Raw genomic sequence first — 144,179 nt, forward strand, 5'->3', positions numbered from 1 at the left:
CAGAAAGGAGGTGGTGGGGTTAGCCCCTTGCTTAATCTTCCTAGAGGTACATACTTGTCGTAACTCATGGAAGTTAAGCGCAGTATATCTTGAAGGGATGACCTGTGGAGGGTCAACTGACACAAGGGGAGACTCAGAGTTTCCTCCTTTGTCCGACATACTGTTTCTAGTGTGGTGTAAGTGATGCACCTACCTACACTACGTGTTTACCTACTGTTCCCTTGCTAAGAGTTGCAGCCAAGGTGTGCTAAGCCTTGAGGAGCTACAACAGCTGGTTCAGTAGAACTCAGAGTATTCTAAGCTTTAGTTATATGTACTAACAGTACTTGTGTGATCTTTCAACCAGATATTCTTAGGATACGTGTGGTAAAACAACAGCAAGCTCAAATCCCAACCGCTGCTCACCAATGTGAGAAGTTGGCCCGATATGCAACGTTCGCTATTCTAGCGACCGCTATGTATCGTTCCAACGACCCTTATGGTGTTTGGTTGTAAGTCAACCTATAGACCAGCTATCCTAGTAGCGTGGATACGAGCAGTCTAAGGCTAAAGACTCGAGAGGGCGTGTTAAGCCAGCTGTTTACCACACATGTACCCCTTGAACACCCAGTGAAAGGACACCACACAAGTGTTATGAAAATAAACAGTATATTTATTAAGAATCACAACAGCCCTGTACTCTTTATGAGGACGGGGTACTAAGCACAAACCAAATCTCTTTAGCAAATACTTCAAGTGCACAATTAAAACAAGTTTCCGAGGACACGGAAAGGTTAAGGTCTCGGGCGGACCCGATAAGGCAAGTCGGAAGCGAGGGACTCGGGACCCTAGAGTAAAGAGGCTATGCAGGCACCGAAATGCCGAGTTACCTAGCCACGAGGGCTGCGGCTGCACAAGTCTTACAGGCGTCGGTATCTTCGCTGACGAGCCAGGAGCCGGAAGAAAAGGAGTTGCTGGCCGGCGACCAGTGATGAATAGTTCGTAGAGATCCAAGCCTGGATCTGAGATTGATGATACCTGAAAGCAGAGGGGACCAAGTTCGTACTACTAGCCAGTAGTCAGAGAGTACCAGGAAGGCACCGGTTGGCCGTCACCTCGACCAGGTGAGTGGGCGACGCTAGGCTCTGCAGTCTCACGGACCAGGAGGCGTTGTCGGCGACCACGTCGGAGGTGCGAGCTGTCCCACGAAGGATGATGCTGTCGGCGTCGCTGGGCCCAGGATGGGGCAACAAGCCTTGGCAAATCTCAGGGCCACGTGGTGGGCCTAAGATGGCGTCTGGAGTGGACCAGGAGGGTCCGGGGTGCTTCTCGAAAAGATGGAAGCAAGGGCCAGTCTGGAGCAACCAGACCAGCAGTGTTGATTGTCGGATGTCGTCACAGAAGAGCACAAGCCAGCGGCTAGTGACCAGACAACGTGCTGAGCAGCGAGCAGAAGGGCCCCACGCAGATCGTGGAGATGCTGGGAGACTGCACTTCGATGCTGGAGCGGCTCAGGGTCGGGGCTTCTCGGACCCCAGAGCACTCACCAGAGAGTTACCTCGATGGTCGTGCTGGTTAAGAAAGCGTGCAGGTTTTGATGATGGCCGGTCCCTCGAGGTCTCGTCGCACCCACAGATCACAGCTGAGCTGATGACGTGGGTAGAGGTCAGAGGTGCCAGGGAAGCCGGTTCTCGTCGAGCTCGGCCGTCGGATTCCTTGAGGAAGGACTTACAGCAAACCGCAGAGTTCTTAGGTGGTGCCCGCTGATGCAGGGTGACTACTCCTTAGTCACAAGGGAGAAATCTTGAGAAGAGTCTTGAATGTCCTTTCGTAGAAAGTTGTTCTTGAATCAAAGATGATCTAATTTGGAAGGGTCCCCGCTCCGGCCTTTATTCTAAAGAAAGGGGTGGGTACATGACTAGGTCCTGCCCTAAGGGTGGGACCAGGAAGGGAGGTAGTTACACCCCTCTCCCCTGCCAGACTTTCCCCAGGCCAGGGCTGTCGCCCCTGGAACTGGTTCTGACCGGCAGATGCGTAGTGAGCACCGGGGTGCCACTCCGCAGTCACCTTCTCGCAAAAGCCCTACCTACCCAGAATACACAAACCCTGTCTGGGACGGTGCGAACACCGCCCTCGACAGGAAACCCTTTGTCCAAGCTCTCCTCGCTGGAAGGACTCCCAGCAGCAGGAGGTCAGACTCGTGTCTGTGGTGGCAGCATCCATTTTGTGGAGCTGAGGCTTTAGTTAACTTTAACCGGGGTTCACAGTTACGTACATGTCGTGTCCCTCTAGAAGGGCGGAATGCTAACCTCGTCGCCAGAATTGGTGAGAGGGCAGCACCCCGATTCGTATGACACCTTACTCGACATGCCTTGATAACGCGACACCGAAGTTACCGATGTGGTACGCGTTATCATGGAACAGCCATTGGGTCTTGATTCCGCAAGCTGCAACCGGGCTCGGCTCGGGCCAGAGCCTAGTTCACACGAGCCCACGCACTCTGCCTTCAGGATTGTCAAGGCCTGCCATAGGAGTGACTGATAGGAACTCGAGTGTCCATTGTATGGTTAGATATAGTGCTACTATATCTACAGCAAAGTGTGTGTACACGACTTCGCCCCAGCTGTCACGCAGCCAGTTGTGTCAAATTTAGGAGGCCAGCCAGGGGTGGCATAATACATGCTGCAGCCCCTGGCGGCCCTGGGTACACCTATGCCCTGGGTTACAGAGTCTGATAAGGTGGCCCAGTACCAATTGGTAAATGCACCTAGGGTACATGTCGTAATTTAGAAAGAGAACAGCCAGGCTGTGGGTCTGATTAGCAGGCCCACAGCCAGAGAAAGTCGTAAACCAGTGAAACAAAAGCAAAAAATCTGGGTGATCATAGGATTGCAGACCCTACTCTCCTACACTAACTAGTCTTGATAAACAATCCGCTGACTTATTAGCCACACCAGGAATGTAATCCACCTCAAAATCAAACTCCTGTAATGAGATCACCCATTTTCTAATTCTTGAAGAAATGGCATCCAAACCCTTCTTTGAAAATACCTCTCTTAAGGGCTTATGATCCGATAAAACACACACCTTTGAGCCCCAGATCAAATTCCTAAATTTCCTCAAAGCCCAAAAAATGGCAAGAGACTCCTTCTCTATTACCGAGTAATTCATTTCCGCACCCCTAAGGCACCTCGATGAACAACAAATCAATAAATCTCGCCCATCTTTCCTTTGTAACAAAATAGCTCCGAGGCCTTTATCACTGGCATCAGTGAACATAAAGGTCGGAAGGCCAGGGACAAAGGCATGCAGAGATGGAGCCTTATTTAATTCCAATTTTATACCTTCAAATTCTTTTCTGCAGTCATCAGACCAATCAAAAACAACATTCTTAGTAGTCAACTTCCTCAGGCTATGTGTCTTTTCCGCAAAATTAGTGGTAAACTTTCTATAGAACTCAACCATCCCCAAAAAGGAAAGTAACTCATCCTTATTAACAGGTTCGTTTATCTTTGAAATTGTCTCTACTAGTTCTTTTTTTGGGAAAACACCCCTACCAGTAATTCTATGTCCAAGATAATTTACTTCTTGTACATCGAATTTGCACTTGCTCTTCTTCAGGGACATACCAGCTTCACCCAAACGTCTAAGAACAAGACACACACGTTCATTATGTTCACGCAAATTATTTCCAAATATCATCAAATCATCCTGATAACACTTCACACCACACAAACCTTTCAAAATCTTAGCCATGATTCTTTGAAATACAGAAGCTGCTGAAACAAGACCAAAGGGCATTCTTTTGTATTTAAATGTTCCCATAGGAGTGATAAAAGCCGTCAGCTCCTGGGAGGACTCATCCAGTTCTACCTGGTGGTAGGCAGATGCTAGGTCAAGAGTGGTGAAGTATTTTGCTCCACCCAAAGTGCCAACCAACTCATCAATGTTTGGTAACGGAAACCTATCCACAACTACTTCCTTATTCAGTGACCTCAAATCAATGCAAAGACGAATTTCGCCTGTCGGTTTCTTCGCGACAACAATAGGAGCCAACCACTCAGTTGCCACTACAGGCTCAATAATCCCATTACTAATCAGCTTGTCAATTTCTTCTTGAACTTTCGTTTGTTCTACCAAAGGGATTCTCCTCACTTTTGCTACAATAGGAATAGCATTCTCTTTCAGTTTGATATGATGTTTATAGCCACGTAAACATCCCAAGTTTTCTTTAAAAACATCTGGAAATTTTCCTGAAAAAAACTTTACACAAATCATCACTCACACAACTGTCGTCACTCTCATGCACTTCCTGAATTTGAACTTGAGGTGAGGCATTGGGATCAAGTTTCACACCAAGTTCCCTTTGATGTAACCACCCCAATAACGCATCACCTTTCTTTGCTACATATACTTTACCAACAGTTATTCGACTGCCCAAAGCACTTCAATACACACAAGCTCTTTTCTTTTCCCTTTTGTTTAAATATAAAGAAGTGTGGTAGAAAAGTGTTCGATTTTTTTTAAAATAAATTCCACACCTTTTTTTTTTTTGAAGGAACGATTTATCAAGCTGGTCTACACAGAGTTAAAACGAGTAATAGTCTTAAATTCGCTGAGAAATAGTAGGGAACAATGCGTTCCCTTATTTAGAGTTGAAAATAAAAAAAAATGGAATGGAGATATTGTGACGATATAAAATGTGCTGTTTCACTGAAGGTAGAACACACCGATATTGTGACGAAACAAATCCGTTCATTCACTGAAGGTGGAACGCACAGATGAAACGCATCGAAACAAATGCGCTCTTTCACTGAAGGTGGAACGCATAGAGGAAAAGCAGGTGACGATTATGCGTAGCACACTCAGCTCGTGCTTACGTCAGATCACGCTCTTCACAGCTCACGCTCCTTTCAGCTCGCGCTTACTTCCAGCTCGCGCTTGTCACTGCTCGCGCTCCTTTTCGGCTCGAAAGTTTCAAATAATCTTCACTTTACAATTACATTTAAATATTTGTGCCGAGTTTAGTTAAATCCCACCGCTCTCCTCACAATATGAAAACACGTAGAGAAATCGTGCTTATTTTCCTTTCTGCCGCAGAGAAGTCTCCGCTTCCTTTCATTAAGTACAGCCGCTGGAGGAGGGGTGTTATCAAGTCTTCTTCTTGTCCGTGTTGAGGTTTTCCCGATCGTCGCCATCCTCGTCGCCAAATTAATGTAGTGTTTATCACATTAAATAAGAAAGCAGGAGACATCAGATTCAGGTAAGTGGGTATTTAATAACCTCATCTACGAAGTACAAACGATCAACTGACTTCCAGGGAAGTCTGCATTCTAGACAAGAACCCCTAATAGGATTCCAAGAATTAAAGGTACAAAGTATATTATCACATTTACCACAGTCCCCCGCATCGGAAGAATGACCGTCGGTGGCAGATCCTTCTCCCACCTCGCTGCCAAGACCTGGAACACCCTCCCCACCAACCTACGGCAGACCTAAGACCTACGGGTCTTCAGAAGACTCCTCAAGACCTGGCTCTTCGATCAGTAACAGTGACCCCCCCCCCCCCAGCACCTTGAGACCCTCATGGGTAGGTAGCGCGCTTTACAAGTGTATTGATTGATTGATTGATTTCATGGTTATTTAACCAAATAAATTATTTGTTGAACAGAAACAGGCAAGTGAAGTAAGCTTCTGAAGGAAAAACAAAAAAGGGTGGAAAGTGAAGGTGGTAAATCAAAGCTTCAGGCAGGGTGAGCGGGCGGTGGGGGTAAAAGATCAGGAACCTGGACGATGTGCACCACCTGAAATGAAATGCTACAGAGGAAATGCCCTAGCGGGTAAACATGCCATTTGGACACATTACAAGCTAGGCTTTTTTTTATTTCACCACGTTATTCTTAATTTGAAAGCCTTCAACAAGAAGACTTTTTTTCAACTTGAAACAACTGGGATTTATTTAGTTGCAAGTGAGTTTCGCATTACTTTATGGGCCATATTATCAAGAACGGCGATAACATTATCACCGCTTTAGCGGCAGGAAACTGCCACTAAAGCGGCAATAAGGGGCTTGATAATATGCCCTTGGGAATTCTCATAGAAGCCCAGGTTCTGGTGTGCAGGACATCAAACCTGGGCTTCTATCAGAATTCACAAGGGCATAATATCAAACCCCTTATCGCCGCTTTAGCAGCACTTTCTTGCCGCTAAAGCGGCGATAATGTTATCGCCATTCTTGATAATATAGCCCTGAGTGTTTTTAAAAATGTATCTACAAATGTGTGTGATTACCGTTTGGTACTTTGGAAATACATATCTTATGTTTGTACTATGTGGTGTTTCACATCTAGCGTTACTACTACTTTCATTCGCTACAAACACAATGTTTTGCGTGCCCTGTCTTTGAATATAGCCCCATTACCCTCACTATGTTTAATGAATGCTTTTTAGCACATTTCATTTAAAGAATTCTATATTTAACTGAGCCTGTCACCTTCAAGCATATTTGTGTGCCTTCAAAACATGCTGTTTCACTTTCCCCTGAAAAATGTTGTTTGTGCACCCATGTCCTCTCTGTTGTTAGGCACACTAGTCATGTAAAAAGATACAGCTGAGTGCTGTTTATCACCAGGACAAGGGGGCAGGAAATGTCAGGCAGTCGAAAAACCTGCCAAGCATGTTAAAGCCGGCTTTTCTCTAGAGGTGACACGTTATTTTGCAGTGCAAGCATGCCTGGGGATGTTAGCATATATATGGTCTTCCAGCAGGGAAGAGGGTCGCAGAATGTTGTGAGGCAAATGTAGTTTTGCATTTCAAATTGTGATGGCAGCTGAAACATGGCAGAGACTTAACTATTTCCCCACCTCCCTGCAAGATTAAAACGCAGATACAATACCGGATGATGAAACATATGGAGTGGAAGTAATTAGAAATACTGCCCCAAGTTAAGGAGCTACTCAGGGCTGGACTGGGAACAGAAACCGGCCTTGGCATTCTGCTGGGGTGGATAGAGGGGACGAGACCGAGCTGTTAGCAACGTCCGGTTTTCGCCGATTTTGTTACAAGGGGCCGATATTTCAGTTATGCTCCATAACCGGACCCTGTAACACAACTGTCCCACCGTGGTCGCAAAACCGGCCCCCACCCTGGCGGCCCACCAGTGAAACGCCCGGTGCCCGCTTCGGCCAGTCCAACCCTGGAGCCACTTCCAAACTTTTATTTCGGCACGTCTGCAATTGCACTTGAGCAGTGTTAGGCAATAACGAACAGGCACCTTCTGGCCTTTAATCTTGGTCAGGCTAATAACAACAAGCAATATGAAAGAGCATGGCGAAAAGCCTATGACTCTACTACACACGCAGCCTATACCACAAAATTTGCCGTCTATAAAAAAGCTATTTTAATGCGGAAAGCAGTCTTCTATGAGACTAGGATTACTGAAGCGGCCAACCCACAGAAGGAGGTTTTCAAGGTTCTAAATAAACTGAGGAAAGAGAGAGATAAAAAACCGGCTTTCACGCAAACTGATTGCCAGAAATTCCAAACTTATTTTATGGGAAAGATCAGTGATCTGCTGGTGACTATCCAGAATACCCCAACCTTCCCATGCACAAGTGAGCCAACATTTCACTTTCCTGTGGTGGACGCCACTCTGTCCTCTTTCCCTGCTCTTACAGACGAACAACTGACAGTGCTTGCGGGGAGGTTGAAATCAGGCTTCCCTTCAGATCTCTGCCCCCCTAAGATCTTTAGATTGGCCCAGTATAAAGGACAGGGTGCTCCCGTTCCTGAACCATTCTTTGGTGACCGGACAGGTCCCGAGCAATTTCAAGGAGGCTCAGGTGATCCCGCTATTAAAGAAACCAGGCGCAATGAGAAGGATCTGAAGAATTTCAGACCTAGCTCACAGTTGCCATTCCTGGCAAAGATACTAGAACAGCATGTGCTTCAGTCCCTTGCTTCTTACTTGGAGACCAACCATCTTCTTGAACCCAACCAGGCGGGTTTCAGGCCTCACTTTAGCATGGTATTAGTTATGCTTTCCGTATTGGATGAGATGAGAATGAGAGCGGATAGGAAGGCGCTGTGTGCTCTGGTCCTGCTGGATCTATCCGTGGCGTTTGATACGGTGAACCATAGTCAACTTATGTCGCGGATTGCAGCTCTGGGGATCCAGGGCACAGCCAGCGCTTGGTTAGCTTCTTTCCTTAGAGACCGCTCCCAAAGAGTCCAACTAACAGACCTGGTATCTCACCCCGGGACCTTGACATGTGGAGTGCCACAAGGGTCAGCTCTGTCCCCTATTCTCTTCAATGTGTATCTGCAGCCTTTAATCGCCACACTAAATCAATTGGATTGTAGGGTATATAATTATGCTGACGACACCCAAATTTTGATCCAAATAGACCAGTCGCCTACATCACGGGCGAAAATGCAAGACATCCTGAAATTTACTGTGAATTGGATGTCGTCTGCTATCCTTCTCTACTGACCGGACTGTGGTCTCAGCTTTGATCCTGGCCCATCTGGATTATGGTAACTCCATTTATGTGGGGATACCAAAAAAATCCTTGGGCAGGCTTCAGGGCCTTATGAATGATGCAGCCAGGCTGATCTTCAAAAAACCCAGGAGGACACATGCCACTCCGTTGTTGCAGGACTTACACTGGCTATCAATACCTCAGCGAGTGAAGTTCAAAAGTCTCTGTATCATTCACAAAGCCATTTATGGCTTGGCCCCTAACTTTATCAAGGACAAATTGACCCTTTATGTCCCCAGTAGGAGGCTGCGGTCTTCAGAAGCTTGTCTTCTGGTATGTCCACGCTTTAAGCGTTCTACGCTGGGGGGAGAGCCTTTTCAACTACGATGCCACCATTATAGAATAGACTCCCGGAAAGCTTGCGCAAAGAGACCAACTTGCTCACCTTCAGGAAGAGATTAAAAACTGTTCTCTTCCTGGAAGCTTGGAGCCCTATGTAAAGCAATCCTGACTCTCTGCCTCTCTCTATGGACCACTCTCGGACAGCGCTTAGAGGCCTCTTCGGTGATAATGCGCTATATAAATGCCCCATAACATAACATAACATAACATAACATAACGAACAGGCACCTTCTGGCGTTTAATCTTGTTCAGGCTAATAACAACAAGCAGCCACGGGCAGAAAGGAGCAATTAAAAATAAATATGAGTTCTTCAACAAAACACATAAGGAATGAAAGGGGAAGGAGACTTTAATCCGCCACTGCTCCTCTAGCTTGACCGGAAGTGAGCTACCGGCTGCCAGAACAAGTGAGAATGTTACAATTATGAGAGGCACTGGAGGATTCCTATAGCAAGCAGCAGGCGGGCATAAATGTAGTGTGAGTAATTTCAAAATGTCTTGCTGACTGCGCATGCGCTGGAGGCTCGACCTAAAAATCCACAGTCATGTTTCACTTCTGTCTCACTCCGCTATGTGCTATTTCTTTCACCTTACATTCAGCAGTTGGCAAGTCGAGCTGTTCCTGCCCGTCTCATAGCTGAGTGTGGTATGACAATGAGTATAGCACTTACTACCCCAAAGAGGCGCTGCGGAGGGACTCATAGACGGGTAGTATGCTAGTCTGTGGAGCACAGTTTTAGTGACTTACTCAGACATAAGGGCTGTAGTTAGTCATTCAGGGCCAGAATTATTAAGGACTTTTATTGCCCCTAAATCAGATTTTCTGCCTTTCAGAGGCATCTTGCTCGTGCCCTAAGGTAACTATAACTCGCGCCCTTGCAATGCACTGCAAGTTACCCCACATATTACAACACTCATGACATCTTCTATGACATCACTGCAACATTTGCAATGAAATTATTGAAGAGAAAACTGTCCCTGTCGGGATAGCGACTTATAGTTTACCTTAGGGCACGAGTTATAGTTGCTCGATATACCTATAACTTTAACTTGTGAATTTCAGTGCTTTTTACTGTTTACAACATTACGTTGGTACTGAACATTTCAAATAACTATAACTTTACTTTACCTTTGCTTTTTTTACTGAAAATGTATTTATATATATAGTGATCAAGGCCTCTGTGCAGGCCGAAACGTCATGCTGTGTGCCGCTTCCTCGAAGGTACAATAAAGATGAATATTGCTCACTGCACCTGAGGTCTCCTTCCTTCTTCCTGCGCAGCGGTCTCCTGCATTTGGGCTCCGGGCGAAAGGTTGCTGAGGATTGTTACATATATATATATATATATATATATATATATATATATATATATATATATATATATATATATATATATATATATATATATATATATACATATATATATGCATATATCTATACTACTATTATAAAGAGAGAACACAAACCTTTTGGCAAGGTAAACTCGGGAGCCACAGCACCAATCCACACACCCAATACATTGTTGTAATCCTCAGGGTGTGCAGATGGACATAGGCTATAGAAAAAAAATAAAAAAGTAAATTTAAAAATATAACCTAAAAAAAAAGTAGTGCCCTGAAAGTAGCGCCGGCCGCGACGCTGACGGCCACGACGTAGCGCTGGCCGCAACCTACGTGATGATGAGGAGGAGTGGCTGTGAAGTGAGGAGCTCGGGGAGGAGCGGTGGCTCAGGTAAGGCTCTGGGACACGGGACGGGAGGGAGCCGGTGCGGGAGGTTGGCCTGGAACAACTGCGGTAAGGCTCAGGGTCTGGGGGCAGCGTTTCAGGCTTGCGTGCACTCCCGCCCGCCACAACATTGTCCGGGACACAGACAATGTTGTGGCGGGCGGGGACCGGGGCGGGAGTGCACGCAAGCCTGAAATGCTGCCCCCAGCCCCCTTCTGCCCCAGGCAACGCTGGGGCGGGCTGCTAGTATATATACATATATATATTCACAGAAAAAACATAGGTTTAGGGGTGTTCCACCGTTATAGTTAGTTCAGCTAACTATAACTTGCGTGCCCGAAATGCACAGTTGATGATGTCACATATTACATCACTCATGACATGGTCAGTGACATCACTCATGACATCACTGATGACATCAAAAAATGACATCACTGATGACATCAGCCAGTGAATGTGTGTCTTTCTGAAAACTAAATATTTTTTATATATGTATATCTTAAGGTCGATGGAAGAATAAATGGGTAAATAGGTGGCTAAATGAATGTTTTTTTTGTAAAATTGATTGTATTACTGACTGATTAAGTGTATCTTAGTGAATACATGGGTTAGCCAGTAATGTTTAAATATGTAAATATCTGTATCAGTCTCTCACTTTGGGTATAAATGGCTGCGTCCGTTGGTGAGTAGCTACATGAGTGTCTATATGGGTTATTAGTTGGTTTTTTGAGTATCAGTATGAGTGTCTGTATGGTTCGGTGAAGGGTATTACTTAGCGCATAGATGCATGAATGAGTGACTCACTGTTTGTATGTGTTGAAGACAGCATGTGTGCAGGACTGTATGGGTGGATGAGTATGTGTATGGGTGTGTTAGTGAGTGAATGACTGTCTCAATAGTGTCTTTATGAGTAACTACATATGTTTTAAACTGGTATATGTGAGTATTGGTGTATATAAGTGAGCATATGCGATAATGAGTGATTGGAAGAGTTCCTATATAAATAAGTATGTGTTTCCATAAGTGATTGTTTAAGTGAGTTAGTGTAGTGGTGTGTACAACTGTATAAGCAAGTAAATGGATGTTTGATTCTGTATTAGCATGAGTGACTGTGTGTGAGTAACTCTATGAATGAGTGGCGGGGTGTAACAGGATACTATAGGTGTATGAGTAGGTATGATGAGTGTGTACATGTATGAGTGACTATATAGGACTGTTGGTGAATGAGTGGATGTGGATGTAGATCTTGGAATTACTGAATAGGTTGTTGTAACTGGTATTGGTATGTCCATTTTTTTGAAAATGTTAGTTTGTATTTTTGAATGTGTGTATCAAAGGTTATATTAGGGTGAGAGGAGGTCTGCCACTCTATCACAAGGATGATGTCATCAGTGATGTCATTTGAGATCCCATCAGTGATGTCATGAGTGATGTCACTGACCATGTCATGAGCGATGTTATATGTGACGACATTAGCAGTGCATTGCGGGAATGCGAGTTATAGTTAACTGATCTAACTATAACGGTGGAATTTCAATGGTTGTGTACGAGTGAAATGTCCAGCTAACTATAACACCCCTGAAACCTATGGCTTTTTCTGTGAATTTCTAAGGTTTTTTAAATGCTAATTCCTAACTATAACGTGCCTGAAACCTATGGTTTCTTCAGTGAATTTCAAAGGTTTTTTAAATGCTAATTTCTAACTTTAACGTAACTGAAACCTATGGTTTTTTTAAGAGAATTTCAAACCTTTTTTAAATGCTAGTTTCTAACTATGCCTACAGAGGTAGGACATGTGAAGAAAGAAGAAAAAACACACAGAAAGAAGAAAAAGAAATGCAGAAAGAGGCAACAGAAGTCCTCGAAGACGAAGAAAAGTGCAGGAAGAAGGAAGACATGCAGGTAGAACAAACAGAGGAGCAGAAAGAGGCTTTGTTGCTAAATCACCCGGTACCCTCTACTTTTTCAGATGGGTACTGATGGTAACTGACTCTGATTAACCAGTCTTAAAGCCAGTGCACTTAGAATACAGTTAAAACACCTACATACACTAGGGAACACTATGCGTTGGGGTACCCCTGTTATTAGCATGACCTCCTCTGTAAGCCCCTGGTATATAATAGGGCAGGGGGATTAAAACTACCTCTTAAAACGCACCACAGGGTGCGTTTGCACACTGGTGAAGGGAGGGGGGCTGGGCTGACGTGTGCAAACACGCCCTGTGGCTGTTTTAATATGGGGGATAAAGTCCGCTTGAAACCTGAGTGTCCCTTGGGTACAACTAGCCCATCAGGTATCTCTAGTTAGCACCACAGAGCTGTGTTGCAGAGAAAATGGGCATGGCCTGGACCACCTCTCTGCAACGCAGCACAGTGGAGCTTACTGGAAGCAACTGGTGGACTTGTTGGCCCCATGGGCCCTCAGGATTGAAGGGGAATTATTTCTTCAACTTAAAACGCGCCATAGGGCGTGTTTGCACACGTCACCTTGTAGTGTAGTTCCTATATTCCCAATAGGCTCTGCGCATTGGAATAACATAAACTATAGTTTAGACATAGGACTGAGGTTGACTAGGTCTCTATTGAATATGTTAGACTTAATTGTGAATGCCAGCTAGCTCAGAGGTCACTAGAAACTTTCTCGAATACACAAGAAGGGATTAGTTTCTGACAACCATATAACATGACAACTTTTTTCCCCAAGAATAAGAAATATATCTTCAGAGTTGCGGAAACAATAGATGGCTATTTCATTCAGTCAATCGTGCATTCTTAGTTTCACCAGAAGTGCAGAGAAATAGAGTGACGGGCGTTTTCAATAAAAAGGGTATTTATTGAGCAGTCTTCTTTCTCATGCAAGAGAAGTGAATTGCTACAATTGTATTACTTGCTATGAAGTAAAGTGCGTACAGTAAAAAGAGTATTATGAAATAATACTGTAAAAGCATTGGGATGGTTTCTAAGCCATAAGATACTTAAAATAGATAAAATACATACAATGATAAATAATGACTAAAAGTACTCAACTGGTGCATCTAAAATACGCCTACCCCGGTGTACCTAACCTAAGTCTAGTACTAGGGAAGAAGTAAGTAAGGTGTAGCTTGAGTTAAATAGTTTCTGCCAAGAATCTATCCAAGAATTCTCTAAGGGTCTAATCAGTTCCGTACCTTGGTTATAGAATGAAGGAGGTCTTGTATCTCTCTCTCAGGACTCGATCTCCCACTAACCCGCAAGGGTAGCAGGGAAACACTGGAGCAGGATTTCTCTGCAGGAGAAAAGACAGCGTCTCTCTCAGTGCGTCAGCGGGAGCGTCGGCTTCCTTCAGCCCTCGCATACAGCAGGGCGCCGGGCAAGTAGTTAGTCGATCTGCTCCAAAACCACCGTGTGTTTGCTAGGGCAGATGTGGGCATATTTATACCTGGAAGGTGCAGAGTTTGACGTAAGGGTGGACATAATAACGTCACTAATAACTTGAAGTTCTTTACACGCTCCAGGAGTTCTGGGACAAATCAATACTGAAGCAGGGGGAAGTCCCGAACTGCTGAGGGCTGGTTGTCTTCAAGAACTCGTTGTATTCTAGGAGCTTAGTGGAAGTAGCCATGCCGTATTTGGACTGCATTGGCTGTGCCTAAATATGGTTATGATTCTTATGCCTTTATAAGGATATGATAAGTTATACCTATATAAGGGCATGAATCGGGAAAATTACACTTTAGCCCTAGATACGTTTCAACAACCTCAGGCCCCGTCCCCTCCCTTCCCCACTGTGTAAACAACCCCTGTGGCCGTTTTAAGTTGGGAGAATAACTCCCCTTGAATCCTGAGAATCCCTACGGGCAAATTAGCCCACTAGGTACGTCCAGTAAGCACCGTTGCAGAGAGGTGCAGAGAGGTGTAAAAAGGGGCACGACCTGCACCACCTCTCTGCAACGCAGTAGCGCTTACTGGAAGCACCTGGTGGGCCAGGGTCCCTCAGGATTGAAGGGGAATTATTTCCCCAACTTAAAATGCACCACAGGGCATGTTTGCACACGTCACCTCAGGCCCCGTCCCCTCCCTTCACCACTGTGTAAACGCGCCCTGTGGCAGTTCTAAGTTGAGAGATTAAGCCCCCTTGAATCCTAAGGGTCCCTAGAGTCAAACTAGCCCACTAGGTACCTCCAGTAAGCGCCACAGAGCTGCGTTCCAGAGAGGTGTAAAAAGGGGCATGGCCTCTGAACACCTCCCTGCAACGCAGCTCCCTGGCGCATTCTGGAGATGCCTGTTGGGCTAGCAGGCCTAGGGGGTCAGGGTGTTTCTACCCTGCCCCCTTTTCGCGTTTACGCATTTATTTCAGCTTTCTTGTGCCTCGGTTCTACCGAGGCACAAGATGTCTGCTAACACTTCCTGGTTTGGAGTGTTGACAGCGAATTAGCATACAGCTTGTCATCGGGAGGATGCGCGGATTCTGCCCGGCCATAGATATATAAGTGATTTTACTTTTGATTTTCACAGGAACTACTGAACGGATTTACACCATTTAACAAAAAGGCACGAGTCTGACCAAAGGACTACCTCTTTGCCAAATTTGTTGTAATTCCGTTCAGCAGTTCGGGCTGTAGCTGCGGCTAAAGGTTCCTATGGGAAATTGTATGGGGAAAACACGTTTTGTGACCCCCTTTTTTCTCTGCCCTCGCTTGACGAATCACCCCCAAGCTTGTAGGATAGGAGTGGTCTGGAGCGCCCCACGAGTCTTGAAAATTTCACGAAGTTTTGTCGACCGGCAAAAAAGTTATTGCAAATAGAATGTTGTGGATTTCCTATGGAAAATAGGTCCTAACTATAACTACCTACTGGCGACCGCCAGTAGGTAATATATATGTATATAAAACACCTACTGGCAGTCGCCTGTAGGGAGTTATATTTAGGACCTAGTTTTCATAGGAATTTCGTTTTTTAGGTCTCGCCTAGGCAGCACATGCGCTGTCTCGTTGAGCCATGCAGTATACAGTATAGCAGTGGAAGCTTCGCCCACTCTCCGCCCATCTTTTTTATTGGCTTGTCTGTTAAATGATGCCTTTTGATTGGTTGAGGGCTTGTTAGTCCCTCCTTATGACAAGCATTTCGTCATTTGTGTCTTTGCATGACTACTGGTCCCTTTACGACAGGACTACTTACTTCCTGTAGCCGCCCACCTCTCGCAGTCCAATGACTTCTTGCTGCACTGCCACTCCCCCGCTGTTCGTGCCTCTTCTCCCGCACACACGCATTGCCATTTTCAATGCAATAGGTGTCACGTAACGAGTAGTGTGCATTCAACGTGTGGTCGGCGTACGCAAGTCATTACGTTGTTTCTCTTCTGGAGTGCTCTAAAAGTTCTGGCCAACTGCGAGTGTTTCCACTGTTTCCACGGTAACGCAAGCCAATGCTTATTTCTTTCACCTTGCTGAGGCCCTTGTACGCACCTTTAACGGTAAACAGGGGGATGTGCGCTCAGTATAAGAGAACATTCAGAGAATGCTTAGAGCGCCCTGTTTCTACAGCTACTAGGCAAAGGGCCGCCTCAGGACGTTAGGTCATATGACCAGCTGATTCAACACTGGCATCCAGAGTCACCGTGGAGAGAATGCAGGCAGTGCAGGACCAAGAGCTGCTCCTCCGGGTTCAAGGCGCCCCTGGCAGCGCGCCATGCTTATTTCTCTCCATATGTTCCCATACCAGGTGTGTCACGCAGTTTCGTGCTTACTTTCCCTCCATATTAAAAAATAGTAAATGTTTCAGCACCCAGGGTAATATGCTGCATTGCTAAATACATATAAGGTCCCAAAGGCGAGACCGTTGCATTGCAAATGCTTGTTTGTTTTGCTAATAACTTTAGTACCATGTGAGGAATCTTCACAAAAGTTTCAAAACTAGTGTGCCAGTCAATTCAGCTGCTCTCTGGAAAGTTTTGGTGTGATTCATCAAGTGGTTGCAGAGAAAAGGGAGGGGTCCCAGAATGCGTTTTCCCTATGTAATTTCCCCTAAGGGTTTTAGAGACAACTACAGGCCAAACCGCTGAACAGAATAACACCAAATTTGGCAGAAAGCTAGATCTTGGTCCAGAACTTACTCTTTTTGTATTTTGGTGTAAATCCATTCAGTAGTTTAAAAAGAAATGCATGTATATCTAGAGACGCAGAAGGTCAGCGGATCCGACAGATCTCATGCTGAGATGTGATTGGCTGCTACCAATTCAAGCAGGAAGTGGTGGCAGCCATCTTGGGACTCGGCCTATTACTATAACTTGTGCCCTAAGGGAACTATAACTTATACCTTTGCCATGTTCTGCTAATTACCCCACAGATTGCATCACTCATGTCGTCTTCTATAAGATCATTGATAATATCACAACAGCATTTGCTGTAAAATTATTGATGAGAAAAGTGTGCATGGTGGGGGGTGAGTTATAGTTACCTTAGGGCATGTATTATAGTTACTTGAGCTAACTCTAACTATAGTTTTGTGTGCGTAACATCTGAACCTAACTTTAACAGCCTTGTAACCTTTTGATTTAGTGAATTTATAAAGGGATTTTTTTTTTCCAACTATAACGTCCCTGTAATCTTTGGAGTTTTCAGTGAATATATCTATATCTATCTATCTATTTATATTTACATAGATAGACAGATATAGATATGCATATATAGATTTAGATACAGATATACACAGTTCAACTGTAGTATGGTACTACTCATTATAATACACACTTTTTCTTGTTGTGCCTTGTGGGATTAAATCTGCTTCAGTTGTTTTTTTATGGCTCACATTACTGCTGTATTTAAACCAGATGTGACGTTTGATTGTTTTGCTTGTGTGAAGTAGGATTCTATGGTCCTATTTTGCTGGTGGAGTGGCAGAGTGATACTGCTCTGTTTTCTCCAGTAGATAGAGGTTAGTGAAAGCCAGGTCTTCACCATCCACTTGAATTCAAGATGGTTATTGATGACTCTTATCCTTGCCAGAAGTGAGTTGCTTAGTTTAGTGGCTTGTATGGAAAAGGATGTGATACCAAATGTTTCCTTCTTGTAGTGGGGCATGATTAGTTGTGGTGCTTATTTACAATGCAGTGTAATTGTTCAGAGAGTATCTCTTAGGTTTCATTTGTAAGAAAAATGTTCTAAATCCTGCTGCTCGAAACGGGCAAAATGATACTCCTCTGTATCTTGTTGATAGCAGAAAACCCATTCTGCCTCAAATAATTCAGAACAACCAAAAGAGGCAGCCTTAGTCAAAGTTCCCATCAAAATCATTATGCAAACCAGAGGTAATGCAGCAGTCGGACAAAGCAAAGGCTATATAATCTGAAGGGAGCCCAAGGAGCCAATGGACCCTGCACTAAACTAATGGTACAGCAAAGTACATGTTGGGTCTAAAGCAAGGCCTCACTTACTCAGCACTGCTTCTAGTGCATCAACCCTGCCACACATAGGACAGAGCGCAAACTCCGAGGGAGTGCCAAAGACGCCTAAGAGCTAAAGAAGGCATCAGTATTCCAAGTACAGAAAATTATAAACAAAACCAAAGAAACAAACACTCACAGGTAGCATCAGGGAGCAAGAACTTGAGTCTCCAAAAGAGAAGGGCTAATAAACAGGAAGCACTGACAAGTTGGGAGGCGAGGCAGTTGTACTATAGGAGAAAGGAGAAAAATCAAATGGAGGTCAAGTTTGGATTACCTTTGTCCAGGGTGAAAGTTTCACTGTGTCAGTTAGGACGGTGACAGTACTCACTGAAGTGGCAAACATTCTATTACAAATGAGCTCCAGTGATCCTCGGAATTCGTAAGATGATACTAGCACTGAGTGATGGGTAAATGCAAATGCTATGTTTAAAAAAACCATTTATATTAGTGATCATTCTGTTCCTGATAATACTTCCACTTTGGACAGAAGCCTGGGTGATATGTCCAGTGTCACATATTCAATGGTGACCTTGACGATTCCTGCTCTGACCAGAGGGACATTCAGTTACAGTCTAAAAACCAAAAGGTGCCAGCAGCTGGTCCGTGTATACTGGTCCTGCCCTTAAGGAGTGCTAAATAGAATCCCAGCAGCACTGCCTGGAGCTGATTAGGGCTTGCAGGTTCTCCAAAGACGAGAGGAACTGCTAGTCTGTCCCTGGGACCAGACAAGCATTCTGTACCCACCAGCTCTCACTGCTGATCTGGAAACAGCCAACAAACAAACAAGGCCTCTTCTTCCATGCTTTAGCAACATAGGGGCAGCTTTACTAATGTTTTTTCAACCCAACGCAACAAGACAAATTGCTCCGCGACATCAAATGTAAAGGGCAGAAATGCACTATATCTACTGGTGCATTTGGGGCTACCAAGCACCAATTCAGGCACCCTTGCACAATGGCGCAAGGGTGCCTGCGTTACAACCAGGATTGTTTTGGTGCAGAAAGGGACATCTTCCTGCACAAAAACAGTTCTCTGAGGCTATTTCCTCTTTCTATGCGTGCTGAAGAATGCAGCACATGTAGAAAGAGGAAAAAACAAGGAGAAATAAACATTTTTTCTATAATTTCAAGATGGCCGACATGTTGCATGAAGTGAGACACAATGTGGCAACTATCTAACAAGTATAGAAAACAAAGTTTTCTTTATTTTCAAGATGCCCGTTAATGTAACGATCAATTTTCTATTGAACTAATTCTCAGTTTGTTTAGGAACAGAAGCTTTATGAGTAAGAAATTAGACTCATAGCCAAGAGTATATTTTGAGGGACCTGGTCCCCGGTAATTACAAACAGAGATCCAGTGATTAAGGAAATAGGGTTTAAAATGACACAATATGGTAAGAACCTAAATCAGGTTGTCTTCTTTTCATGATGCTGGATAAGAGGAGGAAGTTATCCAGGGATGAGACCTTCAGGTAGATATCTGTTCCGTTGGTGTTCTAGTAAAACAGAATTCCAGAGTTCCTGACGATCGAGATAGAGGTTGACTAGGTCTGGAGATGGAATCAAACTTTGGGGGCCCTTTGCTGCATGCTAATTAGCTTTGAGACTAAGGGCCTAATTACGATTTTGGCGTTTTACAGCCGGATCGCTGCAGCAGCAGTCCCAACAAACATCGTTGAGTAGGCAGTATTCCTGTCCGCCATATATAGATCCATGCAGGCTGGGCTGCTGTCCGCGTCAATCGAGTATTACCCGCCGTGGTTGCTGCTAATGCATCTCTGACATGACGGACTCCTTAGCTGGCAATATGTACCTCATCGCCGTCAGGGCAGCAGGATTGCGCCGAGCATATTAAGATGTCACAGTTGAACTTGCGGTGTCCTGGCAACTGTCTCCCATTAGAGGGATGCTATCCCGGGGCACGGTCCGAATGTACTATTCCTGTGGCCATTGGTTGGTTGCAAAATACACACACTTGATGTCACCTGCATAGCACCCAATAAATCACACCCCATATCAGACCATAATCCTTTGTCACTCCACAGTAGCACTACCCTGTAGGAGTCCCAGAGGACACGGGAACCTGAGTTATTATTTTCTTCCTGTTATTTGTTGCTTTTACCACTTTCTTCCATTTTTGAGCCAGTCATTATATTTAATCCCTTGGCTGCGGGGCCGATTCCCCCGCTGTGCTGGGGGAAGCGGGGACGCGCACAGCGCCCCGGTGTTCATGACGAGCTCAGCTTGTCAGGAGCCACGTTTCTAGTGTGCTGTCATGACCACGCCCGTTCCCTAGAATGCCCAGCACAGGAGGGGAAATAGCCCCCCACCTGAGCGTTCTAACGGTCATGACGACCTCAGCTCCTCATGAGCACACAAGAAACATGGCTCGTGACGAGCTGAGCTTGTCATGAGCATGGGAGGGGTTAATCAGTAGAAGTTAGAAATGCCAGGGCAGAAAAAAAGTTTTTTTAGAGGGGGACGTGTCTGTCATGGTAGATTAAATCATCAGAGTTGAGCCACAATTGTTTGTAAGCCCTACTCCAATATACCAACATTTCCAGAAATGGCAAAATTGGACAAGAATAGTTGACAGAGTGAATGCTGTAGCTACCAACAAATGCACAGAGGAATATATTAGGAAGCGGTGGCACGACCTGCGGGGGAGGGTCCGTACCCTGGTCTCCAAGCACCATCTGGAGGCCAGGCAGACTGGTGGTGGTTCGCCAAGGCCCCCTTTGGGAGGAGAAGGTCCTCCAGATCCTGCACCATGAAGGCTTGACAGGAATCCTTGGTCGAGTGGAGAGTGGTAGGTTACATTTATCAATTTGTCACTAAACCTAAATACCCTTTTTATTTTTAATGTAGCTCCTGCCAATGTGTTTCCTACCTTTTTTAAACATAGAAACCTAAATGTATTTGTAGCATATGCTCACTTTTTTTTTAGTAGGAATGCATTTTGTTGTGTTTAAGCTAACAGGTCTCAATCTCCTTCACATTCTACAAACAGCAATGGCGATTGTAAGTGTGTCTACACCAGATAACAAGCTTCAAATATGTTACCTCTTGTAAATGGTATTACTCATTTCACTGCATATTATTATGTTTGGTAAACATACAATTTCTCACGTTATGGCAATGGTACATTGAAATGACTACAACTACCATGATGCCTTGTTTCTGTTTTGCCAAAATAAGATTGCAATTTCATATTTGTTAGTTCTCTCTTTACCTTAATGTATCCACATCTGTCAAACTGACAAATATTCTGAAAGTCCTATGTAACGCTCTCTCATGAAATGTGTTTGAGTTTAATTTAGTATGTTGTCAATTACTTGTTATAGAATAGAATATATTTCATTTGTGTCACTAATCAAACCGTGTTAAGCTACAAATGTTAAGGTATGATATTTGGTATGCTGAATACAAGTGGTGGTCCTCAAAGTTGAACTCTGCAATGTTCATCTGAAGACCAATGACAAACATCCTTCTAAGTTGTGTCTCTGCCAGATAGGTAGCCTGTTCGGCCATCGAATGTTTTATCACATTCCTCACCACAACTGTGTTGTGTCCAATGTTTGGTATATCTCATGAATACTTTCTAACTACCATTTTTCCTTTTCAGGACATCTCCTCATCTGTTGATGTAAAGGTGTTGTGTGGAATTCAAACTGTCAGTGTAAATCAATGCAATACCACTGAAAGGAATCCTCATTAAATGTTACCCTTTTAGCTTGCTTCAGGTATTTGCTGCAAACTTCCTACAGGTAAAATCCAGATTTTTACAATTTTGCATTTTTCATACACAATAGGCCCAACTGCAAGACCACATTGAAACATTGCTCCAGCTGTGGCCATCCTGCCCCCTACCCCAGGATCAAGTCTTCAAGGAGGATTCCGCTGATAGTCTGGATAAGCAGGAGGAAGCTGGCTCATCTGGGTAGCATGGGTGCAGGGCTCCAGTGCCTTACTCCACCCACAATTACACCTCTTACTCCAGCTGAGACAACACAACAGCCGATTGTTGCGTCTACAACCTGTGTTCCAAGCACCATCCCCACCATCTAGTGCCCCACAGTCCTACCTGACGTTCAGCCACCACCAACTGTTGTTCAGCCAGGGCACAGTGGGAGTGGGCACACAGGCTCAAGGGCACATGGTGGGGGGATAGTCTATGTTGGAGGGAGCCTATGGGCCAGGACAGTGAGGCCGCTGAGACCACTATCACCCAGGTCACTATTAACCGTGTCTTGATGGGCCAGCTCATCATCAAGTTCTGGGAGATGAAGCACATGCAAAGGGAGCACAATCTCTGGATGGAGACACACAACTTCAATTTGGTCTCCCTGACTGAGGTGCTGGAGAGCATCCTCACCCATGTGTGCAGGGCTTTCCCTGCACTATTTACACCTGTCTGTGACCTGTAGCCATCTCAGCCGCAGCAGCTGTGGACCCCCCTCCCTCTTACTGGTGGGGTACTCCCCCCAATATTTCAGCAGGAGAGACCTCCACCACCAGTAAGACACCTTGCATCATATTTCCTCCACTGTGTACCTACCATTCACTCTGTGGGCTATTTATGGACACACTTACCGTTTCTGATGCCAAGTGTATGTTGGACATTGGATTTCAAACAAATCTGGCTCCACAAAGATAGCTTCATTTAACATGACTGACAATTCAATATTTTGTTTGGTTATTTCTTTTCACCCTCTTTCAGTTGTTTTGGTTTTGTTGAATAACGCCCCCCAAATGCCAACATCAAAGACTGCTGCTGTATTCCTTTTCTCAAGTTATTGTCAGCTTTCCTTCTATCACACATTTTATAATGTCAACCATTGCAATGCATGTCAATTCCAACATGATTTTACTGTAGGTAATGTGCCACACATGTGTCAGAAATAACATAAACACACCACAAATCAACTACTGGCATTTATTTGAACTGTAACACATATTTGATTGGTATAGTGTTCCTAAAGCATTACAAAACATGCATAACCCAAATTGGGAAAGTGTAATGGTGAAAGTGAGTAAATGTACAGAGAAACTTACAGTCATGAGAAGAAGTTATCAATGACATCTTGATGAAAGCTAACTCCATCCTCATCACCAATATCTTCTGCATTTGGCAATTCAGGATCCTCACCCGGTGACTCTTCATGATCTGCATCCTCTGGGATGTTGGGGCTGTTCTGCTGCAGGGCGATGTTGTGGAGCAAGCAGCAGACCATGGTGATTTGGAACATCTTAGCGGGTGAGTAGAGGAGGGCTCCACCAGTTCTGTCCAGACACCGAAATCTGATCTTCGGGAACCTAAAATCCCACTCCATTGGCCTCTGTGTTCTTCCATGGGCCTCATTGAAGCGACTTCCCCTAGCACTAATGAATTCCTCAGTGGTGCCAACAACCATGGTCGGTTGGGATAGGCTGAGTATCCTAGATGGAGGGCAAAAAAGGAGGCAAAATGTCTAACATATATCTTAGATTATACAACATGACATTGCCTTAACGATCAGATTGTACTTTCCAACAGAGTGTGCTCTATAAAGTGGCTAATATGAATGATTTTAGCTATGTGTATTGTCCCACAATCACTCAATACCAAAGGGGATGATGGCCTAGATTATGTCTCTCCATGATGTAATATGAGAGCTTCAGAGTACCACACTGCCTTGAAGTGACTTATTGGATAGAAACAAGGTGACCTTTTCAAAGTAGGAGTAGATGCAAGGCAGTTTCATGCGACATCATGATCATCAGGCTGCAGATATCACGGCCTGACAAGGAGCAAAGCTCAATCACAATATCGGGGCAGGCTGGGCCAGAGTCACATGGTAATACAACTGAAGCACTGAGGTACAGCTGTCCAGAACATAAAATCTTTGCAGGTACAATTGTGAGGTGTGCTTGAAATAGGCCCCTGAATGCATTTAAATGGACAACATTTGAGGGGGAGTTACCTGACTTCTTGAGTTAACACTTCCTCATGTGACTCACATATTAAATACTTAAGTGTCCAAGGGGCCTTTTCCACAGTGGCCACTGTTCACTGTGACATGATCATGAATGTTTATCCTTCAGTGGTTATCAATATTAAGCACTGATCGGAAGTAGGTCTCAAGCCAGATTATGTGGGGACCCCTGGGTTAGATGTTGTCACAGGCCTGCATTAGTGTGTTTAGACCATAACATGGGATGAGGAAAGGCAAGGCAACAGATCAAGACAAAAGTGGGTAGGAGAATATTGGTTTAGGGCAGCATGTGACAATACACATGTTGTATGCTAACTCATGAGTTATGGTCCTGATATCTGTTGAAAATGTATTTGACAGTAATGCATACAAACAAAAAAACACACCTCAAATGTTTTTCTTTACTATTTTCATATTCAAACATGTCAACGCCCATCAGAAGTGCAAAATATGGAAGGCCTTAACCAGAAAGGTGCAGACCTTGGGGGTCTAAGATCGGCGTAGTGTCTATTGCCAGAATAGGTGGGAGGACCTAAGACATGGATTCGGAAGATCACAGAACTCCAGCTAGGGAAATCCTTACATGGTCTGTGGGGGGCGTGTGCCATACCCTGACCCGCCTAATGGCTCACATCCTTGCGGTGGCCTATCCAAAGCTTGATGGGCAACTGCTTTTGTTACAGCCAGGATTCTTCTCATCCACATTAATGGTGTCCCATGTCCAATGCACAAGGAGGGACTTAAAGGTGTAAGTTTCATACAAGATGTATGATGATGTGGTCTATCTGTTGTTTTTGAGGCAGGATCCCATGCGATTTCTGTCCACAACCAATAGGCTGGTCTAGTTAGACACATATATGCCTCCCCTTCACATATACCTAAAGTTGTTTGATGTCATGGATGGAACTTGTACCAAACAGGCCACTAGTCTTTATTGTGTCAGCTGTGATGGTCCTTCACTAATGTGGTTGATGGAATGGTAGCCCTATTACATGTGACATAGCATACTGGACACATGTATTGACCGGGTTTTTGGCTCTATTTCTGAGTGATGGTGACTTTAGCTTGCTACCTTCCTAGATCCCTATTCTTAGCTTGTTTTGGTCCTTTTCAGGCCTCTTTTCAGACTTAGAAGCATAAACTAGAGGATGACTGCTTTATATGATGATAGATCCCTTATTTCTGACTCTAATCCATCTATTGCCTATTGGCTTTGACATAATTATGTGTCCTTTCATCATTTTCAGGCCTGAAGACCTATAGTAGAGGGTGGATCCTGTAGTTCTGACTTTATATTACCTATTGGTAGGGTTTGTGTATGTACTTTGATAGAGCTATGTGTCTATTTCATACTCCATTTTGCTTTCTGCCTCTGCAGACTGAGATGTTTGTAGGTCAAGTGTGATGTTTTAGTTATGAGGTGTTGTTCACTTGGATAGAACCGGCCTGGGCCGGCCCTTATCAGTAGACTGTATTTTTCTTTGTGTCGAAGACACCACAAAAGGCCGCCCGGCTGGGGGTGTGTCCTTGGCGCGGAGTGGTGCAGGGATCTGATGGGCGGCAGGCTGCTGACTGGAACTTTCCACTAGGAGAGAGCATTCTATATTATCGTAGTGCAGAGAGGCAGAGCAGTCAGATGAATCTTGGAATGTTAGAGTTAAGATGGTTTTTGGAGCTGAAGAAAGCAGTCAGAAGCAGTTGCAGTCAGAAGCAGTTACTTGTCAGAAGCAGTTGTGATCAGAGGGAGCTGGTCAGGATTAGATGCAGTCTTGAGAAGACGCAGTCAGAATAAGTTGCTTTGCAGTTGAAGTAAGATGCTTTGGAGACAGAATGAAGTTACATCATGAGAGATCAGTTGGAGCAGGCAGTTAACCGCTGGAGTTTGGAGTGATACCTTTTGGAAGAGACTGAAGTTATATCGTGGATTAGTCTGTGGGAGCAGCTGGAGTGAGTTGGACATTGGAGCTGGAACAATCAGACAGAGTGAAGAAGCTAGTGGAGCGGATGGTTATCAGAGCGGCAGAAACTATATCATTAGACTGAAGTTGGAAGGTGAAGACAGTTCGTGGGAGAGAGGAATCCAGTGCAGAGTGATCGGCGCAGATGTGTGTCCAAGAGTGTAGGGGAGAATCTGAGATGAGCCAAGGCACAGACGAGAGAGGGACCCAGATGACAGCTAGAACAAGATTTCATAATAATCAGGTGATATCTGTCCTGTTATATTAGTGCCCATATATATATATATTAATCCTTTCCTTTATTTCCTAGGCTATATTCCCTACTGTATTGTTGCACTGATTAATCCCTTTTCTTTCAGCGGTGTGCAGTCCTATTATAATTCATTATTCAGCTATATGTAGATGTGTTAGTAATAAAGCTTTCTTGTTTTCATTCTAATAAAGAGACCCCGCAGATCTGTGTATTCCTTAGATGTACCTATTTCTCTTTACTTTTCAGGCTATGTCTAGATTGCTAGTTATTGTGATGTTATAATTTGCTATTGTGTAATAAAGAGACCCCAGTTCTTAGTGAACAGCTGTGCAAGTGTTATTTCTTGATGAGACTAACCTTTCTTCTAGTCAGATGCTGTTATGTGGACGGGTGTGTTTCCCGTCTGGCTAAGTGGTAACTGAGCAAGGGAGCAGGGATTGTCTAAATCAGAGAATAACCTTTGCATGTTGTAATTTGGCCATTCTTGTGTGAGAGGATTGGATCTCCTATTCATCACATAAGGGATAACAATTGTGTATGAGACATCCCCAGTAGATATTAGATATATAGAGAAACTTCCCAACAGAGAGAGAGAGAGAGCTGAAGGTATTCATAGGACAGAGATTGCCGCTAGAGAGAGTGGTATTAGTGAGAGCATTGATTGTGATCAATGTGTATACCAGCATGATTGTGGCTTGTGAGAGCACCGGGAGGATACGGTGTGTAGTGAGATTGCCGCTAGAGAGAATGGCATTAGTGAGAGCATTGATTGTGGTCAATGTGTATACCCGCTGGATTGCGGCTTGTGAGAGATTGCCGCTAGAGAGAGTGGCATTAGTGAGAGCATTGATTGTGGTCAGTGTGTATCCGCACCAGATTGTGACGGAAGTGAGAGCACCGGGAGGATACTGTGTGTAGTGAGATTGCCGCTAGAGAGAGTGGCATTAATGAGAGCATTGATTGTGGTCAATGTGTATACCCACCGGATTATGGCTTGCGTGAGCACTGATTGAGGTCAGTGTGTAATGGTAAATGATCAGAACTGCCCCCTTCACTGTGAGGAGGAGGGTAGCATAGTCTGGGCCTGAGTTGCCGCGAGACTATAAGGTATGAGTGTGGTATGGAATATGGAATTCCTTAGTAAATAGTGAGTATTCCTAGTAATCCTATAGATTTAGTGGTGTTTTTGATGATATGAGCTTGTATATTGCTACTTACCCATCCCCAGGAAGGTACCTAGGTACTGTGGTAAGTAGGCTCTGGGGAGGGAGATGGTTACATTTCGGCTGGATTGGTGGTGTCTTGGTGAGCTGGTGATATCTGGTCTGAAAATCCGGTTGTTACATCTGGCGTCACAAACCGTTTAGAATAAAGTGCTGGGGGAGTGGCCCCTGACATGTATATGGACTTGAAACCCTTTAAATATGACATCTGGGAACAGTCTATGAATTGCATGGTGAGTTGTGGTCCCTGACCTATGGGCTTGAACAAATGGAGTGTAAGGAGATCGCAGTACATCATGGCATCTGACTTATGCAGTGTAGGAGAAATGTTTTTCATCTTGGTCTTTGAACTGACAGGCTTGAAGGGTAACAGTACGTGATGGAGCCAATTACATCTTGGTGATGCTGCAGTTGTAAATAAGTGCATGGAAAAAGGCTTGTAAATTGCCTATTAAATGGCTTGCTGCATTTGCTTGTGCTGTGAAATGTGAAATGTTTTATAAAAAAGTGGCTTGTAAATAGCATGTTATCATTACGTTAGGCAGGAGAGAGCTGGATCTCTTTCAAGTGATTAGAGAAAATGTTTAGAAATAGTGTTCTGTTATTTTGTGAAACATGAGGGGTAAACTTCCATGAGTTTACGGACTGGTGAGGAAAAGTGTCATTCAGTTGGCAGACAGAGAGTTAACATCTTGAACAGGAGCAGTGTTCATTTAAACTTGCTGCTTGATATACAAGCCTTTGAAAACATGATTAAATGTGTCTGATCCAGAGGTCAGAGTGTTATAAATCAACCAGTCAGACTGTGAGGCATACACAGGTGGTTTTAAATAAGTATTCTGAAAGATAAGCAAACCAGTGTTTGAGAACGATCGTAGTTGTGGAAATAAATCAGACCAACAGCGCAAGGTAACAAGCGCTTCAAAAGTAAAATGCAATCATGTCATTTTGAAAGTGCACAGTAAGTGGATTGTGCATGATTGGTTTCTAGATTCAAAAATATAACTGTAATTCTTCCCCCAGAAGCAAGCTGCCCCTTTGTTTAAAGTTCAAATGCAAATGATTCTGTATTTTTGCGCTGATATGAGGCAGAACAGCGTGAGAGAGAAAAATGTATTTTAAAATGGCCTACTCAGATAGGAAAAAAGGCTATCTGCAAAAATAAATCTGACTCTTTTAATCATTAGAACAGAAATGCTTGCGCACATTTATGAATTCCTGGTTCTGCTGTGCAAATTTACATGTATAACTCTTTTTTCCCTTGTTTAAATTGATGGTGTCCCAAATGTTATTTTGAAAAGTGTCATGTGATTTTTTACGTTGCTGCATGTCGTTACCAATGCATTTGTTTTTAATGCTGCTTAACGTTTTTGCTTTTCAGCCAGTAACAGTGAATTATGGTATATAGTTTGTCTTAGATTCGTTTTTCCTGAGGCTGCAGAAATATTTTGTTTCTTAATTGAGAATGCTATCATGTGATTTTTCAATGTTGCTAAACATTTTGCCTTTCAGCTGCTAACAATGATTAGAGTATTTAGTTTGTTACTAAATGTTTTGCCCTTTAGCTGTTAATAATGTTAGAGTGCTTAGCCTGTTAAGTTCGTTTTTCATAAGGCTGTAGACAAATGATAGTTCAGAACTTGCTTAAATTAGTTAGAAATAACTGTGGAGTGTTTAAACATGAAATGCAGGGTTTGGCTGAAGGTCAAAAGAGGTTAGGTCTGTTTCTTGTCTAAAGATGACAGTATGAGGTTTTATTTAAGAAGGAGAAGCTTCACAGGCTGTGAACAGCTAGGTTTTGACCTTGAGGAGGGAAGTATGCATTCCACAAAGCTTTCTCTCTTCTCCGCAGCTTTTTGTGCGGGAGGGGTGACTTATGAGAGCAGAGACACCCAGTTTGTTATTATTGGCTATGATTCAGTTCTTTCCGCAGAGAAATGTTGATAGAAGGGAGGGGTCAGATCGCTCTTCCTCACAGTCAGCCCAGACAGCTTCCCTGACTAGAAGATATGGGATGCTTGCAGACGAATAGTTTTCCCCTCAGTAATGTAAACAGAAAAATTGCAGGCGCTTGGCCCTTGGAGTTAGATAAATACAGTAAGCCCAGAAAGCTTCCCTGGCTAGAGATATGGGACGCTTGTAGATGAATAGTTTTCCTTTCAGTAATGTAAACAGAATAATTGGCAGGAGCTTCGCTTCTGCAATGAGTTCAGCATTGGCAGCGACTCAATTTTAGATCGCAGAAGAGCAGCCCGTCTCCTGCTTGTTATGGTTGAAACTGAGCCAGCCCTGGGACGCGGACATCTCTGAAGGGAGGGGTATGCTAGCAAGGAGTGAGAAAGTAGTGAAGTTAGCTGCCTAGCCCTTCTGGCTGTGTAAGAAAATATTAGATGTTGCCCAAACAAATTTAGAGAATATATTGCAAATAGTTTTATTAAACTTTTCCCAAACTTAGAGTAGGATTTTATAAACCACAGGGTTCTTAGAGGGACATAAAACAAATGTGTGTTTTCTTTTGCAAGATTGATGATACTTGTCTTTTGTTTTAGTTTGCTGGGATTTGCTGTCGGGGGTGTGAGTGACACCGTTCCCCGCCCCGCCCTGTTTCTTTTTTTTGTCTTTTTTATTTTAGTTTTTTTTTTTTGAAGAATGGAATGATCCCCAAGCCTGGAGCCAATGCAGACGGCTGATGGCAGACGGGTGCTGACGTTCCATGGATGACGAGATCGGATGGGATTCTTCCTTGGTAAAGGAATACAGATAAAGATGGAGGGTCGTGGCCTACACGAATTAACTGTTTTTCTAAGAAGAAACCAACGATGGATTATAAAGAAACATGCAAGCAATATGCTTTGCCCTTTCCTATAGAAGAGAACTTTTCACTTAAATATATTGACTGAACTTTTAAAATTAGTATTAGAATCTACAGTTGGCTGCCCTAGCAGTCAGGTTAAAACTCTATAACATATCTGGATTTCCTAAAAAAAAAAAAATTTGACAAACCAATAGTTCTATTTGTCAAAAAAAATGTATTAATTGAATTTTTGCAAGTGATGATTTAAATGAACCCATTTTTTATTCGGTTATGATAATGTTTCCCACAAAAGGAGTCTGCAATGTAATTCCTTGGCCTGCATTCTTGAGTCTTTCATTTTTCCCATGTTTCTATTTCAGATGGACCTTCAGTTATATGCCCTTTGATGCCACTTTTGTTGTTACCACATACAGGCCCCAATGCTAATTTTCTCTTCCAGTCCTGTTCATGGTACAATAATCTGCTGTGTTTTGATTTTCCAGTTTAAAAAATTGTAAATTGTAAATAGTGTATTTGGATTAGCGCCTTGCAAATTGCTGTGCTTTTTTGTAAAATTCACCTTCCCCTGCACCACACGCCTTACTGATTATTGCTGGAGCCGCCTCCCTGCATCTCTTCGTGGGGGCATTTCCGGTCGCCCTGCTGGAAGAGCGGTTAGCGCTCTAGTGCTCTACTTCCTGCAGGCTACTTAGGCAGAGCAGGGGCTGCAGCGCGCTGCGGGAAGGAGACAGTGGCAGTGTCTCCAACCCGTTTTGCGTTTGGACTTTGGCAGTAAGATTGAGACAGCGCTCGTCTGTTTTAAAACTCTGTGCTTAAAATAAATTGTAAATTGTAAATAGTGTATTTGGATTAGCGCCTTGCAAATTGCTGTGCTTTTTTGTAAAATTCACCTTCCCCTGCACCACACGCCTTACTGATTATTGCTGGAGCCGCCTCCCTGCATCTCTTCGTGGGGGCACTTCCGGTCGCCCTGCTGGAAGAGCGGTTAGCGCTCTAGTGCTCTACTTCCTGCAGGCTACTTAGCCCTCGCAGACGCTCGGGCGCGCAGCGTTCGCGCGCAGCCCCGCCGAAGACCCGCCAAAGAGCTGCCCGTCTGCGCCCGTCCGCGCTAAGGCAGCGCCAGGCGCCAGTCCCCTGGTTTTTACATTCTATCGTTCTATCGTTACTCGGTAAGATGTGTTACTCTAAAGCGGAACTGCTTGATCTTCAGCACTCCACCTGCACCTGTGCGAGACGCAACCCAGCCCACATACGACATCCTTTACTACATCCCTCTCAACTTTGCTCTACTATAAAAACCACACCCAAACCCCCCAAGACCCACACTCTCAGGATAGGCCATCTTAATGTGAGATCTGTGCATAAACACCACTCTGAAATTTCTGACCTCCTAACTGACCACTCTCTTGATGCCCTGTTCATGACTGAGACGTGGCTTCTCGACTAAATGGACTCGGTCTGCAACTTGGCGACTCCCACAGGTTATACCATTCACACTGTGAATAGGAGCACGAGAGGGGGGGGCTTGGCCCTAATAATCAAATCCCACCTTGATTGTCAATTCAGCAAAATAGATATTAAGGGCTGTGAAAGTGCGCGTTTCTCGATCAAAGCTAACCCTCAGTTCTGCGCGACGGGGCTCTTAATATATAGACCCCCTGGTGCAGATACTCCTTTCATTAGCTCACTCTTACAGTTTTTAGACACCAACATCCTCAAATCTGCTAACTTTACAATCATGGGTGACCTTAATCTTCATCTTGATAAGGACTCCGAACCCAAAGTGGCCACCTTTCTTGCTGATCTTGCGGCTTTCCAACTTACTCAATTTGTAAGGGGCTCCACTCACAGAGCGGGTCACCTTCTTGACCCCATTTTTTCCAATATTACTAGCTGTTCCGCAGGCACGCCAATCCCTATGACCTGGACCGATCATCATTTAGTAACTCTGTCTATCCCGTGCATCTTGAGATCTGTAGCGGTACCCACTCCTTTGGTCCAGAAACGGCCATGGAGAAAGCTTCATCTTGAAGACCTACACAATCTTCTGGTATTAAATCCTCCACCCCCTACCGAAGATTTAGACGTAAGCTATGACCAGTTCTGCCTTTGGATCACTCAGGCACTTGATACCTTGATCCCGGCCAGATGCACCAAGGCTCGCACCCACACAGCTAGCCCTTGGTATAACTCCGAATTAGCAAGCCTGAAAAAGGAATGCAAAAAGGCAGAGAGGGGTTGGAGGAAAAACTACGATGCCAATCTAAAACTAGACTATGTCATGCTTCAAAAAACCTACCATCGTAAGATCCGCAAAATAAGGGCGGCATATTATGCCAATGAAATCAATAACAGCTCTAACACCTCGAAAGCTGTATTTAAAATTTTGAAAGATCTTACCGCAAAGAAAACTGTCAACACCAATATCACTTCCCATGACCTCTGTAATAATATGGCCAACTTCTTCACCAACAAGATCATGAAAATCTACGACACCTTTCCTAAAGGCCCGCAGCCATTGGCCATCTTTGATCCCACTAGGCCCTCTCTCTCCTCTTTATCCACGCTTGAGCGAGAGAGTTTCCAAAAAATCTGCAAAAAGATTAAATCAGGCTCTCCGGCAGATCCCCTTAAACCGGATACCTTCTGTGAAGCCCATGAATCTATCACTGAGCACATCCGAGAAATTATCAACCGGTCCCTTCTGACCGCTAAAGTTCCCTCCAAGTGGAAGCAGGCCTGGGTTTCCCCCATTCTAAAAAAACCCACTCTAGACCCCTCGCTTCCTGAGAACTTTAGACCTATCTCCCTGCTTCCCTGGCCTGCCAAAATTATCGAGGCACACGTCAACAACATTCTGACAGATTTCCTCCTCACCAATAACATCTTGGATGATTCTCAACACGGGTTTAGAGCTGGTCATAGCACCGAGACCGCCTTGCTCAGTGTTTCAGAGGACCTCCGTACCATCCTTGACACCGGAGGCACGGCAGCACTGGTCCTGTTGGACCTCAGTGCTGCCTTCGACACGGTGTCACACGAGGTCCTCTTGTCGAGATTGGAGGAAATTGGAATCACAGGGTCAGCTCTGGGTTAGTTCAGAGACTTCCTTTTCAACAGGTCTTTTAGAGTCTCTACCCCTCCTTACATCTCTGAGGAACATAACATTGGACAGGGAGTGCCGCAAGGCTCTTCCCTGAGCCCTACCCTGTTCAATGTATATGTCCGCCCCCTGGCAGAGGTGGCTAGAAGAAATGGACTTGCCCTGGTATCTTATGCAGACGATACCCAGTTGGTGGTGGCACTTAATGACAACAGTGGTCTGGAAGCACAACACTTTAAACAGACACTCACTGACATCACCAACTGGATGACGGCGAATTTTCTTCAATTAAATGCCGGGAAAACGGAGATTCTGCTCCTGGGCAAAAACACTTCGTCCTGGGGTGACAGCTGGTGGCCGGATGCGCTAGGCCCACCCCCTACGCCTAAGGAATGTGTCAAAAACCTGGGAGTTTGGGTGGACTCTGCTCTAAAGTTCACGCACCACACAAAAAAAGTTGCCGCCACATGCTTTGGCGTCCTGCGTAACATCAGGCCCATTCTGAAGTTCTTTGACTGCCGCACTCGCCAACTAATCGTCCAGGCGACCATCCTTTCCAGACTGGACTATGCCAGCTCCCTTTTATTGGGGGCTAATCTAGCTGAAATTACTAGATTGCAAAGAGTTCAGAATGCGGCTGCCAAGGGCTCTGGTTGGTCTCCCGCGCCATTCCTCGGTATCTGGAACCTTGAAGAAATTGCACTGGCTCCCGGTGGGCAAAAGGGTCCAGTTCAAAGCATTGTGCCTCGCTTTCAAAATCCTTAAAACCTCCTCCCCCCCAATGCTTCGCCCACTTCTGTCAGAGTACATCCCCAGGAGATCGCTCCGGTCAGAGGGGCAGCATCTTGCGATCATCCCCCGCATCAGACTGGCCAGAATGGGCGGCCGCTCTTTCAGCTTCCGAGCGGCCAAGTTATGGAATAGTCTTCCTGAAGCTATCCGTGGGATACAAGATCTCCTAGCCTTCAGAAAGGCTCTCAAAACACACCTCTTTCAACAATAGCTTCATCCTTAGCGTCTCCTCCTCACTGTAAACTGTCCTTCTGCAGCGCCGGGACGCCCCTTCGCTGGGGCAGCCGTGCGCTATATAAGTCACCATAGCATAGCATAGCATAGCATAGCAAAAGATGCAGTGCCACATTAATGATTAGGCCTTTGGTTTGATTCCTTTTGATATATGTAAATGATACTGTTTGAAAGTCATAGGTGCAGTGTATAATTAGTGAGCTGCTTTAGTAATCTGATGCCCTGTGATGCACATCAATTACCATCATGATGTTTTGATTTTAGTATGCTACGCTATTCTATCATTGATATATCTATATTGACTTTGCACTTGTCTATCTCTTATCTACTTTATAGTTTTACTGTTTTCTGTAAAACAGTTTTGCCAACGAAGGGAAAGCAGTGTTCTGAATGATGGTGCACACATGTGCTCCACAGGTTGATACAGAGGTATTAGGTGCAAACTGTTTCCTGAGTTAGATGATTTATGACCTTTACCTATTGCAAAGTTTAAGTCTATGATTTGGCTGGTTTGGTTGTAGGGATTTCTGGACAGACTACTTATGTCTGAGTTATCTTTTAGAAGAGTATATGCACCACACTTGGATCACTTTTCTGATTTCCTGCTTAATATGCATCTTGCTACATCAGCTATTTCGTAGAAATGGGGTTGTTCTTGTTTCCCTACTATTGCACTTCCACTTTGATCCATGAACTCTTAATTAAAACAGTGGGATTAGTTCCAAGGGTGGTCACCTTAGACTTTAAGTTATCTTGGGAGGTGTGTCTTTTAGTAATGTTATGTCCTAGATCTATTAGTACTGGTTCCCCAGACTTCGAGGACCCTTTGTTATGTTTATTTGTCAGATTTTACCAAATCCTTTCAATGAGTTTCTTAAGTTGACCGAAGTAGTTAGGCCTCATTTAGGCCCTTTGTTGTTTTTATTTGACAGACATTTCCCCACATCAATAGATTTCATAAATCATCACTAGAAGTTGAGGCACATTTAGTTCAAGGGTGCTTTGGTTAGTTTCCGTTGTTATCAGATCAATTTTAGTTATATTTCAACATTTAGTTCAAGGGTGCTTTGGTTAGTTTCCAATTGGTTGTCAGATTTACATTCCCTACATCAGTTATTAGGTGGTATTTTCTTAGTTGTCATTCACTTTAGGGATTCTTTTTGTTTTTGATTTTGTTGACAGGATATGTTGGTGTTTGTTTATTTGTTTGTTGTTGTTTACGGATGTTAGCAATTAAAGTCAAGGGTGGAATGTATTGACCAGGTTTTTGGCTCTATTTCTGAGTGATGGTGACTTTAGCTTGCTACCATCCTAGATCCCTATTCTTAGCTTGTTTTGGTCCTTTTCAGGCCTCTTTTCAGACTTAGAAGCATAAACTAGAGGATGGCCGCTTTATATCATGATAGATTCCGTATTTCTGACTCTAATCCATCTATTGCCTATTGGCTTTGACATAATTATGTGTCCTTTCATCATTTTCAGGCCTGAAGACCTATAGTAGAGGGTGGATCCTGTAGTTCTGACTTTATATTACCTATTGGTAGGGTTTGTGTATGTACTTTGATAGAGCTATGTGTCTATTTCATCCTTTTTCGGGCCTACAAGGCCCATAACCAGAGAGACTCCATTTTGCTTTCTGCCTCTGCGGACTGAGATGTTTGTAGGTCAAGTGTGATGTTTTAGTTACGAGGTGTTGTTCACTTGGAGAGAACCGGCCTGGGCCGGCCCTTATCAGTAGACTGTATTTTTCTTTGTGGCCGGCCGGCTGGGTGTGTGTCCTTGGCGCGGAGTGGTGCAGGGGTCTGATGGGCGGCAGGTTGCTGACTGGAACTTTCCACTAGGAGAGAGCATTCTATATTATCGAAGTGCAGAGAGGCAGAGCAGTCAGATGAATCTTGGAATGTTAGAGTTCAGATAGTTTTTGGAGCTGAAGAAAGCAGTCAGAAGCAGTTGCAGTCAGAAGCAGTCACTTGTCAGAAGGAGTTGTGATCGGAGGGAGCTGGTCAGGATGAGAGGCAGTCCGGAGAAGATGCAGTCAGAATAAGTTGCTTTGCAGTTGGAGTAAGATGCTTTGGAGACAGAATGAAGTTACATCATGAGAGATCAGTAGGAGCAGGCAGTTAACCGGTGGAGTTTGGAGTGATATCTTTTGGAAGAGACTGAAGTTATATTGTGGATTAGTCTCTGGGAGCAGCTGGAGTGAGTTGGACATTGGAGCTGGAACAATCAGACAGAGTGAAGAAGCTAGTGGAGCAGATGGTTATCAGAGCGGCAGAAACTATTTATTTTATTTATTTTAAGGTTTTGTAGAGCACGTAGTAACCCTATAGCATCCCAGCGCTAGAACCTGAACTCAGGGGGGTTCAGCAATGGAGGGGGTTAAGGGTCAGGGAAGAGGAGAGTCTTCAGTGCCTTCCTGAACTGAAGGAGATTGGGTTCAGTTCTCAGTCTCCGGGGGAGGTTGTTCCAGTGCTTGGCCGTGTGGACCGAGAAGCGGCGGCCTCCGGACCTGGCTTTTTTAACTCTGGGGGCTGTGATGAGGTTCTCTCTGCTGGAACGGAGGGTCCTTTTCGCTTTGTAGGGGATGATGAATTCCTTGAGGAGGGGAGGGCCGTTGTTATAAAGAGTTTTGTGGGCCAGACAGAGGGCCTTGAAGGCAACCCTTTCTCTGATTGGGAGCCAATGGAGAAGCTTAAGAGCTGGCTTTGCCGATGATCTGGCGGGGGTGTCAGTGAGTAGGCGGGCCGCGGCGTTTTGAATTTTCTGCAAGGTGTTGAGAGTGGCTTCAGGAGCTCCCAGATAGATTGCGTTGCAGTAGTCAAGCCTTGCCAGGATAAGGCCCTGAATCAAAAGTTTCTTGACGGTCGCGGGGAGCAGGGGGAAGATCTTTCTACAGGCCCTGAGAAGTCCGAAGCAGATTCCTGCCGTCTTTTTTGCCTGTGTTCTGAAGCTCAGGTCGTTTTCGAGCCATACGCCCAGGCTCTTGACCTCTTCCTTGGGTGCAGGGGGGTCACCCAAGCAGTCAGGCCAGAGGTGAGGCGGCAGGGAGGGCCCTTTATGTCAGAGCAGCAAGATCTCGGTCTTGGAACCGTTCAATTTTAGTGCTGAGGAGTTCATCCAGCTGTGGATTTCAGTGAGACAACTGTGAAGGTCAGAGGGGGATTGGTGCGGGTGTGAGAGGGTTACCACCAGCTGGGTATCGTCGGCGTAGTTGATGATCGATACGCCGAACGGAGTGACCAGTTTCTCCAGCGGGGACATATACACGTTGAATAACGTCGGGCTAAGAGATGAGCCCTGCGGTACTCCACAGCGGAGTGAGTAGCTGTCGTTCTCCCAGACTTGAAAGGAGCGGCCATCTAGGAAAGATTTTAGCCACTTCAAGGCCGTGCCCCTTACTCCGATTTCTCCCAGTCGTTGGATTAGGGTGTGATGGTTCACAGTGTCGAAGGCCGCACTGAGGTCCAGGAGGATCACTGCCACTGATCCTCCTGTGTCCAGAATGCTTCTGGCCTTCTCCACTGCTGCCAGGAGGGCGATGTCGGTGCCCTGGCCTGGGCGGAACCCTGTCTGGGAGACCCTGAGTAAGTTGTTGCTCTCCAGGAATAGTGAAAGTTGTTTCTTCACTAGCTTCTCCGTGATCTTACTGTTTCCTGGGAGAAGGGAGATAGGTCTGTAGTTGGATAGGTCCTGGGGGGTCTAAAGAAGGTTTCTTTAGTAGGCCTTTGACCGCTGCCGCTTTCCAGCTAGGGGGGACTAGGCCCTGTGAGAGGGAGGAGTTGATAAGCGACGTGAGGGGGGGATGATGGTGCTGGACACTTTTTTCAGGAAACGGAGAGGGGCGGGATCGCGGGGGGGGACCCACTTTTGATTGAGGCCAAAGTTGCGGCTACCTCTTCCGTAGACACTGGGCCAAAGGTGTCCAGGGAGGGTGAGGGGCCATCAGGGGAATGGGTGAGGTGGATGGGACAGTTGGCAGGATCCCCGTCCATGTGGCTAGTTACGATAGGGGGAAGGGCTGAGAGAATTTTTTGTATTTTCTCATCAAAGAAGGTGGCGAGTTTAATGCATTTGCTTTCCGCTGCTTTGGGGTCCAATGGTTTAACAGGGGGGTCTGGGGCGTGAAGGAGTTCCTTAAGAATGGCGAAGGTTTCGTGGGCCGAACAGGAGGCGTTTTTTATTCTGTCTTCGTAGAAGGCGCTTTTGGTATTGCGTAGTTCCATTTTATAGGATTTTACGGAGGCACGAAATATGTCTTTTTTGTCTGCCGTTTTATCCTTCCTCCAAAGGCGTTCGTTCCTCTTGCATTCCTTACGTAATAGGTTTAGTTCGGGGGTGTACCAAGGGGACGGGTTGACTCTCTTGGTACGTTTAAGGGTGCTAGATTTAGGGAGGATGTCATCCAGAGATTGGGTGACCCAAGTATTGAATTAGTTGTCAGCGGCGATGGTGTCTTGAGAGGGGATGGGGGTGTTTTCATTTAATTTGGCTGCCCATTCGTCTGGGACCAGTTTATGCCAGCGTCTAATGAGGGTTCTGATTTTGGGGGTTTGAGGGGGGGGGAATGTTGATGGGCCATTCAAAGGGGACCAGGAAGTGGTCGGTCCAAGGGAGGGGGACGTGAGCACGGGTGTTCAGATCTTGGATGTTAGTAAATATGGGGTCGAGTAGCTGCCCTCTGTCATGGGTAGCCTGTGGGTTTTTTAGGCCGAGGCCAGTGGAGGTGATATCCTGTAGAAGTTCTATCGCCTGCTTGTCGACCGGGTCCAGAAAATGGATATTGAGGTCCCCCAATAAGAGATAATTGGAGGAAGTCGTGCACTTAATGGTATCTGGTCGATGAGTTTGCTAGGAAATTCGGCGAGTAGGCCGGGGGGGGCGATATACAAGCATTCCCGACAGCGATGTCACTGGGGAGATTTGGATGGCGGCTTTCACATCCATTGATGTTGCCATCCGAGGTTCTGCAGGTGAAGACGTCCTTGTATATTATGGCTAGGCCACCTCCTCTACCCTCTGGTCTGTTCAGCGAGCATATTAGGTAGCCAGGAGGGAGTGCGAGGACTATGTCAGGGCCATCGTTGGGAGTGAGCCATGTTTCAGTGAGAAACAGGATATCCGTGGCGTGGTTTAGGATCAGGAGGTTAATTTCATGCGCATGTTTAACGAGCGACCTGCAGTTAAGTAGGCCTAGTTGGAGTCCACCGGGTACCGGGTCAGGGCCAGGGGGGTTGCAGAGGCTGCAGCTGGTGAAAGGGTTGTCGCCCATATGGGTATAAATGCAGGAGGGGTGTTTCTGGGTGTTTAGGGCCAGAAGCTTATCCCGGGAGTATGTCGAGCATTTCTTGGCAGAAATGGGCAGAGTAACTGGGCCTGGGTCCGGCTGGGCCCGGACGGGCCCAGACGGGCTTGCCTTTGGCGTGCCTTCGGCGCGCTGACGGCGCACCCGCTGCGCCCGTCCGCTGCGCTGCCTGAACTGACACATAATTTATGGGAGGAGATCGGGCATTGGAGGGGTGGGCGTGGCCACGAGAGGTGGGCGTGTCCGTGGCTCCTCGCGGCCGGTGATGGCGGCGTGCGAGTGAATTCTTGTCCCTGACAGCGTTCAAATCGACTGTCTTGGGGAGTATCAGGTCAGTGCTGGGGGGTGGGCGCAAAGAGGTTTAAAATGCAAGTATCACAGTTTTAAAAGCAATTATGCAATTTCTAGCAAAGCGTCACTCCCGGCTTTCCGCCTCAGGAGATTCAGGTAAAGTGCAGCTCTTGTGATCAGGGCGCGCTTTATATGCTTGGTGAGGGGTGGGCGTGGCCACGAGAGGTGGGCGTGTCCGTGGCTCCTCGCGGCCGGTGATGGCAGCGTGCGAGTGAATTCTTGTCCCTGACAGAGTTCAAATCAACTGTCTTGGGGAGTATCAGGTCAGTGCTGGGGGGTGGGCGCAAAGAGGTTTAAAATGCAAGTATCACAGTTTTAAAAGCAATTATACAATTTCTAGCAAAGCGTCACTCCCGGCTTTCCGCCTCAGGAGATTCAGGTATCTATATCATTAGACTGAAGTTGGAAGGTGAAGACAGTTCATGGGAGAGAGGAATCCAGTACAGAGTGATCGGCGCAGATGTGTGTTCAAGAGTGTAGGGGAGAATCTGAGATGAGCCAAGGCACAGACGAGAGAGGGACCCAGATGACAGCTAGAACAAGACTTCATATTAATCAGGTGATATATGTCCTGTTATATTAGTGCCCATATATATATATATATATTAATCCTTTCCTTTATTTCCTAGGCTATATTCCCTACTGTATTGTTGCACTGATTAATCCCTTTTCTTTCAGCGGTGTGCAGTCCTGTTATAATTCATTATTCAGCTATATGTAGATGTGTTAGTAATAAAGCTTTCTTGTTTTCATTCTAATAAAAAGACCCCGCAGATCTGTGTATTCCTTAGATGTACCTATTTCCCTTTAGTTTTCAGGCTATGTCTAGATTGCTAGTTATTGTGATGTTATAATTTGCTATTGTGTAATAAAGGGACCCCAGTTCTTAGTGAACAGCTGTGCAAGTGTTATTTCTTGATGAGACTAACCTTTCTTCTAGTCAGATGCTGTTATGTGGACGGATGTGTTTCCCGTCCGGGTAAGTGGTAACTGAGCAAGGGAGCAGGGAGCGCCTAAATCAGAGAATAACCTTTGCATGTTGTAATTTGGCCATTCTTGTGTGAGAGGATTGGATCTCCTATTCGTCACATAAGGGATAACAATTGTGTATGAGACATCCCCAGTAGATATTAGATATATAGAGAAACTTCCCAACAGAGAGAGAGAGAGAGCTGAAGGTATTCATAGGACAGAGATTGCCGCTAGAGAGAGTGGCATTAGTGAGAGCATTGATTGTGATCAATGTGTATACCCGCATGATTGTGGCTTGTGAGAGCACCGGGAGGATACGGTGTGTAGTGAAATTGCCGCTAGAAAGAGTGGCATTAGTGAGAGCATTGATTGTGGTCAATGTGTATACCCGCTGGATTGCAGCTTGTGAGAGATTGCCGCTAGAGAGAGTGGCATTAGTGAGAGCATTGATTGTGGTCAGTGTGTATCCGCACCAGATTGTGACGGAAGTGAGAGCACCGGGAGGATACGGTGTGTAGTGAGATTGCCGCTAGAGAGAGTGGCATTAATGAGAGCATTGATTGTGGTCAATGTGTATACCCACCAGATTGTGGCTTGCGTGAGCACTGATTGAGGTCAGTGTGGAATGGTAAATGATCAGAACTGCCCCCTTCACTATGAGGAGGAGGGTAGCATAGTATGGGCCTGAGTTGCCGCGAGACTATAAGGTATGAGTGTGGTGTGGAATATGGAATTCCTTAGTAAATAGTGAGTATTCCTAGTAATCCTATAGATTTAGTGGTGTTTTTGATGATATGAGCTTGTATATTGCTAATTCCCCATCCCCAGGAAGGTACCTATGTACTGTGGTAAGTAGGCTCTGGGGAGGGAGATGGTTACGTTTCGGCTGGATTGGTGGTGTCTTGTTGAGCTGGTGATATCTGGTCTGAAAATCCGGTCGTTACAACACATGATGCAGTGGATGTATCAAACCTCACATAGTTAATGTGGGATTCTACACATTAATATATTATTCTATACATATCCCAAAAGGTGTTTGGCATCAGAAATACGATATCATGAATGTTTAGAGTGTAAAATTAGCAAAAGTTTGTGTCAGCCAGTCTGTTCTATGACAAATAGTGGTTTAGGTATTCAATTATTGTGGTAACACAGACAGGAATGTGTACACATTGGTGACAGAGTAAACACATAACCTTAAGCATTTCACTATGTCCTTTATTATGACCATATGATGAAGTCATGTTGGAGATAAATGGCATACGTGCAAGGATTTTCCAAGATTGGTCTTATTGCATATATGCAGGTGTATTTACTCAGGTGAACTCTAACCAATGGCACACCGATGACTCATTGGGCAAAGGCTGACATCATCAAGGTGTAATATGTTGCCAATTCAGATTTATATGTGAGTGTTTGAGGTAAGTATTACATAGTGAGTGCTGTACGTAAACAAGTACTGTGGTCTTCATGGACTTTGAGAATCACACTGAAAGCCACCATATGTAGTAACTATTTCACTTAGACAACACAAACTTCTATTGACTATAGGCATTTGGGAATTAAATGTGATAATGTATTTGCTCTGTACTGAAGTATGTTGGGCAGGAATCTAAGGCTATGTAAGTTAATTTGCTGTTTAAATCATTTGCCAATCCCCCGATTTTTGTTTCTTACTGTATTAAACATTGCCAAGGTACTTTTGTACTGATTTCACCATCAATTTTGACAGCATACTTATAATTTAGTGTTTTGAAGGGTAAAGTGCATTAACTTTAAGCAATGATTGATATGGCATTGCTATATTTGTTGACTCCCATTGATTCATATTTTCACATTTGGAAAATGTACAGTATGTAGACTTTAAGGCCCTGTGGAGACACTGTATGAAGGTAGTTGTGGTAGGTACTCACAAACCTAGAGTATCCATGGGTCTACAACAATGTTCCGGATACTGTAAACTCTGAACGAAAAAACAACACTGAGATAAACGCCGCAAAAATAGGAAAAATATCCAATAAATTTTTGGATTCCCATCACTCACCAGACCTGGTGACATGCTTCTTCATCTGGGTCTCCTCTTTTCAGTCACTCTGGTGACCCTAAGGGCTACAGCCCTATCATAGTGATGGGGAGCCGAGGATGTTTTAGTATCGTTGTTTAAACTTCTACCAGATGAGAGTAGTTGAGTGTATAGGAACTAAGTGCAGTGCGTGGGTGAAAAGTGAAGTTAATATTGAATTGTGATTGACCCCATATTTAATAATATCTCTCACAATTCAAGTTAAAAATAGTGCAAAAAGACAGTTTTACCAAATAGCTGTCTAAAGTATTAAAGTGGTCAACATGTTTCAGCACACTTAGACAACGTTTCTGTCCAGTACCTTCGTCAGGACCCACCCAATGTTTGCTACTGCAATAGTGTCAAAAAACAAAAATTACTTATAAAAAAGAATTATATGATTACAAGTATAATACAGGATGGTCGATAATGATACAACCAAATCACCTCTTAGATGGTGTATACATTTCTTCCTTTGCAATCACTGTATACCTGAAGGTGTCAGCAAGAATAAAAACAGCGTATATCTCCATGAAGTTGATCAACAAACAATACAGGGATTTCAGACATTATCAAAAATAGTGGCATCAACATTGCCAGCTATCATACTCCAATAATGGATCGCAAGCTTGTTTTTCTTACCTAAACTTTTCATGGAAGCTACCTCACCTCACCTGGCAACAGCTCAGGAAAAAAGTAGGCACCGATCTAAAAAGAAAAAGATTAAGACCAAAATTTAATTGATCCTCTGCCTTTCTTAACAACCCTTATTTGTGTCACTGTGCTCTTCACCACATGCATCCACTGTCACACAGAGTTAAAAGACTAATTTACACATGGCTTATATTCCTATTCGTAGCCATCTCTAAATAAACAAAAAAGGAAGAGTGTGTAACTGAAGTTTAGCACGATGGTTACACTCCGCCACGTGTCATTCGATTCGCTTCATTAAGCGTGACCCATTGTTCCTACATTCCATTCTAGCCTTGGCCATCGATGGGCACCATGCAGTGCACTTTTCCCGGTGTTCCGGCATGCTGGTGAAAAGTATAGCGAACTGATATGGGTGCCTGATCTAGGGGGTTCAAAGATTTGGGTCCTGTAGCAGAGGCAAAGTCCTTGCAAAGCTGCAGGGGTTGAGAGTAACAGCTTTGAAGGCATGAAGGTAAAGGGCTGGTGAGCTGGGGAGGAGCGGTGGGAGAGGACACATGTTGAATGTAGCAGCACAGGCAAGTCCACTCAATGGGGTGGGCCTCCACATCTAACCCAAAGCTCAACAATGTGGCAGGAAAGGAAGGAGTAGAATGGATGTGTCAAAGGCAGATCAGTGCCATCATCTGGGTCCAAAATCAAAAGTTGTACAGGAGCAAATACTCTGCAGGTACAGGGTCCTGTACCCGAGAATTTCAGACTGGCAACGGACTTGGAAAATGTTGTTACTGATGGTTTCTAGATTCTTGGCACTGGGGTGTGTGAGTGGCTGGTGTAATGCAGTGCTCTGTGCTCCTGGTGGTAACAATCAGGAGATCTGGTGTGTTGTGGGGCAAGCCAGGCCTTTAAGCCAAGGTGGCAGCAGTTCCGTTCTCTCTAAGTGCACCAAGTGAAGGGAGAGAACCATTGGCATGAGAGTCCTCATGCATCTCCCTCCCTCTGGAAGGGGCACCTTCCTGCACAAAAACAATCCTCTGAGCCATATTCCTCTCTTTATGTGTGCTGCAGAAAGCATTTTGGCGCATCCCCAGGTTTCCCAGTTCTGGCAAATCTGGAAATGTGTCGAAATCCATTGGAATTGCGTGGAAATACCCACACAATGCCCATGGAATGCCTTCCCAGGGCAGATTATTGCAAAGCAGCGATTTGCGCTGCGTTGTGTTACTCCAGATTTATGAAGCCACTCAGGACCACGCAAAGTAGCCACGCGTGACTTCATAATTTCATGTTTGTGTTGCATTGCGCATGCACCACGTTGTGTGGGGCAGGTGTGACGCAACTGGGCGCATAAATATTGCCCTATGTCTTAAATGCACTGCGAGAACATTGCAGCAATCATAATCTATCATCCTATGCACAATTCAACATAAACCACCTCAAGGTTTAAGAGTCCAAGAGTGTGAATTTCTTGGAAGTTGTGCTAAACATTAATGTTTTAAGAGAATAAGTAATATTACCTGGTTTGACAATCAATTTGAGGCAGTAGGACCTATGAGACAGGCCGAAAGCGATGCTCTGCTCCAGTGCGTATGCCTCATACCCAATGTGAAAAGGATACTTCCTGTTTCCAGTTTCCACACTAGATGTTCTCAGCCTACTTCCTTCCAGCAGTAGATGGCCTGGCCCCATGTGGCCCCACAACTTCCCTTCTAGGTGCCGGGGACAAGTGAAAGCAGATTGCTCAATGCTGACCCTGCTTCCAACTTTTGTGTTTTTCATTCATATTCTAGGCATCACTGCCTTTAAGTACAATTTCCCTTGGTACACTGCACCTCTTCATCTCTGGGATTACCATGGGAATGGCACATCAAGGTCCTGGATTTGCTGCATAAAACAGTGTCTCCCAAACTGTGGGTCGCAACTCACCGGTGGATCAAGCTGATTTTTGGTAGGTCGTGAAAGTCCAATCAATAAATGAAGATGTATTTAAATTCTGTATTTATCTTGCCACATGTCTGGCACTTCAAAGACAGAGGTCAAATGTCAGGCTATGTCTTCTGATGAATTGCTGCTTAATTTTTTTTAACATGGAGATTGGTGTTCTCAGGCTTCGCTCACTTTGCAGTCAGAGCAAGAGAAGTAAAGTGAATTAGGTGATTATATTGCTGGAGTACAGAGAGAGTGAACGGAAAGACTGTAGGATGTCATTTTTTAAAATCATTTTTTTAATACCTGTAAGTGAACTGTACACATTTAGCAGTTGTGAAAGCAAAAATGAAGCAAATTGTTTTGTAATTCTGAAGTGTGATGGAAACCAAGATTTTAATAGGATTAAAACTAATCAAGGCACTGTACTTGGTAATGATGAAAATGTCAACACATTATAATGTGCTTGCAATATATGGTTTTATCAGTAAAACTGTTTGTCAGTACAAATTAAGTGGCCATTTCAAAGGAAAATGTGCAGTCTTTAAATGACAGTGTGCTACTACACCATTGTTGGAAAGTACTCTTTTTGTATGCTCACCCCCCACTTTTTGCTCCATTGCTGATGGCTTTGACTCTAGGGGCCATATTATCAAGAACAGGCAATAACTTTATCGCCACTTTGGCGGCAGGAAACTGCCACTAAAGCGGCGATAAGGGGCTTGATGATATGCCCAATTCCCATAGAAGCCCAGGTTCACACCATAACCTGGGTTTCTATGGGAATTCACAAGGGCACATTATCGAGCACCTTATCACCGCTTTAGTGGCAGTTTCCTGCCGCTAAAGCGGCAATAATGTTATCGCCGTTCTTGATAATATGGCCCTGAAAGTGCACTGGAGCCTGCTGTCCAGGCCCCAGTGTCAGTACTCTCGCCCTAAAACTAATATGTATGATTTGATAACCCCAACTGGCAAAGACTTTAACCCCATTATAAGTCCCTAGTATATAGTACCAGTGGTACCCAGGGCATGGGTGTTAAAGGGGTAACCGGGGCCTGAGGCACTGCTTTTGCAACCCTGAGTGACCCAAGTAAACTTCTGACAGCAGCAAAAGAAAGAAGGAGTTACGGCAGGAAGCCTGGGATCACCTTAGCCAGGCAGCAGAAACTGCCGATAGTCGTCTGTCTTGGTCCACTATTAACTCCCCTTTCCTTCAAGACGACAAAATCCCCCATCTTTCCTCTAATGTGGGCAGTGAGGACTGGGTGAACCATTTCTCCGCGATCTTTCAAGATAACACTCTGACGTCCAATGATCATATGCTATGGCCCGTGGTGCCTCTAGATATCTCCCTGGGGGAGGTGGAGATTAGTATTAAAACTAGTAAGTGGGGAAGGCTCAGGGGCCAGATGGAGTCCCGATAGATGTATACAGGGCTCAACCACAGCTTTGGGGACCAATACTTACCTTGGCACTCAATGCTGCGGTAACTACCATGATTCCACCAACCTGGGGTGACTCCATTATTGTCCCTATTTATAAAAAGGGGGACAAAGCACAAGCCTGTAATTACCGGCCGATTAGTCTGCTCGATTCATCAGTAAAAATCATGAGCAGAGTACTGCTTTCCAGACTAGAAGAGTGGGCGGATGAGAACGGGATCCTTGCCAATTCCCAATATGGATTCAGGAAGGGAAGAGGGACCCTAGATCAGTGCCTGAATCTAGAACTATTGATTGGCAAGTACACTAGAGCTAAGCCCGGTAATATTTATCTTTGCTTTGCTGACCTAAGCAGTGCTTTTGATTTAGTTAATCATTCACTTCTGTGGTCAGTTTTGCTAGATATGGGTGCCCCTAAAGAAATTATTTTTTTCCTTGCCAGACTATATAGCAAGTTACAAACATGTGTCCGGTATGGTGTTAGTGGGGAGTGCACTAGTAATTTTAATGTGAAACGGGGAATTAGGCAAGGGTGCGTCCTTGCGCCCCTGTTGTTTACCCTTTTTGTTAATGGGGTTGAAGCCGCCCTGAATACTGTCAAGGCTGATGCTCCACGGGTTGCCGGGGACAGTGTCCCAATTCTGCTGTATGCAGACGACGCGGTGCTCCTGTCATGGACACCTGTTGGTCTGCAGCGTCTGATGGACAAGTTCACCGAATTTATTGGGAGCAGGAGACTGCTGATCAATAAGGATAAAACCCATACAATGACCTGTGGAACAAATGCGGGTAAAAGCCATTCCTTTTTTATAGATGGGGATAAAGTGCAGCATGTGAATAGTTTCTGCTACCTGGCGGTGGCAGCTGGGGGCAAGAACTAACGAATGTTGGAACTAAAATGAGCAAAAGTTCTTATGGCATTTTTAAATTCGCGTCTAAGCTGGGGGATAGGCGAATCAAGGATATGATGGAAATCTACAAGGCACGTAGTGTATCCATTGCCCTTTATGGGGCGGGGCTCTGGGGTTACTGCAATATTGAACGTTTGCAGATAGAAGAAAATAACTTCCTTAAGAAATTATTGTGCCTCCCTAAATCTGCCCCAACAGAGTTGATTCACAAAGAGGTTGGGGTCTCCTACCTGAGCGAACTTGCTTTACTTAGGCCTCTATTGCTTTACCGAGCCATTTGGCTCAAGGAAGAGACTGAGTTTAATCAGCTTGTAATTAGAGACTGCCTTGGATTAGACAATTGTTTGCAGATACCATGGCTTAAATATGTTATAGATTGTTACAAAAGTATCTTTGGTATTAATTTGTTGCTAGATCACTGTCCCCCCAGAGGTCTCGCCAAACAGGACATGAAAAACTCTTTTAAGTCTTACAGAGCCTATAAACGCTCAGCTGTGAGTAATTCTCTCGTTACTGTTAATGCTTATAATAAATATATTGTTACTGAGGGATTCCAGAATTACCTGAGCGTGGTAACTAGGCCTGCGCATAGATTTGTACTGACTAGACTAAGAGTTGGAACTGCTCATGTACTGGTGGCCTTCCCACATCCAAAAAAGCATCCGGTTGGCCCCTGCCCCTGCGATGGGCATTCGAAACAAAGCACAATGCACTTTATGCTCATTTGCACCCTGTTCAAGAATGTTAGGATATCCTTTTTAAAACCAATATTTCTCAAGTATGGTGTTTTTAGTGTGGAGGATGCAATGTGTTTGTTGTACAATTTGGACTGCCCCGACATATGTTTTTATACTGCCAGTTTTATTTGTAAATCCATGACTTTTAGGAAAAGTATGATCTTTTAATCATTGCTTGTATTTTTATTCTGTTGCATGTTTGTTGTGCTTTTATGGTCATTATTCTTTATGAACCGAATAAAGCTTCATGAACTGAACTGATAGCAGGAGTCCCAGTGCAGACTGCAGGAGCAGTGCAAACTACTAGAACTCAAATTTGCCCTCACCATGTGTGGCAAGGTAAAAGCACTATAAGCACTATCTTTAATATATGCCAGTCACCACTGAAGAAGGCCTCCTCAGCCCAGGAGGCATGGTGCATTATATTAGAGGTGAGGACATGTAAGTGCAAACTTATATGTCCCCATAGTGGCCTTTAAAATTAAAGGACACTTTAAGTGGTAGATGGACCATAGTTGAATTGAAAAAGCTTTATTCGAGTTATACACTCATAAAAGCACAAACATGTAAAATTACACTTTTAAAAAGCTCTAAACGTACAGTAACACTTAATTTACAGCTTAAAATACACAGTATAAACACATAAAATATTCACCACAAATGAATATAAGCTTTTTCATAATATACAAAAGCTAAATGCGAGTTAAAAGGCAAAGTCGACCACAGTATTAACCATAAACAAAATTGTACAGTCAAAACTCCTTACGGGCATTTAGCAACATATTATAGCTAAAATTCATAATTCTCTCCCTCGGGATTTAGCAATGCAATTCATACAAGCAAGAAAACGAGATTCAAGGCCTATTCGAAGATAGAGCCCTCCGCCTTATAGACCAAGCCCACCCCAGGTATTTTGCCTTTCCTACAACTATGGGCAGTTCGGTTGAGGAACAAATGATTCTCAGCCCCTCTACACCGCTTGAGACACCAAGGTTCCTGCAAACAGGTGCCAACCACAATTTCCTTGGGTTTACATAGCCCTCGCACATGAATAGAAAATGTGCTATACTTTCATTGGGGGCGCCACATGTCGGGCAACATGAACTACTATTAGTTCCCCAATTAGACGTCAATGACTTCAGGGGGAGGGAGCCTGCCCTTAGCTGGAAAAATAATTTCCTGTCTATCGGAACAGTTAAAGTGTCCCAGTACTGTTCTAGTGCAGGCCTCATTTTGAATTCCATAAACCTACCCCCCATAGATTCTGAGGTCACACTCCTCCAAGACTTCTGGTCAATGTAATCCCAATATATAGCTTTTATGATTGTTTTACTGGGGAACACTTCCCCAGAGGGATTTTCCCAAAGTTTGGAGAGACCAAGCACAGCAAGGGTGTCCCTAAGCTTTTTTAGCCATGTAATTTTATGAAAGACGTCTGATTTAACTAAGGCAGAAAACCCCTCAGCATAGTGTATAATTTCTGGGGTCGTCCACAACCGTCTCCAGTAGAGGATAGGCCTGAGTCTGGCACGATCACTAAGCGATCTTCTTCCTAAATCCAGGCCAAGCGGTATTAATGGGGTACTTTGGGGAAGACTAGTTATCCCTCTCAGGAACCTGTTCTCAGATCTTTGGAGCGTATCGAACCTCTCAAAGCCCCAGACTTCAGCCCCGTAAAGGGCTGCGCCCAAGGCTTTTGCATCGTATACCATGAGAACAGGTTTAATAGGCCTGGTTTTAGATTTTGCTTGTTCCACTCGAAGAGCTCCTGAAATCTGCTGATGTTTCAAAACCGCCTTCTCGATATGTCTTGACCAACCAAATTTACTTGATATCTCCACCCCTAGGTATGTAAAAACATTTACTACCTCTAGTCTAATACTGTTCAGAGATACCCTGGGTTGGACTTGGCGTTTTTGCCCAAAGACCATCAGCTTAGTTTTATTTACATTGACTTCGAGACCCCGTTCCTTGCAAAACATATCAAATATGTTCAAGGCTTGCTGGAGTCCTGCCGGGGTTTTGGACACAATTAAAGTATCGTCGGCGAACATCAGGATCGGAACCCTGATGCCCGCCAGCGAAGGTGCGTCAACCCTCGCATCCAACATCCTATCGACTATACCATTGATGAACAAGGAGAACAACAGGGGTGCCATGGCACAACCCTGACGTACCCCCCGCTCGACTGGGAAATTGATGGATGATTCCCCATTCCTCCCCCACTGGACTTTAGCGAAATTGCTTTCGTGGAGGCGCATTATTAATGTGAGCAATTCAAGTGGAACCCCTATCTTGCTCAAGACACCCCACAGCATACTCCTGGGCACCAGGTCGAAGGCAGCCCTCAGATCTACAAATGCTACATAAAGGCTGCCCTCGCCAAGGAGTACAGTCCCCCACCGCAGCATAGTGAAATGAAAAATTTGATCAACCGTGCTGGTAGCTCGTCTAAATTCTGCCTGGTAGGGGGATAAGGCATTGTTTTCATCTACCCAGGCCATAAGTTTGTCGACCACCATCTTGCCCACCACTTTCTGGATGGTGGCCAGCAAACTTATAGGTCTATAATTTGCCGGGAGCGACCGATCACCTTTCTTGAAGATCGGAATTATAATTGCCCCCTTCCATACATCTGGGATTTTTGCCCCTTTTGCAAGGGCATTTCCCAAGACCGTCGCATATTTTGCCCAGCGGACCGTATCGTGTTTGAAAACATCTGAGGGAATTCCATCCAACCCCGGAGCTTTCCCCCCCTGCAGTGATGAAATTACCAGTTCTGCTTCTTTAGTTGAGAATAAGTCTCCCTTGGAAAATACCACAGGGATTGGTTCAATGTCCATTATATCCCTATTCTCCGCATACTGAGGTTGGAAATACTCAACCCATGAAGCTTCATTAACATTATTATCGGGATTGTTTGGCGTACCACCTCTGCCCCATTTCATAATTTTCCAAAAGAGTCTTGAGTCTTTTTGCCCAGAGGCCTCAAGTAACTCCTCCCAATATTCCTCGTCCCAAAGTTTTTTAGCCTTGCAAATATTCTCCTTATATTGTTTCCTAGCAGTGCTAATCATAGCCTTATCCCTGCTTTTGATTGCCCTGCCCAGCTCCAGTCTGGTTGCCCTGCACTGCTTGTTAAACCACCTTGCCTGTTTAATGGGAGGTTTTCTATTTGCCCTAACTGATTTAATAAAGTATGGTTTTATCAAATGGAAGAATGTGTTGTGTATGTCTGCTATTAGAGAGGAACCCGGTGTTACAGGGTATACTGATTCCATAGCGGCAATAGCGTTATCCACCTCCAGATTAATGTGCTCCACAGTGGCTAAGTTGGCCAACACATTTGGCCATTTCACCCTTCTTGAATCGTTAGCTATAACAGGTACAATTTCACTACCTAACACAAGGTGGGCAGGCGCAGCCCTCCACCATGAGTGGGTAACACTGAGGGGGTTATGATCACTTTCTATTCTCCCCACAATTTCCATGTCGCCCACGCCACACCATAGCTCAAGACTGCAAATGACATAGTCGATCCTACTCTTACTATGCCAATTGTCGAATGTGCTATTTCCACCTTGATCACTTTTTGTCCTGCCATTAAGGGCCCTCAAACCATACTCCAGACATAACGCATTCAATAACAATACATCCTTAGTCCACCGCTTCACTGGTGGAAGGTTTAAGATTGGGACGCCCCATAGAGCATCCTCTTCTTGTCCTATCGGATGTTCAGTATTTTCCAAAGGCTCGAAAGTCCTGTTCAGGTCACCTGCCACCACCAATCTATTACCAAGTGACTTGGATTCAAGGGAGGTTGATAGAGCTTCAAGGGTGGGAGAATTCCCAGCACTTAAACCCCTAGCATAAATATTATAGATATCTATCACACCACCCTGTCCTAATGTTAACCTCAATAATTGTATATCCTTACAGCATAGGTCAATGACTTTTATTTTGACCTGGGAATTCTGCTTGACCCAGGCTGTTAGACCTCCCATAGGTCTGCCCCTAGGGCCCCTAGTCGCTGGTATACAAAAATTTAGATAACCTGGCAAATAGATAGGCTCACAAGCCCACGTCTCCTGGAATAGACACATTTCAAACCCATTAACAAAGTCTAGCCAATCTTGGGACAACAATCTGGGGGCCAAACCTGCTATATTCCATGAGAGTAACCTCCCAGTGGTGTCACCTTTGCCAATCCCCCTTTCAGTATCTACCCTGACCGGTGAATTGGTCAAAATCTCACAGTCACCACCCTCTCCCATAGCAATATTTGCACAATTTGCCACATTTGCCTCATTTGTACCAGGACTTAATGGTGGTCTGGGATCATCCCCCCAGTCGTCCTGGCATACCTTATTGACCCCCCTCGTGCTTCCATATTCCCTTTCTGGGACCACTTCTACTAAATTACACATTGCATCCCCCTTAGGTGACAGAATTGGCTCCACAATAGTTTCCCTGTCCATTTGTACAACAGAATCCAAAAGTTCAACTGGATCCCGTCAGCATCCCCATCTCGTGTACCCTACTCCACCATCACAGTTATATACCTGTTTGTAACTATCATTTGGATGCAAGATAGGGGCAGGGAAGGAGCTGACCTCTACCAAGGGAGGCAGAGTAAATCGCGTTGACTCATTACACCCCCCCGGATAAGAGAACACAGATCTGGGATAGAAAAAAGTCAAGTCTACAACCCCAATCCCACCAAAACTAATATTCCATCCCGGTTTCGTGATCAACCCTACTACCCTTGGGTCTTGAAAGTTGATTATGATACACTCACCCCCCTGCTTTTTTGGAGTGTTCCCAATCCAGTTGACCCTTCTAACCCCAATAATCAGGCCGTCCACACCCCCTGGCAGGGGTCTATTGACCCGCAGCCAATGCATGACTTTATTTTTTAACATGTCATATGTTTCCCATTGACCTTCCGATAAGAGTGGGACGTTGGTGAGAATGGCCACATATGGGTGGGAATCAGGGGTGAGTTGAACCGGGGGAATCCGAATTGTGGGTTTGTTGGGATATGATTGTGATGGGCATCGTTCTTGGACAGCAAGGCTCGAAGGAGCACTATTTCCCACGGCCATGCTAGTGTTGTTTCCACCGGCTGTGGTGTTGCTATCCCTTACCTGACCTCCCCTATTTACTATCTGAGAGGCAAGAGACCCGTTTGATCCATCAACGTTCTTACCTAGATTTTTGTCTGTGTCTATCAAAGTACCCTGATTACGTTCCATAGTAGTTGGTAAGGGTGAACTATTTTTATTAATCGCTGGGGCACAGTTTTTAATGCCATCTTTTGTACCTTTAGCCGTTGCACTAGTACAGCTGGTCTTTGTTCTCCCAGAACTACAGTTATTTACAGAGGGTAAGGGTACTGCTATGTTCTTATTGTTCTGACCCTGATTCTGCTGAGTAGGTACACCATTTACCGTTGGGGGAGTCAATTCGACCACAGTGACACCAATATCCCGCTCGGCTAGCTTATGTTTTGACCCATTCTCTCCCAATTTATTATGGGACTTAATTAATGTTTTTATTGAAAAGAAGTTATCTAAGCTAGCCTGCTCAAGATGGTCCAATTGTTTTGCTAGCTTCTCAAGTCTAGTCTCAAGAGGGTTTAAGAGGGAGCGTATTAGTTTTTCCACACCCAGTAAATATTCCGGTTCAGATGTCGGTTGCCCAGGGGCTGCTAAGGTAATGGGGTCTATTTCTATTACTGGTGATGCAGGGATCAATTGTTTCTCTGCACCTGTTGACACAGCCAATTCCCCCCTAATTGTTACCCCACTAGGGTTCTCAGCAGGAACATTGACTAAGGGTGTTTTAATAGCCAACTTCCTGATCTTCCTAGCTGGTTTTTGTACTTGTTTTTTTTTTTTTGTGAATGTGTCCCTTTTCCTCTTTGGGCATGATTTAGGCTTAATAGCCTGTGCTTGAACACACGCTTTAGATATGGCGTTTTGCCCCTTTAGTGCTCTATTAGAACCATTTAAATGCTCTGACGGTAAAGTAGTAGCCACTATATCTACAGGGGAAGTACCCAGTAGCTCATTGGATACAGATATATCATACTGTGTATCATGTGTAAGTGGCAGTACTGTAGAAGATAGCGGGGTAACTAATGCAGGGAAACTTTGGCCTGTATGCTTATCAAGGGGATTTTTCATAAGCTCGATCGATAGCCTTCGCCCGGCGCGTCTTTCCGCCAAAGCAATCTCCCTATCGATGTCTTGTGGCAGGCGTTTGAAATACGTATCTAAGGGCCCCATAACTGCCGTCTCAGCCTCACCCATCGAAGACTGCAAGGCAGAGGTACTTGCGATATTAGCCATAGTGCAAACCCCCCTACTACCTTCTATAACTAAATGATCCGAGCGAACACTACACAAATCAATTACGACCAACAACAAGACAGCAAATATTAAAGGGGTGGCCCAGCCGGGCCTCCTGCGGCCCCGGACGGCCACACACGGTCCCGCCCTTGTCCCGGGCTTCTCCCGCGCGCTCTCCCGCGCTGCGGGAGTAGTATTGGCTTATTATAGTAACAGGTAGAAGGGTGGGAGGGGTCGGGGAGAGCGGCCCAGGTGTTGCTCCTCCGGGCTGGCAGGCGCTCCTGGGAGTTGAAGTCCCTCCGTGAGCGCACGCCGCTCGCAGCCCCGTCAGTAATCTCCCCCAGCTGACCCTCCTAGCTCCAAGCTGCTACTGGTCACACAGCGCGATGCGGGACCCGCGTAGCGGGTTCCGCGAGCAGTAGGTAGACAGTCCAAAGCAAAGCAAGTAAATCCCAGCAGAGTGCTCTTCTATCAGCAAAGCGTCCCACTCGCTCACAGGGAAATGCTGTTTTTAAATGATCGGTGGAAGGGTGGGAGGGGTCGGGGAGAGCGGCCCAGGTGTTGCTCCTCCGGGGTGGCAGGCGCTCCTGGGAGTTGAAGTCCCTCCGTGAGCTCACGCCGCTCGCAGCCCCATCAGTAATCTCCCCCAGCTGACCCTCCTAGCTCCAAGCTGCTACTGGTCACACAGCGCGATGCGGGACCCGCGTAGCGGGTTCCGCGAGCAGTAGGTAGACAGTCCAAAGCAAAGCAAGTAAATCCCAGCAGAGTGCTCTTCTATCAGCAAAGCGTCCCACTCGCTCACAGGGAAATGCTGTTTTTAAATGATCGGTGGAAGGGTGGGAGGGGTCGGGGAGAGCGGCCCAGGTGTTGCTCCTCCGGGCTGGCAGGCGCTCCTGGGAGTTGAAGTCCCTCCGTGAGCGCACGCCGCTCGCAGCCCCGTCAGTAATCTCCCCCAGCTGACCCTCCTAGCTCCAAGCTGCTACTGGTCACACAGCGCGATGCGGGACCCGCGTAGCGGGTTCCGCGAGCAGTAGGTAGACAGTCCAAAGCAAAGCAAGTAAATCCCAGCAGAGTGCTCTTCTATCAGCAAAGCGTCCCACTCGCTCACAGGGAAATGCTGTTTTTAAATGATCGGTGGAAGGGTGGGAGGGGTCGGGGAGAGCGGCCCAGGTGTTGCTCCTCCGGGCTGGCAGGCGCTCCTGGGAGTTGAAGTCCCTCCGTGAGCGCACGCCGCTCGCAGCCCCGTCAGTAATCTCCCCCAGCTGACCCTCCTAGCTCCAAGCTGCTACTGGTCACACAGCGCGATGCGGGACCCGCGTAGCGGGTTCCGCGAGCAGTAGGTAGACAGTCCAAAGCAAAGCAAGTAAATCCCAGCAGAGTGCTCTTCTATCAGCAAAGCGTCCCACTCGCTCACAGGGAAATGCTGTTTTTAAATGATCGGTGGAAGGGTGGGAGGGGTCGGGGAGAGCGGCCCAGGTGTTGCTCCTCCGGGCTGGCAGGCGCTCCAGAGTTGAAGTCCCTCCGTGAGCGCACGCCGCTCGCAGCCCCGTCAGTAATCTCCCCCAGCTGACCCTCCTAGCTCCAAGCTGCTACTGGTCACACAGCGCGATGCGGGACCCGCATAGCGGGTTCCGCGAGCAGTAGGTAGACAGTCCAAAGCAAAGCAAGTAAATCCCAGCAGAGTGCTCTTCTATCAGCAAAGCGTCCCACTCGCTCACAGGGAAATGCTGTTTTTAAATGATCGGTGGAAGGGTGGGAGGGGTCGGGGAGAGCGGCCCAGGTGTTGCTCCTCCGGGCTGGCAGGCGCTCCTGGAAGTTGAAGTCCCTCCGTGAGCGCACGCCGCTCGCAGCCCCGTCAGTAATCTCCCCCAGCTGACCCTCCTAGCTCCAAGCTGCTACTGGTCACACAGCGCGATGCGGGACCCGCGTAGCGGGTTCCGCGAGCAGTAGGTAGACAGTCCAAAGCAAAGCAAGTAAATCCCAGCAGAGTGCTCTTCTATCAGCAAAGTATAACATGGACTGGCACCCGGGCAACATCAGGGTTGCCAGCTCCATTATGAAACTGCCTAAATATGTCATTTTTGGTATAAAACAATGTGCATCCTCACCCCTGACACAAATCTTGTGTCGAGGACAATGTGCCATGCATCCAGGTGTCTTCATTAGAGGTTGCCCACCTGGTTGCCTCAGCCTACCTGTGCTCTGACTGTGAGTCTGCATTTGCTTCTGCCAAGACAGGATTCTGACTCCCTGCCAGGAGTTGCAAATTCTCTCATGAGTCAGAAGCAAAGGACTGAACAAGAAGAAGGTAACAACAGCCTCCCTGACAGGTTTTCTAGTGAAGTGTCACATCAAGGCATTGAGCTTCAAAGCTTTCACCACCTTCGAAATGCATCCAGGCTGCCTCCCCAAGGAAAGTACTATGGTCCCCCTGCCCCTAGGCACATTTGCATCCAGAATGTGAGAACATTATGTAGTCAGAAGGTGTACACCCCCAGAAGGCTAGACACCCCTCTAGGGTGGATTACTTGGTCTGTGAAGCTGAGGAAATGTTCTGTTATTTTGGAAAGTTGTTTATTAGAGGGTTATGGGTAGAAAAGGTGACCTACAACCATGGATGTGGTCACTTTAGGTGCTGATTAGCTTCTGGGTCTAGTAGTCCATTGGCCACTTGCACCCACTTCCACCTAATGCCCCTAAATCTAGGATTTAAGGGCAACCCCTGACACATGAACCTCAGTTGTAATATGACTTGCAAGAGGACAAAGTAGAGACCCGCATCTGCGACAACAGGACCTGCACAAACCAAAGGTGTGATACTCTGCACTTGTGGCACCTTTCTTGGAACTGCACTACTGGGACTCATCCTGGACCAAAGTTTGTTTCCCCCAGCCAGAGGGACCTCTTTGAGAGCAGAATGTATCACCAGACGTCACTAGACTAGTGTCATTAGTCCTCTTCAAACAGTTGGTAAAAGCAAAGGTACGTATCCTAAGAATAGCTGGCCATCGGGCCCTCTGAGGGATCACCCAAATCCAGATGGTTTAGTGCATTGTGGAAACTGTAGTCCTGCCCTCCACGAAGTTTCAGGCAGCTACTGTGTTCCTCAGGAAACCTCTGGGCGTTGGGGTAAACATCTGCTGTGCTTACCGCTGCCAAGGCTTGTTGGTCTGCAATCCGGCAACTGACTCCTTCACTCAACTCTGCAACTAAAGGGAGCTCTATACAACTTCGTCCGATATCAGCAGCAGCCCTGTTGTTGATATTTTGCATCCTGTTCCCATGCAGCACTGTGTAAGCTGTAAAAGCAACTCTCCCGCAGCTCCCGTCCAGCACTAGGGACAGCCAGGACAACTCGGCGCCCGGGCTCCACAGGCCAGATAGAATTGAACTGACTGTTGTGGCTTGGCCCTGGGACCCACATCACCTTTACCCTCCTTGGGTTCTGTGCAACTCGACCTCCAAGTGAGTGATTGTCACTATCACTTTTTCCCATTAACCGCAATTCAAAAGTTCTGCAGTATTGAATTGCTGTGACTTATGTTTCTTTATGAACCCATAACTCATCTCTGGTTATACATATCTGACAACGTTCCTTTATGAAAATCTGCTCTTTATTTTTATTAAATTGGTGTTAGATATCTTTCGAGTTGTGTCAATTACTTACCGTCCATTACTTTGCAATTCTTAGCACATGTTCCTCCAGTAAAGCTTGACTGCTCCTTGCCACACTACCAGGATTGACCTAAGGATTTACTATAGTGAATCCTAGGAACATGTTTGGGGTTTGAAAGAGTATATCATAGTGAAGCCTAACCAGCATCACTACATAATACTCCACCTTCCTAAAACCACACTTCAGTTATATTAAAAATCTCCCACCTCATCTCCTTTGAAGCTAGGTGGGTTCAAAAGTTTGTTATTCTTAAAAAGTGGGCCATGGTTGTAAAAGGTTTGAGAAGCACTGGAGAAGAAGGACCAATCCTCTTGCACATCCATCAGGGGATAGTGACCAATAGCACAGAATGTCCATCAGTATCAGGATACTTCCATATCTATAACTTCCAAATGAAATATTGTCGGAAATATATTCTCTCTAACTCCTTCCTGGCTAAAGTTATTCAGAAATAAAATTACACCTCCATTATGCTTGCACAATAATTATTGTGTTCTCTCTCTGGCACACAAGGTATTGCATTTCCCTGCAGGGGACACAATAGGGATTGCCTCTTTTTTTCTGGCACTTTAGTAATTGCATGTAATTTACTCATTTCGTCCAGTTGGTTGCTTTTAAAATACACTCTAAGAATCGACATGTTGCAAAACGCTGCCCTCTAGTGGATGACTTGAGGATAGAAGGCAAGGCTAGACGAGATTATGAGGGAGAGAGGAATCAGAAATGTTTGTAGAAAAGTGTGATAAAAATGGAATTTTCTTTGAGAGAGAATAGAAGGTGAACAATAATAAAATGTGTAACTGAAACAGCAGAAACTCCCTTAAAAGGAAAGAGTTGACAAGTATGCCAGACACTGCATTACAATACGTTAACAGTCCACAACCCTCCTCCCCCGCCTATAACTTGTGGACTTTACTCTTGTCTTTCACCCTGTGCATCGCTCTGCTGCCTTTAAATTAGGTTTGCACTATAGAAATTTCAAATGCATAAATCCATACATTTATACATGACTTGGGGTATATGGTTGGTGTATTGCGGTGCCTATTAATTCTCCTATATTTTGGCTCCCACACACTCGCAGAAAGCTCCCGAATTCTGTGCACTGTGCAGGGCAGGGATCTGGAAAGCTGCTATAGAGGCACGATGCCAGCACTGTCCTTATTTTATTAAACATAAAGTAGTTCTTTATACATAAAGAAAGAAATGACATAAAACTGATCATCGAATAAAACCAGAGGCCTCCACCTTCTTCCTGGTCAGAGATATGAGCCCAAATCCTTGCGCTTTAGTCACTCTAAACAGATTTAACAATGCAACTACAATCACCAATCTCAGCAAGCAAGCAGAATACTTCAGAGTGATCTAGTTCATATTGCTCCTCCTCAAAGGAGAAAATGCAGTGCTTAATTTGAGCAGGTGGTTTCCGGTGCTCAGCACCAGCACTTAATTGTCAATCCCGGCATTTGACAGTCTGCCACAAGGTGGCACTGTCTGGCTTATTTTGGGATGACCACATCAAAAGTCAATTATTAATTCAAAATACACTAAAATGACTATTACCTGCCGCCAAAGCCATTCTAAAATAGTCCAAACATGTCACACTTGTAGTTATACAAATTAAGCACTGAGAAAGTGTATCTGTTGGAGGGATTGTGAGAAGGAAGCATGGATAACAGCAGGAGACAAAGTACAGCCTTGGAGAATGTGGCAGAGTTTAAGGTCAAATATCTTTGCAACTGCTTGGTGTAGAAAATTATGCTAATGTTTCTAGACTCAGGGTAATCTCCTCTACCTACGTCTCTGAACCCCCGGACCAGTGTATCAAGGTTATTCTCAAGACTTCTGAAGTCAAGTGTGCAGCACAGGAAGGGTCAAGAAGAAAGGAGGCTTACCCTCACCCGCAGCAGGCGACTGTTCTTCCCTTGGCCCTAAGTGACATTCACAGAATGATGGAGTCCTGAGCAGGTATCTGGTTGGATCTTGTGCAGTGGATCTCATGAGATCCAAGGTCAGATGTGATCTGGACCTCACGGGCAGGGGGGACCTCCAATCCAATGTGTTCTCCACATGCAGCAGTGTCTTCTTGGACAAAACAGTCACAGCAGTACATCTTCCCAGGTCTTGGCCTAGGCTTACTGCTAGCCTGCAAAGGAGATAGGCTAGCAACCATCAAGGTATGTAGCCTGTCTCACTCTAGTATGTAGTTCTCTTTGGCCGATGATAGATCATGGACCGTGCTCTGGTCAGAGCTGTCAGTACTCATGGTCAGCAATCTTTGAATGTTAAGGGCTCTTCCAATCAATGACCACACCATGATCTGTCCATGCAGGGATCATAGTCAACAGTAGCTTTAGCCTGGCTAGTGCCAAGCAGAATATGCATGAGCCCCGGACACGAAGCCAGATTCCTTAAAGACCGTAAGACTTATAGATCTCGGCAGTCAAAGGAGGAAGAGCTAGTAACACTCTTGCAGAAGCACTGTGCTGGATCACAGGTCTGGAGGGTGCAATCCCCCACTCCCAGGAACAACTGTACTGAGGGCTGGATATGGGGTGTTCTTATCAATAGTGCAGCAGGTGGAGTGGCACTGTGGCCCAGGTGTCTTCAGGGACATCTGCACTCCAATTATGGCTGTATTTTAGTACTTAACCAAAGAGCAGGGTGGCCCATTTGCAGGGCACAAGTCCTAAAAAAAGAAGTGGGGGGACGCTGATGTCATGACAGGCAGTGACGTCACAAAAGGTGGCTTGCACCATCCGAGTCATTGTCTCCCCTCGCTCACGCTTTAGATGCGATTGCATCAGAGAAGCCAGCGCGTGAGCAGTGTTCTGAATGGGCTCCGATCTTGCCCCAGAGAGGCCAAAGAGAGAATGTGTGGCTCCATTTGCTCCAGTTATCGAGCTCCCGGTAAAATAAGTGGGGGGACGCCGTCCACCCTTGTGGTACCCCAACTCGAGCCCTGCCCATTTGGCGTGCTTGGGTTGGGGCACCTGGCATCCTTGCTACGTCATGCAGCTGGAGGGAAAGGAATGAAAAGGTGCAGGCTTCCTGATCCAGCATGGATCTGGGCAGCCTTTTCGCAAAGCAAACCCCTATTTTGAAGGAAACTGCCATGTGGAGTCAGTATTCAAGTGCACACTCATTCAAATCCATTCAAATTTCTCTACATACACTCTCAAAGCATCACCTGTACATGAAGGAGGCAAATGAACCAGGTTAGGTGAAATGAGTGGACCTTTACATGTGGAAGCCAGCATGCAAACTCTGGGGCATATTGCCACCAGGACATCACTTTCAGTCACGTTCTGATGGCGATATCCCCGTCTCCCTATTTACAAAGTAGCGTTAAGCCACTTGATGTAACTTAACGCCGCTTTTTAAATAAGGTCCCTTTTCACGCTTCACTTAGCGTGAAAGGGGCATCCAATGGGTGTTGCAGTGGGCGTTCCACCGCAACACCCATCGCTTTTTGATGCTGCCCCATATTTACAAGGATGGGGCATGACAAAAAATTAAAACTAGGTAAAACCTGGTCTTCATATTTTGCTCTTTCTATGTGTGCTCCATTCTGCAGCACACATACATCCAGCAAATCGCATTGCACGATTGTTTATGTGCAGGAATTTGTACTTTCCTACACATAAGCAATCGCCTCTGCATCGCAGGCACCCTGGCAACATGGTGCAACGGAGCCTGCATTGATGCTAGGCAGCTTTTTTTGCACCAGCGCTAGGGGAAACTCAGGGGTGTTAGATGCAACCCTGCGTTTAAAAATGTTTGAAGTAAGGATTACCAATTTTGAAGTAACACCGTGCTCCAACATTTTATTGTAAATATCCTCGTCTGTCATAATGCTGCAACCACCGTCAGTCATGCAAATGGCAAATGTTTAAAGAAGGGTATACTTTGGGTGCCCTCGCAACCTCAGACTCTACTGATGGGATCTCAGTGTCAGTAAACATCACATGATTGGCAAACTCACTGATGAAAAACTAATAGGATCCAAAGGTTTCCAATTCTTTTTCCCTGGCACAATAGGAATTGCCTCAACATTCAGTGGGAGAACTGGGTTTGCATTTCTTCATCTCTGGTCCAATAGATGCTGCTAAAGCTCTTGTTACCAGTGGTCCTGCTGTGAATGCATTATTTATTGGTCTCGATAAATACCAATTCTGAAGGAATCAATATTTATTGGAGCCAATAATTTTTTTGTTCTAATATCTGGTAGAACTTTTTCCCCATTCACATGAGGAATAACGTGCAGAATGTCCTTCTGTATCAGTAGCAGCATAGTTTTATAATTGTAAATTCAAAATGTAATATAGTCTGAAAAATAGGGCCTCATTTAGAGTCTGGCGGACCGGGCTGCTCCGTCATAAAGTGACGGATATCCGGTCCGCCATATTACGAGTCCATTATATCCTATGGCACTTGAGATACGGCGGATGGGTTATCCGTCACGTTTTTGATGGAGTAACCCGTCTGCCAAACTGTAAATTAGGCCCATAGTCTCTAATTCCTTCCTGAACAGAGTTATTCATAAATAAAACTCACCCTCCCTTGCACTGGAACAATAATTGTTGTTTTTTTCCCTCTGGCACATGAGGCATTGCCTTTCTTTTCAGGAGACACACTGTTGCATGTCATTAACTTGCAGATTTTGGTGCAATAGCCGAGTTTACTAGGTATTTTTGAAAAACTAAAATTTAGGAGTTTGACTAACTTATAATTGTGAATAGGTCTACTAATGAGGGCCTAATGTACACTGTTTTATATGGTTAATGCACTTTCCTGCTCAGTTGTACAAACTCGTAACATGTACTACTTTATAAAGAAGTACAAATTGGCTCCAAAAGAGACAAAGAGTCCCAATTCAAATTCCTGGCACAAAATAGTGTTGCAGCTCTTCACACTGTGCACGTTTCTAGCACAAACTCATGCACAGACTGCACTCAGGTGGATAGATCTTTAGTTCTGACAATCAATACATTTCTAAAACGTAAAGCACATTAGGCCTCACAAGGACAACAGAGATTGTTAGATTTACAAACCATGAAAGTTTAATAAAAGATTAGCAGAGTTACAATGCAAATTAGTTATAAATCAATCGCCAATGCATTAGTCAATATATATCAAAGCAATTCAAAAGCATAAACTCAAAGGCAAACGATTATAAAGTAGTCTGAAAATAAATCAAGAAGACTCAATTTCTCGTGAAGGGAAATCCCTACTCAGCCAATCTAGGAAAGTTAGGAAAATTGAGGAGGAGTCAGGCAGAGATGTCAGCATGAAACGCCTCTGAACCGCAGTATATAGAAATCAAAATCGAGATCTAGCGAGTGGGAAGGAATCTGCCCAAGAGTAGGGAAAAAAAAGGGGTGGTGATGGACGGAGCATCTGAATCAATCAAACATTCACACCCAGTCAAAAGATCTGGGTTTAATCCATCACCGTTCTTTAGCCCACTCAGCCACCCCAGTTCAGACATGGCTATATGCAAATCAGTCTGACCCTGTGCCTCATGGGAACAGTCCAAAAAACACAGTTGATGGACAGAATGCAGAACAATGTCTTACATTCACCCCAGTACAAAGATCTGGGCCTAAATCCATTGTTTTTTTGCACTCCACACCACCCTAGGTCAGACAACGGCTATATGCAAATCAGCCTTGACCCTGGGCCTCATGGGAACAGTCCAGCCCGAACTACCAAGCCATGTCTTTCCCAGACCGGAATCAAGCATCCAAGGACCGATTTCTGGCTATCAGCCTTCTTCAGCCTGGATAGCTTGACTCCAGTGATGTGGAGAGCCTGGGACTCACGTCTGAGCATTCCCAGCCCACTCGGGGTGAAAATTGCAAAAAACACAGTTGATGGACAGAATGCAGAACAATGTCTTACATTCACCCCAGTACAAATATCTGGGCCTAAATCCATCGTTTTGTTGCACTCCACACCACCCTAGGTCAGACAATGGCTATATGCAAATCAGCCTTGACCCTGTGCCTCATGGGAACAGTCCAGCCCGAACTACCAAGCCATGTCTTTCCCAGACCGGAATCAAGCATCCAAGGACCGGTTTCTGGCATTCCAGCCGTCTTCAGCCCGGCTTGCTTGAATCCAGTGGCAAAGTGAGCAAGGGACTCACGTCTGAGCATACCCCGCCACACTCATGGCGGCCAAAAGCGGTACACTCATGGGTCAGATTGATTTGCATATAGCCATGTCTGAACTGGGGTGGCAGAGTGGGCTAAAGAACGGTGATGGATTAAACCCAGATCTTTTGACTGGGTGTGAGTGTTTCATTGGTTCAGATGCTCCGTGCATTATCACCCCCTTTAGTACCGCTTTGGGCCGCCATAAGTGTGGCAGGGTATACTCAGACGTGAGTCCCTTGCTCACTTTGCCACTGGATTCAAGCAAGCCGGGCTGAAGACTGCTGGAATGCCAGAAACCGGTCCTTGGAAGCTTGTTTCCGGTCCAGGAAAGGCATGGCTTGGCAGTACGGACTGTACTGTTCCCATGAGGCACAGGGTCAGACTGATTTGCATATAGCCATGTCTGAACTGGGGTGGCAGAGTGGGCTAAAGAACGGTGATGGATTAAACACAGATCTTTTGACTGGGTGTGAGTGTTTGATTGGTTCAGATGCTCCATCCATTACCACCCCCTTTTGTACCGCAAGAGTAGGGAAAGGCCCCTGCTCTAAAGGAAGCCGGGAAGGCATGCAAGTGCAAGTCGCCATTGTATTGGTGTAAGACGTATTTTTCAACAATTTGCTATACCTGCACATGAATCCCATGAAGGCAACTGATCGGGTCAAGGTCCACCCTGATCAAAAAGTCTCATTATTTTCATGAGATAAAGTACAATGAAACCTCTACCAAGAGTTCCTCAGCTTCAGTATCTGCAAAATAAGATGATTCTCTTGTTCCAAGATGTTCTCTCCCCAGCAGCTCGTTCGCAGATACTTTGAAGACTGCATCAAAATAAACCTTCACATGAGAAAACGTCAACAAATGATCAAACCTTCGAGCATAGCTTTTTTCCTGAAATAAATAGAAGATACACAACAACGAAAACCTTTGCCATTTTAATATGCGGCCTATGTGTTAACTACAGTCACGTACAATGTGAAATATGCACTGTAAATACAATTGTGTGCGGCAGGTTAATATAGTTATATGTGCAAAACAATTAATTAAAAAATATCTTCCCCTGTTAAATATGCAATAAAGGACAGAGCATAAGCATGGCAATCCATAGGTATGAAGTGTGAGTGTTGTGTTATTAAGAGGGGTAGTTTCCTTAACAACCCCTTCGTCCCACCACAACAGCACCTGTTCTCCGGGCTGGTGAGGAGAAGAAAGGAGCCACTGACTACCAGTTCACGTTGGAAGACTGACACTCATTCAGCAATGCACAGATTGTGGCTGCTTTCGCCCTCTGGGGATGACTGTAAGCCACCTGCTGTAAGCCTTAGCTCAGGATGAAGACTAAAGCCTCTGGGCCAACCAAAGAGGATTGCTGAGCTAAAGAGTACTATGACTTGTTTGTATTATCAAATCCCGAAAACATTGTCAGAATTAGAAAACTGAGGAGTATATTCACAACAAAATGGTGCAGCGCGGCGCTACGGCAAATTTGGCAGCACTGTGCTGCATTATTTCAATAATGCTGGGTTGTGCCGTATTCACAAGAGTACGGCGCACCTCTATATTTCCCCCAGCGCTGGTGCTAAAAATAGCTGCCTAGCGCTAATGCAGACACACTTTCGCCATGGTGCAAGGATGTCTGTGTTGCAGGGAATGATTGTTTATGTGCAGGAAGGAATACCTTTGTTCTTAGAAAGAGCAACAATGAGGAGAAATAAAAATATTTCACCTCGTTGCACCAATCTAATGTCTGCTATTCATTGCCAAACTTTTTTGGCACCCCCTCAGATTTACACATCCTTGTAAATCTGGGGCAGTGTCAAAAAGCAATGGGTGTGGAGGTGGAAAGCCCACAGAAGCATCCATTGCACGCCCCTTTTATGCAGTTATCTGCATGAAAGGGTACAATATTTACAAAGCATCATTAAGCCATGCAAAGTGGTTTAATGCCGCTTTGTAAATATGGGGCAGAGCATTTTGCCACCGGAACATCGAAAAAAGTGACGTTCTGGTGACACAATTCCCTTGTAAATATGCCCCTCATTGTCCATTTCTGTTCAGGCCAGGAGTGATACAGTGAGGGGATTTCTAGGGCCACCTGATTCATTCACATGAAGTCTATGCTCACTCTAGGTCATTAGGGACACAGTTTCGAGCCCTGTCGCTTTGCCCGGCACTGGGATGCTTTCAGGGTATTACAGTGTTGGATTGCGTCCATTGCTCTAAATAGACTAGCAGACTTGATAACAATTATTTGCTGGTGAAAAGTCCATGGCTGTAAACCTTGTCCATACTGACATTAACTGGGTGATCACCCTAGTTGTTATGACATAGTTTGCTCCTTGTTTTTCATGGTGGGCTAGGGTCCAAAATACAGCCCAGGCAAACATTCATGCATCAGTCCCACATTGTACTGAGTGAGCAAGTGAACCCTATGCTGTGCTTGCAGTCTAGGACAGGGGAGAGGCTCACCACCCAGAACTATATTTTGAGTATTTGAGGCCAAATACTGCACCCTACAGCATAATTGTAGAAACACATTAGCTAAAAAGTGGTAGATCTTTCAAGCATTTCTGGAAGTAATCTTTTGAACTCTTGCAGTAAGTCTGTCTTCCACAGTACCGTGGAGTGTTATTTCTCACTAGTCGAGAAACACTCACTAGATGATGTCAAAATTGTAGACCTACTACAAAAGAGTGGGAGTATACCAGCTAAATATATATGTTTATTTATTTATTTATTTTTAATTTGATATAGCACATACATGGCCAGTGGGCACCGGAGCGCTTTACAACACGCAGGATGCAGGGTTACATCGAGTTACAGTTATAGTAGTTATACTCTGACATTTACATCGGTGGATGTGCAAAGGAATTACAAGAGACAGCTACAACAGTTGGGTAGAGGACATTCAAAGTTATATGAAGGCAGATCAGGGAGCAGTGGAGAGACAGTACTTAAGTCTGGTCGAGGATGAATTACCCAGATGTGTCTCAGGAAAAGCAGTACCTAACCGAGCTACACCAGAACCTCAATAATGCCTGATATGCCACTTCAGAAATGCTGACAGAACTCTCATGGTGGAAGTCTAGTCTGATCTGGAACAAGAACACCTTCCCCACTGCTGGGACAGCGACAGCTGTCTCATAATTCACGGGTGATATCTGGCGAACTTTAAAAGCCATAGGGTGTAACACCAACCACATGTTGCGTGGAATAATAATCATCCAAACAACATGACCCGGTTCCTGAAAACAGAAATCTCTTCTTGTGTATTTCTGTTTATAACTTATGTGAAGCTTTGTAGTTTTCTACATAACCCTCACTCAAGTTTAGTTTGTGACAAATTCAATTATCTTTCATAAAAACTCCCCTTAACTTGGTTGACAGTCTCAAAGAATTCTGGGACTACTGAAGTACGTGGTCAATGGAATCCTTGTACATACAGACCCCCACACACAACCGTTGTGAAAAAAATGTAAAAGGGCAAAATGACACCTCACGGGCGCACCACCAACAGGGTAACTGGTAGGTACTCACCAGATAAACCCATTTTTCTCATCATCGATGGTCATTTTGCCCAAAGAAAAAGTGTCCAAAAATAAAAGAAAAGTGCGTGCAGTGAAGTGACAACAAATCACACTCCACGTTGTGGCAAAAAGTGATTAAAAATGAAGGGTTCACTCAAATCGCAACAACTTTATTCCTTTCTTAGTGAAACCCATCAAGTATAAAACAGGGTAGGATGCTATTCATGCACACCATTACCAGATGCCAACATGTTTATCTGCCAAAGGATTTTTAGGCAAATTCTTCAGGGCCAGACTCTTCGCCACAGCACCTAAGTTGGACACGTCATTCTAAAAAACCTCAATAAGCCACTGTGTCGCCTACCAGCTTAGAGGTTCAAGAAAAAGGAACAGGCTCCTCATGTGAGTCCTCCTCTATGATTCAGTCTTCTGTCGTTGTATGAATCAACTGGGGCCTCACGGAGCGTGTTGTCTCCACCTAAACACCTCCGTGAGGCCCCGGAGTCCCCTGTAATTTACACATTACAGACTGCAACATCCAAGTAAAATCCCACACTAGACATGGGAACTAGACGTCCAGGCTAAAACATAATAGTCGTTTATTGGTCTGTAGTTTTGCCATGTGCTCGTCGTCAAGGCCTGATGCTCAATCCTTGTATCGATCACTAGTGCAAATGTATGTATTCTTTTTTTTTTTTTTTTTGATTTCTGTAATTTTTTATTGAGTAAAAAATATGTATTTACATGGAGCATGGAATATACGTGAGCGGAAAAGACAGAGAAAGGAGAAGGGAGAAAAAGAGGGGAAGAGAGGAGCGCCGGGTGGGGGAGAGGGGGGAGGTTAAAAGTTCGATTGTCCATGTTCTGTCGGTTGCTGTTTTTGCCTCTTCCTTTGCGACGCTACGTTGTTCGTTGGTGTTCCTTTCCCCAACCCCGGACAATAGTGAGGAGGGGGGGGGGGGGGGGGAGGGGGGAAGTAGAGGTCGTGGTCAGAAGAAAGAGCGCATGGTCCGCAGGAGCGTGCTTCTCTTCTGTAGTGTCTGGGTCTTGCGGTCCTGCGCCTATGGGGGTTTATGTGATGTTAGGTACCGGTCTAGGGATCCCCACATGTTCGCTTGCCTGTGTGTTTTCGGTGAGTGTTTTGCTGTAATGTTGTCTGCCCCCCTTAAGAACGTGACCCAGTTGAGCCACGCTTGTGGCGCTGCTTTTAAGGTGTCTTTCCAATTATTTAGGACTGTTTTGACTACCGCCGTTAGCAATAGGTCAATGAGGTCACGATCTTTTGTTGTTGTGATTGACGGGGACGTGAAGCCTAGGACTAGGCTTGGAAAATCTATGTGTAAGTCTATTCCTGTGATCTCATTGATGAGTGTTCCGATTCTGCTCCAGAATCCCCTGACCCTTGGGCAGCTCAGCATGAGGTGTTCTAGGTCTCCTTTTGCTTTGTGGCAATTCCAGCATGTTTCGCTGTCACGGATCCCCAGAGCAGCCAGGCGGGCTGGTGTCCAGTATACCTTATGCACTAGCCAGTATTTGGTCTGGTTGAGCGCTGCCGTTATTTTCCTCCTAGTGGAGGATCTCCACATCTCCGCTTTCTCTTCCGCGCTCAGCTCCCTCCCTGTTATCTCCCCCCAGAAATGTGTGATCTTATCGTTTAGTTTGGGGTTCTTGGGGCAGAGGGCTTTGTATAGGTGTGCTACTTGGTGTCCCAGTGTGTTGAGACTGGCTGCTAGTTGTATAAGCGGGGGTGTGCGGTTATTGAGGTTTGCCTTCCTGATGGCTACTTTGATTTTCAGGAAGTTGTAGAGCTCTATGCTTGGTAAGTTGTGTGTTTTTTTGATAGTGTCGAAAGTAGTGTGTACGCCATGTTCCTGAAGGTCTTGGGCCGTGGAGATGCCATGTCTATACCATTCGTGCATGTCTAGGACCTTATCCCTGTATTTCAATGTTGGATTATGCCATATGGATTCTAGCTGGCTGCCTTTTATGCTTGATGTCAATAGTTTGTCTACGCTCAAGAGAGCTGTTTTCGTGTTCTTTAGGATGGGGTTCTCCTTGATTGCTGGGTGTCTGGTGGCTGTGAGGAGGGTGATGGGGTTCATGCCTTTTAGTAGTCCCCTCTCTAGTGTCAGCCATGCTGGGGTATACTCCTTTCTTGGGTCTAGCCAGTGTAGTCCCTGTCTGGCTATGCATGCAACCTGGAATCTTTTGAAGTTTGTTAAGTTCAGACCGCCCTGGTCTTTTGTCAGTCTGAGCTTGTGTAGGCTTATTCTTGGCTTTTTCTCTTTCCACAGAAAGTTGTTAAGTATTTTGTCTAGTTTCTTGTGAAAATCTTCTGTGTTCGACAATGGGAGCATGGTTAGCATGTAGTTGACCACAGGTGTTAGCATCATTTTAATTGCTTCTATCCTTCCCCACCATGTGGTGAATTTTGGCGACCACCCCTCCACTTTCTCCCTGATTTTTTTGATTGTTGCCTGTTCGTTGTGCTCCAGTGTCGATTTTAAGTCTCTCTCAAAAAGGATGCCTAAGTATTTTATGGGCTTCTGTTGCCATGATAATCCGGAGTTCCCTAGTACCTCTCTAGTGGTGTGTATATTTAGGGGTTTGCATTCCGATTTATCTTTGTTGAGATTGTACCCCGAGTTTTGAGAGTATTTGGCAATAGTGTCGGTCAGTGCTCTAATGGAGTTTTCGGGGTCTTCTGTGACTATTAGGACATCGTCCGCATATGCTGCTAGCTTGAAAGTTTCTCCCCCTATTGGTATTCCTGCTATGTCTTCATTCATCCTAATCATCGTGAGGAGCGGTTCAATAGCTAACAGGAATAGGGCTGGTGATAGTGGGCATCCTTGCCTCGTGCCTCTGCCTAGGTTGAGTATGTTAGATGTGCCTCCATTGACCACCACTCTGGCTCTAGGGTTACTGTATAGTGCCATCACCATCTTCCTATAGCTCGGTCCTAAACCAAATTTCGCCATACATTGCTCTAGCAAGGGCCATGAGACCCTGTCAAAAGCTTTCTCCGCGTCTAGGGCTATCATGACTGCGGCATTGCTGCTACTGGCGGAGTGGTTGATTATGTGGCATAGAAGTCTTGTGTTATCGTTGGACATGCGGTTTTTGAGGTAGCCAACTTGAGAGTTGTGTATGAGTTTTGGTAGGTATGCATTGAGTCTATTGGCGAGTACTCTAGCGTATATCTTGCAGTCTACATTGATGAGGGAGATCGGTCTGAAGTTCTTTGCCTCAGTTGTGTCCTTCCCCTCTTTTGGTATGACGATTATGTTTGCCTCAGCCATCGAGGGTGTCATGTGGCCTATCTGTACGCAATTCGCAAATACCTGTTTCAATGTGCGCTTGAGGATGTGCATGTAGTTTTTGTAAAAGCTAGCTGTGAAGCCATCTGGCCCTGGAGCTTTATTATCCTTGAGGCTTGCCATGGCTTTGGCTATCTCATCCTCCGTTATATCTAGCTCAAGGATGTCTCTTTCACAGGCTGATAGTGTGGGGGTGGTTATACTCGCTAGCAGCTCTTTGCCCCCATCCTCCTTTAGTGTTTCATCCCTGGTGTACAGTCCCTCATAGAAATCTCTAAAGACCTCTAGTATGTCTTTGTTTGCGGTCATGGGCTTGCCCTGTCTGTCCTTGATGGCTCCTATCGTGTGTTGTCGCTGTTTCCCTCTTAGGTAGGATGCTAAGTTCTTGCCTGCTTTGTTTGCAGTGCAGAGGTTAATAGATTTATATTTGCTAATCCAGGTCCCTGCTCACTCACTTAATATTCTATTGAGTTCGTACTTATGTTTGGTTAGGTTCGTGAGTGTGTTCTTGTCTTCCAAGCTTGCTATGTGGCTATTCTCCAGTTTTTTTATTTCATTTTCTAGCTCTTCAATTTTTTTGTTCCTTCCTTTGTTTAGTCTGCCCTTGATTGTCATAGCTACTCCCCGTACTGTGGCTTTTAGTGCGTCCCACAGTACCTCTCTGTTTGTCTCTGGTGTGTCATTAGTTAGCAGGTATTCGTTTATCGCCTTCTCCATCTCGTCTTTTGCTGCGGCGTGGTGGAGTAGGCTGTCATCAAATCGCCATCTGCGGGTTGGCTTTTCGTTGTGCCTGCCCGCCAAAGTTAGACTTACGTGCGAGTGGTCTGATATTGATCTGGGTCCTATCTCCGTGTGGTCTATGAGGTGGGTGTGTGTATCCGACATGAGGATATAGTCTATTCTGCTGTATGAGTTGTGTGGATTGGAGTAGAATGTGTACTCTCTGGCATCTGGATTACTTAGACGCCATGGGTCTCTCAGTCTGAGTTTGCTGCAGAGATTATTCAGGATGTTGTTGTTCGCTGTTTGGCTTGGCCTGCTTGGGTGTTTGTCGATGGCTGGGTCTAGAACTTGGTTCATGTCTCCGGCGACTATCAGCAGGTCTTCTAGTGGTAGTGTGTGTAGTTGTGATCCCACCCCCTCCCAGAATACTTTATCTTCGGTGTTGGGTCCGTATATGTTTGCTACGTGAAATGTTTCCCCACCCCTTCTAAGAGTTAAACATATTCGTGTGAGTAGATTCTCTATTTTCTAAAATAAATACACTCTTAGCTTTTCCCATGAATCATTTAACGGTGCAGGTCATGTCACTTCTCTGTGAATATGGTCTCATGTCATTAATTGTATTTTGTGACGTGTAAGAGTGCACAGCTTTGGCGCTGCACCACAGGTGTCGGATCAGACACACAAAAGAAACACAAATGAGGAACCCGTCTGCCTCTGTCACTGCTTTCATGTCTCACTTCCTGTCCTGGGATTAGCACCATAGCCCTCTTCCTCATTACAGTACTCATATTATAGGCACCAGGCATGACAGGGAAACAATCAAAAGCACTTTAACCCTTTAGCTTTCACCTAATAAAAAAGAAACCCCGCCTCCTTGCCTTGAGTAATGACTAGCTAACCTTTCACCCAGAGGTTTTGTTTAACTTTTTTTCTTTGTGAACATTCTGCTTTGGACGTTGTTCTATATATATAGTTAAGTTCCTTTTCTTTGCTTTTTTCGTTTTACAATTTTCTTTTTTTATGATGTGCTGTGGCGAGGTTCTGCTTCTGCATTTCTCCAGTGACTAAAGCCATAAACCATTTATCAGAGCGGGTCTTGTTGTCACCAAGGCTGATGTCCGGAGTCCTGGGATGTTCTACGCACACGTTCTGTGGCTCTTCCAGCTGCGTTGTGCTGCAAGCAGGGCATGCTGTGCAGGGAGGTCATAGGGTAAAGCGGCACCCAGCTGCTAGATCTCTTCATGTACTGGTCGGGTGCTATGTACAGTATCCACAAACAACTAAGTGGTGAAAGAAATGCTTTAGTTAATCTCAGCCATTGGGGTCACGCCGAGCTGCAATTATAGTCCATGTGATGTCACCTACTGAGCCACGTTAGACAGAGGCCAGCCATATGCTAATTAGTGCTGGTCCTGGCCTGAGAAGAAGTGTCCAGCCTGATTTGCCAGGCCGTGTCCCCCCAGAGAGGGACTTAAGAAACCCAAGTTTCAGCCGCAATGAGCATCATAAGTGAGGTACATCCTGAGTCCTATGGCACAATGTGCAGGTGGCCGATGTTTCGGCCTATGCGCCACTTTTAGGGTGTCTACTGCGACAAACAAAAAATGACAGAAGAGATGCTTGAATGACTACCAAGCAATGCCCCAGCCAGATGGCAAGGCAAGCAATCCCAGAGAAGTCCAACACAATCTAACATCCATTCATCAAGTATGTGAAGACATTTGTAGGTCTGGCATTAGCCAAGACCCTTTGATTTTACTAAAATTGATATCTCAGAATGTAGATAATCAAGTAATGCCACATTTTCTTCCTATTCTGAGGTGTGCAAGCTTCAGCTTTTGCATGGCAAATTTATGGGGACAAAACCCACTGGGTCCAGTTATGACTGCAAACCACACAACCACAATTCAAATGCAGACGCCTGCCTGCATACAAATCAGGATTCGAAAGATAATTCACACAAGGACCTGAGAGTTAAAACAACAGCAGTACACATCACAGTTTGGAAATGTAGAAATTAAAGGATAATACCAAACATGATTATTTAATAGTACGCTTTTGATCGCATTCCCAGGAGACTTTGTGGAAGGTTAGGGCTGATATAGGTGTTCCGAAGTCCCTCCTTGACGCTATTATTAGGTTCTAAACTAACAATTTCGCTCAAGTCAGATATGGTCCTCAGGGCGAACTGACTGCCCCTGTCCCAGTTAATCGGGTGTGAGGCAAGGGTGTGTGCTAGCCCCAACATATTGTATATATTAATGACGTAGTGTTCCAGCTTGGGTTGTGTGAGAATGACACCTGCAGTCTAGCCAATTGGAATTTATTTATTTATGCGCTACCAGAACGTCACTTTTTTGATGTTTCGGTGGAGCATTGTGCCAATGGCATATTTATAAGGCCACTAAAGGCCACGCTATGGGGTTTTTCATGGCCTTATAAATATGTGCCCCTTTCACGTAGGAAACTGCTTGAAAGGGACGTTCCAAGGGTTTTGCTGGGGGAGTTCCCAGCAACATCCATGGCTTTTTGACATTTCCCCAGGTTTACGAGAAATAGTAAGTCTGAGGCAGCACCAAAAACGTATGCAGGCGTAAGGGAGGCACAACGAGAAGAAATATAATTATTTCTTATCGTTTTTCCTTAGTTTTGTATAGCGCTAGCTGGACCCGAGGGTATCGGAGCGCTTCACAACAAGTACATAGGCATCAGACAGACATTGAGGACGGAAAACATGGCAAGGGGCACATGGGCGAGTGAAGTCTGTACAATAGCAGCCAGAGCGCAAAACAGAGCGGAGAGTCATAAGCAAGTCAGCCAGCTCTGGGGTCGCAGAGATAATGGAACTTCAAAGTCAAAAGTGGAGTTCTAGTATGCTCCAGAACGCTTGAGGAAGAGGACTTTGAGTAACATCTTAAATTTCGGGAAGGATGCAGTCATTCCGATGTGTGGGGGGATGGAGTTCCAAATCTTGGGAGCATTACCCGCAAAGGATTTGCTAGATGTTTTGTGTTTCTGGGATTTCAGAGGAATGAGTAGGAGCGTGTTGGAGCTTCTGAGGTTTCTAGACTGACCGGCCCTTTTGAGCTTGTTGGCCAGGTATTCAGATTTGCCTGTATGCAGGGATTTGTGTGTGAGGCAGGCTGTACAGAAGCTAGCTCGTTGGTCAATAGGGAGCCCCTTCAGATCCTTAAGAGCTGGGGAGATGTGCTCATATTTCTTAGTTCCTGTTACCATTCTTGCTGCGGCATTTAGGGTAGAGGTCAGAGGTCCCAGGTGTGATTTGGTTGTTCCAGTCAGAGTAGCAATGCCGTAGTCAATTCTGGAGAGTACCAGAGCCTGCGTGGCCTGTTTCAGGTCTTTCGTGGGGTGGAAGGGTTTCAATTTGTAGAGAAGTTTCAGGTTCGGGAAAGCACTTTTGGCAGTTTTTGAGATGTGTTCTTTCATGTCCAGTTTGGGGTCAAGGGTGACCCCTAGGGATTTTATGGAGTTCGATGGAACAAGAGGAACATTCAGGGCGTTTAAGGCTTTGAGCCATTCTAGAATTTGGGGGTTTTCATCTTTGTTTGAGATGAGGAGCACTTCTGTTTTTTCTTCATTGAGTTTGAGGTGGTTGGATGAGAGCCAGAGTTGAACTTCGGTAAGTGTGCGGTTCAGTCTGTGGATGTCTGTGATCGACGTGGTTTCCAGATAGAGTTGTGTGTCGTCCGCATAGAGGTGGAAGGGGTTGTTGGATTTCCTTAGAATTGAGGTGAGGGGCTCCATGTAGATGTTGAAGAGTTGTGGAGAGAGTACTGACCCTTGTGGGACTCCTTTACTGATGGGAAGGATGTCCGATTCTCAGCTTTTAATTTTGATTCTTTGTGTGCAGTTGTTGAGAAAGGAGGAGAACCATTTTAGGACAGTCTTTTCCAGACCCGCTCTCTCCTGGAGGACATTGAGTAGCAGGGCATGGTCGACTGTGTCAAATGCAGCCGATAAGTCTAAGAGGATGAGAAGGCTGCATTGGTTGGAGTCGAGCGACATGTGTAGATCGTCCAGGACATTAAGGATTGCGGTTTCTGTACTGCAGCCTTTTCTGAACCCTGATTGGTATGGGTCGAGAAGATTTGTGTTCTCTAGGTGCTGGGATAGCTGAGACAGCACACATCTTTCCAGAATTTTAGATAAGAGTGGAAGGTTCGAAACAGGTCTGAAGTTGTTCATATCCTGGAGGTCAAGGCCCGTTTTTTTTAGTAGTGGCGTGACTTGACCTACTTTAAGGCAGTCAGGGATGGAGCCCTCACTCAGAGAGCTGTTGATGATCTTGGCCCAGATAGGGGCTAGAGTGAGCTTCAGGTCTTTGGTCAATCTCGGGGGAAGCTGATCCAGGGAGTGGGATGAGGGTTTGGCGGTGGCTATGAGATTGATTATCTGTTCAACCTGGATAGGCTGGAAGGAGGACCAGCGAGTGGTTGCTGGCCTGAAGTGGGAAGTTGCAGAAGGGTGGGAGGAGGGCATAGCGCAGAATGATCAATCAATTTTGGTGATATTTTCGTTGAAGAAGCTGGCAAAGTCGTCACATTGGGATTTGGTCGCCACCATGTTGTCTGTCACAGGAATGTGAATGTAAATGTAAATGTGTTTCGATTTATATAGCGCAACACTTTAACCCAGGGGTCTCAAGGCGCTTGCTTAGGGAACCCATCCTGGTATTCCCCTGTGAGATACCCCGGCCTGGTATCCACAAGGTGAAAGCCAGGCATCCCGCCGCGAGGGGCCGTAGTGGAGATTAAGCAAGCTATTGCCCAGAGTCACAGAGTGTGACCCCGTGAGTCGAGTAGGCACCGGAGCGAGAATTGTCGACTCCGTGGAATTTTGAGCCCGAGACCCGCCGTGGTGGGGAATCGAACCCTGATCCACGGTCGATCTCAGCTTCCGGGTCTGCCGCCTCTAACCACTGAGCCACGCTTCTCCATGGAAGCAATGGAGGTTTGGTTCCTGATGATGTTAAAGAGTTTTTTGGGGCGGTTTTTAGCATTGTCTAGAGCCGAACAGAAGAAGGATGACTTTTTGTTCTTGATATGGTTATAGTAGATTTTGCGGGCTGCCTTGAGTTGGTCCCGTTTGGGGGAGGAGGGGTTGGACCTACAGGTTCTTTCCAGGGATCTTAGGTGTCTTCTTTCTTCGTTGATGTCAGTGGATAACCAAGATCTGGAGGGGATGCTTCTTGGTTTTTTTAGTTTCCGCAGTGCCAGCTGATCTAGGACGAGCTCCAGGTTGGAGTGGTAAAGCGAGGTGAGTTCCGTGGTTGAGAGGAGTTCCGTCGAGTTCGGAAGGAGTAAGCTAAGTCCCTTTTCTAGCTTGTCAGGGGGGACTCTCGAAAAGTTTCTGATCCACTTGGGGGAGGTTTGAGTGGGAGGTTTGAGTGGGAGGGAGGGAAAGCACCGAATGATTGATATGAAAGAGAATGGCGTGATGGTCTGACCAGTCCACTGGGATGATGTGGTCGATTGAATTGTCTTTCTATCCGCGATGATTGCATCCAGGATTGCTCCTCTGTGGTGGGTTTCCTCTGTGCAGAGCTGGGTCATGTCATGGTGTTGTAGAAAGGTGGTGAGAGATTGGATAAACGGGTTTTTTGTTACATTCCATCTTAGGTTGAGGTCGCCCAGAATTATTCTGAAGTCGCTGTTGAGAGCGGTTTGAGTGATCAGATCCGTCAGCTGAGCGCCAAATGCGGAGGAGTTGCCCAGAGGATGGTAGAGGAGAAGGCATTGAAGTGGAGGGTGGTGAGGCGAATTGAGGTTGACCGAAAGGCATTCAAAGGAGTTGTACATGACAGAGGGAGATTCAGTGATGGAGAGGTCGCTTTTGTGGATAATAGATATTCCGCCACCTTTGTGTACGGGCCTGTCTTTGTGTATAATTGAGAAACCGGGCGACACCAGCGTGTCCATGATGGGGATGGATAGAGTGTTTAGCCATGTTTCAGTGATGAAGGCTACATCCAGGTCGTGGGAGAGAATAGTTTCGGCTATTTCTGTTGCATGTTTGACGGCGTATCGGCAATTGATGAGCATACAGTTGATTGGGGGGGTCAGCATTCGAGATAGGGTTGACAGAAGTAGCTCTGGGTAAGGAGGAGAGATAGGATGGTGGTCTGGCAGCTTTTCGGAGGGGCGGGTCCCTCCCCACTCCAGTGATGACTTGAATTGAGGAGAAGGGTGAGTGGTAAAGAAGAAGTGCTTGGGCTGGCTGATTAGGAGGGGTTTCATAGGAGGCGATGAGGGAGCTCACGTCCTGGGGCGAAAGGGAGGGAACAATTCTTCTAGGACTGTCAACTCGTGACTCAGTCCTGGGTTTGGTGAGAAGAGGCCGGGAGCCTGTGGGGGCATGTTCCCAATGTGAGGAAGAGAGTCAATCCTTGTGGGAGGCGGCTGGAGGTGGGGAGGTGGAAAGTGAGGGAAGGGAAGCTGGAGTTTCTCAAGGGAGAATAGGGTTTCCTTCAGGCCAAAAATCAGAGTAGCGATCTGGGCTTCTAGAAAGTCCAGGCGTTGCGTCAGTTAAGTGCTGGGGAGGAGGGGGGCAGGTGGGTGAAGTTGGGCTTGGCATGGGAGGGGTAATGGGGCAGGACGTTGGATGGGGGGGGTAGGGGACGGGGGGCCTGGATCCAAGTTAGAGTTCGATTGTGGAGGACTATAGAGGGAGAGGGGGTTTGGGGCGAGTTACTGTTGAGTGGTACAACAGGGGATGGAGGCACGGAATTGGCTTTCAGGTACCCCTGAGCGAGGGCAAGGTGGGGGAGGGGCTTCGGGGCGAGTTACTATTAGGGGGGATAGTCGGGTGGGAGGATCTGATTCGTGTTTCAAGTTCGGATGGGCGAGGGATAGGGAGGGAAGGGGGTTGCGGTCCCTTCGGAGGTGGTGGTTGTCTTCACTAAGGGGGACGGTGTGAGCAGGAGGTGTGAGGGTTCGCGCAGGGGGCTGAGCCTGTGACTCGTGAACGATGGGTGGTCTGGGATCTCTATGGGAAGGAGACTGAGAACCTGTAGTGTTGTGGAAGATGTGGGGAGGAGGGAAGGAAGTTGGAAGGGTAGGGGGGGTGGCGGAATTCTGGAAGTTTGGGAGAAGGGGGGGAGGCCTGGGGATGTAGGAGAGAGAGGGGTGGGGCTGGGTGAGACGGATGACTGGAGCCGTGATTAAGCACGAGGGGAAGGGATTGTTGAGATGAATGAAGCATGCTCTGCGAGTTAGAAGTTTGGCAAGAGCCATTGGGGGTGGCGGGGCGCAGCTATTGAGGGTAGTGAGCCGTTTCTATGTGTGCTGAGGAAGAAGCCTATTGTGATTGTTTTGGTGCAAGAAGGTTTGCCTTCCTGCACAAAAATAATCACCCCCGCAATGCAGGGACCCAGCACCCTGATGCAAAGGTGCCTGCATTGGCGCACAGCGGCCCATTGTGCACCAGTGCAGGGGAAAGGGACAGGAATCAACCCTATCTGACAGGTAGGGCGCATTCCTGCCCTTTTCCTTTGCCTTAGGGCAGTGCAGCAGAAAGGCCTGCTGCGTTGTCCTCTGGCAAAAAAAAACATAAATGAGGCCCTACATATGAAGTTTTGGGTTGGGACCTTGCCACTCTGTTCAGTTACAGCAAAATGGCTGCATTCACCCAAAGAGTCTGATGGATTTTGTACCTCTGTCCTCATGTGTCCGAATCCACAGAACAAGTTGTAATTTTCTGTCTGATTTTCCATGGGTACAGAAGGAACTGGATTCTACTGCTATGCCATAAGCTGGGAATCAGAGACTGCAGATCAGTGATTACAAATTCTGAGAAGTGATACCAGCCTATCTATAGCATTTTCCGTCTCATGTTTTTTGTTGAACTTGTAGAGGCTCAGGCAAAAAAGATTAGCCACCTGAATATTTGCCAAAGGGTTGCCCCTGTTGACAGCCTCTGTTTTTAGATCAGTAAACTAGATTAAAATCTCTTCCCCAGATGACATCAAATCACTTAACTCAACCCTTCTGAAAACTCAACACTGGCTGACTTCCCAACATCTTAAACTCAACTCCTCCAAAACGGAATTGCTCCTGATAGCACCAACCAAACAGACTGCCCTCATCGCTGAGCACTTGAACCACCTAACAGTCCTCAACAGTACCCCACACATCATTGAATCAGCGAGGTCTCTGGGAATTATACTTGACAAGTCATTGAGCACGCAGGAACAAATTAGCTCAGCCACCAAAGGTGCCAACTTCCACTTGAGTATTCTAGGAAAGATAAAACCCTTTCTCCCCCCGGACGACCTCAAGTCTGCGGTTCAAGCGCCAGTAATATCCAGGCTAGACTATGGCTGTGCAACACTTTGTGGGCTCCCCAGATACAAGTTGTTTCCGCTCAGGGCTTCCCTGAACTCAGCAGCAAGGCTCATTACAAGTTTCAGAAGAAATAGCCACATCTCGTTGGTACTGAAACCCTTAAACTGGCTGCCTTTGGAAGTTAGGATTCATCTCAAGATTGCGTCTATGACTCACAAGGCCCTTCACTTTGACACCCCTCTGTACCTAGCCCAAAAACTGGAGCTCTCTGGTGGGAGCTGATCTTCTAGGAGTTCCAGCACTCTGCTGCTGAAACCTCGAAAATTCCAGAAAAAGAAAACTTTTAATCGGGCGTTCTTGAGTATTGCCCCGATAATCTGGAACTCCTTGCCTCCTCACATCTGACTGATTCCCTCTGCGGCTTCATTAAAAAAACAAAAACCTGAAAGCCCTATGAATCAATGCTCTTGTTTAAAGGCACCTACCGTCAGGAGGGGGTCCTTTGCTTTTGACTATGGCTACGATGCTGGCTTGTGCACTACCCCTCTATATGTCTGTTGAACTTACATGCTATATTATTTCCTCTTGCCTGGGCATATTTTACTGCTCATTTACTTGCTTATCATTGTAATTGCTTTTTACTTGCAAAGCTGTTTGTACTTCTGTACCTCCGTAAGGCGCTCTGATACCCGCTTGGGTCATGTCTGCGCTACATAAAACTTTGAATAAATGAATAAATAGATGTGATGGAGTTAGCAATTTTTGTAGAGGAGTCCCTACTCACCATTAAGGAATATAGCTTGTTCATTGCATTGTTATTGAATACATTTTAGGAAATGTTATTCATTTTATTGTTCTTGCTTTTTAGCATTTTTATTTTATTTTTTTATTGTATATGCTTTATGCCGAATAAAGATTTACAAAGGAATAGTACACACTTTCAAAATGAAAATATGTTATATATATATTTTCTGATTTTCAAAGTCATCTTAAAATCTGAATATCCTAGCAGAAAAACAGAGGTGTCAAAGGACAAATGTAAAGACTGTTTTTAGAATTTACATCTGTGTTAATTAGCTTCAAAGCACAACAAGGGGTATCTTAAAACAGTTGGACACCTTAACTTTTACACAAGGTTATCACTAAAGGGGTAACCGTGGATCAGAACTTGCCCCTGTGCTAATGCAGGAAAGCTCCTCTTGCTAGCATTACGTACCTGATAAAAAATGTACTCAAATATTTCCCATCAGCCATCTGCACAGGAACCCCACTTAATTTCTGATTATCCATCTGCACAGGAAGTGACATCACTTCCTGCCTTCTCCCTACTTCAATCAACTGTTCAGGGCATACCATCACCCTGGTGTCCCCATTGAATGTCAGACACAGACAAGGGCATCGCCAGTTTAGGCACCTTAGAGCAAGGAAGGCCCTTGGACCAAAATCCCTGTCCCATTGAAAATTTCAGTAAGATAAAATCATGTGCACCCCCTAGTATCCCATATTGATAATCCCCATAATCCCACCCAGATGTAGACAGCCCAGGCACACAGATAGCATTCCCACAGCACATAGACCCAACCTCCTACACATCCTACTAGCTACCACACACCATCAAACTACAGAACACTCATTCCAACTGATGTTCATTAACGTTTATTCTGCAGTATTCTATAGACCAGCCTTCACTAACATCATCACCTATCACAAGCTTGATGACCTCTTCATTACAGAAACATGGCTCACAACTACATCTTTCCATATCATAGACCAGGGGTCTCCAAACCAGTCCTGGAGGGCCGGATCCGTGCCAGAATTTTAAAATAACTACATGTATCTCAATGGGGATATCCCAAAAAACTGGCATGGATCCGGCCCTCCTGGACTGGTTTGGAGACCCCTGTCCTAGACATTCCACAGACTTCAACATCCATTGTGTGAACTGTGCACATATGAAGGGAGGAGGCCTTGCTGTCATCCATAAATCCTACTGGTCCTGCAACCTAGGCAGGCAAGTAGCACTCAACTCCGTGGAGCTGCTGACATGCCATTTATAACTGTCTAACTGTCTTCAACTCGGACTGGAGCCTTCCATCTCATCTATAGGAAACTCGGGCAGAACAGGGACTTCATTGATGAATTCTCAAATCTCCTCACCACTTTGTCGATCTGTCAGGCCCACACCACAGTCTTGGCTGAATCCAACCTCCCAGACAACACAAGTTCAAAAACACATGAGGCACCCTCTTCAACCTCATTGATACATTCAATGTGGTACAACATATCCAAAGGTCACATATTTGACCTTTTCTTCTCAACATCACCAACAATCCAGTGCATACCACCCATACCCTTGAACTGGACTGACCACTTGGCCATCCCTATCTCCCAGCTCAGTAGCCAACCAACAAACCAAGTTCAACACAAGATAGAAGACCACATCTTCAGATCCTTCAAAGACGTATTCACAGACAACCTCCTGCTTGAACTTACCTGTCACTCTACCAACTCCATGTCTGAAGCCAAAGCTTCTAAACAACTTAAACAATTTTTTAGAAATCTATGTGAACATCCATGCCCCAATTCAACATGCACGTGTAAGCAAATTCCTTCTGCACCCTGGTACTCTAAACACTTTGCTGGCAATAAATGGTCCATCCACAGACAGGAAAAAATGGGAGAAAACCAGACCTCCAGAGGGCTTCAGGATACTCAAGTCCCTCTGTGCAATACAAAGACAGTTATTCACATCAGCAAGAAAAAAGTAAATGCCATCAACCTCTTCCTCAGTGAAAACATTATTTACAGCACATTGACGACACCAAGCCTGCTTCATCTCTTATATCAATTCTTTCCTGTAAGTAATTTGTAGTCCTATCTCTACCAGATCTCATTCACATCCTCAACTCCCTCAAAGCCATTCCTTATGAAGATGATGTCTTACCATTGTCCTTCATCAAAGTCCTCTCTGGGGATGCTCTATTATGCCGACTAACAATTGTCAATGACTTCCTCACTCAAGACATCTTCCCAGAACATCTCAGGAGAACCTAGATCCTCCTGAGGCAAACATGAGTTCAGGATTATAAAGTGAGAGCTTTCTTCCTAAATTCAGGGGTCAAACTTAATAAGTCTCTGGCGGGGATTCGAGACTCTTGTGCACTCTTAGGGGGTACAGAGGAAGAAAGGTTTGAATGGGCTGGTGTGGAGAGAAAATGCTCACTGCCAGTGGTAAGGTATGCACACTCAGGAGTAGCTGGTGCCTGCATCCTGGTGGCAGTACCACGAGTGAACTCTAACTCCCCCACTTACGTGGCATTGTCTCCGGATTCTCTGGTTCACCTGATGCATCCGGCAAGGGACTCTGATGGTGCGGGATCCGGATGCTGGTGCTGTTTAAATAGTGAATTTACACCGCAGCTGGTGCTCTTTCTGGCGGGGCGTGGGTCCTGTGAGAGTAGTGTCTGTCAAAAATGAAGAGGAAGAAACACAGAAGACATACTCGTACTGCCTGAGTGGTGTGCCTGCGGTCGGTTGGAAAACGGCAAGCCAAATAGATATGAGCTTGTGGTCTAGAAGGTTTAATAAAGTAGTAGTGTCAATGGATACCCGCTGCCCAATGGTAATCTATGTTACAGTAGGCTATTTCACAGAGGAGTTATGTGCCCTTGCCACCCATGAGTTTAGTGAAAATGGTGCACTCGACGGATAATCACTGCCCAATAGCTGGTAATAAATGTGGGTGTAGGATGTTTCACAGGAATGCTATGTGCACCATTAGCCCGCTAGAAAGAAAAGAAAAGAAAGGTTACGTGCACTAGCCACATGCGGGAGTGATGAGATGGAGTTGTCAGTGGGTACTATCCTAGCGGCTAGTAATGCATAGGGCAGTGGGGTATTTCACATGAATGTTATGTGCACCATGTGGCTGCTACTAAGTGGCTAGTAGGGACCTTCGACTTGGCGCCCGGTGTGGTGCCTGTAGGGCCAGCGGTTGGAGGAGGGATGCGATGTTAGTGACCTCAGCAGCGGGGTTTTGACAGATTTGTCCTTGGTGAGTAGCGCCCCTGTCATCTAGGACGTGGTGTTGTTATCGTTTACTGTACATATAAACTGGCGAGTGGCTACAGGGCAGGCCATCATTCGGGGTGACTAAGTGCTTTTCCTCTTTGCAGCACATGACGGGTACATCGCTTCTGGGGGTATCTAGAGTGTGTGGGAGTTAGTTAGGGCTGGCCAGCAAGCAGGACCTAATGTCCGCGGTCGTGGTTGCATGTTGGCACGAAGACAGGGGGCCCAGTAGGCAGTGGAGACAGGCTAGGGGGACATGGTCAAAAGGTGCGTTATTTCTGCAGAGCATGGTCAGTTGTTCTGGGCCGTGCAGAGGTAGTTCGTTTTGAAGTGGGTTAGCGGTTGAGACTGTTCCACGGTATGTTATCGTTTAACCCATGAATGTGGGTTGAAAACCAGTAAATCTAGCGTTGCTCTTTTCTGAGGAGTATTTTTTCGTTGTCACCCGGATGGAGTGGTATTTGTTCGATGACCGTCCACAGCATGTCATTGGCGTGTTTCCTTCTTGTAAGTAGTGGTCCATGAGTCTGCTGTTTGACTTTTTTCAGCGAATCGTGCTCCTATGTTCTACAATTCTAGTCCGCACTTTTCTAGTGGTCATATCAACGTATCTGAGCTTATAGGGGCATTTATTGGGTATATCAGATTGGTAGAGTTACAGTTGGTGTGTTTCAGTTGTTGCCATGTCTTACCTGGCTCCAGGTTAAGGGTTTCCTTGCAATACTCATTGAAGGCTGGTTGATGGAAGGGAATACTCTTCTAATCATCATAAACACCTATTGAGACTCCTGACCAAAAGAAAAAAGGATAACAACTGAAAAACTATCCAAAGTCATAATAGATGTGATATTAGTCCATTATGATGTGGTTATGATCTTCACAGGTCACTCAAAGTCTCAACCTGTTTCATACTTAAGAAGAAGAAGCAGACCAATGTGAGATGGGCATCCATGGGGTAATTCCCCAAACAAGTTTTCCACTCAAAAACATACTGATAATTTAGTGAAAATGTTCATTGACTTCTGCACTGCAGCAGGTTCAGGGTACCAAATGGCAGGTTCCACAGTGATACCCTTCTAGCGTGGACTAGGATAACTGAGGAGTGCCTCTCGTACCTGGATTACACAGTGGCGAACATCACTTTTTTCGCCATCTCCAGCAATTTGGCATTGACCAACACCTAGACACTGACTACATCTCCTAGGTCATCACGCCCTCATTAAGAACTCCAACCCATCATGACTCAAGGGTTATCCTGGTTGATGGTCACACCATTAATTTAAAGAGGATAAGATGAGATGAGGAAATAGCACCAGATATCCTGAACAGTTGTAAAGCCAATTCACGGGGTAGCTCAGGTGTCGAGGACCCCATACGTGGCTGGGTGGATTTCACAGAGTATATATTGTATCAAAATACTCCAGGAAAGCCCCCAAGAATGGCTACCCTCTGATGGCCGGTTTGAAAAAATTAATGCCACGTGACGCGAGATGCACTGGGAAACCCTTGAATAAATCTTTGCAGTAGTTATGTCCCAATCAGCTGTGCCCAGATTTAAAAGCGGTAGTGAACAAAAAGGAACAAACTAGAAAAACAACTCTGGGCTCTTAAGACAGCAAATTATGAGAGGCATTGGGCAAACCTCACCTGTGCCAGCAAACATAAAGTTGCTACAAAAATTCTGGTGGATGGTTAATAAAAACAGAGCATGGGTCATGTAAGCCAATAATGCAAACATTAGCAAGCAGGTTTGGGTGAGCAACCTAACAATCTACTTCTCAACATCTGGGACTCCGTCATGTACAATAAAATGTAATATAAATAACACATTGGTAATCATGGGTGCCCCGAGTGAAACATTTAAACCCCATGCACAGACTCGCAAAGTGAAGCAGCAATCAATGAAAAAAGGGCCACATTGATCAGCTATCGGTCGCGCACGAGAACAGTGCCATCGAAACGGTTGACTACACTGGTGCCGATATCCAGAAAATAAGCATCAGATGACGGGCCGATTGTGTGCCAGGTCCAAATGGGTTGCCCCAGACTCTGTTCAATAAGAATCCCATGCTGTAGGCTGACAGGCTTACAAGACTGCACAGGCACATCTTGCAGATTAAGATCTCCCTGAGTCCGGGAGGGGCTCTATAATTCACCGGGGGCCTTATTTATGAGGCCTTGCGTCAGTTTTGCGCTTCCGATGCGTCACTTTTTGTGACGTATCGGCGGCGTAAAACATGCCTTCTGTTGCGCACTATTTACAAAGTGACACATCTAAGCAGATGCGTCACTTTGCAAACCCCTGCTCTACATTATACCTGCGTCAGGTATAATGTATGCAGGGGGGCGTTCCCCCGCAAAAAGCCTCGTAGAAGTGACACAGTGAAATCTATGAGATTTCACTGCGTCACTTTTAGGATGCCGTTGCATCAAAATCTTGCGCCTGCCTCACAGCAGGCGTAAGACTGACGCAGCCCCTTTCACATGGGGCTTGCCCCATGTGAAAGTACGCATTGCTGGAGTTGCGTCACTTTTGTGACACACTCCAGCAATGCGTCACTTTTGCGCTTACAGATACGTCAGAAATACTGACGTATCTGTAACTCCTTGCGACATGATGCGTCATACATTAAATATGACGCATCAGGAATGTCGCAAGGAGTGCGCACTGAGAAGTGACACATCGGTGCCATCACGCAGCGATGCGTCATTTTTCATAAATGAGGCCCCCAGTTTCTAAAGGTGGGGAGCCAGCACAACCCAATAAATATCGTCTGATTGCATTAGTATCGAGGCTAGATACGTTGCAGGCTTGCCTGGTAAAAGACGTGGGACAATAAACAAGGGATTATTCCCCTGAATCCAACAGGATTGTTGAAAAGCAAGGCTGCCTATCGAACCTGATAGCAATCTCCATGGTCATGGATCCCACCACACAAATATATTCATTTTTAATACATGTTTTATGGACTTTAAGGTAACATTTGATCGGGTCCCATAGAAGTAAATCTGGAGAAAAATGTGTTTTTGAAGTCTCCCTCTAAGCTTCCGAGACCCAAAGAACTCCTACACACAGGCATTTGGACAAGGATAAAAGTGAGTGCCGGAAGGTCTCTTTCAAGAAGTCAAAAAGGTGTAACCATGGATGGCCTAAAGCAAGGGGGCACACGTGCTTTTTAACCTGTTCATTTCTGATCTCACTGAGGCACTGCATAAGGTCAGTTCCCATCCCCTGAGGCTCGGATAGAACCCTCTTTCTAGCCGGCCATACTCAGATGACCTAGCGCTGCTGAGCTGAACAAGAGTGAGCCTGGAGAGGTTGATGAATGCACTTCACATATAAGCGTAGCTGAATAAGCTCCAGGTAAACCTAGAAAAAAGAACGAAATCATTATCTTTGACTCAATAAACTGGAATCCAGGACGCTCCAACATCAACAAAGTGCCGGAACATAAATATCTAGGCATCTGGCTAGACTCAAGAGGGTCATTCCAGAGAAAAAACAAATATTTTAAGAATAAAGCCCATGCCCTTTAAGCTACCTATTTAACATCAGCAAACGTGAGTGCTTTCTTCTTGCTTTTTTCATGTTCTCGCTGCCTTCTCCTTGCTTTTTCCCGTTTGAGTGTGTTCCCCTTGCTTTTCCCTCATTTTCACTGATTCCTCCGAGCCTTTTCCCCCGATTTTTTAGTGCCTTCCCCTTGCTAGGAAAGGACTCAAGACCTGGCTGTTCGTATGAACGGATCACAATAAAGCAGTTAGCAACTCCAGTACCTTGAGGCCATCACTGATGATTGGCCATACTTTAAAAATCCTTGATTGATTGATGGAAGATTTGAGGGGCTCCAACCAATCCATCAGGTCATACAGGCTAAGCTAGTCCTGGTACTATCATATCACAGTTAAATCATGCTGGGTGCTGATGCTAAGCTCCAGGACGTACTGGTGAAATTAATTTACTAATGTGTCTTTCGACTACCAAAATCAGCATCGCCAGCCCAGGTCCGCATGGAATATGGCCTTCTCAAGTAATCTGTGGCCAGGAAAAGTGCATTCCTTAAGCTGTACCACAAGCTCAGAGGAGCAAACTGTAATATACTCAACAGCATTATATGGAATGAGTTAAGCGTACATGAGGAATGTGTACTCATACCCAATACTTAGAAGCATGTCTGGAGAATATGCACGTCCGGGAAGCATGGAGTTTGAGCTTCAGCCAGAAAGAGTTTAAAAAGTGGGGAACATCAATGCTCAGTCCATGCGTAGACTTTTGATAAAAGTAAAAAGCAGGGTTTTGCTGGATATCATACCGAAGTGGCACAAAATGAGGTAACATGTAGACTGTGTAAAAAGGGAGATAAAGCAATCCTGTGTGTTGGGTGCCTGTTCCCAGTGTTAATAGAAGCTAGCAGATACCTGCTCTGGGTGCCGTTCAATGCTCTGAAATTTTGGTCATACTGGCAGGTCATCATAGCGGCCTTAAACCTAATCAATATAGTACTGATTGTCTGACTGGTTAAATTTATGTCCATATTTTTGTACATGCTTAGCCTTCTAGAGAAGCAAAACTGAAAACTGGCATACCTTTGTAGGTTCAGCAGTGGTTTTATTATTGGTGTTCTTAACTTTTTTCAACAAATGCTCCCGTCTCTATTAGCACTGATTCAAGATGAATTTTTACTACAATGTTGTTTATATTCTGTGAATTCATTTACTATATTATTATTGTCTTTCTTTTCATGACTATGTAGGAAAGTAGGATCTACTTTCATGGTTACCCCCACTTTTTGCTTGATGCCAGTATGTTTTTGACCTAGCCTGACTGGGATCCTGCTAATCAGGACCCTAGTCACTGTGCTTGCTCCCTAGATTGACCATGGTAAGTATTTCTGTACATCCACAATTGGCTACTGGTGTACCCTTGTAAGTCCCTGGTATATGTTACCAAGGTACACAGGGCATAGGTACACCAGGGGTTACCCATGGGCTGCAGCATGTATTGTGCCACCCATGGGTGTCCAGCCAAAACTGTAACTACAGGCCTGCCATTGCCACCTGTGTGGGTTGGTGCTTGCATCTCTCACAACAGATATGAGTTTCCTTACATCTGAGGCCTCCACACTTAAAACCTATAAGTCACCCCTACGGCAGGTTCTTCAGTCCTGAGTACAGGGTGCTTGATCATATGTGTTTAAGTGGCCCCTGCATGAGCAGGGCACCCCTACTAACCCTGGAGTCTGGCTGCACCGAACCCGGTCATGTTTGGTATCAATCACTGATTCCAGTGTTGGAAGTATGATCCCATGTACTGGGGGGGGGCTTCCTTGGGGTACCCACTGTACTCCAAGTTACAGCTTTTCAGGGTCTGACAAAAAGCGAGTACTGCTAACGACCACAGACACGATTCTGCCCTCCTACTGCTGAGCTGAGCTAGAGAAGGGGAAGGCAGAACAAAAGGTTTCCTGTCACAGGGATGTGTGACAACCTCCCAGACAGGACTTAGTGTAGTTGGCTGGGTTGGGGGTGCTTGCCAGCGCCACCAGACTGCTTTGAAAGGCACATTTGGTTCCCTCCTTGCATTCTCTAGTTGGAGCCAGTTCAGGGAGCCCTTAGCTCCAGCTCTGGTGTGTAACTGGACAAAGGACCGGGGAGTATCCTCCCCTCTGTCTAATCCCTCCTGTGGGAGGGACCCTTGAGTTGTTCCAACCCTTCCCTTTGGATGCTTAACCCTTTTGATGCTCATGACGAGCTCAGCTCGTCATGAGGCACAGTTGAGCTGTGCTTATGACGAGCTGAGCTCGTCATGAAACTATAGTATTCAAGGAATTTCAGCACAGGAGGGGAAAAGTCACAGCAGCCAAGGTGTTAAGGATTGACCTGTGGGTGGGTCCTCATTCATTTTGGGAAAAGACTCAAGACTGAAACCATGTCACTCTTCAGTTGTCTGCACACTTGGACTTCGCCTGGAATCAAGACTGCACCAATGAAGACTCCTGCTCCACCTGGTCTTGCTGTTCTGTAAGTCTTCTTCATCGTCTGTGTCTGTTCTTCTTACAGGATCTTCAAAAGACCTGTGGGCATCACGGATACCTAAAGTGTGAGACCCGAGCAGTGTTACTAGCTACGCGTACTTATCATGGGGTGCAGGCTTACCAGGGAAAATGTTTCTTATTTTCTCTTGTCTCATGTTCCCTCTGGGCTGTTATTATTATTAATGTAATGTAGCAATCTCACTGTATGCTAATGCAAGCAATTCATGTAAAGTATGGTCTATTGAGCAATTTTAATAAGAAAGAGTTAAAAAAAATAAAAGGATACTTGAAGTAATCTCCCTTGGAGTGAAGGAGTCACTCCCCTGCATCTGCAAGCACCACAACAAAACTGACCGGTTTGCTGTTCCTGATGTTTCACAGACTTCCCAAGGCTCAGCAACACAGGTGGTATTCTGCAACTCCCTTGAGGCCTGACCTCGCCTCCCTGCAATTTTGAGGCAAGTATCCCTCGTCAGAACCACAGGGACCGCACCTCTGTGCACCGCAACAACTTGCCATTACAAAGGCTGTTGGTTCTGCACTCCAGAGAACTTCAGAATACAAGAAGCTCCACCCTCCAGCATCTCTTTCTGCCAAGTACAGCATCCTCACTGCATCCTCTGCATCCTGGGCCTTCCTTCTTGGTGAGCTGCTCGAGGTCCTCTTGCGACTCCTGTGCCTTTGGCCTTTGGGTCCTCCAGGGGGTCTTCTCCTGCTTCGGTGACTCCCCTGCTTGCTCGTGGCCTGCTCGGACTCTTTTGCTCTTGGTGATCACCTTGGACCTACTTAGTTACTGACATCCAATGTGCAACAGTTCAAGCACAATTCCTGTACTTCCTGAGCATTGCCTGGTCCTCACAGATGCAGCAACAAGGTCACGTCAACTCCTTTGAACCGTCCAAAATCGGTGGGCACTGTTCTTCTGTGCCTCCTGGTCACTCCTGAGTGGCATAGACCCTGTCCTCTCTCCTTGCAGGTTCTTCACTTCCAGAATCCACCCTTAAAATTCACCAGACTTCTTCACCTTCTTCTCCTGAGGCACTTTTCTTCAAGTCTTCCATTGCTTTCTCTTCACCCCAATGCACCTGGCTTCCCTAGTGTAGTTAACCTGGTCTCCGGGGCATCCATGGGTGGGGTGTCCCTCCAACCTTCCATCCTCCAAGGAACTTCTTCAGGGTCTGTGGGTAAGGTCCTTCTTCTGCAAAACTGTAACCGTGACTTCTCCATTGACTTCCATTGGGCATGCGACTGTGTTCCCACTCTGCACACAGCCTCTACAGGGTTCCTGGGCATTTACCTTGGGGGGTTTCTTCTGTCCCAAGCTCCTCTGGGTCTTCTAGTCCAAGTCCCCTCCTCTTCTGCAGTACACATTCCACTTTCTTAATATATATTTGGTCTCACCCTGGAGACCGCTGTATTTTATGCTACTTACCTTATTGTAATTGAGTATTATAAAGGAAATGGCTTTGTTGTGTTGCTCATAACTTTGGCACCGTTTAACAAATCTCCACAAACCTTTCCAAAATGTTTTCTTTTGTAACTAGTTTGGACATTGAAAGTTTCGAGGTGATCTGTCAAGCGGAGGCCGAGAAAAAGGGGGGGTTCCAAAAGCAATTTCGTCATTCATTTTTCTTTAAGCCCTTTAGATACAGCTGCATCCCAAATGACTGAACGGATTGACACCAAATTTGGAAGAAAGCAAGATCGAGGTCCAAAGACTTTGCTTTTGTGATTAGGTGTAAATCTGTTTTGTAGGTTTTGAGCAATTAAGGATCCACAAATGTGTATATATCACTGAGCGAAGGCTCCATGGACCCGACAGATGTCATGCTGAGATCTGATTGGCTGCCACCAAGTTAACAACAATGTGGCAGCAGCCATCTTAGGGCTCTGGGCCCAGTCATGAGTCCTAAAGAAAACGTGAAAAATAGATAATGGGGCAGAGTTGAAATACTGTGACACCCTAGTACTGGTGATGGGGTCCCAAAAAACTCTGTCTAGGCCCAAAGGCATTTTATTAAAAACATATGCTGCAAATTCATGGAGAATCCACAAATCTGTGGCACAATGTGAATATTATTTGCTATGGGGAGGTGGGTGCATGGCTTCCCCTTCCTGTGCCTCTGGTGTTCACCAGGGCGTCATAGCCTGGGGCTGATGAGTTAATGAGGGGATGGGGGCAAGTGGCCCACAGACTGTGTCCTCCCAGGGAGGCCACTCCTAGTACTTAGTAGATTCCGAAACATATATTTGCTCATGCCTGGCAAACATGCCTTCCCTATCTGCTGGAGCATGGGCAGGGAAGGCAACCCTGTTCCCACTCTGTGGGAGATTTATTTAAAAATGCTGCTGCCGCTGAATGGGAGCAGACTTCAGTTTCTCAGCCCCTGCTCATGTGTGCAGGAAAACAAATATTATTCCTGCCCAGAAAAACAGTTGCTCCCTCCGGATGGGAACAATGCCGGCTTCTGCAGTTTGCAGGGAGCGGGCTGGAGCCGTGGGGGCCTATGGGTCCCCCCACATCCCCGAACATGCTGCTTGGTGGGTGTCCCAGGTGGGCACTGGGGCACCCACAGATAATTAAGACAGGACCAGGGTATAGGGTTCCCCGAACCACAAAAGGCTCGGTGAAGGGGGAGCAAGCGGACCTCATCCCCTTAATCGGTCCTGGGGGATGTATGTATGTATGTGTATGTGTTCTTGTAAAGCGCACTGCTGCCCTGAGGCGTCGTGGCGCTGTAGACCGCTGGGGAACCCGTCCTGGCTATCCCAGTGAGATGGTCCCTACTGGGTATCTCCAAGGTGAAACCAGGCATCCACGGCGAATATGGGGGGCCGTTGTAGAGATGAGGCAAGCTAATGCCCAGAGTTGCCGAGTGTGATCCTTGGTTAGAGTAGGCACCAAGGCGAGAATTATCGAGTCCACTGACCCTGGTCCACGACCCTGCCGTGTCGGGAATTGAACCCTGGTCCTGGGCCGTTCTCTGCTTCCGGGTCTGCCGCCTCTAACCAGTGAGCCACACCACTCCACGGGATGGGATCCCCGGATCTTATTAAGGCTCGAGATAGCAGGCTGAGTGTCCCTCTCCCATTTTAAATGTCATGCAAAGCCCCGGGGGGCCTAATAAGACTCAGGGAGGGGGCTGTGTGGCCCTCTCCCCTTTTTAGGTCGAGCAAGGGCAGCGCGTGCGCTGCTCTGCGAGGCATGCTGTATTTGAGTATGGACTTGAAGCTCCGCCCACTCTCTGCCCATATTTTTCATTGACTTGTGTCACTGTCCTTTGTAAATGCTGGCTTCTGATTCGTTAATAGGCTTGTTAGTCCCTCCTTAGTACCGCCTTGTCTTCATTTGTAGCCTCCCATAAGGACTGGCACTTTTACTTCTGTTGTTAAACAGTATGTCATTTTTAGTCTTTAAGCACTATTTTCTTTAATGGGTTTCTCCTACTTCAGGCAGACATGCTTTCCTGCAAAATTCAGCGTGCCATGCCCACTTTCACTTTCCAAGCAGTCCGGTTCAATGGGGGCGGCTTCCTTGAAATGAAATAGGTCTGGCATTTTCCGGAGTTTGAGCTATTGTAAATGACAATGCTTTTTATTTATGTGTTAATTATCAAAACGGATAAATAAAAGGCATTGTCATGTACAATGCCAATAGCTTAAACTATCACAAATGTGAGACCTATTGCATTGCAAATGCTTGTTAATGTTATGTGGCCCTGTAGGATGGGGTCTCCTGGGCCTCATAAGTCTTGGGGAGTGGCCTGCAAAGACCCCTCCCCTTTTTGATGACATGCAGCTCCAGGGGATATGGTCCCTGGAGCCTAATATGGCTCTGGGAGGGAAGGCCAGTGCCCCATCCTTTTTATAGTCACAAGCCACAGTGTGGGGTCCGCGGGGCCTAGTAGGGCACAGGGTGCGGGGGCAAGCCCCCCCCCCCCCATTTTACTGGTATTCAGCCCTGGGGGAAGGGGTCCCTTGGTCCCATATAGGATCAGAGAGGGAGGCATTCGGCCCGAGGAACACCCCCTAGTAGGGTATGTTGTGTGCCCCCTCACCTATATTTTAGTAATGTCCCGGGATAGGGTCCCCAGTACCACTATTGGCTCAGAGAGGGGGTCATGTGACCCCTCTTCTTAAAGGCCTCGAGGGTTGGTGTCCCTGGGGTCCCTTGTGACTCGGGGTGGTGAGGCACATGCCCCATTCTGCTTTACAAATATCTTTTGGCCCCGGGGTATGGGGACCTCGGGCTTGAAGCGGCTCGGGGAGGAGGGCCACATAACCCATTCCACATGACCAATCCCCTTAAAAAATAAAACACTCTGGGGAAAGTGTCCCTGGGACCCAAAGTTGCATGGGATGGGGGCTGCGCTAATGGGTTGGATGTAGGACCATGAATAGATAGATATACAGACAGACAGACAGACAGACAGACTGGCGGACGGACGGACGGACGGACGGACAGATAGATAGATAGATAGATAGATAGATAGATAGATAGATAGATAGATAGATAGATAGATAGATAGATAGATAGATAGATAGATAGATAGATAGATAGATAGATAGATAGATAGATAGATAGATAGATAGACAGATAAATAGATACATATTACAAAGCTGTGTACATAGATAGATAGATAGATAGATAGATAGATAGATAGATAGATAGATAGATAGATAGATAGATAGATAGATAGATACATATTACAAAGCTGTGTACAATATGTCTAAATGACTTGCTCTGCGACTTATCAATCGCTTCTCTTTCTGATCAGCTTTGGCTTTGTCTCTCCTCTCTCCCTCCTTCTGATTTCTTCGGACTCTGAGGTTAATTCCAGGCTACTAAGCCATCTTAAAGCGGCAAGTCTATTATGAGATTAAGGATGGATGGCATCTGCTGAGGTATCCATCTGGGAAGAGTGCTGAGGTGGGTGGCAAAGCACCTAGGGGGTAGAGGCAGATCGGAGAGCAGCCCTGGAGGGTCTCTAGTACAACCTGTAACATACATAAGAGGTAAGAGGGTGGTTTTAACCTTCTGGAGTACTATGTCTCCTTCTACCTAAATATTGACTGTTGTGTATGGTGATGCACTATCATACTATAGACAGAAAGCTAAAATGATGTTGAGTGGTTTGTTCTTATCCACAGCGAAGCTAGTTACCGGTATAGTTTTATTATGAACGGTAGGGTGTACTTTATCAGGTATACTATATAGATCATCAACGCACAATCTATATATTTTGATGTCTTCTTGAGAAACTGAAAAAGATTTATTGCGGTGATATAGTGCAAGAGCTTTTCGAAAACCCATTGACATGACTTCATGAAATGGAAGAGATATATGTCGGAAAGATGGTATAGCACTTGGTGTGGAAGCCAATGTTTATGCATAATGCATCCTTAGCAGTAACCTGCAGTTTCTTGCGATGCCGGCTGCAGGGCCAACACCAAGTCTTACCCTTTGTTGCACAGAGGTCATCAACCACTGAATAAGTAGCGACTGGTGTTTTACGCTGGTTTGGTTCACATTGTTACGTCGTTTATGCATTTGTCTTTTTATTGCTAATAATATTTCCTTTCATGAGACCTTAAGAGCGCCCAGAGACACAGTGGGCATTCAGTAATGCAACACTCAATATAATAGTCAAACGGTTTCATATTTCAACAAAAAAAAGTTTTCGATGTGAGTCTAGTTTTTGTCATAGTGCTAACGTCTAGTTTTTTTGCAATTTGTGCTTGATATCTGGGATTAGACTGTTTTTTGGCCATTGACTCGCTCACTCTTCCATTAATTAAACTAATTTTAATTCCTCCCCTTCGTGAGTCTGAAATCCAGAGCCCCTGCTGGTGCTAATGTCTGCCTCCCTACGTAGAAGTACAGAGGGGGTCTAGGGCCAGGGGGAGGACAGGGTGCACTCGGGGAACCAAAACTAGGGGGATATGTGGACTTTTCTGATAAACTGGTGTCTCCCCACAGACAGTATGTTTGAGGCAGAGCCAAGCACTTATGCAAGGCTCCCCTGGTTAAAATCCTAGCTGACTAGTGATCAACTGTTTTACCAGAACCACTTTGCGTAAAATTGTATTTTTTTAGACATTGAACTATATATATTAACCTTTTTATTTCGTCCAAAAGTTTCTTGATATTCACAAGATATGGAGTGAAAAGTCGTAGCACAGCGGAGCCGGCACAGACTTCCCTAATTAATAACTAAAGCTTCAATGCCTTGGAAAGTCTAAAATAGTTCAAGTAGAGAAAGAGGCAGAGAATGCCATAAATCGTGATTATATTCAGAAAAGTCCTGGTAAGTAACATGGACCAGTAACACACAGCAGCACCCAATAAACAATGCATAGAACTTGAGATTCACCCATGCTAAACACTGGTGACCAGAGGGGTGAGATCAGGGTACAGATAATAAGATCTAAAGGGAGAAAGCAACCTTTTTTGGGTTTATCTGAAGCAGGGAAATGACCTTGATGGTCTCTCCAAATAAACCCTATTGTCAAGCAAAATGGAGAGACAACAAACAGGCCACTTCTTTCATCTTTGTGCTGGACCGCTGAGTTGTATGAATGGTTGGCTATGAAAGTGTTGCTGAAATGCCCAAAGAGGAGTGCCTGGAGTAAAAAATTGGTGCACCTGGAAAACAGCCATAAGTAACAATTTAGACCTGCCATAAAATGTCGAAAAAATCATCTGCTGGAAACAGTCTAATCTTGTGGTGTGAGTTACACCCGCATCGGAATCGAGTAGGTTTGGCAAGTTCCTAACAACTGGAGCCAGAGGCATGGACACAGTTGTAGACCGGAATCCATTGATGGAAGCCAAAGTTATTCAAACGATTTTCCAATCTTCTCGCTTTGCGCTATATAATATTGTGGACTTCCAGTAGCACCTGAGCAAACAAGGTGAAGTCTTCTGGTTAATTAAGAACAGTACAAAAGGGGGTGGTGATGGACGGAGCATCTGAATCAATCAAACACTCACACCCAGTCAAAAGATCTGTGTTTGATCCATCACCGTTCTTTAGCCCACTCTGCCACCCCTTTTTGTACCGCTTTGGCCGCCATAAGTTGGCAGGGTATGCTCAGACGTGAGTCCCTTGCTCACTTTGCCACTGGATTCAAGCAAGCCTGGCTGTAGACGGCTGTAATGACAGAAACCGGTCCTAGGAAGCTTGAGTCCGGTCCAGGGAAGGCATGGTTTGGCAGTTCGGGCTGGACTGTTCTCATGAGGCACAGGGTCAGACTGATTTGCATATAGCCATGTCTGAACTGGGGTGGCAGAGTGGGCTAAAAAACGGTGATGGATTATACCCAGATTTTTTGACTGGGTGTGAGTGTTTGATTGGTTCAGATGCTCCGTCCATCACCACCCCCTTTTTTACCGGTTAATTAACAACAACACCAATTAAAAGCAATGGAAACCGTGAGACACCAGTAAAACAACAACACCAGAAGACAGATCCAAAACTCAACTAGGACCAACTGGAATTTCAGCTAAATTCTGCATAATACTTAGTGTAAATTTTGAATTAGTGAACTGTTATTGATATCACTAATCTGACTATACATTTTCCTACCTCTGGTAGGATCTCTCTATCCAAATGTGCTCAGCAGACTTGTTTCACAGCAGGGAGATTAGTACAATTCATGAAAAAGACTAATTCCAAATCTCTAAGTCTGGAGCATCGCCTCGTGAAGTGTGTCAGATGGTTGGGATCCATTCCTTTCAATATTCCATATAAGGAAAGGATAATATATCACGGCTCACTGTGATCTAATTATTGTATTCCAACCAATGATATCCTTTACAACGAGGAGGAGCTTGAATCATTGTGTACGGGACCCCTGGGAAGGAAAGGGCAGGCGTTACAATTATGCTGGATAGCATCAACAGATGCCCCCATTAACCTTGTGAATCTTGTATCAATATATTGACGTAAAAACCCTAACCTTGCTAGAGTGAAATAAGGGATTAAAATGTCACAGTGGCATCAATTTGCTCAATAATGAATTGGACTCTGATACCCACTAGGAGGCTTTGATCCGAATATTGTATCCATTTGAGTCTATATTCCGAACCTCAGTGTTTTAAATATATAAACAAGTTGGACCTCATTTACGAGAAATGATGCATCGCTGCGTGAAAGCAGCGATGCGTCACTTCTCAGTACGCACTCCTTGCGACATTCCTGATGTGTCATATTTAATGTATGACGCATCATGTCGCAAGGAGTTACAGATACGTCAGTATTTCTGACGTATCTGTAAGCGCAAAAGTGACGCATTGCTGGAGTGTGTCACAAAAGTGACGCAACTCCAGCAATACGTCCTTTCACATGGGGCAAGCCCCATGTGAAAGGGCCTGCGTCAGTCTGACGCCTGCTGTGAGGCAGGCACAAGATTTTGACGCAACGGTGTCCTAAAAGTGACGCGGTGAAATCTCATAGATTTCACTGCGTCACTTCTACGACCCTTGCTTGCGTCAATACGCCCCCCTTGCATACATTATAACTGACGCAGGTATAATGTGGTGCAGGGGTTTACAAAGTGACGCATCTACCTAGATGCGTCACTTTGTAAATATGGCACAACAAGGCGCATTTTTTACGCCACTGGTGCGTCACAAAAAGTGACGCACCGGCGACATAAAAGTGACGCACAGCCTCATAAATGAGGCACGTTGTGTTTTGGCTTTTACACTAAATGCACAGAGGAAGGAGTTTGGATCTATAAAGTGGTTCTTAATGGTTCACGGGATGGGTTGATCAATAAAATATTTGACACCACTGAAAAAGATTTGTAAAATCTACACAGTTAATTGAGTAACCTTGGGAAAGGATGACCTGGGAACGAATTCTTGAAATAGCACACACAGCCAAAGTTAGGTTTTTCCAGATTTCCCTATTTATTAACTGTTTTTTAATACAATACGTCCCGACTAAAATATCAAATTAAAGCATAAACATGCGATGTGAAAATTGCTATTATTCATATATATGAAATGTAACAAACCTTCTCCACACGGTGTGCCTACTTCTTCCTGCAGAAATTTGTTGTATATCTTCATCGGACCCCATATCATTTCATATTTACTTACCCATACATTTTTATATATATATTGAGAGAGAGAGAGAGAGAGAGAGAGAGAGTTTTCTGTGTGTGTTGCCCGCATATGTTGCTTTTCTCTTCGCCAGTGACTTATAGTTTTAAAATATGTGTGTCGCAGAGAGAGGCCGGGAGGGGAGTATGACTGGGCTCGGAGATGGCGACAGTAATGGGGTATAAACAGGGTGGAGACTAACACACAGTGGTGGGGCACGGGCACCCTTAGTACAATTAATGTCTTTGTCTTGTGACATTAATCCCCGCTCTTGTGGACTCATTGTCAATCTCCTCCTGGCTTGTATGGCATCATGAACCAATCCCTGCCTGTGGTTTGTGACATGAACTGCACACACCTTGCCAGACCCAAACTGTATTTCTCAGAGTTCAAGCCTGCTTCCCATGCCAAAGTCCCAACCCCTGAACCCAGGGCAATGACATTGTGAGCTCCAAAGAAAATGGAATTTGTGGCAGTCACTGGTGATCCTTCGCTGTCATTCAATGCACAGAAAGATAATCTTCACTTTTAAACGGGAAACAACCTTCACAATGCAGTCATTACATCGCACTACACTTACAACGCAGTCATTACATCGCAACATCCTTTTACAATGCATGCCACTATAACACAGGCATTACAACGCATACCATTACAACGCATGACACTACATCGCATGTCACTACAACGCAGGCATTACAACGCATACCATTACAACGTATACAACACTTACCCTACTGTTGCACCCCCTGGAGTTAGAATAGTAATGTTTACCCCTATACTATCCAATACTTACCTTAAATGCAATGTAGTGGTATGCGTTGTAATGGTATGCATTGTAAAGGTAGTATGCGATGTAATGGAATGCGTTGTAAAGGTAGATTTTAAATATGCAATGTGGTGTCATGCGATGTAATGGAATGCATTGTACTGGATGTTGCAATGTAAAAATTGCATTGCTAGTTCATGCGTTGTAAATGTGTGCGTTGTAACGTCATACATTCCTTTCAAACCTATGTGGTCATCAGACCATTCCTTTCCCTGCCCAGCAGTAGGACAATAACTTAGTAGTAGGCCACTCCTAAATAGAACTCCTGCAAGGCCCACTCGTAGGGAGAGATGTAGCAAACGCAAAACTAGTCCAGGTTTGGAAAAGTTTTGCCGCCAGACTAATCCCAAACGCCACCCTGATGGGTCACTTGAACCGCCTGAGTATGGTGGTGTTCTTCATAATGCTGCATTATTGCCTCCTTGTCTCATCCTTTTGTTATTAACGTGCATGCCTTCCGGAACTGTCTTTAAATATTACCTGTCGAGGCATTGTTGTTTGCTATACATACTAATCACCCAGGCCTTAACTGGGCTTATGGGTCCCCTCCTGTGGTCTGGTTCCACCCTCCACCGACTATAAATAGCTACCTCATGCCCCCAGCTCACCACACCAATGCCCCAAACATCTTCACATTCTCTCTCTAAGCCAGCATTGTACTGCCTCCCGACCACAGTGCAAAGCCACCACAACAACCAAGCTGGGAAGAGCGCCACTGGCTTCCAACAAGAGCCTGCCACAGCCTGTAAGAGCTGTTTCTCACTCATAAAGTCCTGAATAACAGATTACTATGATATGGATCTGACCTGAGCCATTTTCTGTTCTCACACCATGATTGGAAGGTATTAACAGTTCTAAAGGTCACTCTTGAACTCTCTCTGGGTCTAAGGCACCACAGAGACATGCTCTTCCAGAGCACATGTGAAAACCGGGCTTTTTACTTCCGCCCGTTTAATTGTCCGTTCAACGATGTCAGGGGCACGATTTTTTTTGACGTAAAGGTGTTACATTTGGAAAACCGGGCACTGAGCATAATTCTTTTTGAGAATCATATTCTTGTGCAATTGTCACAAGCTTTCTTACTGAAATATGTGCCTCCAAAGATGGAAAGTTACTTTTTTGGGAATTAACATACAGGTAGAATAGAGTTCTGTATCAGAGTTCTTCCTCCTGATGTAAATGCTTCCTTTCATGGCTTACTGCCATATGACATGACACTCATCCGGTGAGTTAGACTCTTATACCTTCAGGCTTGACCATTAGCCTACAAAAGCCATGCTTCTTCTAGCCAGACCTAAAATTACACCGTGCAGATGATGACTTTATAAATAGTTCCTGAATGTAGAAGTGAGACCTCTGACAGATGTATATTTTGGCTGTAGGCTGCAAACACTGAAATTACACTATGTAAAATAAAATGTTACACCTCAAAAAAATACCTTATGCATGCGGAAATAATATGTTGAATATGAGGATAACCTTTGCTTGAAGGGTACATGGTTTGCTAGCATGCAAAATCTTCACACCTTTCATTATCCAATTTTCGCTTTTATTGCAGGAAGACATGGCTCAGGATCTCACCGAGAAGGAAATTCTGAAAATGGAAGTAGACCAGCTGAGGAAAGAAATCAAGACAGAGAGAACAGTGGTACATACTTATGTCTTTCTAATCAAACTTCATTTACATTAAGACATGAATTGAAAAACAGTGAAAGTCAGGGATTGGACAGATTGAACAGGCAGACTCTGCCCCACAGCTGGCATGAGGCACTTTGATGGCACAGGGCCCCAGCTTTTCAGGGGCCCCTGATAGAGCCAGCTGTGTTCTGCAGAGAGTCTTGCCCCGATGACTTAGAATAATTCTGAAACTGATTTTTTAAATACGGTTCTCCGTTAATACATTTCTAATGTTGGTGATGTGTGATAGTCTACTATAGACATTTCACAGAGAAAGGTTGTGTTTGTTTCAGGCAACAATCATTAAAAAGTTTCTTTTAGATCAAAACATCTCCTCACATATGGGAAACGGGAGTCTGTCGATGTGATTATTTGTGGTAATATTACTGAGCTGTTGCTGTGTTACAACATTGAAGACACACATCACGATCCAAGAATATCAGATGTAAGCACATTTAGAATTTGGATGAGTGTGCCTGTGCACTGTCGGTGACTTTGCCAAAAAGGGCATATTAAAGCTGAAATTAGATCATGAATTCAAAGCTGTACTGAACAGGGGCCCCAAAATACTTTTGGACCAGGGCCATCAAAAACTTTAAGTTGCATATAGGGCTGCATGTTGCATGTTGCATGTAGGGCTGAACGGTATAGAATGCTGGCGTGGGGTGGGAGGTTATGAGCGACAAGGCCTCACACCAAATAGTATTGGGCAGTGCCTAGGGGTCAAAGGACAGACAAACTAAGGGGTCTATTATGTTGTAGGGCGGATTGCCACCGCCAGCATTGCGATGGCGATCCGCCCTACATCATCCCCCGCCCGCCTCCCATTTTCTGCCCCGCCATAATATGATGGCGGGGGACCATGGCGGACGGGAAGACTGTCTGCCGCTTTTCAGCACGGTTGAGGGGTCGACCGGGTGTAAAAGGGTTGCGTACGGTGGCGGTGTCTGCTAGACACCGTCAGACATATTACAATGCCAGTGAGAAGCAGCCTTTCTATGGCGCCACAGAAAGGCATGCGGATTCTCGAGTTGGGGGCCCGTTGCAGTCCTCCATGTTGTTGGAGGAGTGGGAGGAGCACATGGGAGGGTACCTATGGTACCCCCTTGCATTTGCATGGACGACGTGGCAGGCACTGTACGGTGCCTGCCACGTCGTCCATGCAAATGCATAAATGCCTTTTTTGAAATGCGGCGGGTGCTGCTGACAGCACCGCCCACTGGGATGCAAAAAGTGCAGGATGCGCCCGCCAGTGTGACGGGCAGATCCTAATTACCTTAGCGGCCAGTCCCATTCCTCGGGGCGATGGCGGGTGGACATAGACCCCTAAGTGTCCAGATTTGATGGCCATGCAAGCGACACTACCACGGAGTGTCTCATCCTACCAGCACCGCTCTTTAACTCTTACAACATATTTACCACAGTGATGCTAAAGTGCAAACTACACTAAATATTAAATAAAAGATGTAGAAATGAAGCAGCCATGGTACACTCTCCCATAAACCAGACTAATGATTCCCTCTTAGGGTTTCACCTTAGGCCTTGCGCAGAAACAAACCCCGGAGGTGAAGTGATTTTGTACAATCTGAAATCAGAAATCGAACACACTATTTTGTAGATTTTTAACAGTGCTCTAAAGGAGGACCCTAAGTGGTGCTGCTATATTTATGAAAACAACTAAATATTATTGTTTTTCAGTGATCAAATTCAATGTTGCGCCAAGCACTGATAATACTTGAACAATTTCCCCAATTTCTCAGTACAGCTGGTAAACACAGAGCATGTATGTATGTGTGATTTCTCATAGAAACACCGTAGGAAATTGAGTTATTAGGTGAGGGGGTGAAATCATACTCAAGCAGCAGCCACAATTTGTGTCAGGGTGAAGGCACAGGCAACCCCAAATTAACCTGTGCTTAACCCCCTGGTAGTTTGGCACAAAAGCAGTCAGGCTTGCCTTAGAGGCAATGTGTAAAGTATTTATGCAACATTTCAAACAGTAATAAAGTGAAAACATTACATATGAAAAATCCCACACCAATTTAGGAAAATAGAGTAAAATGTGATAATGTATTTGAGAACAAAACAACTAAAATACAATCAGTAGAACTGGAGATATGCAATTTTAAAGATATGAGTAAAATTAGTGTTTAGAAGCACAAAGTGCCAACTGTGGTTATCTTGTTGCGCCGGACCAGTCAAAGTCACAACTTCATACCAACTATGATTGACAGCCAAGTACAGGGACCAAGTTAGGCCCACAGAACAAACAGCTAGATTCATGAAGCCAAATTGCGATCGCAATAGCTGCAAATTAGCAATTGCGATCGCAATTTCAATGAAAGCAATTCATGATAAGGAAAAAAGCAAAATTGCGAAATCGCAAAATTAAATTTGTGAGTTCGCAAAAAAAAATCGCAGAATCCTGGAACAAGCCCATTTGCGATTCTGAAATAGCGAGAAACCATGGATTCTGCGAAATCATTTGCGAACTCGCGAAATAATCGCAATCGCCATTCATGAAAAATCGCAGATTGCGAAAAACCCGAAAATCGCTTTTTGCGACGCACAATTTAAGGAGAACCCAAACCAGGTGGTAACCAGTAAGGAAAAAAATAAATATTGAAAAAAACTTTAGCAAACTACCAACAGGGGCAGGCCTGCCCAAACACACTTAAGGACATGCAGCTGGAGCCTGAGGACTCTCACAATGCCAGGACTCTACATGGTGGTCAGGCGGCGAAGGCTACAGCGAGCAGCATGGAACAGACGTCGTATCCAGGAGCGGATATTCCGTCAGCGGGTCACCCTTCTGAGCCAAACCACTAAGCAAATTTACGCCAAGTACCGCCTAAATGGGGCAATGATCATCAAGCTGATCCAGGACCTAGACCCCCTCCTGCAGCACCCAACAAGGAGGACCAATGCCGTTCCCACCCATGTGCAGGTATTGTGCAGCCTGCACCTACTGGCCTCCGGAAGCCTCCAGGGGATAGTCGTTGTTGCAGGGGGGATATCCCAGCCCACCATGTCCCGCTGCCTAAGGAGTTTCCTGGAGGCCATGCTGACCCGCCTACACCACTACTTCTCATTCCCCACCAGCAAACAGGACTTGAATGACACCAAGCTGCAATTGTACAATGTAGCACAATTCCCACATATAATAGGATGCATTGACTGTACCCACATCCACATCTGCCCACCAGCACAAACGGAATACATGTATCGCAACCGCAAGTCCTACCACTCCCTCAATATCCAGATGGTGTGCAATGCAAAGACAATCATCACGGACATAGTGGTGACTCTCACACATGACTCCTTCATATTCCGGCACAGTGGCATTCACACACGACTGGCCAGGGGAGACTTTGGTGAAGGACACCTATTGGGTAAGTACACATGCCCCATAATATTACACTGTGATAATGTAGCTGGGCAACACAGGCACTCACCCTCTGCTCCTATCATTCACGTGACAGCGGCTACGCTCTCCATGAGTACCTCCTCACACCATACCTCAACCCTGCAACACTACAGCAACGGCGTTACAATGCAGCACACATACGCACAAGAAATTGCATTGAGAGGACATTTGGCCTTTTGAAGAGCAGATTCCGCATACTGCACAAGACTGGTGGGGCCATCAAATACGAGCCAGAGGTCTGCTGCCGCATTGTGGCCATGTGTGCAATCCTCCACAACATTGCTACCAAAAGCAGGATACCTGTAGACATCTCTGGCAGTGAGTCGGAAGGGGACAACCGACCACCTGCACATGTGCGTCACACACGCGGTGAGAATCCTGCAGAAGGACACAGGCGCCGCAACCAAATCTGCATGAACTATTTCTAGTGCACCCACTCCCCACACCCATTACTCAACTCATACATGACAACATTAATAATGACATGAGTCAGATTAAGTTAGTCAGAATTTTTGTAATTGTTACTGCACAATAAACTGGGCATTCTGCTAACTGGTACATGAATGACATATTGCGTCATATGTGTGTTCGTCTGGAGGGCATGCTTGTAGCGGCAAAATGTACCCTCATGCTAATGTTCAACTGTTCAGTGCCGCCTCCGGGTAGTTGCCCCCAACCTCCTTTCAACGGTCCTCCTCCTGATTTGGCCGTGAGGCAGCAGAGGGCCTGCTGCTGCGGCGGGGTGCTACCACCGGTGGAACGGACTGGCTGCTATGGCTGGATGTAGCCTCACTGGTGTCGTTAGCCCCCCCGCCTGGCCATGGCCGGTAGCCTGCATGCCCTGCACGGCTGTTGACACCTGCTCCAGAGCTCTCGCGACGTCCTGGCAGCACTGGACCATTTGGACCTGCATGGCCAAGGAGCGTCGCGAGAGCTGGGAGGTGGCGTTCCCAATTATGTAGTTAGACCGCGTGTACGCTGACAGGCGGGTCAGCAGCTGGTGGTGTCTGCGGCGATTGAGTTCCCGCTGGCTGAACATGGCCTGTGTGTTGGCCTCCAGAGCAGCTGTTATCCTATCCATACGGTCTGACATGTGTGCTAAATTACGGGCGGTCTTGTCCAGTTGGAGGTGGATGGGCGCAAGATGACGGGCCTGGGTTTGATACACATGTAGCATTCTGTGCTCAATGGAGAGCCCACCTGGACGCTCGTTTCGGCCCCTGCCAGCGCGGGAATTGTTGTTGCTCTGCTCCCTCACCAGTCCGCTTATCTGGCTCCTCACAGCCGCAGGGCGGCGGGTTGGCTGGCGAACTGCTGCTGGTGTTGCAGGCCCCACTGATGGTTGTGTGATGCGCGATGGTACTGCAGCGCCTGTTGGCAGAGGGGTGGCACTGGCCACAGGGGCAGGTGATGGGATGACCGCTGGTGCGGCAGCTTGCCCTGATGGTCCGGGCTGGGGTTTTTCTGTGTGTCTCCCTCTGTGTCCTCCGTGATGTCCTCAATTACCAGGGCATCGCTGCCTGTGCTGGGGATATCAGCGCCACCTGTGATGTAAAGTGGACGTTGATTAGTGACATGTTTCTTACACATTTAGGCTTGCTACATGCATGCAGACTACCATTCCCTGACTCGCTGCAGGATTGACTCTCACTGAACATGTCTGGCTTAATGGTGTAGGATGGTAATTGTGGTCAGACTACATGTCCCACAATGCAATAGTGCTTTAGTGGTGTGCTTTGGCTGCATGACTGGGGTTTGATATGGGATGCACTGGAGTCATGGATATTGTTAGGGGACAGGGGGTCGCAGTTGCATGGCACTTACCTGGTGTGTCTTGAGTGGGTCAGGAGGAGTCAAGCTGGATCACAGCCACGCATGCCTGCGGATTGATGGTGTCCTCCACTCGGTCCTCCAGTGGTGTGTTCGGTGGGACAGTGGGCCACCTGTCGCCACACGCTCCCCCAGCCTCTCCGCAATCTTTTCCTTTGCCCGCCTTCTGAGGTCAATACCATCGCTTTTTGAGCTCGTCCACGGAGCGCTGGGTCACCCCCAAGGAGTTCACTTTTGCGCGGATGCGCAACCATATGCGCCTTTTATTGGCCTCAGGCACCCTTCTGAAGTCTTTGCCAAAAAGCCGATTGTGGTCCTTAGAGACTCCTTCAATTAAGTATTCGAGCTCTTGCTCTGAAAATGTTATTTTCCTCTTTCTCCCACTGGTAGATCCACCTGCTGCATCCTGTGACATGCTTGCCACTGGGGTGTCTCCTGCTTTACTCCTGTAGGCACACTGGAGCGGAGCTCTGACACTGCTGCTCATCAACTGCTCCCTCAACTCCGCAACCTTCCCGGATAGCTGGAAACATGCCGAACTCAGCGCCCTCCTGAAGAAACCCACAGCTGACCCCACCGAACTCAAAAACTACCGCCCTATCTCACTCCTTCCATTCCCGGCCAAAGTCATCGCGAAAGCGGTCAACAACCAGCTCGCCGCATTCCTCGAAACCAACAAATCCCTCGACTCCTCACAATCCGGCTTCCGAGCCAAGCACAGCACTGAAACCGCCCTCATCGCAGCAACAGACGACATTCGAACTCTACTGGACAATGGAGACACAGTCGCCCTCATCCTCCTCGACCTCTCCGCAGCCTTCGACACGGTCTGTCATAGCACCCTTTTACAACGCCTCAGAAAAGTCAGAATCCATGGAAAAGCACTGGAATGGATCACCTCGTTCCTCACCGGAAGAACCCAGAGAGTCCGCCTCCCACCATTCAAGTCAGAGGCCACTGAAGTCATCTGCGGCGTACCCCAAGGGTCCTCACTCAGCCCCACCCTCTTCAACGTATACATGAGCCCCCTCACGGCCATCGCACGCCAACACAACCTCAACATCATCTCCTACGCCGACGACACTCAACTGATCCTATCACTCACCAAAGACCCGAACACGGCCAAAACCAACCTGCATGAAGGAATGAAAGAAGTAGCCGAATGGATGAAGCTCAGCCGTCTGAAACTGAACTCAGACAAAACAGAAGTCCTCATCCTAGGCACCTCCCCCTCTGCCTGGGATGACTCTTGGTGGCCAGAGGCCCTTGGAAAAGCACCTATCCCGACGGACCACGCACGCAACCTGGGCGTCATCCTGGATTCCTCACTCTCGATGAACAGACAAGTCAACGCCGTTTCTTCATCTTGCTTCAACATTCTTCGCATGCTCAAAAAAACATTTCGCTGGATCCCCACCGAAACTAGAAAAACAGTCACTCACGCTCTGGTCACGAGCCGACTGGACTACGGAAACACCCTCTACGCTGGTACCACCGCAAAAATCCATAAAAAACTCCAACGCATCCAGAACGCTTCAGCCAGGCTCATATTAGACATACCGCATAAAGAACACATCTCTGGCCACCTGAAAAACCTCCACTGGCTCCCCGTCAATAAGAGGATTACTTTCCGGCTCCTAACCCACGCACACAAAGCACTCTACGAAATCGGACCCGAATGCCTCAACACACGACTGTCCTTCTACACCCCCTCCCGCCAGCTACGATCCTCCAACCAAGCCCTTGCCACTGTATCTCGCATCAACAAAACCACCATGGGAGGTAGATCCTTCTCCTACCTGGCAGCTAAAACCTGGAACTCACTTCCCACTCATCTTCGCCTTACTCAGAACCACCTAGCATTCAGAAAGCAACTTAAAACGTGGATATTTGACAAATAATTCCCCACCCTTCCTCAAGCGCCTTGAGACCCTCTGGGTATGTAGCGCGCTATACAAATTTATTGACTTGACTTGACTTGACTTCAGCCTCTCACTGCTGAATGAGGGTGGAACCTGCCTACTTCCTGGTTGTGATGTCATCACTGTGCTCAGGCTGCGACTTCCCGTTTTTGCGATCTCGCAGTTAGCAAGATCGCAATTTGCGATTTCGGTAATTGCGAGATGGCAATTTCAACACGGGTATCGGCCGATTCTGCGAATATTTACCGATTTCTGGGGACTCGCAATCGCCGATTGTGGCCGATTGCGATTCACATTTTTTTCTCGCAAATATTCATGAATGCCGTTCTGCGATTTCTAAATTGCAATTCGCTTTTTCTCGCAATTTAGAAATTGCAGAATTTAACATTGATGAATCTGGCTGAAAGAACCTTAAATCCTGGTTGAGGAGCGTTGCGAGATCCCTCATGGAGAATGTGTCGAGCTGCGGCAGTTCCAACGATAGAGATTGTGATGCGTAATCCTGTGTCGTGATCAAGTATGCCATCACTGAAGGCTTGCGATGCAAAATCCTGCTTTGGAGATGTGTTGGGGATGCGTTGCGCAGCAGTGGTTCTATGAAGCTGCAGGCTGTGATGTGTGGTCCTGCGCTGGTGATGAGTTAGCACTGGCTAACAGTGGTAAAGTGCACAGAGTCCTAAGGCAAAAAAAACGATATCAGCAACATTGTAGGAGTAAGGGGAAAGGTTTAGGGGAAACCCACCCTAAGCCTGACAGATCTAACAGGTGCTATGCATGGCTCACTTTCAGAGTTCTATATGTATACAGTTTTGATAAATCTAACCTGTATCACCATGGTGCCGCTACATTTTCGATGCACCTGGAATGTAGTTTTAGCTACCACATCATATCATTTAGGCATTAAACATGTTCACTGTTAAAGGGCTAGTTATTGACACCTCAAAACAGAAAAGGCCCAAGTGGGCAAATTCAGAAAGCGTTTTCAGTGAGCGAATGTTTGTAGAGCATAGAACATATTGCACAGGTTACAAATAAGTCAGGAATAAGACAGACCTACTCAAAGAAAAGCCTTTGTATATTGGGTCCGTGGATATCAAGGCATTGCCATCCACTGCCTTTAATGGCCATGAAAGGAAGAGATACTTACCCTGTGCATATGGATGCCCACTTTGTGCCGCGTTTGCGTTACTTTTTGTAACACAAACCCGATGCAAAATATCATGCTGGGATTTACGATCCAACTCAATCAGGATTTGCGTTGGATAGTTTCCCAAAGTATTGCAAAGTTGCTCTATGTGCTGCTGTGCCTTACTTTACGCAAATGGGGAACCCAATGGGTTTTGATGCAAATCCTTATCTAAAAACATTTATAGACAGGGAATGTACACCTCCTCAAGTAAGGTGTAGAAAGGAAAAATGTTTTCATTGTCCCTGTTTTTCTTACTTTGCATGTTTTCTGCATTGTACAGCACATATACAAAGCAGTAAAAGTGGTAAAGGATCGTTTTTATATTAGAAGGGTCCCTTTCTAGTACAAACCTATTCCTTACAGTGGGCTGTCTGTATCACAGTCTTACTATTCAATAATAACTGCACACTTATATACACGTCAAACGCATTGGAAGAAATTACACAGTAATGTTGCCCTTTAATACATCAATGTTGTTTTTACTTAAGTGCCAGATAATGACTTGTTCCTTAAGGTTCTGGAATTGGCTTTGTAATTAAGCTATGTCCTAAGGCAGAGTTATTTCTCTCAGCAGTTCCAGAGATGTTTTGACGTGATGTCACAGTGACAGTACAAGGCAATGTATTGATACAAAGGTACTGTAATTCGAGTATTGTGATATCAGCAGGATTAGACCCTTTAAGGCACTGTCACTTGCATGACCATAGACTCTGGAAACGTTCTTTGCCAGTGCTAAGAATATTGCCTTATAATAGTGCACTTCAGAAGGTATTGTTTTTTAAAATACATATTCGTATTTGCAACTGTGTGTCCTGATCTCAGGGTCATTGCTAGTAGCAATGACCATGGATGACAAGATGAAACCTCTATTGGCAGAGCCATTGGGTGTCTTAATCTCTGGGTCAGGACATCCAATACATTTCTGAGTCAAAGTTAGTAATGCTTACAAGGGGTAATATGATGACACTGCTGAGCAGAAATTCAACAAATTATTCGAACCACCCCACTCAATATTTCATATGATTCTTAGGTGCTTGACTAACAAATTGCTTGGGCCAATAGGAAATATAATTATACTTGTGCTAGTAGGATAACATATTTTACCTGCATTAATGGCACTCATTGGGATAGAACTTCTGTATTTAAAAAATCAAGTTTTATTCTGGAAATTAATCTTCAATTAAATTAACATCATTTTAAATTGATTATTCAATACTAAAGTTCAGCTTTGCCCAGTTCATGCACTGCAATATATAAACTCAATACGCTAAGAAGTAAAATGATCGAATAATCCGGTTATCCACATACATTTAACTCATTATAAATAGCATTCAGTCTTCAAAGCATTGGAATTAAATCACAACCCAACAAAACCCAAAAAAGTGGAGGTCTAAGGCCTTTGCTAAAACATAATGATGCCATAAATAGCATGCTTTACAACTCCACCTTATGAGCAAAACCAACTATTTTGAACTTGGATGTACTCATTGCTGTGTTTCCTTTCATGACCCTAAACAAACAATATTTTTGGTGTGAATAATATGCCTGATTAAAGCAACATAAATTATTATGTGACAAAAGAAATCAACGATTTAATGAAAACCATAATTCAATAGGCTATTGAAAAAGGTAGCATGAAGACTCAGTGTGTGGGTTTTTGAAGATTGAACACGTAAGAATTTTTACATTATAGTAATCACCTTAAGTTCATTAATGTACAATCCCCTTGTAGATTCAATCATATCAGAAACAGGATTGATATTCTTACAATTGGCAAATATAATAATATTTACGAAAAATGGTACACTCTATGCCAACATTATTGAAGGACATTACAAATATTTTGAAGGTGATTGTTTTTACCTGTGTTGTAAAATTATCCACTTGATAACATTCCTCAATAAAAGGAATTTTCTATAGAAAAATCTATTCAATTACATTTTTATTAAATACATCTACTTTTGTATCCTGGCTATTTTCATTTTAGAGTAATTTTTGTTAGAAACACGAGGAAGGCATTTGGCTCCAGCCTATAGTAACAATCAAATTGATATGGTTGAATTGATTTTGATTTTGATTCTAAGAAAGTCTGAATTAAAAGATCATATGTTGATCTAAGTTTATAGATTATGTTATTGGTGCTTGGAGTATTACAGTACCAGAATTGAAAGCATTATCAAGAGGCTTATCAAAGATGCATCATTTGATTCAACTTTCACAAAAAATAGCATTTCGCAGAATACATTTCTTAGATGTCAAAGTGCTGTTAAAATAGATGGTTTTAAAGTCACTTGTTGAGAGTTAAACAGATTGTTTCAGACCCAGAGATCTATGAATAGAGAAAATGGAGTGTCACAGAAACAGAATACAAAAAATATTAATAGGTTTATTAAAGATGTATGATGCATTCAAAATTCTCAAGAGACGGCATTTCAAAGGATACCTTTCTTAGATGTCAAAGTGCTATTAATAATGATGGTTTTAAACAAGATGTGTTCAATAATAAAACAATAAAATTAATTTACTGCTATGTGCACATTTTCACCCAGTAGCAACCAACATGGGTTTTGCATTGAGTTGCTTATTGAGAGATAAACAGATGGTTTCAGAACCAGTGGTTCAGACAATGGGAAAACGCGACGGGAATTTAGAAACAGAAAATATTTGAAGGATAGAATACAACTACAGAGAAGATCAACATTTTCACAAGTCATGAAGTATAAGAATTTTTATGAAATTAATATTAAGGATTGGTTGAAATTCAGCATGACTTGCGGCTATTAGCAGAGTCACATTAGAAACGCAATTCTTCATCATTGTAACTTATTAAGTAAAGACTCAATTTTAGAGAAGATAAACTGTTAATAAATCACTGATAGTGTTTACCACCAAATGTAAGGAATATAACAGTTAGGGTCATTCATGTCAAGAAAGATAATGCACAGAGGATCCTATTGACTCCAAAAGGAGGCCCCTTTTCCATTCTTTTTTGACAGTGCTTGTGAAAACATCATAACATGATGTAATTCATTTTCTATTAGGTAGGGGAATATTTCAAGAAAATATTTCAGAACATGATTCTTAACATTTGAGATATATTTGTGATAATCATTATTGTGGCTAAATATCCAGTGAGTTAGAAGTGAGGATAAATGATGAAAGTCTGAGGATAAATGATGCAAGTCTACAATAGGACTTAAAGATATGTGTTTGAATTTAGTAAAGCAGTTTATGGAAGAACAATGGAAAAACAATCGGGGTGACATGACAACTTTGTTGTTGCAAAGGGAATCCTGGTGGATAGACCCGTTAGGAACACAGAAGCATTGGAGATTAAATGATCAAGAGGATTACAGTTGTTTCTTTTTGACAAGATTTTTTGGGCTTATGCACTTACATTGTTTTGAGCATCCACAATAATCTCAACCAGCTTGGCGTCCATTTTGAATCTTAAAAGGAAACACAGTGACAAGTACTTCTGGAATCAAAATAGGAAGTTCATTCCATTTGAATCATTAGGTAGAAATGGGCAGTATATCAGTTAAGCCCAAAAAAATAAAAATTGCAACAAATTGCAGACTTAATGTTTGATTGAAAAATTTAAGGAATTTAAGACGAATAAGATGCATCCATTGGTTATTATGTGTATTTTTGGGGGATGTAATTGAACTCAGATTATTGTATTATGAAATTACAATATGATGTCATATTATTAGCAGAGTAATTTGATAATCTTCTGTATTAAGAGCGAATTGATTGCCCAGAATGTGTACAGTATATAAATTGTCGAAGATTACATTGAGCAACATTGATATTTGATACCGATTAATCAAATCAAAAATCGTTGCTGTTGATTTGAAAATTAATTTTCAGAATTAAAATTGATTATAAGAATGTGGAAGTATGTTTCCAATGAGTGCTCTTATTGTGGGGAAAATACTTTGTCTTACTTGTGATTTTAGAGAACCAAGCCAGTGGAGATGCTGGTTGTCCTGACCCTCTTCATTTAGATTTAGCAAGACAGTGGTCTGAATGCCAGGTGTCTGTGTCAATACAAGTGCATTCAAGATCATTCTGATCATAGAATAATGCCAAAAATAGATTAGACATGAATTGCCAATTGTTTACTTAGAAACACATTCATATTTATATTATTGTTTACCCTCTAGGTCTCTAAAACTGCAAAAGAAATTAAAGAGTATGTTGAGTCAATGGCAGCAGAAGATCCTCTCTTGAAAGGAGTCCCAGAGGATAAAAACCCTTTTAAAGAGAAGGGTGGATGTTCAGTCTCTTGACCCTGGTGGAATAATTCTGAGTAAAGCTACAAACTGCACGTACTGCTGTGATGCTGGTCTGCTATACATGGACAATACCGCAAAATGTAATATCTGACTTGGCATACTGGAAGAACGCCAACTCTAAATAGAGTTGATCACTGGAAGGAAGAATCAAAACATACTTTTGCTAGTTGTGTACCTTAAAGCAAATAGAAAACATTGAAGCTGCAATTAGAATCATCACTTATTTTTCCTCTACCCTACCATGCCACAATTATCTCTTCTTGCACACTGCTAAAACTCTGCACCTAAAGTGATAGGAGAGTCCTTCTGAAGTGCTTAAAATGTCTAACTGTATCACAACTATGTCTTCATGAACCTTCTTGGAAGGTTCGCATGAACTTCTAAAAGCCTCCTATTAGATCTGTTACAATGACCTAAATGGGTACTAATGCCCTCCTGAACCAACAGCAAAGTTCTTCAGGTGGTTGAAAAAATCTCTCTGTTTCAACATTTTGCTGGCAGTATGGAACTGAAGTGGTCTTTATCATATGTTAACAGAATAATATTGACGAAATACTGTGATGCAAATAACATTGTGGCCAAAACATTGAGTATCAAACTAACATAAATGTAAACATGCATGGATAAGTATCGATTTACTATACTTAATTCTACGTTTATGCACCATGACAATATATATCTTCAAGGAATGTGAATGTGGGATTAACAATAGTAAATTTATATTTACCTACATATACTTACCTTCACAATATTTCTGTTCGCTGTGTTAGGTAATAATGTCACAATACTTCAGTCTCCCTATATTCTGTCATACAACCACTTTCCACACTTTAGACCTGTTTTGTCACAATGAGTTGCCTGCCCACCTTGCATGTCCATGGAACTCTGAGATGTTCAGTGTCTCCAGATGCCTACCTGGATGCAAAGTCTGTCCATTAATGGATTATAAACCCAAATCATTATGATTGGCTACACCGTGCCCAAATAGAATGTTATGAGACAAGGACTAGCATGCATATACTGCTAATTATGACTACTTCAAATCACTGTACCCTGGACAGAGAGACCAGTTATCAATTGTTGTACTGCAGCAATCACTTCGGCTAAGAAATATAGGTTGCTTCAGTCATTCTGATTGGATGCCTTTCGAGACAGCCTCTCAGAATCGGTTGGACGCCCTGTTCTGAACAGGATCTCTTTGAGGTCCAAGAAGATGTGGCTTGTCTTGTGGAGGAGCGGGCATGCCTAGTTTTCCGCCTTCAACGTTGTCCTCAGGACAATGCATGCAATGCAAAAGTACAACATTTCAACCTTTTTTTTAAAAAAATTGGAAGATTTTTGATTCCTTCAGCAAGGACTCCATCTCTATTCAGTTTTGCTGTCCGCTCGTGCAGATCCTGTAAATTGTGGTTGCTTTGGGAGTCTCCACATCAGCAGGTAGTATAAGTAGAGATCAGTCTACCTCTACTAGTAACAATAGAATTAACTATGTCCTCGCACCTGCTACCAACGCCCTCTCGAATGGCTAATAATGCCTTCCTGAACCAATATTAATGGTCTTTGCACTGTTACTAGTGTCTACCTAAGCTGCTGAAAATGCCCTCTTAAATGACTAACAATGTTCTTCCTAACTAGTAATAGTGCTCTAACAAACCAGTAACTTTTCACCATGTTGCTTCAGTGCATGCAATTAGAAATACTGATAATAAACCCTGTAATGCACTCCTCGATTCGACCTTTGAGTGATTTGTTCCCTAGGGGCGTAGTTTGGTCAGTAAGTCTGGAGGGGCTGAAGGGGTGAGCTTCAGAGTTCCCAAAAGCCACGCTGGCACATAAACACAATGTTATATTACATTATAGGACAAGCAGGGTGCAGGAGAGGGGCTTAAGGGGCTCCAGAAAGTGTGGAATGGTAGGCGTACTTTGTGAAATAACCAAAAATTTTGGAATCTTTCCAAATAGAAAGAGGGAAAGAGTGTGTGTGCATTTTTGTCTTTGTGTAAAACTTCCTGATGTAATCCGACAGACACCTCATCGTACCCGACTGAAACCAGATGTACTCCACTATTTATTACAAAAGACATTTATTATTCACCCCCATGAAGCTACCCCCTGTGTGTTCAATTATATGACTCCTTACGGAATAGAAAAATAATAATTTGTTCATCAAAGCTCTCAAAGTTTCTTTGCATTCTAGGACCTGTAGTCCTACATTTATGATAGGATAACCAGGACTATAGATCCCAGAATGCAAAGGGAAATATCTTGACTGGCTGATATGCTCTGGTATGGACCTGGGAAACGTGAGAGTTCAGGGAGATACCCGCTGATGTTTGAAAGGTTTGATGGGCTGATGTAGGGTTGCAATCCCTTGTGAAAGTGCGGAGTATATAATCACACCTGACCTTTAGGACAAATCTTCCATTGCTGTTCAAGGCCGTAGTAGTCACTCTATGTCAGTGATACATCCTGTATCAATACTCTCCATGTCAGCTCGTGAAGAATAAAAGATTCCAGGTGAGTACGAAGGCAATAAACACTCACCATTTCAGTTCCAAAACTAAATACCCTATTTGTCAGAGCTAGCTCAGGGCTCATTCGACCCTATTTTCAGGACGCATGACATACTCTGCATCGATGGTGCACCATGATATGCACTTCATGTCAGTGCCAGGCCACCATGAGACACAATCCATGTCAGTGTCAGCCATGAGACACACCGTACATCAGAGCCAGGCCACCATGAAACACACTCCATGTCAGTGTCAGCCAGGAGACACACTCTACATCAGTGCCAGGCCACCATGAGACGCACTCCCCCAGTGTCAGCCATGAGACCCACTCTACATCAGTGTTAGGGCACCATGAGACGCACTCCATGTCAGTGTCAGCCATGAGACACACTCTATGTCAGTGCCAGGGCACCACGAGACAAACTCCATGTCAGCCATGAGACACACTCTACATCAGTACCAGGCCACCATGCGACACACTCCATGTCAGTGTCAGCCATGATACACACTCTACATCAATGCCAGGGCACCATGAGACACACTCCATGTCAGTGTCAGCCAGGAGACACACCGTACATCAGAGCCAGACCACCATGAGACACACTCCATGTCAGTGTCAGCCAGGAGACACACCGTACATCAGAGCCAGACCACCATGAGACACACTCCATGTCAGTGTCAGCTATGAGACACACCATACATCAGTGCCAGGCCACCATGAGACGCACTCCCCCAGTGTCAACCATGAGACACACTCTACATCAGTGTTAGGGCACCATGAGACACACTCCATGTCAGTGTCAGCCGGGAGACACACTCTACATCAGTGCCAGGGCACCATGAGACACACTCCATGTCAGTGTCAGCCAGGAGACACACTCTACATCAGAGCCAGGCCACCTTGAGACGCACTCCATGTCAGTGTCAGCCATGAGACACACTCTACATCAGTGCCAGGCCACCATGAGACACACTCCCCCAGTGTTAGCCATGAGACACACTACATCAGTGCCAGGCCACCATGAGACAAACTCCATGTCAGTGTCAACCATGAGACACCCTCTACATCAGTGCCAGGCCACCATGAGACACACTCCATGTCAGGGCCAGCCATGAGAAAAACCCTACATAAGTGCCAGGCCACCATGAGACACACTCCATCTCAATATCAGCCATGAGACATACTCTAGATCGGTGCCAAGCCACCATGAGACACACTTCATGTCAGTGTCAGCCAGGAGACACACTCTATGTCAGTGGCAGTCCACCATGAGATGCACTTCATGTCAGCCATGAGACACACTCTACATCAGTACCAGGCCACCATGAGACACACTTCATGTCAGTGTCAGCCATGAGACACACTCCATCTCAATATCAGCCATGAGACACACTCTACATCAGTGCCAGGCCACCATGAGATACACTCCATGTCAGTGTCAGCCATGAGACACACTCTACATCAGTGCCAGGGCACCGTGAGACACACTCCATGTCAGTGTCAGCCATGAGACTCACTCTACATCAGTGCAAGGGACCCATGAGACACACTCCATGTCAGTGTCAGTCATGAGACACACTCTACATCAGTGCCAGGCCACCATGAGACACACTCCATGTCAGTGTCAGCCATGAGACACACTCTACATCCAAGCCAGGCCACCATGAGACACACTCCATGTCAGTGTCAGCCATTGAACACACCCTACATCAGTGCCAGGGCACCATGAGACACACTCTACATCAGAGCCAGGCCACCATGAGACACACTCCATCTCAATATCAGCCATGAGACACACTCTACATCAGTGCCAGGTCCACTCCATAGTAGTGCTGGGCCGTGAGGCATACTTATGTCAGTGACAGGCCATGAGAAACCCACTGGTGAGCATGAGCAAAATTGCTAACTCCACTTTAATGCAGGTCAGAGACACAACCCCTGTTCAGTGTTATGGAAAGAATACTCATCACAGACAGGCTATGAAGACACATGCAATGTCGATGCCTTGGAATACACCCTCTGCAGTTGTCAGGTAACTTTTACGCAACGTACATGAAAGACGTTTTTAGAAGAGGAAGGGCATTTACATCAGAAATGCTGGCAAAGAATACATTTCAACCCCTTCTTTCAACAGCATCATGGATGTGAGATTTAAAAAAGCCATATTTATCTAGAAAAGAGTGTCCTGGGGCTACATACCCAGACGGAAGCTGGCCAGCCACTGTCAGTATGCCCTCGTCTGTCTACAATGAGCCTTGGTGGCCCCAGAGGTCTCTGTGATAGAACCTATTAGATGTCAACCTTCAGGAAAGTGGCATTTCTTTCTTTGGGTGGAGGGGCTTTAAAAAGGTTGGTCTTCTTTGTCTGGAAGTCACTCAAGGGTGCCCCAGAATACCTTGATTTGGGTGTTCGCAGACACCCGGTTGATATGGACCCTATTATAGCATTTGAAAAAGAGTTCTGCTTTTAACTGGAAATATTTTGGAAATTTCACACGCATCATTTGAAAGACTAAGCGGCTTATTTACAAGCCACTTGTGCCTCCGTGGCGTCACTTTTAAATTGGGAAAAAGTGACGTACCCGCAGTGCAAGGGCTTGTAAATAAGTCCCTAATAGTGCAAATTTTTTCATGGCGTGACACTTGAGGCCTCTGTGTATTTATATCATTACAACTGGAAGAGGGATTCAATAGCACAGGTGGAGAAGGTGGGACTCAAGCTGGATGCGAGTCGGGGTTTGCTGTTTTGGGCTTTTCTAATCTGGCTTTAGGAGGGTTGGCGACCAAAGCCTGCATCTCTTCCTGCTGTCCTCAGGGAAGCAATCAGAGATGTGGGAAGTCTTTGGGGTATATTTACAATGAAATGGGGCATCGCTGCACCACAAGCAAATCTGATGTGCCGCGCTGCGTCATTTAAAAAACACAGGGATGCGCAGTGTTAACAAGAATACGGCATATCCCTGTGCTCACCCCTGCGCTGGCACTAAAAAAGCTACCTAGCACCAACGTAGGCACCCTTGCCCCATGGAGCAGGGGTGCCTACCTTGCAGGGATGATTTTTTATGTGCAGGAAGGGGCACCTTACTGAACATAAACCATTAATGGCAATTTCCTCCTTCTATGTGTGTTACAGAATGCAGCACTCACAGAAAGACAGTAAACGAGGCAAAATAGAAATATTTCTCCTTGTTGCACCACTCTAACGCCTCCTTTTGAATGGCGTTATTTTTTGGCGCTGCCTCATATTTCAGATCTTTTTAAATCTGGGGCTGTGTCAAAAAGCAGTGGGTGTTGCGTGGGTATGCCAACAGCATCACACCTTTGCACTCCCTTTTGACCCAGAAACGGCATCAAAGGGTACAATATTTACAATGCGCCATTAAGTTATGCAAATTGGATCAAAGCCGCATTGTAAATATAGAGCAGAGCCTTGAGCCACCTGGAGCGTCGTAAAAAGTGACGCTCCTGTGGCGCAATGCCCTTGTAAATATGCTCCCTACTGTTTTCACCCATGGCTTTGGTCAAGGAGTAGAGATCTTCTGGATGAATTGCATTGTCAAAGCATTTCCAAATGAGTAAGTAAACATTTTGTACAAAACATAGGGGCATATTATCAAGGGATTTGTCTCTGCTTTTTTGGCTTTAAAAGCCAAGAAAGCGGAGATAAAATTATCTCCCTATTACCTAGCTGTCGCTAACACCAGTTAGCGACAGCTAGTAGGAGATAGCGACCATCTTGGGCCCCGCTTTGCATGTCAATCAATCAATCAATCAGGAGTTTGTTAAAGCGCGACTACTCACCCGTAAGGGTCTCAAGGCGCTAGGGGTGGGGGGGTTGGGAGGGTGCAGGTTCCATTCCATCAAGGAGGGGGTCTGTCGAAGAGCCAGGTTTTGAGGTTTCTTGCGAAGATGGGGAGCAATGTTGTCTGTCTGAGGTGTCAGAAAAATTTATCACTAATGACATGCAAAGTGGGCGTGCCAAGATGTTAGCGACTGGAAACAGTCGCTAACATCGCTATCTCCTATTACCAACTTTTGGAGATATTCGCGCTAAGCGCAAATATCTCCAAAAGCTAACACCTGCCCAGGAGCAGTTCTTAGCCATGTTATCCAATGGGAGGTGGATAACATGGCTAAAAGCATTAGCTCAGTAATGCCTGAATATCGCTGATTTTTCAGCGATATTCATGCATTATTGCCGATTTTTATCGCATTTGCGATAAACCTTGGTAATACCAAGGTTTATCTGCGATACAAATCGCCGCAGCTCGGCGATAATTTTTTATCGCTAACCAAGCAATAGCGATAATTATCGCTATTGATTGGTAATATGCCCCATAATTTTGATGAATGTTTACAGCAGGCAGAATTGTTGGCTCTTTGCTCATACATGTTATACATCTGGTGTTGCAACATATTAAAAGGTCATGTGTACAGATGAGTGATGGCAGGTTTGAAACTTACAGAAACATCTACAGTCACTTAATTGAGTACACAGGATAGGTATCAGGTGTATGAGTTAGCAATCCATTAGAAGATAGAGTGTGACATCTCGGTACATGGACTGTTTCTGAGGATCTCAACTTACACCTTGAGAATCCTGAGATGGAACACTTTGACATCACCTGTGCACACTCACAGGGCACATCATCAGCACAAAAGAAGGACAATCGTTATGCAGAAGACATCAAGATAGAATACTGCTCCTACATACTACCACTAAATTCAAGCAATGCAGTTGTAATCAAACAACTTCCTGGGTCTGAGAACCAGAGACAGTTCATACATCCTAGTGTCACCTTTAAATGTGCTAGAATGGGCCCTCTAAGCATGTGAGATTATAGACTATGTAGGCCTGAAACTAGGGCGCGTGCACGCTTCAGGGGTAAGCAGGTCGTACTTCATTAGAAGGTGTTCTGTTGGTGAGTGGAGAGGCAGATTGCCAGAAGCTACAAGCACTCTTACAGTGCATGCACTTTAGAAACCGAGGGACGCATTTACTAAACTTTCATGTTGCTGCTCTGCTTTGCGTGAATGAGAGAGAGTTAGAAATGCTCTATATTTACAAAGATGTGGAGCATTTCTGATCTCTCCTTGTGCTGGTGCACTGTGTGCAACCACGCACCAAGGCAAGCACCCTTGCACCAAAGTGCAGGACTGCCTTCTTTTCAAGCAGGTTTGTTTTTGTGCAGGTGGAGCACATTCCGGAACAAAAACAGTCTTTTTCTGCAGCACACGTGGACAGAGAAAATAACGAGAAGAAATAAAAATATTTTTCCTTTTTTACGCTTCACTTGGGACGGGTTAGCAATTTGACACATTCCCACATTTACCAGTCTTTGTAAATCTGGGAATGTGCAATGGACATAGATTCACCAAAAGGCCAGGGGTAGTGTAAGTGATATCACATGCCCTTTGACCTCTGATTACATCATAGGAAGTGACATCACATAACCTCTCTGCCGGTGGCATGAAAGGAAGTGAGGTGATATGTCCTTTGCCTCTCATCACATCACAGAAAGTGAAATAAATAAAATAAAAAAGTACAATAAGTGCAAAATTAAACAATATGTTCAGGAATAATAAAATAAAAAATATGTTGCTAGAAGAGGTACAAGTATATGCTATGTATTAAATATATGCCGATAGGGCTGCTACTAATTTAGGGATGCAGCCAGCACACACCCAGGGTCAGCCATCATTTACCAAATGCCCATGTTATACTGTCCAATTAGAGCCCCCACTGCCCAATTACTGCCCCACATGAATATAATGCTCATCTTCATACTTTTACACACCCGTGAAGATAAAGTGTCATTCAATGTCAAACGTAAGATGTTACGTCACACACTGGTACAGTAGAAAGAAACATGAAAATGTCACACAATCATAGTGAAAACTTGGCAGCTATTGTGGTGCTGAAAGTGAAACACACAGTGGTGTAAAGCCACCCTGCCAAGTGCCTGGATCTAATATCTTTTATTAATTTGCTCAATTCATCACAACGTCTGAAGAGTGTCATGCAGTTCCAGTTGTGAAAGCAAAGCTGAGGGTTTTACATGTATACCCTCTCTCCCCACCTGGCGGTGGTGCCACGCTTCATTACAAACAGAGTAGTGATACATCATTTCCTATTTGTGGCAGGACTCTGTGCATTTAGTTGGTTGCTTTACTCTATTTGGATAGTGACCATGCAGTCTTAATTCTTCCTTCTGGCAGTAAATAAGTGATAATTGTTTCCATTGGCCCATCCCCACAAGTGTGGTGTGGTGCTAGAATAAATATCTATGGTAGAGTGAAGAATCTGCCTTATTATCAAAGAGATTGTCTGCTTTCTGAAAAGTATGGGCAGTGGAGCAAGTTGACAAATGGCACTGCCAGACCACCATACGCAAAGGCCCAGCAAAGTAAGAAAAGGTTTTGTGTGGGCAAGCAGGACTTCTGATTGAGTAGCAGCTGATATCCACTACCCACCTTGAAATTCACCATTATCCAGACAACACTCAATCAGCGTTCAGAAAGAAGCACAGCACTGAAACAGCATTCATTGTGCCCGCCAACGACATTCAAATCATCCTGGACAGAGGAAAAACAGCAGCCTTTTTCCCGTTCAACCTCGCCACGACTTTCAACACTGTCTCCCACAACACCCTCATCAGAATACTCCACGAGATGGGTATACAAGGATGCTCTCTCAAATGGATCGGTTTCTTCCTTACACAAAGAACCCAAGGGGTCAGGCCGCCCCCCTTCTCATCATTGACGAAGAAACTGATATGCAAAGTCCCACATGGATCCTCCCTCATCCTTACTTTTTTCAACAGATACATGACACTGTGTTATATCCTAAGTATTACATTTATATGTGATCAACCTAGGTCCTCCTAGCTGCTCAGCCAGAGTGAGAGATGGTAACAGGATATTGGTGTGACTGTGATGAATGGAATGCCTGTGTGGATGAGTGGTGACAGTTGGAGATGGGCAAAATACGACATCAAGATATAAGTGCATCAATATCCCCCAACCTTCCCCATGAAAATTATCAAAATATTATGAAGCGAAAACTTGTAGAATAACAATTACAAATAGCAATACTTTGAAACAAGCTGCAAAATTATATACTGTAATGCAAAAGGTTAAACACCCCGCAACATCAATCCCAACACCAAGGGAACTACCAAGATATGAGACCACGACCCATGAAACTGTATGAGGGGCTAGCACTAAGGAACAACACTACATAGGCTGAGTGTTTTGGGTGCTAGACCCTCACACAGGTTCATGGGTCGTGGACTCATATCTTGGTAGTTCCCTTGTTGTTGAGATTGGTGTTACGGGGTGTTTAACTTTTTGCATTACAGTATATAATTTTACAGCTTGTTTCAAAGTATTACTATTTGTACTTGTTATTCTACAGGTTTTCGCTTCATAATATTTTGATAATTTGTCATGGGGAAGGATGGGGGATATTGATGCACTTATATTTTGATGTCGTATTTTGCCCATCTTTTCTTGATCTATATTGGTGACTCTCCTGTGATGTTTTGCTTTTAGTTGCATGCTTGAGTTATGAACATTACCGCTTTCTTGTGTATCGTTTTTTCCTTTTGAGTCTTTCCTTTAGATTTGTAATTTTTGTTTCTATTTAAAGGAAAGGGATAATGTTATATCCTAAGTATTACATTTATATGTAATCAGCCTAGGTCCTCCTAGCGGCTCAGCCAGAGTGCGAGATGGTAACGGAATGTTGGTGTGGCTGTGATGAATGGAATGCCTGGGTGCCTGTGTGGATGAGGGGTAACAGTTGGAGATGGGCTGAGCAGCTGGGCAGGCTGCTCCTGGTGGGGCTGGTACTTAGCTAGTGCCTGACTTGAGCTGGCTGAACTAAGATTGATACTACCCTGAACTGGAACCAATAAAGAAGCCATGAAATACACAACATGGCTTACAGTGTCCCTATGAGCAGAGTACAACACACTGCTTGTTAGCATCATCCGATCACCATCATCTCCTCGCCTATGACACTCAACTCATCCTCTCCCTGATGGACAAGACAGCATCCTCCAAAATAACTTCAGCAACTAGATGAACATGATGAACATGGTCACAAAATGGATGCACACCTACTGCCTGAAGTACAAGACAGAAGTACTGGTTTTCGGATATAGGTCCTCCACATGGAACTCCACCTGGTGGCCCTCAGAGCTAGGACGGGCACCCACAGACTACACAATAAATCTAGGGATCATCCTAAGCTACAAGCTCAACATGATGGCTCAAGTTAATGCAGTGTGCAACTCCTACTTCCACATCCTATACATGCGACCAAAGATCTTCAAATGGTTTCCTCAGAACACCAGATTGATTGTCATGCAAGCACTCATCAACAGCTGGACTACGGCAACACTCTCTACATTGGAATTTCCAAACAACTCCTACACAGACTCCGGACCATCCAAAATACCACTGCAAAACTCATACTCATTGTCCCACGCCGCACCCGCATCACACTGCACCTTAGGGTGCTTTGTTGGCTCTCCATTCAAACGTGCTGCCTATTCAAACATCTCACACACACATACAAAGTGTACACAATCTGGGGCCAGAATACCTTAACAACCGCTTACACTTTCACCAACCCACCAGGCACCTAAACTCTGCCTCACTCTCACTTGCATACACTCCACGCATCCGCAAAAGCAAAACCTGAGGTCGATCATTCTCCTACCAAGACATAGAACAGCCTCCCTCAATACATCAGAGTCTCCTCCTAACTTCCTTAGCTCTGCAAGAAGCTGAAGACCTGGCCCTTCATATAAGCATCTGGGGGACCACACAATTCCACACCTCTACAAGTGTGTGGACATCCTTTCGAAGGGATTAGCATGCTATGCAATTCAACATAACATAACATAACTGTCACTATTGGCCTAGCCCCATTACTAGTGGCGTGTTGCCCTCCAACACATGCAATTTGCTGTTTGGGACACTTACAGACTTAAGACCCTCTAGCCTGCAGTAACTGGAAAGCCACGGACAGGGCTTCAAGTGACTATGATTCACAGTACTGACAGAGTGTTCTGCAATCACGGAATTTTCATCCTGACAAGTAGGCTCCTTTAATCCTCATGTGGCTGTGGGTCCATCGACCCACACTGATTCAGTACTGTGTACCAACAAACACAGCAGGGCGTGCCACCAAACCTTTGACAGTGATTGCCACACTATCTCAGTGCACCAGTGTAGCGACTCTACTAGACTGTTGTTTGCTAGTTATCCACCATTCCAGAGAAATAGCTCTTTTTATACCATTTAAAAATGATTAAGCATATCAATACCTACAGACTGGTCTGCTACCCAGTTATATCAACATTTACAATGTGCTAAGAATTAGACTACGCTGACTGCCCTCTAAAGCACTTCAAAGTTTACCACACGTTCCCTTTGAAAAGATAAAACTCAATGAGCCACATTTACGAAAATTCCATTCACAAAAAGTGTTTGTGAATTACACACCAACCTATTCTGGTTCTGAATGGAACAGAATTTGAAAACTGCTCTACATACTAATTAGTCAGTTTGCAAAATTTCCATTTCGAGTGAGTCGCAACCCAACCCCCCTGATTACTATTCATGAAGTATGTTGCAAATAGCGACTCTCTGCAATTGGTGTCCATCACGTAGATAATAGCCTGCTAGGGTCAGCAAACCACTATTAGCTTTTTAAATATTTTTGGGAAAAAGTCTGTTTTAAGTGAAGGAAATGGTTCCATGTTTATCAAAAACTAAATATGTTTTTAAATGCTTGAGAGGAGGAAGTGGTCCCATGCACCACTGTCATTGCCCCACAAATGCTTTTTTAACATTTACAAAGGGGAACGGGTCCCAAGGGTATCTGTTCCCATTTGCAGATGTGTTGCCACCCCAACTCTGGCATCTTTAACTTTTTAATGTTTTGCAACCAGATTTGGGTCACAGAACATGGCCACTATGCTTTGAGAAATGCAATTTTGAAGGGATGCCCTAAACATGCCCCTTCCAAAAAACAATTTGTTATGTATTTCTAAATCCATCTTACGATTCAGTAACCACTTATCGAATCACAAAATAGGTCTATTACAAAACAAAAGGCCATTATACATTTTAAAAACCATGTGAATTTGTAAATTGTAGACTTTGCAACTGCAAAATACTTTGTACATCTGACCTTTAGTTCTGTTTAGTCTTCCTCCCACATAAACTCCACTAAACATGTTATTATTTGTAAGTGGTGCCATCAGTAGACATGGGCGGAGTTTGTGGAGTTCCGCTATGCGAAACTCAGCGAAGTGACCATAAACAAGTTCTGTAAGTGGCAGAAGTGTGCTAGGTTGCGTCGTTTATGCAGATTTTTATAACCGGCTGTATCCTGCCACTTGAAAATCAGCGCGAATAACACAATGCGCAGCGCAAGAGGGCGCTGCTTCTTTCTGCCACTTGAGTAGAGGTGGTCTGGCATTGGATTCTCCTCGCTCGTGCATGCTAACTTAAGTTGGTGAGTGCAAGCAAGGAACAAACACAGCAGGGAGTTTTTCAGAACTCAGCATGTTCCGCAGAGCACAGAGTGCGGAATACTCCGCAAACTCCAATAACTGATTGGAGTTCACAACCAAGGCTTAGCCATCACACACATTATTACATTCGCTAGAACTTAGATGATAATGCAACACTGCCCACACTTCCCTGGGAATCCCCCACCATTACTACTTGGCCTTATAGATTAGCAACATTATGTTATGTATGCTGAATGACACACACTTCAAGTTCAGTGTTTCTAAGCCTTTAACTCATGTAAAAAGAAAAACTACAAGACCCGGAAAGCAACATGCTGTTTCAAATTGCATAAAAGGGTGGGGCGGGGAAGGGGCTCATTTGTGAACTTTAACACATTACCAATGTATCACTGCTTAATTTTGCTTGCAGTAAAGTGTCACACACAAGGCAATTGCATGACACACCTAAACACATTTAAAACATGAACATGTCACATATTAACAATCTCAAAACCTAGCCGCTTTTGTAAATGAACAAAATGAAAACACCTACTGTGTCTATTTGCAGGGTTATTGAAAGCACTGTACACAAATCCAAATGAACAGCTGGAGTCCAGCAGCATGGGATGACTGGCACAGACTACAGACAGGAGCCTTGATAACTTCTTTCACTGCAGCCCTGTTCAATCCATGTATATATTACCTACTGGGGGTCGCCAGTAGGTAGTTATAGTTAGGACCTAGTTTCCATAGGAAATCAGCAACATTCTATTTGGAATAACTTTGGCGCCGGTCGACGAATACACATGAACTTCTCCAAGAAAATGGCCTGCTCCGCTCCTTCCCTGAAAGTTTGGGGGTGATTCATCAAGTGGGGGCTGAGAAAATAGGGGGGTCCCAAAACATGTTTTCCCCATGCAATTTTTCCTTAGGGTTTTTAAGTGAGGCTACAGCCCGAACGGCTGAACGGAATTACACTAAATTTGGAAAAAAGGTAGAGTTTGGTTTGCAGATTACGCTTTTTGTTAAATGGTGTAAATCCATTCAGTAGTTCCTGAGAAAATCAAAAGTAAAATCATACATATATCTATAGACGAAATACTGTATACGTACTGTCTGAGGACAGTACGTGTACCATTACGAGCACGAGCTGCATGCTAATTGGCTAAAAACTGTCGGTCAACACTCCAAACCAGGAAGTGTTGGCAGCCATCTTGTGCCTTGGTAGAACCGAGGCACAAGAAAACAGAAAAAGAAGTTCGAAAAACGTGAAAAGGGGGCAGGGTAGAAACACCCTGACCTCCTAGCCCTGCTAAGGGGGTGCCACAAGGACCCCCAAGGCCAAGGCCCCCCCGAAAAATTTTGGAGGAAAAAATCACGGGATACATGTATGGTATGCCTACCCTGCCGATCCCCCCAAAAAAATTAAGGCACCACTCTGCAAAAGTGCCCCCTGGTGCGTTTGCGGAGGGGGAAATAATTCCCCTTGAATACTGGGGGTCCCTGGGGGCCAGGTAGCCCACCAGGAACCTCCAGTATGCACCAGGGGGCTGCCTTGCAGAGATGTGTAAAGAGGCCATGCCCCTTTTTACACCTCTCTGCAACGCAGCCCCTTGGCGCATACTGGAGGTTCCTGGTGGGCTAGTTGGCCCCCAGGGACCCCCAGTATTCAATGGGAATTAGTTCCCCCTCTGGAAACACGCCAGGGGGCTGCCTTGCAGAGATGTGTAAAGAGACCACACCCCTTTTTACACCTATCTGCAACGCAGCCCCCTGGCGCATACTGGAGGTTCCTGGTGGGCTAATTGGCCCCCAGGGACCCCCAGTAATCAAGGGGAATTAGTTCCTCCTCTGCAAACGCGCCAGGGGGCTGCGTTGCAGAGATGTGTAATGAGGCGACACCCCTTTTCACACCTCTCTGCAACGCAGCCCCCTGGTTCATACTGGAGGTTCCTGGTGGGCTAGTTGGCCCCCAGGGACCCCCAGTACGCAAGGGGACTTAATCCCCCAACTTAGAACTCTCTACGGGGAGCGTTTTCACAGTGGTGAAGGTAGGGGCGGGGATTGAGGTGATATGTGTGCAAACACGCCATGTGGCGCATTTTAAGTTGCGGAATTAATTCCTCTTCAATCCAGAGGTCCCCTAGGGGCCAACTAGTCCAACAGGTACCTCCAGTAAGCGCCACGGAGCTGCGTTGCAGAGTGTTGTAAAAAGGGGCATGCTCTCTGAACACCTCTCTGCAATCTAGCTACCTGGCGCACACTGGAGGTACCTGGTGGGCTAGTTGGCTCACAGGGGACCTCAGGATTGAAGAGGAATTAATTCCCCAACCTAAAACGCGCCACATGGCGTGTTTGCACACATGTCACCTCATCCCCCGCCCCCTTCCTTCACTATTGAGCACAATATTCCTCTAAAATCAGCAGAACTACAAATTCTGATTTACTCACTTGTTATCACGAGAGACGTCAGTGCTGTATCTTTGAGCCCAGTACGGACCGTGAAAAGTAAATCTAAGCATACTTACCAGTAACTTGTATTACCTTCCATAGGAATCTATTGTGTGGTTTTCACCAGAAAAGTTTCAAAGTGTCTATTTTTGAAACGTACAAACATTCCTCTAAAATCAGTCGAACTACGAATTCCGATTTACTCATCTGTTATCAGTAGAGACCTCAGTGCTGCACCTTTCAGCTCACTACTGTCCCGGATATCATTGCCTGCTATATAAAATATATATAAATTAAAAAAATATAACATAAAAAATATATATTACAATTTCAATATTTTTAAAAGTATTTTCTTTTCAATGTATATTAAAAATATGTAATGTAATTTAAAAAATAAAATATCTAAAAATAAATACTTTAAAACAATTTAGTAAATCAGTATAAAAAATAACAATAAATACATTTTAAAACTATCATTTACAAAAAGTTTGAAATTCACTAAAAAAAAACATAGGTTTCAGCCACGTTATAGTTAGGAATTAGCATTTAAAAAACCTTAGAAATTCACTGAAAAAAAACATAGGTTTCAGCCACATTATAGTTAGGAATTAGCATTTAATAAACCTTAAAAATTCACTGAAGAGGGTCTGCCACTATTCTACAAGGATGATGTCATTATTGATGTCATCAGTGATGTCATTTGATATGTCATCAGTGATGTCATGAGTGATGTCACTGACCATGTCATGAGTGATGTAATATGTGACGTCATCAGCAGTGCATTGCGGGCGCGCAAGTTATAGTTAGCTGAACTAACTATAACGGGGGAATTTCAATGGTTTTGTATGAGTGAAATGTCCAGCTAACTATAAAATGTGTGAAACCTATGGTTTTTTCAGTGAATTTTTAAGGTTTTTTAAATGCTAATTCCTAACTATAACGTGGCTGAAACCTATGGTTTTTCAGTGAATATATATAAGGATAAGGGGCAACCCAGTAACCCTGGTACCTGCTTAATTAAGTAGTCAAGAGAAACAGTGGTCCCTCAAGGGGAAAGTATCAACCTCTACTTTCTTGTAGCAAATTATTTTGACCATCAAAGGATTGGTTCCATTTCTAAACATTACGTTTCATTCAGTTTGTTCAATAATTGAAAACATCATTGAATTATAATATACTCAAGCCAAATTGAAAGTAAAAAAGGTGATCCCAAAAGGTGCAGTGCAAGTTAAATAAGGGAGTACAAAGTGTGCTGATGCTATACCATCTTTGTACATGAATAGTGACTGATTCAGGATGTAAATGTGGTTGTTACACACTCTGACACAAAGTAAAAATGCTCCCTCCGGGTCTCAAAACCAGTAGTAATTTAAATGGGTCCCTTTCAGATACTACATTAATCTCCTCAGCTCTGCTTGCAAATAACAAGGATCGATGTCTGAACAATGAACGTAAAAAAACGCTAAACCAATCCATGCCATTGATTTAGCTCCTATTTATATTTTACACTACCTATTTAATCATGCATTCCCTAAAGGTGTTTGCTCTTTCCATGATGGTGTTTTTCTGCATATTTTTCTTGTTTATCCTATACTCTTATATAGAGCATGTTTTGAACTGAGTCACCTCCGGGTGTTTATAGGGGTCACAATCGACAGTTATGGAGCAGAGACCGAAGGCAGTGTGAGTTTCTCACTGTGCCTCTCAATTGGTCAGAAGGTGTTCAGAACAAAAAGTTGTTCAATCTTTGGCCACTATGCACAAAGATCAATGGCCACATATTGCAGTTGCATTTGTGAATCGTTGCAAATGTGTGGGAAGTCAAAATATTGACAAGACGACAGGAAAAGAAAAAGCAGTTCTTACATGTGAGTGCGTGTGTTGGGTATTTGGGGGGTGGTGAAGTAAAGGAGAGTGGTTGGGATGCATTCAGGAAAGAGTGAAAAGAGGGTGCAAAAGAGGTAAGAGATGAAGGTATGCAGATGAAGGAGATGTTGAAAGAAAAAGGGTGCACATGTCTAACAGAGTGAACATAACAGGGGTGTCACAGTCTCAATATATTTCAGAATTTAAACATTTTCAAAATTAATTATTTACAACACAATTATTGTTGTTACTCATTTATCTTGAACATCTAACAACCTTTGACAAAGCCAATATTCCAGACCGGTTGCAGGTGTATGCCTGGTGTTGTGTTATATATCTAAGTGCAATAACACAAAGCTCAGAGAGAAATCCAAATATCGGCTGGCGCACTATGAGAATCACAGAAATCATGTTTACCTGTTTAAACCACCCTCCTTAACCCCATCTGTGCTCACGACGGCCCCTGGCTGTCACGCATCATGGTGGGCGTGTGTGCATGACGTCCGGGGGCCCTCCGAATCCCGCCCACGCATTAATTCTCCTGATAAACGGGAAAATTAACGCCGCGTGGAAGGGGTTAATTACATAGGTCACGTCCCTTTTCTATACCCCACCCCCATACAATTGGTATTTGGAAAGGGTAACTTTAACAAGCATCTTCAAAATACTGATACAAAATGATTTCCTAAATCCATATAATGATTTGGAAAACCTTTTCTAAATTGTTAAATGGGCTTAGTACATTTTGAAAAGGGTTTCAGTGCTCACAAATCCTCTAAGTTACCGAATCAGAGGGTCTGCAAATGCTAGACTCCTAATTCATGAAGCCCAAAAATGCTTACGGTATAAATATTTAGTATATTGCAGACCTGTTAGGAATTGGGTTGTCGATTGACTGGAGTATGAGTTCTAGTCAAACAGCAACCACAATCATAGTCAGGGTAAGAAGCAAGCAAACCCTAAATTAACCTATGATCACCCTTTGGTAGCTTGGCACAGAGCAGTCAGGCTTAATTTAAAGGCAATGTGTAAAGTATTTGTGCAACACTTCAAACAGTAAAACTGTGAAAACACACAAAAATAAGATTCCACACCAGGTTAGAAAATTAGGACTTAGGCCCAGATGTATCAAGCATTTTTTTTGTCGCAAACGGTGCGAATCGCTAAAATTGACCGTTTGTTACAAAAAAATACAATTTCAAGATTTATGTAATTTTTCGCATCGCAAATGTAGAAATCGCTTTTTTTGCGATTGTTCGTATTATGCGAATTATTTTTGCGATTCTCTATTTTGCATGTTTCTTATTTTGCGATTCTCGAAAATATGGAATCGCAAGTGTGAAATTCGCTTTAAGATGTATTAAGAAATCGCAATTAGCGAAATTTGGAAAATCGCAAATTAAGAAATCGCTATTAACACTAACTTCAAGCAGGTGGTAATCAATTTGAAAGTATAAAAAACAGTCTAAACTGATTTTTTGAAAAGAACAATGGCTGCACTTTACCTGATAGCTAGGAGGCTCAAGCTCTTGCACAGAGGAGACAGAGGCAGGAGAGGATTTTCAGACTGAGGATAACCTTGTTTCAGCAGACTGAAGAAGACATTTTTGAGAAATAAAGATTGCATCCACACACCATTTTGGACGTAATTGTGGAATTGAAGCCTTTTTTTAGAGCATGAAACACACACTGTTCCCTGCATCTTCTGGCTTCTGGATCTTTTCAAAGGGTGATTTCAGAGGTTGGTGGAGTGTCTCAGAGTGCTTTTTCACGATTTTTTTGAGTTTTCCTTGATGCAATGATGAGTAGGCTGCAACATCATATTTACTTCTCCAGCACACCACAAGATAACCAAAATACTAAATTTGATTTTTATCAAATTGCACATTTTCCACATGTGATTGGATGCATAGATGGGACACATATTGCCATTACCCCTCCTGCTGCAACTGAATTTGTTTATAGAAATAGGAAAAGTTACCACTCTTTAAACATTCAAATGGTGTGTAATGCCAAGTACATAATCACAGACATAGTGGCAAAGTACCCTGGAAGCACTCATGACTCTTACATGTTCAGACACAGTGGATTACGTGGACGTATGAGTGCTGGGCAATTTGGAGATGGATTTCTTCTTGGTAAGTGGATATCTCATTTTTAATTTCCTGTTTCTCAAAGATAACCAGTGATATTTCAGATAGTAAACTATTTCTTATATTACCATGTAGGTGACAGTGCATATGCTGTACGTGATTTCATTTTGACTCCTTATCTGAATCCAACAAATGTTCATGAAAGGAGATACAATAAGGCTCACCGTTCTACACGTGGAGTGATAGAAAGGACTTTTGGAATTTTGAAAAGCAGATTTAGAAGAATTCATAAAAGTGGAGGTTCTTTGCAATATAAACCATCCTTGTGCTGCAAAATCATCACAAGTTGTGCAATGTTATATAACATTACCTCCGGCAGGAAGAGGTGCTGCAGGGGTAGGAGCTGCAGCAGGACGAGAAAGACGTGCAGAAATCACAAACAATTACTTTTAGGTAAGAATGAAAAGCATTACCACTGTTTTTAAGTTTAGAAAGTTTTACTTAATGTAACCAAAACTTGAAGAAACATTGCAATTAGCAATTTGGAACTTGTTAATACACAGGACATTCATATGTAAGTGAAGGAAAAATGAATGGTAATTTTATTAAAGAAAACATTTCTTTGGTTGAAGAAACTACTTCTTGCGCTGCCTGCTGATTGTGCGCTGCCCTGCCCCACTGCTCCTCACAGATGCAGGTTGGGTGGCATGTCTCCCACTCCTGCGGTCACTGGTGTCTGATGTTGGAGTAGGGTTGCTGCTGCTCCTACTTGCAGTGTCCTCTGTTTCCATTGGCTCATAAAAGCCACAAGCCCCTGTGTTACTGGTCTGAAGCAATTCTACTGCATTAGAAACTTTATCAAGGCCTTTGGCCACATTCCTGGTTCATTCGCTTACCATGCGCTGCAGTGAAATACTGTGCGTACTACACTGTGCAGTGACAGTACACAGTCTATTGATTTCAGTACAGTAAGTAAGCATTCTGCTATCCTGTCTGCGTGCAGCCCTCACTCTGTTTTCATCAGACTTCTCCTTTGCAACACACAGTCTATCCATAAAGTCTGCCATTCGCCTCATCCCACCCACCATGCTGGCATTGCTTTTATTTAATTTGCAGAGCTGTCTATTGATGGATCTTAAAGCTTTATGCTGTTTCTCCTGCACTTTCAGCATGTTTTGCTCCAACCCTTGGAAAACAGTTGAACTGTCTGTAACATCACCCCTGTTATGCCTGGCAGTATTTAAAGAGTAAACTCTTCTTCTTGAGACAGCATTTCTATTGTCACCATGTTCATCTTCATGCAATGCATCATGGGCACTTTGTCTTGATCCCTCAGGTTCTTCATCACTATCCTGAAAAGGTTGTAAAGGAGCAACAGCTCTTCTTTTGGATCTCACAATTGGAATGGAATCCTTATCCTCATTATGATTTTCATCACCTGGTGCTACATCATGTGCATGTGCAGAGTGGTCATCAAAATCATCAATTGCATGTTCAACATGTTCTGTGAATGTTAAAAGAGACATATGAGATTGTTTTCTGCCTGTCTGTTTTTTTTATTAAAAGCTTCAAACCACCAATGCACTGCTTTAGTGTGTATTACTGGAAAATGTTATAATTATAAATAAGTCATAAGCCTACTAATGTGAAATGAAATTTAAAATGCTGAAATAACAGAGGATAAAGTCAGACATTAAAATGACAAAAATCCTCAAAGAAATAACATTGCTACAGGTAAAACTTTCCTAGCAAAAACAACATACATGACCCAGACAAATGCAAACACTCATGCATCCTTCTTACCTTCTTCTGCATGTCTTGGCTCCGAACTGTCAATGTCTGCAACTCCACTGACACTCTCATGCAAAATTGTGGCTACCACTAGCTCTTCATGTGGAGTTGGCTGGTCTACATGTGAGGTTCCTCTACGAATTTTACTTGCTTCTTTAATTTGCTCTGTAAGCTTCTCTTTGGACCTCAGATGCATATCATACCATTGCTTCTTCAGTTCATCGATCGATCTTGGTATGACTCCCACTGCATTTACTTTTTCTTGAATTTCCAAACATATCTTTCTCTTTCTCACTTCTGGAACATTCTTGGCTTGCTTACCAAATAGCAATTCATAGTTGCAAGCCATTTCTTCTATAAGTGTCTCCAACTCCCTCTCTGAAAATTTCTGCTTCCTCTTCCTTTTTTCACCTGAGGCACCTCCTTCAGAATTTTCTGGCTCCATACTGCAGTGAAACAGGTCTTCTCTCCAGCCTAACAAGCTTCCACCTGCCACTGGGTGTGGCACAGGCAAGCAGGTGCAGCTAATCAAGAGCAGTTCCTGACTATGACTCAACCAGTTTTTTCTAGCATTAGCAGATTCACGCTTTTTTGCGATTTCTAATTTTGCGAAATTCACAAAATAAGAAATCGCAAAAAAATCGCAGATAATTCTGCGATATTTAAGGAATCGCAGAATTCTCGCAAAAACCTACATACATCGCTTTTTGCGATTTCTTAATAGCGACTGGCAAAAAATCACTAATAGGGAATCACAAAAGCAAATGTTGATACATCTACCCCTATATTTAATAAATAAAACAGGCCAAAATGACAAAACTCCAATAAGAATAACTCTAGATAAACATTTTTAAATACTAATCTGTAACATAGCGCCTACAAGCAATGAGTGCTTACTTGGGATATCTGGTCGTGCCCTGCCAGTAATAGTCAAATATTCAGACCGACCCCGGTGGAGGGTGGTCCTGATACAGGGACCTAGTGAGGCCCACTCAAAAAACGTAAATTCATCCTGCCTGCGTCAACTTCAAAGATGTAGGCCAGAGCTGCAGTGATCCATAAGTGTCGATCCATGCTGTGAAGGCGATGTACTGGTCCTGATCCATGCAGCAACAATTATGCAGCAGCTCTGAAGAGCTGCATTGTGGGGATTCAGTATCAACATGGAGGATGCCGTCGACAGAGATGCAGAGAACTTGTGCAATAGTGGATCCGAAGGCGATGTGTCTGGGGTGGTCCATGCAGTGAACGCAATGCACCAATTCTGGTAATCCAACAGAAACGATGCACCAGTTCTCATTCATGCAACAGGGGTGATGTGCCTGTTCGACAAATGATGCATGGGTTTTGCTGCAGCCAGCCCCTCCGGCCTCACTTCCAAGGTTCCAGACCTTGGGTGGCAGGGCACATGTACAGATAGCAGATTCAAGGTGCAGAAGCAGGTATGTTGGAAGACTTTTATGTCCCTGAGAATTCAGATCAGGCCAGCCAGCAAGCCCTTGGATTCACACTAGTTTCAAGAGATGCAGGTCCAGTCCTTCTCACCCAGGCAGGGGACCATCAGGCAGCAGGGCAGCACAGCAAGGCAGGAGACAAGCAAATCAGCAGTCCAGCAGAGTGGCTTGATTCAGCAGCTCAGCAGTCCTTCTTCCTGGCACAGTATTCACAGGTCCAGAAGTAAACTAAGTTGGTGGTGTCAGAGATCCAGTACTTATACCCAGTTGGGCCTTTAAAGTGGGGAGACTTCAAAGACAGGTCTTTGAAGTGCAAAGAAGTCTTGCGCTTTCTGCCCTGGATCCAGACCCACTGCAGGGCGTTATGCAGCCCTTTGTGTGTGGACAGGACACAATGTATTCAGGTGTAAGTGAGGCTGGGCTCAGCTCCTCCCTTCCATCCCTCCATGATGGCCCATCAAGTCACATCAAAGCTCCCAATGTGTGTGGCTGTCTAGGGAGAATATAGAAAGCCCAGCTAACACCCACCCCAGACAAGTGGTCAGGTACCAAATGTCTAAAGTCCAGAAATGCCAACTTTCTAAAAGTGTAGGCAACTGTTGCACCGTCGCACTCTATAGATCCAGCAAACATCCAGTAATCCAAGGTAATCCACAGTTTTTTTTTCCTGTGCGGAACTGAAGTCCACGGTGTAAGTGCTTTTCTTTGAAATGACGGACTGAAGGGTCCATAGCTAATATAAATAATAACGGGGAAAGCGGGCAGCCCTGTCTGGTGCCGCGCGATAGTGGGAAGGGCTCAGAAAGAGTGCCATTTAAGCGTAGTCTGGCAGTGGGCCTAGTGTATAGCAACGCCACAGTAGAGACAAAACATTCCGGCATACCCATGCGTCTCATAATCGACAAGAAGAAGGGCCATTCCAGGGAGTCAAATGCTTTTTCAGCATCTAACAAGATGGCGGCCGCAGGTGTGTCAGGGTCGCATCTATGCAGCACGGCAAATAGGTTACGCAGATTAAGTGAGGTGGACCTATGCGGGACAAAACCTGATTGCGCCCTAGCAATAATGGATTCCATCTGTAACAACAGTCGTATGGTGATGACTTTAGCCACAATTTTATAGTAGGAGCTTAAAAGCGATAGCGGCCTGTAGGAGCTACAGAGAACAGGGACTTTTCCAGGCTTGGGAAGAAGTAGAATTACACCTCTCTAAACGTAGGGGGGAGAGTGCCCATCTCGGATTCTGCATAAACCTCAATCAATCTGGGGTCCAGAACATCTTTGTACTCCTTGTAAAAATGGGATTAGAAGCCGTCCAGTCCCGGAGCCGAGGAGCCGCAAAGTGCATCAATGGCTTCAATAATGCTATCGGGCGAGATAGGGACAGCCAGGAAATCCTGCATATATATTTCAAGGTAGACCATTGCTATTTTCGATAAATATTCCCCCTGTTCCTGCAGGTTTCCACCCAGTCTAGAGGTGTACAATGTTTTATAGTAGTCTAGGAATTGATTACGGATGTCAGTGGAGGTGTACAGCAAGGTATCCTGCGGTCCAGTAATTGTGGTGATATATGCATAGTCGTGTGGGAGGCGTAAGGTATGTGCCAAAATTCTCCCAGGCCTCTCACCCTCGCCATAACGCCACGCAGAGTGTTGTTTAGTAAGGAAAAGCATTTCACGCTCTGCCGCTTCTCTAAACTCAAGCAGCAGCGATAGGTGTTTTGCCTCCCCCGCAGCAGAGGACGATGCAATCAGATCATGATCCAACGCGGTCTAGAGTCGAGCGAAGATCCTGCAGCACCCTGGCGCGCTTGGAGATACACACCCCTCTGATGTAGGCCTTAAACCCCTCCCAAAGGACGGACCAGGAATCCACCGACCCAGTATTGAGTTCAAAATAATCTTCGATTGCATCTCTAAACTCCTCACGAAAAACTTGGTCCAGTAACGCGCTCCTGGGGAAACGCCATTGCCGCTCATACCCACCCGGTCTAGGGATGTTCAGCCGGAGAATGACAGGAGAGTGATCGGACAGGGTATGGGGAAGGGTAAGTACATCATCCAGCCATCCAGCCACACCCGGGGAAACCAACCAATAGTCAATTCTGGTCCACGTACCATGATACCCCCGAATAATGTGTGAAGTCTGAGAGGGGGGAGTATATGCGTCTTTCAACATCAATTAAGGAGAAGTGCGTGCATATATCTCCTAGGGATTGTCGGGAACGGGGTTTGGTATCAGGCAAGAGAGAGGTGCTATCTTTGGTCGGATCCAAAAGCAAATTAAAACCCCCTCCCAAGATTAAAAGCCCGGGATCAAACAACAATAGTTAGACCTGGAGGTCATCAAAGAAGAAAGGGGAGAAAGTATTAGGGCCGTAAATTCCTACAAACGAAACTCTGTGTCCCATCAGTGACCCTGAAACAATTAATATGCGTCCCTCAGGATCCACAATGTTTTTATGTAACGCAAATGGGATATGTTTATGTATTAAAATTGCCACTCCTCTAGCGTAGCGGCTAAAGCTAAAGAAATACCTATGAGATCCCCAATTCAAAGCCAGAGGGGTGTGATCTTTTCCAGCAAGGTGTGTTTCCTGAAGAAATACTATGTCTATGTGGTGTCTGGAAAGATAATTCAAAACCTGTCTGCGTTTTCTTTTCTAGTGATATTTAAACTCCTGACATTCCAATGACATTAAAGAGAGCCCATAAGGTTAACCATGAAAAGTGTAGTTTTGTGTTAGCTGTAGGAGATGTGAGCGTGATTACCTGCCCACTAGTGCCACAATGCATACTTATGCAAAAACCATAAGGATTGAACATAAGAACCAACCCCCACCCCCCACCCGGCCTCTGAGAACCCCACCTGAGCCTCCGTAGGAGTATCAAAAATGTGCGATTTTCCATCAATGTCAACCCTCTGCCACGCCGGATACAACATTCCATATCTTAGCCCTAAATTCCTCAGGGCTGTCTTGACCCCCTGGAACTTCCGCCTCGCCTCCTGAACCACGAAAGTAAAGTCAGGAAAGAAGGTCAATTTGTTGCCCTGCCATTGGACATCTCCCATGTTGCGGGCTAACATCAAAGTAGTGTCTCTGTCCCTGAAGTTCAGGAGCCTTGCAATGATGGGTCTAGGGGGGAGGCCTGGGTGAGGAAGGGGGCCCAAGAATCTGTGAGCAAGTTCAACAAGAAAGCTCTGTGTGAAAGTCTCCCTGCCAATTAGGTCCGCCAGTAGTTGCTCCACAAAGGTGTCCATCCGTCCGGTAGCCGTCGTCTCCGGAACGGCAAGTATGCGAATGGTATTACGGCAGCTACGCGATTCCAAGTCCTTATTTTTGATAGCAACTGCCTTAAGAATCTTTTCCACCCATTCCAGTCTTTTCAGCGATGTTGAGGCACTATCTTCAATGTACGAGACCCTCGCCTCTACGACATCCAGACAACGGTCATGCGTTTGAATTTTGGTGCCCATGTCAGTCAGTTTCTTATCTAGGTAATCAAAATGGCTATCTAGCGCCTTGAAGCCGGCCCTCATCTCAGCCAACATGGAGGATGCAAGGGAGGCAGGATCTCCAGTGGCCGCAAGGCCCGAAGCCGCACCAGACATGACAGGAGGGGCGTCCACAGCCGGAGCGGTGGATTTTTCAAATGGCAATTTACTTTGCTTGGGATCTTTCTTTCCCATCGCGGAAGGCTCCGCAAAAGATGCGGAATGAGGCGGCACCAATGGCACCACCCCCACAGAGGGACAAAGGATGGAAGATGACTGCCAACAGTACAACCAGAGGACGCCTTCATCCAATTCAGGGAGCAGCAGCAGTTACAGAGCAGAGTCCAGGATAGTAGCAAGGCAGAACCAGAGTGCCCGTCTGCCAGTCCACAGGATGAAAGGATGGAAAACAGGGAGTCATTAAGATAGCACAATCCACCCAAGGGGGCGTCTTTGGGGCAAACGCTACTGGCGTCCAATAAATGAGGGTGGAACGTAGCTCAGGTGGCGCAGATCTCAATGTGGACACATGCCCTTAAGTGGGAGTGGTAGCCAGTGAAGGACGGACCTGATTGAAGCAGAGGGTGGCATGGTTGCAAACGAGTAGGATCCCAGGCAACCCAAAAGTCAACAGGCCACAAAATGAGAGGCGAGCATGTAAGTGGTGACCAGTCCAAGCACCAAGTGTAGAATGCTAGTTATGCCCCTCAGGTAGAAACAGCGGTAGGACTGTGCATGCACAGGAACCTGCGCATGGGCATGCATGAGTAGTTCCAAACAAGAAGCCGCGATGGACAAGGATGCGGCTGCAATGAGGTAAGTTTTATTTAAATTTAATTTTAGGCTTTGAAATATAATTTAATACTGCAGGCGGGAGGCGGCGGCGGGTGGGCGGTGCGTTGGTCCAATCTCCGTGCCTCTTCGCGTAAGTCCCTTACGTAACTTCTGCCCACCCCTAAAGTAGAGGCCGCGCCTCAGTCAGGCACTGGAGGATGCACCTGTTGGCAAGCAGATGGGCGAGGCAGAAGGTGGGAAGCGCAGCTGGGCCTCTGCAATGAGGATGTCAGTGACCCACCAGGGTCGAGTCAGGAGCCGCTTGCCACTGTCGTGGGGAAGCCGGAGGACGCAGCGGGCAGGGGGTAGCTTGCGGCAGGGGGATCAAGGGAGGCGTGCTGCCCACTTTGCATGCCCGATGGCGGAGGCCCAGACCTCGGGCTCAAGCAAGGGGGCAACTTCACCTGGGAGGCCATGGGTCAGACCATGTGGTACGGCGTATGCGCCCCCAGCCCCGCCGCAAAACATCCCCGCTGGAGCGAGCCCACCGGTTCAGATATCCGCAGGGTGCAGGCGCCACCTCTGGGAATTCTCCAGTCCTGGTCCAGAGCTCACGGCCGATTCCGGGAAGCCAAGATGTCTGCACTCGCCACAGGGCCCAGGCCCTGGCCTCACACAACAACGGATCTCGTCCCAGCAGCAGCCCCAGGAGGCTGTGAAAGTCTCAAAATGCACCGCCGGAGCAGGTGAGTGGCGGAGATGCAGATTCTGGAGACGACCAGTCAAATGTCTACAGGATCGTGTAGGATGATGAGCTTGGCTGGCAGAGTCCACTTAGAGTGCGGCCATTTTGCAGCTTGCCAAGCCACGCCCCCCTCTAGTACATACATTTGGACAGAGAAAGATGAGTAGTCTTTAGACAGACACAAATTGTGTATGAACATTTTGTATTAAAAATTTCAATATTTGTATTAGTAACTCCCAACATTTTTTGTAAAACCTGCACTCTAGTTTTCTAGACTTTTCATTCAATAGCTCAATACTACTTTGTATTTACTTTAATAGCTATTATTATTCTACCAGTCTTGAACATACCCCAGTCTATGTTTGCATGCCTTATTTATATTTAAATGGCTGGTTTAATACATTGTAACAAGTGAAAGCTACTTAGAGCACAGGCTGATTTCCAAGAAATATAATCCAAATGACTTCAGAAGCCAAAGTTCCCCATGTTTGCTGATACACTTATTATAAATAAAATGAAAAACACTGGCCTGGGATAATGAGAATTCTCTAATCTGTACAAGAGAAATGTAGATCCTCTTCCAAGATCTCTGATTGCGTTATTAGTCCCTCACAGGATTATCAATTGATTCTGTTCTTCAAGCTGCTCTCTTCTTGTAAGACCAGAATCATAATACTCTGAGACACTTTAAATATAAAAGCAAATGCTAAACAGCTGCTTAAGGATGAAAACAAAACCTGGCAGCTCATTTCTTCTAAGCTGAAATTATATTATGACCCAGGTACTGGCACAAAAACACTGCCACCAGCAGAATGACAAAAAACTGTCTGTTTTGTGTCTTTAGAGAAAAACTATATTTTTCTCTGTTGTGTCGACAAAGATTACTACTGAGCAGGTGTGGACATTGTCAAAAATGGTATTCACATTAATTAGACAAAAGGCAATTGAGCCACATATCTTAAGTGGTTTCTCTTCTTAATGGAGAGCGATGCGTCTCACTGTGTACTACTATTTTTCTGCAGCTCCTTCTGACCAGTCGAGCAAGCCATGAGCTGAAGTAGGACCCCCCTCCCAATTAATTTTAGCCACAATGGTTAAAGTGTGGCCAACGCATTATAGCACATTGGCTAATTGACTTGACCTCATTTCTCAAATACTGGGGTCAAGTCACAAAGGCTTGTCAGATTATGTGAAGTATTGACCCTGATACCACTTTATGTACTCTGAAACACCTTTGTGAATTGATTCCTTATTCTTTAAAGTAACCCTAAATTATTGTTTCAGTTT

At 45.0% G+C, this 144,179-nt stretch overlaps 1 protein-coding gene across 2 annotated transcripts; it reads left to right on the forward strand.

Moving 5' to 3' along the window:
- Positions 1-45,538: 45,538 nt before the first annotated feature.
- Positions 45,539-116,951, forward strand: GNGT2 (G protein subunit gamma transducin 2). 2 transcript variants are annotated; one of them, XM_086924001.1, is made up of 3 exons: positions 45,539-45,652; positions 102,389-102,478; positions 115,045-116,951. In XM_086924001.1, the coding sequence occupies exons 2-3, from the start codon at positions 102,395-102,397 to the stop codon at positions 115,168-115,170; spliced, it is 210 nt and encodes a 69-aa protein (XP_086780127.1). In that variant the 5' UTR covers positions 45,539-45,652; positions 102,389-102,394; the 3' UTR covers positions 115,171-116,951. The 2 variants fall into 2 exon arrangements, with proteins under 2 accessions (XP_086780127.1, XP_086780126.1); XM_086924000.1 differs by lacking the exon at positions 45,539-45,652 and adding an exon at positions 95,811-95,905 and having other exon boundaries at positions 115,045-116,950.
- The last annotated feature ends 27,228 nt before the right edge of the window (positions 116,952-144,179 follow it).

Source organism: Lissotriton vulgaris, chromosome 5 (genome assembly GCF_964263255.1).
Source record: "Lissotriton vulgaris chromosome 5, aLisVul1.2, whole genome shotgun sequence".
NCBI classification, from domain to species: domain Eukaryota; kingdom Metazoa; phylum Chordata; class Amphibia; order Caudata; family Salamandridae; genus Lissotriton; species Lissotriton vulgaris.

Coding starts and splice junctions, on each gene's coding strand:
- GNGT2 (XM_086924001.1), top strand. CDS start 102,395: ATGGCTCAGGATCTCACCGAGAAGGAAATTCTGAAAATGGAAGTAGAC. Junction 102,479..115,044: donor TCAAGACAGAGAGAACAGTG/GTACATACTTAT, acceptor TTTACCCTCTAG/GTCTCTAAAACTGCAAAAGA.